At 38.4% G+C, this 121,896-nt stretch overlaps 2 protein-coding genes across 2 annotated transcripts in view; both read left to right on the forward strand.

Moving 5' to 3' along the window:
- Positions 1-5,541, forward strand: part of RPS16 (ribosomal protein S16) — a 6,173-nt gene extending 632 nt beyond the window's left edge. The window contains exons 1-6 of the mRNA XM_074574062.1: positions 1-2,122; positions 2,211-2,266; positions 3,006-3,107; positions 3,920-4,016; positions 5,168-5,215; positions 5,344-5,541. The exon at positions 1-2,122 is cut by the window's left edge and continues 632 nt beyond it. Of these exons, the coding sequence (XP_074430163.1) occupies positions 2,219-2,266; positions 3,006-3,107; positions 3,920-4,016; positions 5,168-5,215; positions 5,344-5,489 (441 nt within the window). The 5' untranslated portion in view covers positions 1-2,122; positions 2,211-2,218 and the 3' untranslated portion in view covers positions 5,490-5,541. The remainder of the gene's footprint in view (positions 2,123-2,210; positions 2,267-3,005; positions 3,108-3,919; positions 4,017-5,167; positions 5,216-5,343) is intronic.
- Positions 5,542-17,561: 12,020 nt separating this feature from the next.
- Positions 17,562-106,624, forward strand: OTOGL (otogelin like). The gene is made up of 57 exons (XM_074574078.1): positions 17,562-17,585; positions 17,726-17,824; positions 18,455-18,609; positions 21,826-21,947; positions 22,668-22,873; positions 25,667-25,797; positions 26,620-26,726; positions 29,591-29,697; positions 30,395-30,520; positions 31,263-31,371; positions 31,622-31,668; positions 32,850-32,995; positions 34,559-34,682; positions 36,358-36,535; positions 37,461-37,585; positions 39,388-39,597; positions 40,388-40,553; positions 41,670-41,744; positions 42,539-42,591; positions 43,279-43,441; positions 44,843-44,950; positions 46,206-46,344; positions 59,864-59,998; positions 60,139-60,159; positions 60,420-60,548; positions 62,259-62,378; positions 64,602-64,718; positions 67,573-67,729; positions 68,261-68,287; positions 72,187-72,354; positions 73,916-74,194; positions 74,797-74,914; positions 76,140-76,219; positions 77,148-77,169; positions 77,395-77,443; positions 80,580-80,594; positions 80,628-80,805; positions 81,678-81,820; positions 83,139-83,162; positions 83,292-83,384; positions 84,065-84,254; positions 86,511-86,725; positions 89,469-89,610; positions 89,952-90,137; positions 90,631-90,843; positions 91,757-91,861; positions 92,173-92,280; positions 92,623-92,724; positions 93,761-93,865; positions 93,954-93,994; positions 94,985-95,048; positions 96,026-96,204; positions 96,572-96,676; positions 97,480-97,599; positions 99,625-99,670; positions 103,747-103,826; positions 106,340-106,624. The coding sequence occupies exons 1-57, from the start codon at positions 17,573-17,575 to the stop codon at positions 106,538-106,540; spliced, it is 6,786 nt and encodes a 2,261-aa protein (XP_074430179.1). The 5' UTR covers positions 17,562-17,572; the 3' UTR covers positions 106,541-106,624.
- Positions 106,625-121,896: the final 15,272 nt, after the last annotated feature.

A 121,896-nucleotide genomic window follows, 5' to 3' on the forward strand; every position in this document is an offset into this window, starting at 1 on the left:
TTAAAGTGCCCTGAACACCCAACAAAACTCAGTGACTAATGGCTCACCTTTGGACTGATCACAAGCCTTAGCTGAACCTTTTTTGTCTAACTAACTTTTGTCTAACTAACTTAACTAACTAATACTTAATTAAGTATTATGTTTTCTCTTTTTCACCTAAATAACCGTTTTGTAATGTCTAATATTTCAGCTCCTGCAGATGGTTTCATTATGCACGATCTCTCTTATACAGAGACACCTATTTTCACCAAATATGTACAAGCTAAATTGGTTCTGAAATTTCCATTCTTCTGTAAAAGCTAACTGAAATTGGACAACAAGCAACCATTCGCACTCCCCCGATGATAGGGAAAGAGTGGATGATAGACATGTGTGACTGCATAAACACTGTTCCTTAGGAAACAGCCTTAAAAAAAAAAAATAATCACTTTTTGGGTCACATGTTAAAGCTTTGTACAATTGAGGGTTTGAGATGTGCTAAATCTTACACGCTCTGCACAGTACTATTCACTTGAATAGAACTAATCACTCAAATTGCATAAAGCTAAGTGCTTGTTTAAATCCTCACATGACTGATGACTAATGTTCAGTATTTAAAATCCTGTACAAAGACAAAGGAACTGATTGTTTCATTTGAGCAGTCAACTTCCTAATTAATCACAGCATTTTAAATCTCTATTGTTTAAAATATCTAAGAAGCATGACCTTGCTTCATCAATAGATTCTGCTTTTGTCCTTCTGGAAAATTTTGCATGTTAAATACCAAGCCTTAGAAGTAAAATATTTTCAGTCTGAAAGTGACTTAAATTCCGTGTTTTATGATAGATATCAAAGAAGGAAAACAGATATAAAAGCTCAAATTGATGGGCTCCGGGGATGCCCTGAATCTAAGGAGAACTCCTTGACTCGATCTTAAATCGTCAGCAACCATTATGTTTAAGTGGGTATAAAGAACTGCCTGATTATGCCTCAGTGTACAATGCTAGAATAGAACAGAAGGTTTAATGCTTCATCTTCTCCAGCAGTTTACCAAACTTTAAAACTAAAAAAGCTATGTAGTTTGTATTGCTGCATTTCAAGGAGGTCCAAAGAGCAACTGAAAGCCTTTCAGGGAAAGCCTCATTCTGTTCTCTTCACACCAGAAGCCCAGCCGGGTTCTCCTTGTCACTGGCATACCTAGGAGATGGTATGCTATGGTGTCAACACTAGATGTTTCATAAATAACTCAAGAAAAAGCCTCTTCGCAGGCTGTGCATCCTCTCTATCCCTCTCAAGAAGTCGTTCAAGCTGCTGTAATCCACGGCAGAGCTCGGGAAGCGAGTGACCTCCCCCCGCCCCATTCTAACCTCACCCGTTTGAGGCAGTGCTTCTCTCGGGGTGCTGCGCTGCGCCGGTCAGCTGGAGGCGGCGTGCCCGGCGCTCGGCCTCCTCCGGGCGGCGCCGAGGTCCCTCCCGGGGAGGGACGGCCGCCTTCTCCCCACGGGACGGCAGGAAGCCCCGCACTGGCAGATTCAAACGCAGCAGCGTTAAGGTGCCGTCTCAGTGGGGGACAACTCTTACCCGGCGCTTACCGGGACCCCATACCTTTAAATCAAAATGAGAAAGTGAGGCAATTCTGTATGCGACGAAACGCAACTTTAAAACAAAGAGAACAAAAAACACCACAGCAAAACCGAGGAGGGGGCGAGAAACGGGGTGACCCTACACCACTGTGCCGAGGCGGCCTTGCAGAAGGCCCTTGTCAATGGCGTTTAACCCTCCCCAGCGGCCATCAAGCCGCTCTGACGGACTGATTGGCCCAGGGGACCACGCCGCTCCACCGGCGAAGAGGACACACGCCGCTCCTCCGCCGCGCTTCGCCAGCGGCCGGGACCCGGGGCGCAGCGCGGAGCCCCCGGCCCGCAGGGGCTGAGGGACGACGGTTAATGGAAAGCCCGCGCGCAGCCGCTGCCCTGCCCGCTCCGCTCCGGGCTGCCGCAAAGCGCGGCCGGGGGCGGGAGAGAGAGCCGGGCGCTCTGTCGCACTGCCGGAAGACAGCGTCGCGCTTTGCGGCTCGGCTGCCCCTGAGAAGAGGCTGGGAAGCCCCATTCGGCCTTTTCCCGGTGCCGCCGCTGAAGGGAGGGTGAGTGTCTGGCGGTGCTCCGGCCTCCGCCGCCTTACCCGCGCCCACTCCCCCGGCAGCGCTAACGCCGCCTCCCTCTCTCTTGCAGGAGCAGCCATGCCGGCCAAGGGCCCCCTGCAGAGCGTCCAGGTCTTCGGGCGGAAGGTGAGGCCGGGGCGCCGTGGCCCGCCCTGTCTCCTCGTTGTCGGGCTGGGCCGCACACCGCGGCCTTACGAGCTCGGGTTGCCTCGGCCCCAGCTCTGGGGCAGCGGCGCCAGCTCCTCGCCAGGGCCGTGTGCGGGGCTGGTGCGCGGCAGAGCCAGCCGTGGGGAGGCCCGCTCGGCAGCCCACGTGTCCCGCTCCGTAGGTGCTGGGCCGCGCCTTGTGCCCGGCGCCGCGCGGGAGCAGGGGCAGGGGTTTGCTCTCACAAGGAGCGGGCCCAGGTTCTCTTGGGTCGGAGCTCTGCCCTCTCTCTCGGGAGTGGCTGCCGCTGTCGTCCCCACGCCACAGGGGCCTGGGTCATCGTTGCTGGTTTGCGACAGCCGCGTTATGAGGCGGCGGTGGGAAGATAACAGTTTGCACTGCTGAGATCCAGTGGCTCGAATAATTCTAGGTAACAGGCTATTGCGAGGAAATGAGCCACAGAAATACCGTGTTGCAGAATGGAGAGGATGTCTTTCCTTATTTGTAACTAAACGTTATAGCTATACAGCTTTTATAACTATAAATATAATTTTATTAAGACGGTAGCTTAATACCGATATCAGTGTAAGGAGTGGTACTGTTTAGTGTGCGGTGTTAATCTTGGTCATAAAACATAAACTTTTAGATTGTTAAATAGAAATTCACTTCCTACTGCTAGTGCAAAAATGAAACGCTGGACTAATACACATTTGGATTTTAGAAAACAGCAACTGCTGTTGCCCACTGCAAGAGAGGAAATGGCCTCATTAAAGTGAATGGAAGACCTCTGGAAATGATTGAGCCCAGAACTCTGCAGTATAAAGTAAGCATCCATCCATCCATCCATCCTTCCTCCTCCTTCTCCACCCTCTCCTGGCCCCCACCTTGGATTTTAACATACCTTTATATGCATAATTGCTTGGGAAGGGAGAAGAGTTTCTTGCCTTATTGACAGTACTAAATTTTTGGCTCTGTGTTACCTGATTACCTGAAATGTAGACTCGGTAACGAAAATTGAGAAAACTGTCTTTCTATGATTGCCTTGTTGGGAAGGGTGGGCTTTTTGCTTAACTGGATTAATGTATGTTAATGTAATTATGTGAAGTATTTTCAGCACTTCACATCATTTTTTTAAATTGAAATGGGTGACTGAAAACCCTCCTTTTTAAAAGATTGTTTAGGACTTAATAAAATTGCTGTTTGAATACTGCTGAGAGAATCTGAAACGGACTAGATAACTATACAGTGTAATCATTAGTGGAGAAACCCACCCGCAAATGACTTAAGATCATCAAGTTTAATAAACTTGCTTTATTTTTCTGCTGTAGTTATGGCATTCTTCTTAAACTGTTTCCTTGCTCTTAATTCCCCTATGCATATGCTTTGCTATTAAGATGTCTGAAACTTAAAAAAATATAAATAAATTCAAGACTTTAGTAAATTTATTTTATAACAGCTCTAGTAGATGTCAAGGAACTCTGCAAGAGGTGTACTTAATTTGGGTGTGTGCTTGTAAAATCAGTGCTCCATTTTTCAGAACGCTAAGTAACTTCACATTTGGTAAACCTACTACAAGCTCTAATCCTTGTTGTTTCTAATCACAAATTAATTTTCTTTCTGTGTTTTGTTTCCCAGCTGCTTGAACCTGTCCTCCTCCTGGGGAAGGAACGGTTTGCTGGTGTTGACATCAGAGTCCGTGTAAAGGGTGGTGGCCACGTAGCGCAGATCTACGGTATGATTTTTGGTGGGATGTCTGGTGTGGGCTAGAACCAGTCAAGCCACATATTTAAGAGACTTGAGTTTAGAATAGTAACTTGCACATCTTGATGTTCTGTTTCTTTTTCCACTGCACAAGCGTAGTTTTTCATAAAGGTTATATTTTATGTGCAAAGCTGTAATATCTAGAGTAAGTTGAATGAAGTAAATTGATTATAAAGTTTGAGGAGATGTGGGGAAACAATCTTTGAATCTTGCAGTGTGACAGGACAGTTCAGGTGCAGATGAGTACAAAGATTTTGGGAGAGAAAAAGGGGATTTATCATTAGAAATAATATCTTTAGTTGTAAACTTCATGTTGTTCAGAAGCATCTTTCAGCTGAGCTGCAAGGCTAGGCAGTTTTTTCCCTTGCAGAGATGATTGACAACATACTTGCATTAGCTGTTGATAGAGTTGCTCTTCACAAATCATAGATTTGTTCTACTATTTCGGTTTGGGTATGGGTTAGTGAAGTGGAGCTGAAGCTGCATAAAGAGCAGAGACGTGTTTCAATCTCCAAGTTGATTGCATTCGTTTTTCAGAAAATTCAGATTTTCACCCAAATCCTGATCCTGATGTTCTGACAGATGACAGCCCAACAAAATCTTTGGTTACTCCCATACTCTTGGTTTGAGTTCTGATCACTGTGTTACTATGCTACAGGCTTGTTTTATTGAGGTGTGCTAGAAGAACTGCTCATACCGTCCTGTTGTCCCTTTGCCTCCTTAGTCTTTGAACACACTGATCAGTTTTATCCTTGTTGAAAAATACATTTCAGAGAACTGCATTTCTAACGATTTTGCAAGTTGGCTGCTTGTAGATAGAAGATGAACCTACGTTAGTACTTGGGAGAGAAGGTGATCAAGACTGCCCTTGTACAATTGCCTGGCTAGCTGGCAGCTGTCAAATCAACAAATGAACTGTGGGTGGCCTCTTGGCACAGATTTCTTCAGATTTGCCAAAGTAAAGATCAGGTGGAATATGTGGGAGGGGAGGTTAAGGAGGGAAAGGACAATTCGGCAGAAAAGAAGACTGCAAGTTTCTCAGATAACTGGCACTTCTTGTTTAAGTTTTATATGCATTTGCAATCTTTACTGATCCATTATCTTTTTTTTTTTTTTTAACAGCTATCCGTCAAGCTATTTCCAAAGCATTGGTGGCTTACTATCAAAAATGTAAGTTGTTTTGATTGTTGTATTAGCCGTAAGTGGAAATGTATGCCTTCTGGTATTTGGGGCAAAAAATGTTGTTCGGTGTGAAACTTCTTAAACTGAATACTTTTTTTTTTTTTTTCAATAAACAGATGTTGATGAAGCTTCTAAGAAAGAGATCAAGGATATTCTAATCCAGTATGACAGGACTCTGCTGGTTGCAGATCCTCGCCGTTGTGAATCCAAGAAATTTGGAGGACCTGGTGCTCGTGCACGCTACCAGAAGTCTTACCGTTAAAATTGTTCTACGGTCATGTGACAGTCAATAAACACAAAGAAAATTTGATAAATTTCGTTTCTAAGTTGTGTTTTTCTGTGCGGGTAATTTTTTCAGTGTTCGTTAACTTAAGATTGATACACAAATTAATTGGTATGAAGGTAAAATCAGAGTGCTGTTGGCAGTCCTCTTTTATCCCTTCATAGTAAGTAAGCCTAGATAGATAGGGTCTTGGGAATGAAGAAGAGCTTTCTCCTGTTGAGGAATGTGTGGTTATCAGAACATAAAGAAGGCTTACATCCTGTTTTTTGTGGGTACATTCAACAGTGTGGCAGTTTATTAAAGCAGAGTTCAGTCTTCGGCTTTCTAGTAAATCTAAACAAATGTGGACCTTTTCCAGTACCTGGATGGCCACTCTTCATGGTGTTAATGAACCAACCTGAGCAACCCACATCCTTCCCACGTGAAAATGTCTCTCTCGGCCTGGTTACAGACTTAGTCCATAGTGCTTGGGAGCATGGATCTGACTCCTGGTTGGTAACTTCTATACTGTGTGTTACATCAGTTGCTTTAGTGTGCTGCCCTAGTGTAATGCAGCACTTGGCGCATCTTCTCACATACATACACTTCAGCGCTGGCAGTTTGTATCTTGCAAAGAACTTCTCTTTTCCTTGTATGTTCACCTGAAATACCACACTGAGAGCAGAGTTCCAAATGCTGCTATGGAATACTACATGGCAATGAGTATTGTCCCTCTGCATGAACGGCTTTTGTTTGTGTTTGCTTAGTGGCAAGGAATTTACCCCCTTGAGGCTAACTCCCTCAGCACAGTGCTGAAGTGGGTATTCAGCTGTTCTAACATTTGTATTTCAAGTTTACGTTGTCAAAACCAAAGTAGTTATGGGGGCATGGCAGTGAGGTTTACTGAAGTCTTGCCATACCAGATAATACAGAGGCAGGGTTTTCTGGATTATTAGTCTAAATGTAGGAAACTTTTTTTAAAAAAAAACAAACCCAAACGACCCCATATATTCTGTTTCAAAACCAGAATTTTGTAAATGTAGAACAAAGGATTTTGTGTTACAAATAAGATTAGGTTTAAATTCTTCGTCCTTCAACTGCATGTTTACAGAGTACAAGCACAGGAGGATGTAGGTCCGGAGGACAACATTAAATAGTATAATAAAAAAAACAAAACATAAAAAAATCCCTTTGGAAGCCAGATAGTTGCTTACATCATGAGCCAGGTGAGGCAATTGGAAGGCCTTAGGGAAGTAAGTGGGAAAAACCTGGAGTTGAAAATATGACAGTAATTTTAAAAGATCGAGCTGGGGTGTGTGTGTATCAAGCATGAAAAGAGATGTTGGAGAAGTTCCAGCTTCTTCTCCATTGAAACTGAAGATTTTGGTTGTGGAACAGATCTCCCAGGGACAAAGAAGAAGAGTAAAGCTCTGAGTAAGACACAGGACGTGCCAACAAAAGGCTGTTGGAAAGGCTAATTCTGTCCCTTGGAAGAGTTGCAAGTAATTGAGTGAGGTCTTGGATGTGAGCTGGCCCAATAGGCATGGGAACAGCACTGGACTGTAGTTTCCTGTGTTTGAAAACCAGTTTGCGGAGGAACTGGAATAAACTTTGGAGACAAAGCAACCAAGAGCCTGGCTTCTGCTGCATTGCTCTCTAAGCCTGGCATTTTTTTGTCTATCATGCACTTGTACGCTGCCACTGAAATCGTTATAGGAGCACCTCGATACTTGTTGGGCTTCCTGTTAATGTGGTATTTCTTCTCTCACTTGTTTGATGGTAGGTCATTTCAGTGAACTCGGTTAACACAAAGTTAAAGCAGCTTCCGTTGTGAGTTTGGGAATTGGAAACAATAGTACAATTTTGCCCGTTTGCTCTAGTTTAGGAAAAGAGGTGCTCGTAGCTTTTTATAAGTGTTAATATTTGTTGTGATGTCTTTTTGCTTTTTCTACAGAAAGGCATTTAAGGCATCTCTGCTGAAGTGTAGCTATTCAAGAGTTAAACGTGTAACTCAAACAAATTCCTTCTGAAAAGGAATTCTCCATCCATCTCCCATTTTAGCTGTCAGCGTCTACCACAAAATACTGCATTACATGACCTGAATAGAAGTAGAACGCTTGTTCAAACCCCTGACGCTCCCATTGAAGTGGAGGGGACTGTTGTATGTTCTATCGCCAATTTACATACCAGGATTTTTGGTCTTACACTAAGTGAACGAGATCTTCTATTCCAGACGCTTGCTGTCTCTTTGGCAAGATGCATGGTTTGCTTTTCTCATTCCCACCCTTTCTGCACCCTCAGATCTGACCCATTTCTTGTCCAGTGAGTTCCTCCAAGTTTCTACCTTTGTAGTAGCATTGCTCACAAATTATTCTAGCACTTGGGCTGCTGAAAACTGCGATGTTCTGCCTCCCAGCCTGGCTTTCTAAGGAAAAGATGCTATGCAGGGCTAACTTCAAATTTGATTACTTGAATTCCTATGAGTTTTGTGAAAATTGGCATCTTGGTAGATGTTAATTAGCTTCAGCTGGGGAAAAATAATCCTTTTAGTCGTTTGGCTCGTGTGGTGACTGAAAAGCAATGTCTCACTCATTGCTCAGGAAATGTGTACTGGCCTGCCAGTTGGCACAGGGGCACCCTGTGCTCTGGCTCCTCCAAACCTGATTCTTGCCGAGCTGTTAGAGCAGTGGGATGCGGGGAAGGAGAGAGGACACTGCAGTGTGAAAGTCAGGGAGGCAAGGGGAGATGCAATACCTGACACCAGTAACCTTAGGGGTGGATTTCACAGTTATGGGGAAACCCGATGTATCAGTTTTTCTGCCCGCAGAACAGCTTGTAACAATCGGGGATTTTTGTTTTGCTGTTCTTTTGTGGTAGGGCTGAAAATAAAACTTGCATTGCTACTAATATATCCAGAGATGCTATCTGCATGTCATTTCTTCAACCAAAAGGCATAATAAAAATGTTTTCTGAACTGAAGTCTGATGCTATAAAAATACCCCATTAATCCTGTAGAGTGATGTCATTCCCACAGATTTGCTTTCTAAATGAGAGATGTTCAAGGAATTGGGCTCGTGTCTGCCTGGGTGGCTGAAGATTTTTATTCTAAGTAGTTACGTACTGATCACCCACTAGAGGGCTTAACTTCATTGGGGAAGCGTAACTACTTTGAAATTTGAAGGTGTAAGGAGAAAACCTTTCCTTTCCTGATGTCCTGATTCTGCAGGGCTGGCAATCAAGCTCTTGTCATTGAGCCTCTGCTCTGGCCAGAGACATGCTTCCACAGAGAAATAGTAACAGACTGATCTTCAAGCCCCTAGCGAGTTCTTGAGCAGCTGGTTCTCCGAACAGAAGAAATGCCCCCAACCTCGTATCCCCCCGCTCTTTCGTTATTTTCACCCATGCTAATCCTCAGGAAGATCAGGTGCTCACATCAAAATGTGGCCTCACTTGAATTCTTCATTGAAAATACCAGTTCAGCGAAGGCTGGAGTGTGAGCGCTAAAAAGTACCGTGTTTTGTTAATGATGCCAGCGGATACAATTCCAAACCAGGGCAAGCTTGTACCCGTGGCACTGCAGGCGGTTATTTTCTCACCCATTGTTTGCAATCCTAATAAACTGTGTAACCCATATATAAAATTAAGTCCTCTCAAATGTTATGTTGGAAAAATTGGGGCAAATGAATTCTGACTGTAATATACAAATATGTTAACATTGAAATCTTTAAATTTTATTTTTAAAGAAAAATATGTAACTTAAAAATGTAACACTAGCATTTTTAAAGTGTGGACCAGTGGGTTCTGTATTGTGTTTGGTTTTTTTACAAGTGATTATTTTCTAATGCATTTTTTTCTGTCCACATTTTTTCACAACTCCCAATCTGTGAGTATTCTACTACTTGGGTAGATAATGTGTGTCGTTGCCTTGATATAATTTGATTCATTTTTTTTTTTATCTCTTTCTTAATATAGTACTCTGAGTTACAGTTCCAGTGTACTTGGCTGAATAATTCTTTTTCCTTATTAGCTAACATCCTTCATGTGCTTGGGACTGTGCTGTTTCCTACCCTGCCTTGAGGAGAGAGATCCAGACCTAATGAAACCTGTGATTCTAACTCTTACAAAGTCTCTTTGCATCTGATAAGGCTTGGCCTACTTTTTAAATATTGGAAGTTAAGCAACTGTGAAATACTAACATGCACCAAACAGTCCCTCAACCTTGCTATACAATAATTGTAAAAAAAACCCCAAACAAACAAGGCTATTTTTGATAGTTTCTGTTAAACCAAAAGAGTTCATTTATATTAATGGAAAGAATTATTTGTGAAGCTGCATATGAAGTGTGGTGTGAAATGTGGTCCTGAGGAAGGGAAGAATCCCAGATCAGATTTCTTATAAGACTTTGAAACAGTTTCTAAACCAGATTTAGGTTGAAAGTAAGATAACTCAGAGACTGGTAATGGAATTTGGAAGCTCTAACGCTTGGGTTCATCTCAGCTTGAGAGCAATCTGAGGCATTGTCCTCCAAGAGTAGACTTATGAGAGGGTGACACATTGATTAGTCTCTGCCACCTCCTACAAGATAGGTGCCTACATGATTGCTCACAGCCGGTGAGTATATGACTACATGAGTGTGTCAATTTGGATCAGGAACTCACTTCTTTTGCTTCTGCTTGCAATCTGGAGTGGTTTTGGACCACGTGGAGCAGATGAAACTAAGCTGGGAGATGCAGTCCAGCTGCAGACAAACAGCCAGCCCATGGGACCAGCCTAGAGCTAGTCAGAGGTAAAAACAAAACAAAAAAACCTCTTGAAATGCCAGTTTTGCGACTGTCAGCTTCTCGGATCCAACAATAATAAAAATAATTCTTAAGAAATACTCCAAACACAGCGTAGTGTTATAACATATATCAGTTTGCAGTAAGTATCCTTGGTCTGACCATGGTCCCAAACCTGCATGACTACTGTTGGCTGCTGCGGGGACACAGGGTTTTGTCTTTGTGATTGAAGAGGTTGTGTTTTCCTTTGCCTTCTCTTCTAGTCCAGTTGAGGAGTGGGAAAGAGAAAGGGCTAGAAGAAATGATGGGAGAACTTTTTACCTGAGAGAGGCCGTCAACTTCTACATTTTATTTCGGTCCAAACCCACCTTCTGCAGCGTGTTCAGAGGGCCCCACAAAGCACATCCAAGGAAGAGTGGAGGGTTAGGCCAAAGAGAGGCTTCGTAAAGTAAAATGAGCAATAGCAGTTTCAATTACTACTATGTGTCTCTTTAAAATCACACTTTTTAATCATTGTAGTGACATTAGGGTAAAGCAGATAAGATTTTTCTATTTAAAAATATGATCATTTTTAATTTTGGTGAAATTATATTTTTATATTTTAATGATAATTAGAAACAAACCCCATTGGCCCTGTTGACTTCTTTCTCCTTTTTGCTAATATGAAATTTTCATACCATGTTCTATTAAAAATGAAATATAATTATCCTCTGGGAAGCTTTCTTTTGTGATACAAGCAAACTATACACAAAAATGTATCTAAAATATTCTTAAAAATCCAGGTGTATTATCTAATGGAAGTTCAAGTCTCTCCTTTTGGAATGGATAAGGAACATTAATATGTTAATCTCTAAAACTGTCTGGTTGTAATTTATGCAGTAGTATCATTGCAGGGTCTTGCAAAAATATTTCACCATAATAAGCATCAAAGGGCAGCACTCAGCACAAGCCTCAAAGCACACAAAGGTGTGTGACAACTGAAGGAACTCTCAAACCATCATGACATGGCAACATTTCTATGTCATTGTCTGCTATGTTATAAAGGGCCGATTCAATTCAGCAGAGGAGTAATACTCGCAGGTCTAGTGAAAGTGTAACTAATACAGACTCTGCTGAGGAGTTACCATGCATTACTAATGAGAGACATGCAGCCAGAAAGTTGTATGCAACACTTGCAACGCTCCTGACACTGTATGTAGCTACCAAGCTTGATGTCTCCTTTTCTTTTCCTTTTTTGCATTGCATTATTTTAAATAATGCATCCAGTTTTCTAACTTTTAAAAGATTTTAACACACTGTAGAAATACATAGTTCTAAGATGCCATCATAACCAAAGACATTAATTTGGATAAATTTCCTATTACTAAGTTATACTGAAATGAACATTGTGGGAAAGCTCAGTTTAATGATACCGTGGAGTATATTCTTGCTTCATCCATTGCTGTCCTCTTTGCAAGGTAAGAAATTTATTTCATTTTTGTAGTAATAATAACTTCTAAAAAGATTTTTTCTAAATATTTTAATGTTACAGCTCCTTCGTTTTAGATCATTAAATGGCATTTTTTTAACCCCTGCTGGAATTCATAAATCAAAAAGCTTTTTTAACACAGGTTAAAAAACTATATATCATCATTCTGTCTCACAGGTGTAGAAACTAAAATATAGCTCTTATATACATTTTTTTAAAAATATACATTTTTATATCTGAATTTGTTACAAAACAATTATTTAGGAATGAAATTTAAGTTTCTTGGCTTTCTTACTATTATTGCCAGATGAGTAAGCATCTAATTGTTTTCAATGGGGTATGATTTTCTTTGAACAGACTGCACCTGCAGTTTGTTTAAGCATTTTTAGAATGCTAAGGTAATTAATAACTCTTCTGGTTATAGAAATGATCCTATTTCCTATGATGTGATGTAAATGGATCTTGTAGATAGTCTTCTTGCAGCAATTATAAGGATTTCTAAGGCAATATGAGAAAGAAGTTTTTGTTTGTTTGCTTGGATTTTTCTCTTTTGTTTTATTTTGTTTTGTTTTGTTTTTAAAGCAGACTCTAGAGCATTTTAAACAATTTACAAGTGAGTCTTATAAGGAACATTCAGAAAATGATTACAGGTAACCACCCTAGAAGTTTGATTCTGGAAACCTCTGCGCTACCTTTGTATTTTACCGGTTTTGTTCTGAGCCTCTGAAGAACTATGAACCCTTTGCTCTTTTTCATGGTAGCATGTACCAGAGCTGAGACCATGGAAACTTGCAGGCGTTGAGTACTTGAGAGAATCAATCTCTCAGGAAGGAAAGCATGTAGTGCTACATCCCTTGGAAACAGAAAAAGTTTGTGTAAAAATGCCCTGGAAAACTTAAGATCATTAAAGAACAAAACTCAATAGTGTTGTTTTAAACTTGACAAACTGCTGTTTGCCAAGTGCAGAGTGAGGCTGTAGAAAACACATTTAACTTGATGACTTTTTAATCTACAGGATCTGATTGCAAGCTTTCTCTTTTGAGAAGAACTTCAAGGTAAGATTTTATTCCTTATTTGTCAACTCCTACAAACAGAACAAGAATGAATAAGCGTGACGCAGTGCAAGTTAGAAAGTAAAATATAGCCTTGAATTCAACATGTACAATGTCATGTACGTGTACGTTGGATGTATAACACACTTTCAGAATGTTTACAACTGTTTTCAAAGAATTTACATAAAGGGCATGGGTCCTCTCTTTGAAAAATGGAGGTCCTTATGAAAAATGATACTTCTATGGTCTCAAGAAAGCTTAGCGGAATAATGGAATGAAACCAGCATGAGATCATGATTTCATGACTGGAAAAATACATTAAATGATTATCCTTCTGCAGTTTTAATTGCATGATAAAATCCTAGCTGCTATTTGAAGCGCAGGAAAGTAAGTGCTATACAGCCTTAAAATAAACATTTTCAATACAAGTTTTCATGTAGAAGCTGAAATCCAAACAAAACCCAAACTAGGGAATGTTCCTGATCCCATTGAATTAAATGGGAACTATGCCATCAATTTCAATGGAAGCATCCAGTTGGACATAGCTTTGGATGTCTAATGACCTCTAATACATCTAGCGAATGCACTTGCATGTCAAATGATATGCCATCTTGGACTGTTGATAAAACTAAGTATGTTTTATAGTTTGATGCCCTGGTTTCTAAACTTAATCACAAATTTAAGTCAGCTACAGCTGGAGAGCCATCTCTTGCTCTTAAAAGAGCCACCACAGTGTATCCGAATAACACTTGGGGGAACTTGCAGCCACTCACATGCAACGTCACATAAATATGAAGCTGCTTTATAATTTCGTATCCTGTCATGTGAGCCTATTTTGCCTATTTACGTCTCCCCCACAAGCTCCAGGTACCTCCCTGTCCAAGCAGAGATCGGAGTGCTGCCCAATTCTGTAAAATGAGACCACAAAAAGAAAAAAAAATCACCTTTTAAAATGTTACCCCAAGAAAGACCTCTTTGATAAAGTGATGGTAATCAGAGAGAAACACTTCTCTCCGGGGAGCTGCTTATTCAGGTTGCTCCAGAGACCTTTGATTATACAAGATCCTTTTTGTTTTCTTCCAGAAATGAGTTTAATGCGACTCGACAGAAAAGAGATCTCGTAACAGCCGAGGTAGGTAATACCTCCAAAAGCAGGCAGGAGGGGAAACCCTCCCCCCTTTTCTGCTCTGGGCCTTTGCTGTCCTTACAAAGGAGCCTTTGTGGGGAGGAGGGCCGTGGTAAGAGGAGGACAGTGAGGAGGAGCAGCCATTCCCTACCTGCTCGCCCCCCGCCTCATCCCGTGGCCCCATGCCTTCATTCACCCTCAGCAAAGCCCTGGTGGGTGACCCACCTTGAGGAGCCGACTGACGCACACCGCCTCCAAAGCTCCCTCCCACACGTGGTGCTGTGGTGGCCCTTGTTCCCACCACCCGGGCCTACCGCTGCCTTAACACAATGTTGCACTCAAATTTAATAGTAAACGAGGGAATCTTGTTCCCCTGCTGGTACACGCCTCAGGCTATGGAGCCCAAGGAAGGGTTATAACCCTGTTTGATGGGGGCAGGGGGGAAGTCCAAGGCGGCCCCTCCTCATGGCCTTGCGGGGAGCCTGCAGCCCAGATACGGATGATTTTCTCGAAGTCCCTTTGAGACCCACGTGTCTCCCAATGGAGTCGGAAGGTAGCTGGTGTGAAATGCTGTGCTCAGGCGAATGGAGCCTCTGAGGGAAGCAGGCCTGTGGGACGGATAGTGTCCCAGGAGGGCCTTCAACAGGAAAGTGCTGTTTCAGCAAGGGTGCTCTACCTCCCCGAAATAACACAAAGGCCAAAAGCTGCTTTTCTGAGGAGAACAGCTGAGAGTAACCGTCAGGGGAAATGGAAACAGGTCTTGTTGTACAGGAAGGGAAAAGATCTTCTCTGGCTAATGACGGGCCATGGAGACCAGGAATGATTTTGGTGCAGGGGCCTGCTAGGTGATGATTTGATGAAGTCCATTTTGGGTTGATTTTAGACAGATTGTGCTACTTGGATGCATCCCACAAAGTATTTCCAGTTGGAAATGGGAAGTTTTTATGTCACTGTATGCGGCATTAGTGAGAACCTAACCTGTTCCTTGAGATCCATTAGTTCAGACTCCAGACATGGATGATGACTGGTGGCAGGAGGGAAGAAAGACATTTGCTTACAAGGGAAGACTTAGACAATTTGTTTTTCTTAGTTGTACAGCTGAAGGCTGGTGTGTACGTCTGTGGGGAGCGTAGAAGGGTAACTGTTTTCTCATAGTATGTTAGGGAATAAACCACAGGGAAGAAGAGCTATTTAAGCAAAAGGGCCAAACTTTATAAACCAAAAGGATTTAAACTGGCCATGAAAAAGTGTAAGAGGGAAATATCTAACTACCCAGCACTTCACTCTGGTAAACTTTCCAATCAGACTAGTGGGGGCAAAAACCCCGGAGTGTTTTCAGCCTGGAATGGGATCAGTTCTTGGAAAGGACGATGAGACGTGACAAACTGCAGTAGCAGAGTGCTGGGTCAGATCCAGGCCTTCCTTATAGTCCGATGCTCCCCAGTTCCTTAACGAGACAGGAAGCAGATCAGGCATATCCGCCTCCTCTGTTGTTTGGGATGAATTGAAATGCAATTCTGAAGGATCTCAAGGAGGACATGAAATCCATCACAGCTGGACTGGCCACAATGGGATGATCAGGGTGCAGCACAGAACATGAGTTAGGGGAGAGGAGGAAATGGCAGGATATCCCATCTCTGAGCCCTCCAACTACTGGTATTTGACCAAAGTGAAAAGGGCAGGAGTGCTCTCTGTTCCCTCATTCTTCCTCCCAAATGTAAATGCAAACCTCCCCCTGTGGAGCCCCACTCGTTCATTGGCACTGTCAAAGCAGAGGACAGGAGGCTGGTGGTGATCTCATGGTGCAGCTATATCATTCCCTGTCCCTCTGAAATCTGTGCTTCTCCTTCCCATAGTGCTGGCTGCCATGGTCACAGCCTTCCCTGCTGTCCCAGGCTGCCGATCCCTCCTGCAGTGCCCGCGGCTGTGCCGTATGCTGGCCAAGCTGCAAGTCACTCTTCCGTATTAAAATAACCCTCAAAGTCCTAACCCAGCATTAGGCTGCAATGCGTCTGGCTTGTATCAGCTCATTTGTAAAGAACAAACACCCCAATTTTGCTTTTATGTTTCTCTGACAGATTCGATCTGCCTCTCCTCAGTCACACCTTCATGGGGCCTTGACGCGGAGTCCTCCAGGAGGTCAGTTCTGTGCTCCTCACCTGCAGGAAGAGACGTGCTCCTGAAAACACTGCCTTCCTACCAGCTCTCCTGTGTTACCGCGCATTGTGGAAGCCCTCCTCATTATGTCTCCTACAAAACTAATTTTCTCATTTTATCCATGTTAAATCATGGAAAATTCTTCTTAAAATTGAACTTTCAAAATAATGCCTTACAAACAAATATGAACAGCTAACTAAGCGAATCCTTTCATTTTTTTTTAATAAAGTTTAGTTCCATTGCAATTTTTTTTTTCTGCCACTTTTTCTGGCCTTGGCAGAGGATGTAAGTATATCTGAAAGGTGTGTAACTGGTTATAAGAAGGGACAGCAGTGCTCAGGCAATGAGTATGCAGCTGCTCCTGGAGGCTTTTAAGCATTGCACAAACAAACATGTTTGGCAGAAAGGTTCAGTGTAACTGAACTTTTGTATCCTTCTTGGAAAATACGTATGCCTGGGTAGGTACTTTCTGTTGTGTTTTTCCGTGTAAATGAATTATGTAATTTTACAGCTCACAATTCTAACAGCAACAAAGAAGTTTTCCACATTTGTGCTGTTCTATAAACCGTATTTTCTGCCTTATCAGTATTTTCAGAGTATATCTGCGTATATTTGGAAAGCAATTCTTAAATGGGAAAAATTCAAAACTAAGCATGAAAAGGAGTTTTCACACTGAAGGCTGATGTTCTGAATCATTGGTAACTTCTGTGTGTGCTTTACTGTAAAGGTCCCATTTTGTTCCCATTTAATGTCACTAGCAGCTTTACCATTGCTTCATTAGGAATGTAAGGCCCTGTTTATTTTATTTACTTCCTGTTTTTTGCAATGCCTTTTTAATCTCTGTCAGAAAGACTGTAAGTGTTTGTGTCTAGGGTAATCCTCCCCCAAGGAGGACAGCAACTATCTGCAAAACCTGATGAAATTTTGCTTTGGGACTACTTTTATTCTCCACTTTTGGGGAACTACGATTTAGACCCACCTCAGTGAATGGTTAGTACAAGACAGTGAGGTCTTAGCTTCCAAACAGACTATAAAACCCTTTAATGAAACTGCTTTTGGAAACAATTACTAATTATAACATAAACCAAACCATTTCCATGGAATCTTAAGTCTTTGACTCCAGTCACTTCTTAAGCAGAAATAACCTTTTAACTGACTTTTTTTTAGCACGGGGGGAAGGTTATTTATAATTGATTTTGACTCTGTAAATTATATATTCTGGACTATTCATAAGCTGAATGTACCCTTTGCTGCAATGCTTAAGAGGGAGGAGCTGAACATATGTATAAATTGTGCTGAATTCGGTCAATTAGAATAATCTGTATCCTGTGTATTTTGAGATCAGCAGAACTGGGATTTGGTTTCTTTACATGGGAACTTGACCTTTTGTTTGCTGGGAGGAGGTTGACCTTTTGCTCCTTTGTTAGTTTACAAGTCTCAAACCAAACGAGAGAACCTTGCTTCTCTTTTAACCAAGGAACACAAAGGATAAAATTAAGTAAATGTTAAAAACTGGTTGGTTGATTTTCTTAGCTAATATAGCTCCTCATAATTTAACAATAAACAGATTTGATGTAGATCTCTCAGGCTGTTTGCAAAATACTATATTTACTAAAAGTATCTACTTAATACTATCTACTAATGCTTGCTTACAGGTTCATGTCCTCAGGAGTGCCTTAACGGAGCAGCCTGCACAGAGGCAGGTGACTGTGACTGTCAGCTATTTCAGGCTCAAGGAAGCAGGTGCCAAATTGGTAAGTTCTGAGCCAAAAAAGTCAAGTTTCCTCTTCAAGCAAGATTTAAGGTGCACGCTTTTAAAACAATACTGCTAACGGTACATTTGTGATTCCTCTGTAGCAGGACTGTCATTCTAGTAGTAGCTAAGAGGATTAAAATGATATTTGTTATGGATATATAGAGAGTAACATCAGGAATGCCTAAATTTTAGCCTTGGGCTGCAATGATACATAGATACCTCAACGGCTAGTTCACTGTCTAGTACATCAGTAGCTACCCAGTTTTTTTATAGTTAGCTGAACATGAAAAAGTCACTGCATTTTTCTAATGAACAGTGACTTATTGCAAACAAAATTACCAACTATTTCAATGCACTGGTTTCCCTTGCCTGTACTTATAATTAAAATGTATCCATTGAAGCAAAGGAAAAATTTACAATGATCACACATGACTAGAACTGCAGCCTAAAGATTAAAAAAAGGTATTCAACTTTATTTAAAGTTGAAGAAAAGAGGTTATCTTTTGTCTTTGCTGTATATTTTCTTTATAAACTCTTATTTCCTTTCTGAGCTCTTACTTTTGTAGATGCCTGTGATGCCTGTCAATTTTTGATTACCGTGCTTGTAAACTCAGTGTGTTCTCTCCAGTACCTAACACTGGTAAGGACCGAGATGGGATTTGCAAATCATGGGGACAGTATAATTTTGAAACATTTGATGGCATTTACTACTACTTCCCGGGAAATTGCTCCTATATTTTTGCAAAAGACTGCAATACTCCAGAACCCCAGTATACTGTTTGGGTAAGTATGTGAGCATACGCTAGAAATAACACATTGAGTATTCCTGTATTACAGGACTTATTTTTCATCATAAGTAAAATAAGTAGAGAGACAATAAATGGATGAATCCATTGCATTGCTTACTTAAATATAAAACTATGCTGCTGGAAAATGTCTAAGCCTATGTGCAGTAACTCAAAACACCGATGAAATGATAATCAACAGAGTCAGCATATTAAAAATAGTATTTCTTACTCCCCCTATCCTAAAAAGGATCTCTGATCTCTCCTTTCTGGGAACAAAAGTGGATCTTAAGGCAGACCTTGGAAACTTCAATAAACTTTAGCTGTCAGACTGTAAAAAAACTCAGTTGCTGAGTAAAGTGCAAACAGCTATCACCTGCCTGATAGCGGGGCACCCCAGTGTATTGGGCCCCGATTCACAGCCATCGACATGCTACAAGGAGCTGCCTCTCTGGCCCACGGAAAACTCTGTCCTCTCTGGGAATTTGTGTTCTAATTTTGTATTACCTCTACGTCATGCAAAGAAGATTAACAGCTCAAACCCCTTCGTCTGGACCTATGTATGGAAGGCACTCTTTTTAGCAATTTCCTCAAATTGCTTAGTATCTATAGTTAATGACTTTGGGTCAGGGAGAGTTCAAACCTATACCCTCTATGAAGGAAGCTGCCTGATTTATCAGGCTGTTGGTTACTGTGGGGAGAGGATACAAGCTCAGTATGTTACTTTTTACACAACGGTTGGGATTTGGCACTGATTGAGCAAGGGAAAGGGGACAAAAGGGGTCCTAATTCTGAGCCATGGTGGTCACAGTGTTCGCAGGGACAAGGGCAGACCTAGATGCTGATTCCTGCTCCAGGGACTAGTTTTCATTCATAAACACATGATCTCCTCTCCTCCCAGATAATAGTGTCTAGTGAAGATAAATCTGCCATTAAAACTACCATTTCTATTCACTCGGGTTACAGACAGATGCTGTTACATCTGCCTTCCACGATTTCATTTTAATTCTTTGGATTCTGCATGCAGCTATGATCAGTTAGGAGTTTTCAGAAAATGCTGTAGAAAACCCCAAGATTATATTAAAATCTAGAATCGATATTTCAGTGGATCCCAATTGCTCTGGAAAGAGAGAAACAGCCAGTCAATTGCTGTAACAAATGTCATGTTTTGTTAAAAACTGAAAATGTTTACTCAGAAAAGTCTTAAGTAATGTTGAAGCACTGCAGTCACTACAGGCTGGGCAACAGAGAGCCAAGAACCTTGCCAAATCCTCACATTATGGTCCTTCTGGATTTAATAATCCACCTCTCTAGAGGAGATGAAAACACAAGAATTATTTTTATTTTCCTTGATTGTGTTTCTGTCTTGGGCCAGGTTTACACAGAAAACATTTGTCAATACTAGTAACATTTATGATGTATTTAATTATGATTTTCTTTATACAAGTAAAAACTCTAATACTTTTCCCGGTTTATTTAGCTCCAAGAAACAGTAACTGTTTTTTACTTCCAAGATTAAGTGTCAGCTTAGGAGGATTAATTTGAGTATGTGTTAGCACTGTATGTGTTTACCAACAGATCTTTTCAACAAAAATGATAGCTCTAGTTACTTTTACAGCCTCCATTACTATGTTGGCAAAACATTTCTCAATTACTAATCTATTTAGCTTCACAACACTGTCAAATGAACTGGTAATGCAACTCCCATCTTTCTCAGGGAATGGTGACGTACACAGTCATAGGAGTCATATTTGAGCTGTCTAAACTCTGCATACATTTTAATTTAGGTAATGATAGGTATCTAAGATTCACAACACATTCCCTTGTCTCCTCAGTGGTGTCTAAAATCAGCTCACATGCTTTTGAAGCACAGTAGTCTAGGGCATCCCATGGGTTTGGGTGGCTCAGCCTCACTGAGGTTAATGAAAGCTGTTCAAGTTTTGCTTAAGCTCTTGGAGCAGGTATGTGCTTAAAACTCTCTTAGACTCTGTGTGTGTAATTCAAAACTGGGTAGTAGTTAACTGGTTAGAGCATATGCACAGAAAGCTGGAGACATATATCCCTATCACCAGGCAGAGTAAATCTGAACGCACAGTTTTCATGTTCTGAGAGCATGCCCTGGCCAACAAATCTATGCAGTCTCCGGGGACAAGAACCTTCCTGCAGAAGTCATGCTCTACCATGCCAAAGGCTGGGAATGCAAATGAAGTCCAACTTTAAGGCTAGCCTCCTTTTTGCCAAACTGTAAAAAGGAGGAGTGGTGGTTTATCATGCCTGTTGCAAGGCCTCATTACACATTTTTTATGAGAGATCTACTTCACTACCATAAAACCATAGACATGCTGAGATCGGAGTTGCATGGCTTTCGTTTCTGAAAGCACGCATCCGAGATCTGTTTAACATCTCTCTCTAGTAGTGGGCAGTCATGGAAGTCACACACTGTCAATATCTGAGACACACAGTTTTGCAAATCTCTCTCTAGCTGACTGAAACTTGTATTTCCGTTGCTTTTTTTCAAACTAGGGAAGCTGATACGCGATTCAAACCAATATCCTGGCTCACTGTGCTATATATGTATAATGGGGAGAAGCAAACTTCGGAAAAGCCTGTCCTTCTCCATTAGCAGGGCTGGAAAGCCAGCACAAAATGGGTTTTAGCAGATGCATGTAAATTAGATGCCTGCAGTATTCTATGGGAACACTCCAAAATCTGAACAAATCCTGAGTGCTTCAGGAAGGCGTGTTGTAGCTCAGCTGGTGCCAGTCTTGGCTGGCATGGAGAATGCTGGTCGCTGGTATTACGCTGAGGTTTTGTATTGGTTTGTAGTCCCCTCTTGTAGATCAGAATTCTAGAAACAGAGCAATAGGGGTGTGTCCTCAGGGCCTGCGTTGGCAGTTATAAGCTAGCTCATTACAGTGTCTCTGAAATTCATCTACATAAAATACCTGAGTATTTCATCCAGTATTTAAACCACTGTCTTATGATGCTTTGTAATATTAAACAGTTGCTGTATTTCTCAGTAGTATTGGGTAGCATGAACTTCTAGTTTTGCATATCTTTGTGAATTTTTATATTCTAAGTATTTATTTGTAAAGCTCTTTCAGTGATTGGTGCATAGAAATATAAAATATCATATATGTGTTTATGAAAAATTGCATGACATTATTGAGAACAAACATGTATTCTTTTTGCATGTATATTTTTCCCCTCTAAGGTTCATAACAGTCCTCACTGTTACGGTTCGGTATATACTTGTCAGAGGTCCGTCAGCTTATTTTTTTCAAACCAAGAAGAAATAATTATTTCAGGACATGAAGTAAGAAAAGAAGGAATCAGGTAAGTGTTTTAATGGTGGGTTTTAACATTTTATCATGAAGTGTTCTTGCCATCCCCTTTGATGTAATGCTATAGCCATTACCATCTGAAACTGATAGCTATGGTGATAACTGTTCATCCCAACAAAAACAACTTTGGAGGATTTGATGGTTGGACTTGGTGGTCTGTACAAGGTCCCTCCCAACCTAGACAATTCCATGATTCTATGATTGGGATTAGATCCATGCTGCAATACTATTGTCCGGTGGTCTTTGGCCAAAGGAGGAAGATATACAGTATTTTGGTCAATAGTATTTTCTGTACTGTAAGTTCTTCCATTTGCAGACATCTAGTCCAGTGAGGACCCGTGCTCAGAAGGGATGCTGGTGGTCACAGTGTCACATAGCTCCCTGTGCAATGCAGCATGCTCATGAAGTCATGTATTCCTCAACATGCCTGTGCTGGACTTTGAAAATAATGAACATGCATTATTCTTTCAGGATTTCACTTGGTACAACTGATAGGGGTATACAGCAGAAAAGCATTCCTTTTTAACGGTTCATACAGAGAAGTAAACAGAAAAAAATACAGTAAAAACATAATGAAGAATTGAATGGAAGTGACTGTATGCACCTGGGAAAAAGGGCTTAGTGAGTTAGAAGGCGATGTTTTATGTGGTATTTTTCTAGCACTAACCTCATCTCATCTGAGATCTTTGAAGCACGCTGTTTATTTTTCCAGATTAATGTTGCCTCAGACAGTTGGAAATGCTTTCATTGAGAGACTAGCTGACTATATTCTGGTGAAGACTACCTTTGGTTTTTCTCTTGCTTGGGATGGAAACTCTGGTATTTATATTAAGCTGACAGAAAATCATAAGGGAAAACCTTGTGGCCTCTGTGGAAATTTTAATGGCAATAAATATGATGACCTGATACTGAAAAATAGTAAGTAAATAGCTTAGAAATATGCCCTTACTTTGTGTGAACAGCTTCTATGTTCATTTTAAAGATATTACAGTAAAAAGACAGAATCCTGTTTCAGTTATTTCATCAGAAAATAGAATATCTGCTCTACTCTTCCTCATCATTACAGATGCTAAGGGAAAAAGTCCCAGTTCAAAAAAGTATTTATATGTAATTTTAAGCCTTTTATTGCTCAGCAAAGCACTTGGGGTATGTTTATCTTAGCTGATGAAAGTGTCTTCAAATAATAAATAAATAAGCAAATGCTTATGGTTTTCTCTATGTTTAAGGATGGAGGGAGAAGGAAAGAAGAGCCAAAATATTAATATTTGGAAAAAGCACCATCTCGAGTTATTCATTTATATGACTATCATAAAAATGCTAGTTGAAATAAGTAAATTTCAAAGCTGTTGCCAGGGAATTCCTTCTATCTCTTTGTTGGTGTGGTATATTATGGGCCTCTGACTGCCTTGTAGAATGAGTTGCCCAATGCTGAGTCTGAGGCAGAGATTGCTTCCTAAACTGGTAGAATATTCTGTAGTCTATGTCAGGAATACTTTACAGGGACTTCTGTCCTACTTGCAACTAATGTGAAAAAAAAACAGACCCAAAACCAAACAAGCTTGAGAATATGAGGAATATTTTTCTCAGTCTCTGATAAAAACAAAGATAGGACTTTTACTGTTACCAGTAATTGCTGAGAGAATCTAGTCCCATGGCCCTGCATATTCTTAAGTCACAAAACTTATCTCACTTTAACTTTTTTCCCCTCCTCTGTTTTTCCCCATTTTTTATGGTTGATAGTGGAGATTTTGACTTTCTAAGTGAAGGAACACACGGTGTACCTATCTTCGTATAGTCTTAAAAAATCTGCCCAATATAAATTTCTCATGCTACTTCTGCCATGAAAGCAGTAAATTCCCCGTTTTGTTCATTAACTTCTGCACACCAGAGTATAGTATGTTTAATAACTAGTTAAAACTGGTGATCCGTAGTAATGGAGAAAAATGGAGTTTGGAGGAGATAATGAATTCACGTGATCTGTAAAAAATAGTAATTTCAGTATCTTTAAATGTATTATCTGTTATAAAAGACTTCCAGTTCCTAGCTTTCTTAATTTACAGAGCTAAGTTTCTCTATCACCATAATTTCTTCTAGCATTTTTATTTATCGGAAATTATAGTATTATTTTAGTGTACAATCAAGAGCACTATGAATCATTTTAACCTTGAACCAGTTGTTCATGGTGCCTTGACTCCATGCAAATACAAAGCATGAAGTTCTGATGCCTTCACAAGAACAGACTGCTAATTCAAATTACTTCTAAGCCACAACGTTTTTCCTAAGTGTTTCCAAACCTTACAAATCACCTGGGATGATGATATATCTCCCCCAGCTAAGCTACTTCCCCCAGTAGTGTAAGGGAAGCTCTTACATCTATCCTGAGTCTTTCAGTGTCTGAATGCTCTTTGTTTGCAATGCCCCAAGTAAATAAGCTGCTGAGAAGCACATAATACTCCATTTCAAAGCACAGTTTAAAAACAAACTCCTTTTCTGTTTCCTTATCTTCACCTTTAAGGGCATCTTTGTATTGCTTTAATATACAAGGCTGTATCTGTGTGTAGAACTGTTTCAAGGACAGTGATTTTATTTTTGAGGACTTAGAAAATTTTTCAAGCCATGTCAAAATGTAAAGAAAATATTTTTAATGTTTTCACAGAAGCAGAGTTATGCCAAAAGGTTTACCTTTAGATTAAACCCCAGCTTTTTATGTTTGGAAAGGGTTTTCCTCATAAAGAACTGTTCTGTCAGAGGTGGAGAAATGTTTTAACTCTCCCTGTCTCTTAAGTAAAATAGACTGGTGGTTAGGATCTTATCTTTGTTTATTTGTGGAGATCCAAGTACAAATATCTGATTAGTGTTCTTTGGGGTTTTCCACATTGCAGAGTGTCAAACTTTGTACATCTTGTGCTGGAAGAAGTTAGATTAAGCTTTGGATTTAGATTAAGTTTCACAGCTCTGTGAAAAAAACTGTAGCTGATTTCATTTCAATCCCCCACCTCCTAACCACGCACAGATATAGACAACCGCAGCATACATACCAATTACTGTAAGCTTCCTCAAGGTGGAGGCAATACACCCTTTTAAACATACTTAAGAACATAGAGAAAATGTAATATTTAGTTCTTACTGCAAAAATATGGATTTTTTTGGTCTGTTTCTTTACTGCCAACCTTCTTGTGTGTTCATGTATCTTCCTCAGCCTGTTGCCATGACTTCCAGTCATGCGTCTTGTTCATTAGTTCTCCCATGGTCCAGCTGTGAGGAGAACTGGGTATGTAGTGGTGTGTTTGTTGTAGGGCTTTCCTGCAGCAAGGGAAAAGGAGGGGAATAATAGTGCTGACTGAAACATGATGAAAGCCTTAAACTGTTTTAAAGAAATGTATTTTTTCTTAAGTATTCAATGCATTACCATCGTCCTTATTTGCATATTTGTTATAAAATTTTCAGTGATTGCACTTAAAAAAACCCCAACCAGCACCTTGTCATATATTTTTTTTTAATCTTTTCATTTAAATGTAGTATAAAATACTACCTGAAACTAAAAAAATCCCCACTACACCACCCATACTTTCTACACTACCCGTACTTTGAACATATCTGTAACTGAGGTAATGAACACGTTGAAAAACTACCTGAAATTTTCAAGCTGTTTTTGTGTTTATGTTGTTGATTTTTTTTTTCCCTGGATGCTCTTCCAATGTTTTTATGCAGTTGGTGAATATACAGAAGATATTGCTGAATTTGCAAATAGCTGGGCTGTGCAAACCTCAAATGACATAGATTGTGTACCTACTGCCTCAGATTTTTCCAGTCCTTGTTCAGCTAATGCAGAACTCACTGAGGTAAGCTAATCATGTTTCTCATATATATATATTTTCGTAATCTTCACTGCCTAGTAATGGTTCAAGAATCTAGCAATATACACCATGTTGAAAAAAGCTTTAGATGCATTGAGGCTTTGAGAAAGGGAAGATTCATATCAGGACTGTTGCTAGGGAACGTCTGAAGATCTTCAGATGTTTAGCTTAAAAGTACAAAGGTTCAGATAAGATGTGCCAAGTGGCACAGGTCTGCTGGCAGACTCTTCATTGCTGCATTAAACCTGGGTTCAGTTTCGTGTCCTGCCATCTTACACCTCATTATTTTGGAAATTGTGAAATACTGCAGAAGTTACATGCTCAGCTCCTGCATTGACACAAAATGATTTTTTTGTCATTTCACAGTCTTTCATCCCAGCTGGTTTAGGAGAAGCATGCGATCAAGGCAGCCTAGGCAGAGAGGACAAATTTTAGGAAGAATAATCATAGAATCATAGAACTGCTAGGGTTGGAAGGGACTTTAAAGATCACCTAGTTCCAACCCCCCTGCCATGGGCAGGGACATCTCCCACTAGATCAGGTTGCTCAGAGCCCCATCCAGCCTGGCCTTAAAAACTTCCAGGGATGGGGCTTCCACCACCTCTCTGGGCAACCTGTTCCAGTGTCTCACCACCCTCATGGTGAAGAAATAATAAAAGAGACATAATAATAAATTGAGACTGTGAGATTCTCAAATTTTGATGGGAATATAAGGGACTCTAGATTAGGGAAACAAAGCTAGAAAGAATTATGCTTGTTCAGAAAGTATTTGCTAACTGCCATTTATTGATTCTCCTTAACGCACAGGACATATTCTTCAAGTGCCAAATATTCCTACAGTTTCCTTTTCTCAGCTGTCATGAAAGCATAGATCCGTATTCTTATATTTCCAGCTGTATGAATGATCTTTGCAGGTAAGACTGGAGTTCTTGTGTATTTATTTTTGACACATGACATGAATGCTCCCTCTTTCATTTGAGACCAGAACTGTGCAGCATTGAGGGAAATTAGAAGGAAAAAAGTTCAAAGTGAAAGAGATGGGGATTCTCAGTGGGGCATATAGTGTGGAAACAAAGGGCACAGAACCAGCCTGTCAAGGGATATTTTGATTGCTAAAGGTTTACATGGATTCAACGAAATACTAGTCAAATACATGGAAGAGAAATCCATGGAGAGTCACTAACGGCATAAGAGGAGCTGCTAATCGCAAAACCCCTGAAACCTGTATCTGGAGGCCCTGAATCAGAAATACATGGAGATGATACCTGGGGGAAATATCAATGATAGTGGAGGAGCTGGACCATTTGTCTGACACAGTTGGACTGTTTTTAAGAGCAACCACTATGGTTCAAATTAGTAGAATTTTTCAAAATTATTTTATATATGTAAATTCAGAGTTGTCAAAAGAAATTCAACTCTCATTAGCTTTGGAGGGTATTACACCTCCTCAGCTTCTGGTATTACATGTAGCCTGGTATTTTTCCCTTAGCTGTCCAGATTCCTGTTTAGTTCTTGACAGTCATTCAAATTAGACTCTGGTGCTCCAAAGTTAATTGAATAAATGACTGAGCAGCGTACCACTTCCTTTTTAGTAGGTTTTAAATTAAGAAGTAATTGTCATAAATAGCAGGATTTTTGTCAGATACTATTATGGCCTTCTCGGAGTATCAATTTAATCAAAAACATACAGAAAGGATCACAAGACTGAAAGTATGAATCACTCAGTAGCATCCACTACAACTTGTTGGTTCATTTTTGATGAATTTTCAGTTTTCTGCTTTGCCATCAAGTCAAAATGGAAGAATTTGTGTTTGTAGGCAAATCTCCAAAGTGTGCTTCCTGAAGTTTGTTCTCTGTACATTGATTTTGTTCAGAGAAGAGAAGAGTTGCCTCTGCATGGTCACTTTGTAACTCAGGAATTTATTGTGACTTCTTCTTAGCAAAAGAAGAATAATGAAAAGCAAATTTTCAAATGTGATATTGAATCAGTGTCACGCTGTTAAGGTGGATTTGATTTTTGCCAATGTGCATCTGTGTTGATGAGAATTGTGTGAACGTTAAAAACCTTGAACGAAGTTTCTGTGTCTCAGAACCTCATTAATTTGGGCTTATTTTGTTTATAAAAGAGACCTCTCTTCTTGTGGCTTAGTGTCAGTTTATCAAGTTTCTTGTGGGGCCATTGTATATGCCAAGTATTCTTTCTATTAAGACCCATCTAATTGGATTAGATAAGGAGAGCTGGAGAGAGTCTGATCACTGTAACAAAGAGTATAATGGTGTTTGATTTGATAACAGATGTAGTGAAAGCAGAATACAAACACAATATAATATATTCTTAAGACCATTAATATTGGAAGCATGATCTTGTGTGCTGAAAGACAAGCTCAGCTGATCTGTCACAGTCATGCTTATAATAGAAATATTGTGTTATGACTAGTTCATTTTGGCATCAAGTCCATCACAGTGAGTGACGGGACTTGTTGGACATTCACAGTAACAAAAAGTTGGTGATATCTTGCCTTATGTGACTTACATCTGAATAAAATTTGAGCTTACCTAAACACCGATGAATGTCTCTTTACATGACCCTGGCAAAAACACACTGTACAGCTTCTTCTGCATTGACTAAGGCAGAGATAATGTCTTTGCCCAAGGTTGTGCTGTAAATCACTGAGCCTGTCTACAGTATTCAATAGTTAATGCTTCTGGCGCCAAGCACTTCAGCACAAGGTCAGGAGTCCACCAACAGGTTTCTTCTCACCTCAGTTCAAGGACTGACAGGGAATTGGAAACTTGAACTTGTTACTTGGTCCAAAATGTCTTTTATTAGTGTAGGTCAGAGTTTCCATGTCATGCAGGAGGGAGAGGGCCTCAGCTGTGGATCTTAAGACTGTTGAGTTGTCCATTGTCTCCAAGACAAGGACAACTTGTCTTGAAGACAATGTCATAAGCAACTTTTATCTTTTTTGTAATAAATTAGTGGTTTTGTTCCTTGTGGTAAAGGTAAAATGAAATAACTTTTTGTAATATCAAATGATAAACCACAACAGTATATTCACAGAATCACAGAATCACAGAATCACAGAATGGTTCGGGTTGGAAGGGACCTTAAAGATCATCTAGTTCCAACCCCCCTGCCATGGGCAGGGACACCTCCCACTAGACCAGGCTGCTCAAAGCCTCATCCAGCCTGGCCTTGAACGCTTCCAGGGATGGGGCATCCACAACTTCCCTGGGCAAACTGTTCCAGTGCCTCATCAACCTTACAGTAAAGAATTTCTTCCTGATATCCAATCTAAATCTACCCTCTTTCAGTTTGAAGCCATTACCCTGTGTCCTAACATTACATTTCCTGATAAAGAGTCCCTCCCCAACCTTCCTGTAGGCCCCCTTTAAGTATTTGAAGGCTGCTATAAGGTCTCCCCGGAGTCTTCTCTTCTCCAGGCTGAACAATCCCAACTCTCTCAGCCTGTCCTCATAGCATAGGTGCTCCAGCCCTTTGATCATCTTCATGGCCCTCTGCTGGACCCGTTCCAACAGGTCCATGTCCTTCTTGCGGTGAGGACTCCACAGCTGGATGCAGTACTCCAGGTGGGGTCTCACCAGAGCAGAGTGGGGATATTCGATATAGCTTGTTCCTTTTTATAGTATTTTCACTGTGTGCCGTTATGACTGAGTGGTGTCAGCTGTGTGTGAAGTATCCTGTGCAATATCTTATGGCAGAGATTTGTAGATGGGATTTGAGTTCCTTGATTAATCCCTTGTTTTATCATTTCAGAGTGGATGATGATGAGACATACTGCAGGGCGGTGACAGAGTATGCTAGAGCATGCTCTCACGCTGGGTCCCCGGTGCGGGACTGGAGGGATGACTTTCCTGCCTGTAGTAAGACTATTTAATAAAGCATACTATGTGACCTTCGAGATACCCCATGTATCCATTTCAAGTAATTCCATCTTGACAACATTTGTCACTATAGAACTCAAACCTGGTACTGAAGTAGATCAGCCAACTTCACTACTGCTGGCAAACAATGAAGTCAATGACTTGCTAGAGGAATATTTAAATTCCACTGTGATCTGATCTAGATCCACACAAAATCCATGTTTCCACAGATTGCTTGAAACATCATGTGTGCTGGTCATATTCTAGGACAAAGAACAAACATCTGTGGAGATTTGATGTTGCCCCTCTTCCCAGATGACCTTTCAGCCTCTACTGGCCCTATAACAGAATTAATACAGTTAATCCATCTCCTTCTAGTTATCACCATCACCCATCAATTTCAGTTCAGTCTCATGCACAAGATTTTGAACTGGCTGAGATATGAGCACATGTTCCCCTGTCACAGAAACTATAACTTCTTTTGGAGTGGTGATGTAAGAATTCGGCAAAGAAAGATTTAAATACTGGTGAGAGGTTCACCACAGTTATCAGTTAAAACCTCTCCAGCCAATCCATTGTACCTGATCTGAAAAATTACCTATGCCAGAAGAACTGCAGAACTCTTTATTTGAGAGGGGTTTCCCAGTATGGAAAGAGAAATTGCACTACTGTTCAATGTACCATGTATTTTTTCTAGCTGAGAAGTGTGAAGACAGCTTTGTACACCGTGACTGTATCAGTTGCTGTCCACCAACCTGCACATTTGAAAAAGATTGTCTTGGCAGCAACCTACACTGCTTAGATGGCTGTTACTGTCCAGACGGTAAATACTGTCAATTTAATGTTAAAAAGTATGTGTAAAGCTGATATCCAGCATCATAATAAAGTTGCCTAAATAGACTGTGCTTGAAGTTAAATCCAGAAAATATGAATATTGTAAATTCTGCTCCAGCTGTTGTTGTTTTCACTGTGATTTTTCCTTTTATTGTGCTCTAAATATTTCTCTAAAATACAAATGTGTCTCAGAATGAAATATTGCTTAAAATCTGGAGCCATCACTAATGCTTTCTACAATAAGATACTACATAGATTTAATTAACTTTATTTGAATTATTCCAAAATGTATTGAGATTTTGTTTAAACAGAATGTGTTTTCTTGTACAGAGCATAAGACAAACTTCCTGATGCCTGTAAAAGAAAACAAAATTCCTGAGACCTGTACACAATAAAAATTAGGGATTGGACTGTGAACAGTCCTGTTCTAAAAGGACTAAAGATTATGTGATCTCGGAATCTTTTCATTTTTGAGTCTGTACATTTTTACATGCTTAAGGCAGACATTTTTCATAAAGCCACTATTCAGAGTGGCAACTGCTGTGAGAGAGCTCCACTGTTCATCACTGAGCTCTCTGCACTCCCTGGGTGACTCTTTTTGCTGGTCCCCAGTTAAGACTGATGAGATCACCTTCTGGCAGATTTGAATGTTTGAGTCAGATGGGGGAAAAGCGGTGGTTGGAGTTCATTAACTTGTTTTTTATCTCATTTATTAACTTCCCTCCCAATAGGTCTCATTATGGAAAATGGAACTTGTATCTCTGTGTCAAATTGTCCTTGTATTTATCATGGAACTGCCTTCCCTGTAGGCTCAAAAATTGAACAAGAATGTAGCAACTGGTATGTGAAAGCTTCACATCTGTGTTTCCTCTCTGTGACTGCTGCCTGTAGTTAGTTTAACATCATAGTCACTCTTCCATTTTAAAGAATAGTTGATATCTGTGTTTTACAGTCTGGGCCTTGTGTATCACTAAAATATACAGGCTATTCTATGGAAAGCATGAATTCAAGACATTAATTAGCTCAAAGCTGCTCTTTTTGCTAAAGATCAGAACACTGAATTTCTGTGTTTTGTGATTTTTCTTTTTAGTATTTGTATTGGTGGCATTTGGAACTGCACTGATCATGATTGCCCAGGTATCTGTATTTCATTATTCTTTTCTCTCCTCAATGAACATAAGAGACAAACTTTTCATAAGACAACAGAACCAAATATGATCCAAGGGCTTGTGGCACTAATTTAAGAAGAAAGGTAAAGCAGATGGATGTTGAGAGTAGCAGTGGGCCATCTGGGGTGAAGCTGTTAACTGCCTGACCGTACTTACCCTTTCCCATTTGCTTCCCCAACTCAGTGTGGTACATCCACTTCTTGTTTTCTATCTCCTGTTTACTCTCTATGTTCTTTGAGGCAGGCGGCTTATTTCTACTGCCTGTGCAGTATCTGGGCCAGATATAAGGATCTCCTCAATTGCAACTGTAATACAAATAATAGGAAAAATATCATTCTGATGCTCAGTGTGCTGTATTTTCTCCCTTGTAACACCAGTTCACGTTTGGATAATGATCCTTATCTTTGAAGATTACATGTCTCTGTAATGAGTTAGAGGAACATGCAGTAATTGCTTAGTGAAACTCTCCTGACAGTTCTGTATCTTAGACAAGATTATACTATGAAACTTGTGAAAGAGAATTTTTTACAAATTTAGGAGCCACTTCTGAATGAGGTAGTAAACAAGGATTAAGAGTCACTAAGCAAGGCTTGACAGGGTGGACCTGTAGTGTAAAACAGTTGACACCGAGAACCACCCCACGTCTTGTGTGTGTTATGTGTGCATGTCAGGGATTAATTATGACTACTCTAGTCTGGTTCTAGGGAATAAATGCCTGCAGCCTCTTCATACCTGCAGTAAAAAGCAGTGCCATAGTACCTAGAAGGAAGGAGAAAGAAGCTTGTCCTCTTTCACACTCAGTCATGCCAAAAGATGATGAGGAAGAAGATTCTAGGAAGCTTCGGAGTTGTGATAAGAGAAAGCTCTTTTGTAGTTTAGAGAACTCATAACTCAAAGGCATTTCATCTTGTTAGAACCAAAAGATGCTGCACAGTGGTCTGTGCAACATGAGATGGCATCTGATGGAAATAGGCGAATATACCATGCTTTATTTCCAAATACCGTAATAGCTAGATAGATTAAAGTTAGCCTGGATTATGTGCTTAGAAATGGGGAGAAAGCTTCTTATTTACCTCTCTTCCATCATTTACAGAATAATGATACAGTCTTATGCAAGTGAACATTCTTGTTTATCCTTTTTCTCTCAAGCTGAGTGCTCCATCACAGGTAGCTCTCATTTCACGACATTTGATGGACGTCATTTTACTTTTCTTGGGATTTGCCAGTACATTTTGGTAAAAGGCATCGGAAAAAACAAATTCACAATCACTTTACAGAAAGCACCTTGTGGACAAGTAAGTCACATTTTTGTTGAACATTCACAACAAATATGTACATCCATTTTTCAGGCAATCTTGTATAGGTTCTATGGTAAACTACTGCGTTATGTTTAAGAGAAAAATACCATAAATTGAAAACATTTTACATGTTTTTTGTGCTGGTTGTATTGCTACATGTTGTATTGCCCTATGTAAAATGAATTGCATCTTTAGAGGGATAAAGTCTAAAGAGATATTAATTTATGCACATTGAACAAGTATGTTTGGTTATGGTACAAACAGGTGTCTTAGGCTTTAGAAAAGCACTTGCTGGAAGCACTGAACAGGTTTAATACACTGCTATTTAGGCAAGAGATTTTTTTTGTTAGCTTTAGATTTTTATTTGGTACGTTATTTCATTTGTTGGAGCAATGCCTTTTAGAAACTATTGAAGAGACTAGCCACCACACATATTTGTTTGAAAGTATTTTGGCAGGTATCCTACAACAGGCTTTACCAATAGAGCTGCTTATAAAAAGTACTTATCTACGAGAGTGGATTTAATGATGTTATTAGTCACCTAGGCTCTCAGGAGAAGTCTCCGAGACTGTGATTCACAGCCACCCATGTGCTGAGGGCTGGGATGCCTTAACTCATCAGCAGGGAGTGATGCACTGAAGCTGCCCTACTGTGGGACTGTCTCTTGTGTCACTTCAGATTATGAGGTGATGCCTCTGCTTTTTTGTAGGCACCGCCCTTCTCCTGCATAGGTGTTGAGATTCCTGATTGTGCGTTTCAGGTGGCTTCAAGCATGAAGTGATTGGTTAGGTAGCCACTGAGAGACAAGGATGCTACTGGAAATGACCCTTAGCACAACTCTAGGCACCTTGGAAAGTTCCTGGGTGAAATCATAGGGGCCCCAGGGAGCGTAAGATGCTCGGTTTAAGCTGGTTATGTGTCACCTTTTGTCTTGTATTTGGGTTCATAAATTCTGCCTGGATAGCACTTTAAAATGATGAGTGTGAGTTAGTTTGTAAAGCCATGTTTTGAATAGTCAGATATTCAGAAGTTATTTTAGTATAATTCTGGAGAAATTGTATCCTTTTGTCTGCAGTCAGAGTTCAAGACTAGGTGTCAAGGTGGAAGAGAAGCATCTTCATGTGTACAATAGTTTCTTTCTCTTTCTCACTGCGTTTGGGCTCTGATTGCACCAGCTTGATAAAGACTGTGTCAGACTCTGTCCCAAACACTGGTTAACCCGGCAATGAGGAGTACCCAGGGCGGCCATGCAAGTATGGCCTTTTGAACCCAGTATCAGTACCTGGGGACCTCTTCCCACTTACTACTATACTGTCATAATAACTAAAATGCATTCTCCTTGCTTTTATATTCATATACAATGTTTTATTATATTCTACATACAATTTTGGGTGCTCTGTTTAATGCTTTGAGTGATAGTTTACAACTGATTTACCTGATGACAGTTCTGGTATTTCCTTTCTATACAACTGCCTTCTCTCCCCGTTTGTTTGTTTTTGCTTTCCATGGTAATATTAATGTCTTTACCTATTTCTGATGGTGAAACTTCTTTCTGCTTAGAACTTTGACCACGCCTGCATTGAGTCTATAACTCTAGTTCTTGAAGATGATGTGAGCAAACAAGTAACTCTCACAAGATATGGTAAAGTCCAAACCGGCCCTAACCAAGTTTTTAACCTTAATGGTAAGAAGTGCATGGACTACAAGTTTACTAGGGTTCAAATTCTTTCTTGTGTATGCTCCAAAGCTTTTTAATAATATGTATCTATGGAAAAGGAATTTTTTCACACATACGTTATGAAAGTACAATAACTTACTTCTTACAACCTTAGCAATGATTCTAGAAATATACTTTTTCAGCCTGTGAAATAGAGTCCTTCATTACGCCCTTATTTCTTTGTATTTATTATCTCGCAGAGTACCTAGAAATTCCACTCGTTTTGTTTGTCTTCAGACATAGGTAAGAGAAAGAGGGAGATGAAGAGAGGATGGAAATCATCTTGATGCTGACATTAAGGTCTAGCTTGATTAAACGTTTTTGAAATAAATGGCATGGAATAGAAACCCTGTGCTCTACAGGATCTACGTTGATTTCAGCGCTGACTTACATTGTGATTTCAGGCAGATTACTTCACCTTTTTGGAAAGGATAGTAAGATAAATCAACCTTAAAAGCATGTTATAAAATAAAGCACTGTAGGTGGAAATGATACTGCTAAATTTTGTGTCTAACAGTGTTCAGTAGTAAATTCTTACTGGATTTTTAGTCTCTTTCAGTAAGACCAAAGTGGTTGTTCCCCTTTTCTTTCCCAGTCTCTGGCAAAACAGAGTTTAGGGAGTTCTGTGCTGGTGGTTGCAGCTATGCCTTTTCTTCATTGAATTTGTCCAGTCATTGTTCTGCTTTGGTCATTTGTAGCTTCCTATGGCAATGAGTTTCATAGCTCAGTTATACTTTCAGTTATGTTTAAAGTTCTGCTTCGTAATTTCATTGATAATTTCATTTGATGTATTTTAAATGAGTCCCTATTCACTTTCTTGTCTCCTTTCATATTCTGCAACAAATATAATCTATGTCAAATATTTCGATGTCACATTCTTGATAACTGGATGTTATCTATTAAGTCTTATCAGCTAAGAACACCTTTAAGCTCACATAAGTATTTTATCAGCCTCCTCTCAGTTTATGGAGCTGAGTGTATGTGTTTGCATGTGTAGAGGCTGCTTGTGAAGGTAGATATGCTTTAAGCCTGCAGCTGCAAGTAGCCCAACAATGTGTAGCAAATGAATGCTGTGACTGTGAAATTTCCATTTCCTCGCATAATGGATTTGCTGGGAAGGAAAGCTGGGAATTTGATAGGGCTTTAGTTCACATACAATCTAAGGAAAGAACTATACTGATGTCATATCAATAGTAATAAAAGGGAACCTTCAATCTGAAGATTGCAATACATTTTACAGGCATCTGTTAATTAATCTTATAACATCCCTGGGGGCTAAGAAACAAGTGGTTTCTTGTCTTGTCTTCTCATTGCCAGAGGCATGCCGTTGCATTGCTTTCTTCTAAAAATAATAGAAATGTGAGAGGGGTTTCTGGGTAACTCACAGGTACAGAAAGGTGAGAGATTTTTTACTGTTGACAGTAGTTGCAATTCCTGATTTGTGTTGCTAATGAAAAAGATATGTAGTCTCGTAAGTTCGGATGGAGAATGGGTGAGGTTATTTGGCTGCAGGTGAGGTTGTGCATAGTTTCTCATTTTATTTCTGAGTTTTCAAAATCTATTTTGTTTAAGGCGTAAACCAATACAACCTGGAAGTCGTATTTCAGTGACTTTGTTTTTCTTTTTCTTTTGCTATGTGCAGGGGCTATTGAAATTCAGAATATATCTTCTTTGTTTGTTCAACTGAAAACTAATTTTGGTTTGAAGATATTGTTTGCTAAAGATGGAGAGAGAATCTATGTTCAAGTTGATGTTGGCTGGAAGAGAAGAACATTGGGACTATGTGGAACATACAATGGGAATTTAAGAGATGATTTTCTGTAAGTCGTATATTGTACATTTAGATCATGTTTAACAAGTGAAAAGTTTTGTTGAATGTAATAATCTGATTATTTCATTTCATTAATGTGCTCATACTTTACTAAACTAATCAATACAAAATCTCTTAATGAAAATGTTAGTTACTTCTAAAAATATGAAACTCATAAATATAGCTAGGTGATTGTAAGATGTTTAGCTAAATCATTCTAGAAAACTACCATACTATTTATAGAAGTTATTGGTTGATGATATTGCTTGAATGCACTTTTTTCATCCCTGCTGCTCTCTTACCATCAGAGCAAATACACAAGCACTGACAAGAGTAGACGATAATACTAGTAGCATCTTCACCTGAGTAACAATTACTACTGCTTGATTTTTTTTCCATACCACATTTTAATGGAAAAAAAAATTAATACTGAACCACAGGAATAGTTTAATTAGAAGAGCACACTTTCCTTATCCTTTGACTTCATTTCCTCCAAGCTATAATATTGCAAAACTTTTCTAGCAATAATAAATGCTTTTGAAATTCTTGGTGAAAAACAGTATCAAAATGCAAACAGCCCCCCTCTAGAAAACTGAAATTAGATAACAGGCCAAATTTTTGACATTTCACTGTATGTATGTACTTGAAAAAAGGCCAGATTCTGCTGTCATTAATGCCTCCTCCAACTGATTTCAGAGTACTTGAATTAAGCAGAAAAGAGGACAGACTTTGAATGTAAGAATATTTTTGCATGAGTAAAATGTTGAGGAAAAAGCTTCACATGCCCTCTCTTCTTTCATACATCACAGATAGAAATTCTTTTGACATGTTGAATGTTCAATGTGACTAGGCATCTAAGCCGTTTTGATGTACTTGCGTCTTCACCCATGTAGTCCATATGGTCAGCAGGATGCCTGCAGTATTAATCTTTTCAGTTCTCCAGCAGGAATGATAGAAGGGACCCCACAACTTCATGCCAATGCATGGAAGGTTTCCTCAGCTTGTTCTGTGCCTATCAATATTCCTGTGGTTGATCCCTGCAACGTTAATCAGCAAAATGGTACGTTTTCACATAGGAGTCTGGAATTAGCTGTATTACTATGGGATGTTTTTGTTTTCTCTGTGAATGAGTTGCACAGTTACTTCCTATTCATTAATGGATATGTACATGTATTTTAACTTCAGATTTAGATGCACACTCTTTCCTTTTTCTTCTTTGGCAAAGACCATTCTTTCCATGCAGTTAGCACGTAACATGAAATAAGTCCTTCATAAATACAAGCTAGTTGATCGTTAATGCTGGGTGTACTGGCTATGAGTTCTAAATTCTGCTGTATAATAAATATGAAAGTCCTAGGCTACACCATCTGTAGTCCTGTAAATTGTTCCAGTTAAGAGGAATGATGTGGTGCATGTTTGTAGCTCAACAAAGAAAGTACAGGAGACAGTGTGTTGCTAAGACAGTGTTCAGATCAAAAGTCCTGTCTCTGGCTTCTCTCTGTCTCAGCTGCATAAAAAAGTTTCCTTATACTCCATCTATGCTCTCTGACACAAAATGATACAAACAATTAGATACTGGGATTTGTTCAAATTCCTGAGTAAAGATTTAGTTTTGGCTGGTTGGTGTGCGTATGTTTTGCACTGAACTTTCACTGTCTCCTCCTTTCCATTTTGCTGTTCTTTTCAATTAATGAAGACAATGAGCAGACAGTACTTGCCAATTCTGACAGAATTTAGTCTACTGTTTTTAACATTTCAGACATAGGGCCTGACTAGGGATGTGCAATTTGGCCATATTTAGAGTCTGTGGGAAAGCCTAAAATAACCATAAACCTTTAAGAATCTGGGGCATTCCAAGACTTTTTATGCCTTCAGGATTGGCTGTCTTCTAAAGCAGTACATCTCAGCCAAGTTAGCTCTCTCCAAGATACTTCATGCCTCACCTTCAGTTCTGTGCTTCCTCAGTAAAGGTGGAGTTTGACATAAATGTAAGCTGCTTAGAGCAGGACGGTGGACTAGATGACCTTCTGAGGTCCCTTCCAGCCTGAATTTTCCTGTGATCCTGTGATCATCACTGGAAAAAGCAGTCCCTGAGTAAGTGGTTCTGCCCCAAGCTACCACGGGTACTGAGCCAGCACAAGCATTTTTCCAGGCCTGTGATGATCTTAATCTGATGAAACTGAAAAAGAAATGACTGTTTGTTTGTTTATTTATTTTGTCAGGTTACTTTTCAACCAACTCAAGTTCAGTCCTTGAATCTAATTTACTGAGAGACTCCATAAAGTCTTGTTTTGGTGTGCGTATGTGGGAATGAACAGGGAGGATGAAGGGTAGGGACACTCTTTTAGCAGCAAAATTGGCTTAAATATGATTCACACTATGGTTTTCCTGAGATATTCCACCACTTGTGGTGGTAGTATGCTTCAGTGGTAGGAGGGGGGTCTGTTGGCACTAGAAAGTACATGGCCAGCCTGGGACTTGCATGCCCCTGAGCTCCAGTTTGCTATGCTTCCTGAGTTCACAAGCCAGGAGGTATATGGCCATTGCTGATTTCAAAGCTAAATGAAACATCAAGTAGGAAAAAACATATTCCAAGCTTTGGAGGACTCTTCTAACTAGCTCTTTTGAAATATGTTATTTTGCCATTTAAGTTTTCCACGCTACTAGAGGAAGTCATAACTGTTTTTACATAGTTATTTTTATATAAAGTGGAGTTTATTGTTGAGGGAGTTGCTTTGCAGAAAGGCATTGTATACAAGTTTTTGTTGTACAACTGGCTAAGTTTGGTTTCAATACTCTGCGCTATCTGTTTGGCTGTTGTATTAAAATGGATCTGGCTAAAACAATGTCACCTTCTCTTAGCTGGGTATGCATCTCACTGTGATATCATCCATCAAGAAGTTTTTGCTCCCTGCCATGCCCACATCAGCCCAGGATTATACTACCAGCTATGCCGCTTTGACGCGTGCAAATGCGGAAGCAGTTGTTTGTGTAATGCTCTGGCGCACTATGCTTATGTCTGTGGCAAGCATGGGGTCTTCATTGACTTCAGATCTCATATTTCTTACTGTGGTGAGTAATGTTTGCAGAATAGAATATATTTTAGAAATGCATAAAATTCTACAAGTATCATTTGCTCCACAAAATACAGGTATTGACCTTTTTTGCTGTAAACTAGAATTGTGCCGTGAGCTAATGACATACTCAGGGGAGAACGCTGATAGTCTTTATGTCAGACATCTGAGTCGAGGAACATGAGCTGCCTCACAGGGGGTGCCTGTCCCTTTCTGTTGGCTACACAGAGAATTTAAATTTCTGACTTTGAGCTCCTAAGTCATATGGAGGCCCCTATCAGGCTAAAGTAGTCACAGAGGGGCAGAAGGAAGGGCTGTTCCCTAAGGGAAGGCAACCTGGGGTGGCAGGGGCTCCCTGGGACAGGCAGGGTAGGGCAGGGCAGGGAGTGATTTGCCAAGTAGGATATACCAATGATTTAAACCAAGGCATTTATAAACCATAGAGTAATGCCTCAACTTTAACTGGACCATTCATCCTTTCTTGGAAGCCTGAATTACTAGATAGACACCCCCACACACTTCACCCCCACAGCATATACCTACTGCTTACAAAATAGACAATTCCAGCCAAGGAATTTTCCAACATAATTCCACATAAATCTAAACATTTCTAATTTAAGAAATTGGTAAACCAGCATATTTTTCTTATGCATTTTAAGTCAGACTAGTGCAGCAAGAGACCATTTTGCTTTGCTGTTTTGCACTCCCATGATATACTGCTTTGTTTTCTACTTTTCACATTTTAAGAGTATGTTGTTCTCCCTTCTCTCTCCCTCTCTCTCCTCCAGCTGTGATGTGTCACAGTGGTATGGTTTATCATCAGTGCTCTTCTTTTTGTAAACACTCCTGTGCTTCACTTTCTGTGGCAAATATCTGTGGTGATGACTGTGCAGAAGGATGTAATTGTCCTGATGGGAAATATTTTGAAGAGTCGGTCAGCTCTTGTGTATCAATGTAAGTCATAAGGAAATAGAATATATGCATAGGCATATTTTCCTCTTTCCAGCAAGATTTAAAGTAGGGGTTTTTTGCTGTTTTCCTCAAGATGTCGACTGCCTAAACAGGATAGCAAGCAATATGTGAAGATTTCTCATTCTTTTGTACTAATAAATAGTGGGGCCTCATCTGCTACTGTGCGTACAGCCATCTACTGCACTTCAGAGAAGATATGTCACACTGCTTTAGAGAGAGGGGTTATGAAACTTTTGAATTAATGGGAAAGCATTTTCACATGAAAACCTTGGTTTTAACACTTAAGAAAAAATGAGAAGGAATGCACATACTAGCAATCCATGACATCACGGATAGTATGGCGAGACCAGCTAGGAGTATCTTTTTTCTGTCTCACAATGCAAAATCCTTCAGTTAAGTGGAGGGAAATGGTCAATGAAAGGAAATGTTTTTTGTATATTGTGTACAGCTTACCACCATGGGGAGTTACTGAGTTCAGGTACTGAATTAAAACCTGGAATGAGTGTTTTTATAAACGTCAAGATTATACAGAGTTATTGCTGTTCATTGCGACATATATTTTTGAAAGATGAGTAAAGTCCATACTGTGGGAATAAAGGCTGTTTCAAACTATTGAAGAGTGTGAGGTAACTTGGTATTCCCATATTTTTGCATGGTTTCTATGGAATTCTGTTGCTACTTCTGTCCCATCTGGCTTTTATCACAGACGGAGTTAATAGATTTTGCTATGATAATTCCTCTGTCCCATGATTTTGACAGTACTTTTAATGGGAGCTACATATTGCCATAATCTTCCCATAACTGGGAAGAAAATTTCCTTTCTATAAGACTAATGCAGAGAAACAGCAAATAAATAATATGGAGACTGAGGAAAATTCTGGCTTTGTTGAAGACAGTGGGAGTTTTGCCATTGACTTCAATACAACCAGGGTGTTATCCTTTAATTTTTGCCTTTAGAAGTATATTGTAAATATAAATAAAAAGATTGATTTGATTAATTATAAGGCCTGCTTATCCTAATAGCTTGATAAATGGATTGCCCTTAAATCCCATTTCATTTTGTTTTTGTATCTACATGCATAAATATTCTTTTAACAGATCTGCCTGTTGTTGTCATTACAAGGGCAAAACCCTCCAGCCTGGAGAAATCCTTCCTACGCCAACAGGCTCCTGGTAGGTTTGAACGCCAAGAGTTTTATCTTTGATATATCACAGTTTGGATGCTACTCAAGAGCCCTAAGAATTTTTTCACATAGAATGAAGGTCTACTGTGTCAAAACTAATATAAATTGGATTAGTACCTGCTTATTTTAACAACAGGATACCTGGAAAATTCGGTAGGCCAGGGACTAAAGAGTATCTCAAAACACAGGCATGGAGGTTGCAGTTCTGTTCTTAGACCTGAGGGCATTATGATAGCAATGTGATTCTGGTTTCCGAAAAATAAACAATGGGATTCTATTTTGGAAAGTCAGTCAAACAAAGGCTTGCAGGGAGCTACATTTGTGTAATTTTGTATTATTAATTCATGATGGAATCCTGACCTCTCCGAAACAAATGGGGAAACCTCCCAGGTTTCCTGGTCAAACTTGTTCATTTTAGAGGAAATGTTTTCAACCTGCTGATTTAAAATCATGTCTGCAACTTGAGCGTCAAGTTTGGCTCTTGCTGAGGTCGTATGTATTATAGTTGTTATAACTGAAGCTTGTAGTTGAAGACGTGCGTATTATAGTTGTTATAACTGAAGCTTGTAGTTGAAGACGTGCGAGTAGGGGCTTAATTTTTCTGCCATTGCTACGCCACTCCAATGCTCTTTTTTTTTTTCCCCACAATTATTTCTTTAAGGAAGGGGTTAAGTTTTCAAGGAAGAGGTTAAGAGATTGGGTTAAGTTGTATTATCTTTTTTAACATGGTGGCTACAAAACGTTTGACCCTTGAATAAAGATGGGTTTGCTTTTCTCTTCCAGTCAATGTTTGAATGGAACAGTGAAATGTATTGAAGACACTACAGAAAATACAGGTAATTTATGGTCTTGTCTCATATTATAGCTGTACAGAGAAAGTTTTTGACGTTGAATAGTCATTTGGTTTTCTCCTTATATGTATTTTCATTATGAGATACTTAATATCATGACATATTTAAAATAGGAGGTTAGGAGCACAAGTTCTTTTCTTTTTCCTTTTTCTGTAGCACAAATTGTACTAAGTCACTTGGGAAATTAAAAAACCCTAACTACATGTGAGGTATAGGTCAATATGTTTTCATGTGAATACCTAAAATTAGGCTCACTATCCATGTTTAGGAAGCCTTAGGAAGCCTTGATTTCTAGAAGGTAAATTTTTAATGAGTTTCTAATAGATTTAGAAGGGATCTCGGTACACTGAAAATTATGCCACTTTTAAAGATTCTGTCTACTAAGGCATAATGCATTGTGTATCAGATCGAGAGTACATAGATCCAGGTGCTTAATATTAAGCTGATTTTTTTTTAAACATTAAAACATATATTAATTTTATATCTGCGATACAAATGAAGCTATAGACTTTTATTCAGATTATATTCTTATGTGTACTACAACGTATGCTAAAATTAATTTATTTTTTAATGCTGTGCATGAAAATAAATAGTTTGTGAATGAAAACAAATAGAAAAGCTTCAACGTAAAAGAGCAGTTGGTCTCATTTAATCTGCATTTTGCATTTGAAGTTCACATATGCCCTGAAGGAAAAATCTACTATGACTGCAGATCTCCTGTGCCTGGATTACCCGCATCGGGTGTGAATTGCGGGATCTCCTGTGCAAACCTTGCCATGAATTTCTCCTGTGTCCCCTCACCACCCTGCGCAAGTGGCTGCATTTGCCCCCCTGGGTAAGCTTTGGTAGAAAAACCTTGAGCACAAGCCATATACATGTTTTTCACAGTTTAAATCTCCTTTTTTTTTTTTTCCTTTTTAAATTCCAGTGGTATCACACCTCTAATTTTTAAACTATTGTTCTATAAATTTTTGCAGATATACAGACACAGTTAAAATGCCAACTCTTTCTTTTGTCTCTGAGAGTCCTGTTCTCCCTCCCGCTGGTGTAAGGGTCCATGTTTTAATGCTTCCTCAGTTGGAGTACCCCGGTTTCTCCACCCTGAGACCGTGATTCCAGAATCCCATAAGATGTCGAACTTGCTACCAGTCTGATTGACTGGTATTTGGGACTCTCTGGACAGGAGATGACTCCCATCACTTCCACAGTATAGTTTATTTGAGTGAAAACGTGAAAAAAAATCATCTGTGTTCCTGCTTACTGCCCAAGTAATTGTCTCACCTAGACTTCTACTCAGACTTACAGTATTGATGCCCAACCTGGGGCAGGGAGGTGGGAGGTGCAGGTGGGATCCTGCCCTCTTCCCCTTCATTCTCTCTGCCTGTCTGAACTCAGCGAAAGTTTTCGTTCTCTCAGCTCATGAATTTGGATTTGGTGCCCAGAAACTGTCTGTAGAGCTCTGCAGGGATCAAATCAAAGTACAAAAGCTAAAAGCATTTGTTGTGAAGTATCTATCAGGATCAGACAGTGCTCCCTCCATCTGCTTCCATTCCCTCCTCTGATACCTGCTGTATGCACTTTCAGATTTGTCAAATATGCTATGCAAATGGCTGCAATTTGACCTCAGGTGGGGTGCTCCTTGTTTTTTTCTCAACATTTGATTTTATTTCACTGTATGTGTAGCCAGCAGTCCCCCTGACAATATACAGGTTGTGCACAGACCAGAGTGTAACGAGACTGCCAGAATTCCCCTTCCAGCAACTTGTGCCATAGCCCAGCTCACTATCCTGTGCTCAGAACAGTTTGGTTGCTGCTCTGTGCAGAGGAGCAGGCACATCAGTCCAGCTGCTTCCCTGAGACATGAGGATGTGGGAGCAGCAGGGAGGGAGGGGCAGGCCCCACCAGTCCCCACCAGTGTGCACGACACACAGATGCTCTACAGCTTGCAGGGAGGAGTACCTACACTACCTGTGCTCTGGCATAGGAGCTCCTGCCCCACGCCAACATACCCTTTTCGAGATAGAAGGAGAGCCACAGCTGTGAGCTTTGTGAGGTCTCCAGATGTGCACAGTGGAGATCATTTGTTTTGGGCAGCTTTTGCTGCTGAGACGGTTGTCCTTGGCTGGCTGGCTGACTGGTTGTCCTTGGTGGGGTTTAAACAATACACTACACATTCTGTTTTGTTGATCTGTTTGTGAATTTACGCTTTCATCTTAATAATTCTTTTATTTTGAAGGATGGCTGAGCATAGAGGGAAATGTTATATTCCTGACAGTTGTCCATGCACCTGGAAAGACAGGGAATTTCTGTCAGGAGAAATGATAGCTACACCATGTTACACCTGGTGAGTGACATGCATTTTGCATATTTCTAAGTCACCTGTGTCTAGCCACAAAGTGAAACTGATACAAAGAATGTGTTGAGTACATGGAAAATCAAAAATATATATGTTTGTTTACAGACAGTTACAGGATATATCTTTTATTAAGCTCACTAATAGACTTGGAAGAACAGGCAGACTTTTGGGTGAGTGCTTCTTCGGGTCTGAAAGGAAGCAGAAGATATCCGAGTTAAAAAGTAGTCAAGAACAAGTGCTTGATTCCATACATATCAGTTAATCTCTGAAATAAAAGACATTTGACATTTTGGAGAAGAGAATATCATGAAAGACAACCAAGGAGAAAAAAAGAGAAGTTAAATGTGTGACAATGGTAAATAGTCTGCTCCTTTGGGAACCGGACTGTTTGCAGTGTGAGTTACCAGTCAGCCTGAGTGACTGTATAGGAAGAAGATGGACAATCAAAAAAGAAAAAGGAAATAAAAAAGCATTAGAATTGGAAAATGAGCATCTTTTTAAAGGAGCCTTAACTGACTTATATTGATGCAGAACAGTTTTTCATCCATTATAATTTGCTAGCCAAAATATCTATCTTCAGTTAAGTATATATATAATAATTAAAAAAAAAGTTTGGCATAGTAGCTTTTAATCAGTTAAAAACTTCATTGGCAAATCAGCTGAGTTTATACACTTACACAAGCAAAAGTAGAGGCTGTCAGTACTACCTTCATACAAATTAGTGTAAGTCACTGAATGTAGCTGACAGGAAAAGTAATCCCAGCAAAATATGAGCATTTATTTCCTAAACTCATTCCATATTTGTCTGATACCCTGAAGTCTTACAGGTAGCAACTGGAGGTCTTCTGCATCAAATATGTGCAGATTTTAATCAAAATTTCTTGAGAAAAAATATAATATTGATGTTTTATTAATAAGCGTGTTGTGGCATGGTGTCTTATCTATACTGGAGGCAGTGAGGAAATATTTGCATGAGCCATAAAAATTTTAAGATTTTTGCATTCATTTTTTATGCATTTTTATTGTACATAAGTGCTGACAGCAAAATGCTCAACACTTTTCTGCCATGGCATCACCAATAACTTCAGAAGCAATCTATAGAATAGCTCTGTGGTTCAAGGTCTGAGAATTTTCTTCCTTTCATGAGTTTCTGAATGACTTGAAATAAAGAACACAAGAAAGCTTTTTCTTGAAAATAAAGACCCTGCTATGAGAAGATACTGATTGTTAATTTTCCTTACAGTGTTTGTCGGAGAGGGATATTCAATTGCACTAGTTACCCCTGTCCTGCTGTATGCACTATTTATGGAGATCGACATTATTACACCTTTGATGGATTGGAGTATGATTATGTCAGTGACTGCCAAGCTTACCTGCTAAAGGTAGGAGGATTAGTCATACATTTTCATGTATCAAAGCGAAAGTTTCCATGACAGGGCAAGTATTTTGAACATCAGGAGATGATCTGTAGAAACAAACATTGAGAAAACAGGTGCAGAACAAACGTGTCAGGAAGGAAGAATCTGTGAATGACATTTTGTGCTCAGCCATGTGAAAATGGTATACGGGTGTGTCCTTACATATCTGTGTGGTCTAGACAAAAATAGAAAACAGTGTTTTCTGTGCTACCTTAACCATGTTTTCATCACAATGAGCAAAGAATAACACCATAGAAACTGTTCTAGAACTAGGTATAATCTACAGATCTATTTAGTAATTATCAGTAAACTCTGCTTGGCAGATGGTTAATGACATCCTGTGAGGCTGCTTGGAATCCCTCTTGAATGTGATCTGCATCAGATCTGGAGTGTATGTGTATAATAATATCAAACACAATGATTTCATAATTCAACAATGAAATCCTTCATTGAGATTGTCTGGCAGCTACATGTTAATGTTCCTCATAGCACACATTTACAGTACATTGCTAGCCTTTTTTGTTTAAAAATACCATTACTGACATTTAGAAATATATTCTATTACTAACAACGCCATTGTTTATTATCATTGTTGCTATTATTAAGGCTAAGAGTCTGTCTTCTGAGTTACAGTAATATATCTAGAAGGATATTAATTTTCTGTCAACCCTGACTGTCTAACCTTAAGAAAAAGCATGGTTTCTCAACAAGGACTACTGCAAATACTTCATTTCATGGACACTTGAGTAGAGTATTCACAGCTATGAAATAAAATAAAATAGATTGGTTCCAGATTTTTTTCTTTGTTAAAAAAAATAAAAATTAAAAAGAGAGAGGTTTGCTAAAGATAATAAGGATACCTCATAGCAAACTCCTGGCATGCATCACATTGTCTCATAAAAGAGCTCTTACTCTTAGAGATATATGAACCTTTGTACAAACCTTCCTCCTATAAGATGCAAAAATAGGGGTTAGTTTACCTGTAAAATCATCTTGCCTGTATGATGATGTGGAAAGGTACGTTATGATTTCTTAATTCTTATGCCATCCAGACAGAGAGGTGTGTAAGACTAATCTATGCTGCTTTTTCAAGCTTTAGTATGATACTGGAACATTTTGCTTTTACAATCAAATGTCAACTGCCACTCTTCTGCATAACAAAGTACCTATCTGGAAACAAACCATGAGGAGAATTTGGAGTCCAAGAATAAAGCCGGCAGCCACATAATTAAGGCATGTGTCACACTGCCAATAGGCCTTTCTTCAGGTGAATATGATGACACTGCCTACATAGATCTGCTTTTCAGACTTTTTTCAGCTTTTCAAGCTGTTTTGTTCCCCAAAGTTAGCTAATATGAGAAAATACGGCCTAATTTGTTGATTGTTTTTCTTCGCTCTTTAGTATATGGAAAACTTTCATGATCTATATAGAATGACTGTTTATTACAAATTAGGCACTGCATAATTATGTCTGGAACAGATGATGTATCTATGGGCTCATTTTTGACTGTGAAATGTTTGGAGAAGTTTTAGGGGAAAAAATAAAAGAAACAAAGGATGGGATCATAAGGCAAATGCCCAAGAGCTTTGAGGGAACTGAAACACAGGACTGAAGAACTATGTGGTGTGCAATCCTGGAATCAGAGGAATGGAAGATGGCAGTTTAACCAAATAATTTGAAAGAACTCTGTGGCTGAATTTGGCAGGAACAGAGCAGTATGTCTGATTTACATAAGAAGGAAATTAATAGAAATTGTAATAAAGAGAAATGATAATTGGGGAAGAGTTCAACTCCTTTTTTTTGTAAAAGAAATTCATGCACGATGAATCTTCTGAGTTATTCCGTGAAGACAATAAACATATGGATGAGGATGATCAAGTCAATATGTGCGTATTTTAGTTTAAAGACTTTATAGAGACAAATTTCAACAAATATTTTTTAGAGACTAGTCTCTCACAGGATGGGAGTGAGGATTCTTTGGGACATGAATTAAAAGTTAGAAGTTAAAAGATAGGAATAAATGGCCTTTTTTTTGAATGGAGAAATCCTGGTGGCATCCTATAGGGATCCTTGCTGAGACCTGTGTTCAGCATCTTCAGAAATGATTTTGAAAAGGCGGTGTGAGGATTGAGGTGGAGTATGCTGATGGTAAAGAATCAGTTTGAACAGCTGAAACAAAGACAGACCACCAGAAGGTTCATAAGAACTTATGTCAGAAAACACTGCATGATAAAATGGAGGATGAAATTCAACAATGAAATATGCAAATCAGGGAACAGAAAAAATAACTGTAACTATGCTACCATGAAGATAGGCACTAAATTAGCTACTACTATGCAGGAATGGAATTTTATGTGAGAAAAATATATGAAGCAGATTTAATTGGCATCTTCCTAGTGGCAGCCTGAGTGATAATCCAAAGTGTCATCTGTTCTCCAGTTTCACATATGCTTTTATTTGCATGTACACACACCACAGTTGTACCACGTACATGGACACAGTTGTAACACATAATGATGTGGTTAAACTACGTTATATGTGCAGACATGATAGCATGATGAGGCTGTTCTTTTTTGAAATATGCTTTGTTGTTCCTAACGCAGAGGTTTCCACGGCTGTCTCTTCATAATCATCCTCCCCTACATTATGGCCATGTGCAGTGACGTTTTTTAATAGTAGTGTCAGAGTAATATAACAAGTCTCCCTTGAGCTACTCTTTGTTCAGAAGGTATGTGAGAGAGCCCTGCCTCTTATAGCCTGTTATCCAAATAAACAAGACAGATGAAATGTGGGAAAGTATATGTAGTTGCAAAAGTTTAAATGTCTTGCCTCACACATTGGCAGGCACAGCTGTCCAGGGCAGTCTTGCCACCTAAACCATGCTACCTCTTCTACAAACAAACATATATATATATGTTTTTTTTAATTAAATCATAGAATGGTTTGGGTTGGAGGGACCTTTAAAGATCATCTAGTCCAACTGCCCTGCCATGGGGGGTATGTGCTGTGTGCTTCATGTTCCCCACCTGTAAGGTATTACAGAACATTTTAGATTTGATAGTTGCTAGTACGCTATCCATTGACTTAATAGTAGTTCGCAGTGCTGATTTTTAGTTTTGAGGTTGATTTTTATAGGTAACATGTAAAAGCCTCACCAAACACTTGAAATCAAAACAGCTGAAGTGGTCGTAATATTGTATATACAACACTGTAATAACTTTGTCCTTTCCCTTTTACTAATCTTTTTTCCTGTGAGAAGTGGGCAGCTTTGCCTCTGCTTTTATACTCTAAACAAAGGTGTTGTAGCAGTGCAATAAGGGAAATAACAACTACAATAAATTTATTGGCATACTAGTTCTTCCCAGACATAGAAATGAGTCCAAGAATTATAATCTGAATCCCATCTCCCCAGTGGCATGATAATGTACTGTTCTCATCCACATCACCAGCCCTCACTGTTTGATTTGGCTGTTAGCCTCCCTAAATGCGATCTGTTTGAATAGATCTTTAATTTGTCAGTGTATTGCACTGAACCAAACAAAGAAGTCATCCTTACCTTTCGCTATGTTTTTAATAAGGAGCTTTTGTGCTTTTACGGGAGAAAAATCAAGTATCAACTTTCAGCCAATTATGAAACTTCAAACTTTGCTTTCAACAGCAGTATCGTCTGTCAGGCCTTTTTGTTTAAGGTGACAGTAGGTGTATGAGAAAGCCCTTTACAACTAGTTCAACAGATATATCCATTGGTTAGAAAATGATCAATCAGATTTAATGCAGCAATTAAGACAATTAGGGCAGTAATGTCTTATGAAACGATAACTTCCTTTTTTTCAAGGAATTAGGAGTTACATTACACACCGAGAAGTAAAGTCCCTGTATGGGTAAATGATATTCACAGAGAAGGCATCAGTATTTGCTTCTAACATTTTAAAGCCTCTGTAATTTTAAAGGAAAAAAAAGAAAAATCTTGGCAGACCAACTCATTTAACTTTCATCAGTATAGATCATGTGAACACTTCATTTTAGCTAATCTGAATATTGCTGAATTTAAGCTGACCTATTTGATTAAAAAGATTTAAATAGCTTGCTTTCTTGCATTTTCTTGCTTATCTTCTGTCATTGATGATGCTACATTCTTTCCCTAACAAAACGGTGTTATTTTTCTAGCAAACTTTTACTGCATGTTATTTGTACTTGTGGTCTATTTCTTCCACTTGCCTGTTTCATTGACTTCTGCTTTTTATAGTAAAACTGCTGTTTTTCTATCAAGCCTGTCAGCTTTTTTCTAGCTTTATGGTAGTTTCAGTACTGCAGTTCAGTGCATTCTTTATTAAGGCTTGGAGGGTCAGTGTCCTTGGGGCCCCTCAAACCTGTTCTCTTCTAAGAATTATGTTTTCTCTGATTTGGGGGAGTCTCCAACCAAGAGTTTAGAGGGACAGTCTACCCATCAGAATATCCTCTAATGAGAGGGAGCTCTGTTGTAATGCTTATCTGCCTTTCAAAAAAACCCACCAAAACAACCCACTGAAGTCTTTCCATTAATTTTAGTCAGTTGTCAATAAGGTCCTAAAGCCAAGAAGGGGAAGGACTATTCTATTCCTGTGTCCTGAAAGACGGAGGTCAGCAGAATTAACCCCTCATCCTCAAGTATTCACATTTTTATGGATTAGTCCTAACTTTATGCGATAAAAATATTTGCACTTCTTTTAATTTGACATTGGGGGTTTGGCCATTTTAAAGTCACCTTTTAAATCTTTTTGATGCAACCATGAAGGCTCCTTTAAAGCCAATGTTATCACCAGATTTAGTGTGTTGGAAGATTATGAAAGCAGATATTTGATCAAATAATTGAACTGTTATGCCAATTAGAAATGCAGATGTAACACTTTTGGGATGGGAGACACCACAGGAGAGCCCATTTGTTAAGGCAGAAGTTCATTTAACAAATCATGCACATCTAGTGAACCAGTACTACAGTTTCCCAAACGATTATCCTATTGATGAGCAGTCCCCAGTGTTAGATGCCTGGTCTGCCCTGTGGAATATAGCAAGGGAGCTCTTTTCTTGCATACCTCTTCTTCTGAAACTTGAGGCAAGTTCAAAGCTCTTCGTTTATGATGCTTTTATTACAGTGCTTAATACAGAAGTTGGTTGATGCACTGATAACCTTTTACTTGTTGCTTGCTGATATATGTATCTTGATTGGTAAATTTGTTAAATGATGACTGGGCATAAGCCGGAGCAATCACACACAAAGCAACAATTCTTCAATTACTCATTTGTCGCATCTGAGGAAGCAGAAGTAGCCTTTATTCCGTTCCCCTTATTGAGTGTCTGTAATTTTTTTGTGCAGCTTTTTTCAACATCATTTGTGCCAGGTAGCCACTCTGTAGATCCATGAAGCTGGCAAACCTATAGAATGAAACAGTATTTTGTGTGGTCTCTCTCATACCCTGTTCGTAAAATTAATACATTCTGCTTGCTGTTAGTCACCCTACGGAGGACTAAAACTGCAGGTTCATGGTTGACCAACATTGTCAGGCTGACTAGTCATAGTTAAGACAAGTATTTTCTTTTAATGGACTCTGAAGATTTTAATGGGAAGGTAAATAATGTTGAATTTGAAATTACAATTGTTTTACATTGGAGACCTGACACTAAAAGTAATTTTCATCTCTTTAGGGAACAAAACTGTAACATTGGGTCCCAATCAGAATGCCTTTAATTTTTTAATTAGGATATCTAATCCTCAAAGCCATATTCCAGCAAATAGTTCCATGAGTAAGTGATGTGCCAAAATATGTCCACCTAAACCACTTGTCAAATAATTTATAGCAATGGTAACTGTGTGAAAATAATGATGTGTTTCTTGACAATTTGTGGCAAATTTGTGTCCAAAAAGGCAGAGACTACATTTCAATGAAAATATTATTTACTGTGAATAGGTTTCCCTGCTCTAGTTGCAAAGAACACCAACAGTTTTCTTTTCATCAGTCCCATGATTTCAGAGGAAACCTTTCTGGATGCCCTCTTTTTCTAGGTCTCTGGAAGTCCTGTAAGGGTCAGTAGTGAGCTCCCTGTGGGAGACGTCCCTTTCCATTCTTGTCTTCAGCTGGGAAGCACGGTGCTGAGATAACATTGGCTTGTACCTGGTTTTCTGTTTGTTCTACCCCTTCTGTGAGCAAAAGATTTGATTACAGTTGGCAATGGATTTATGCTCTTGTTCCATTTTCTCCGGATCAATGATTTCAGACTCAATTACCTCTACATGCCTTTCCGTCTCCACCACCTGATTCTCCAGACCATTAAATTATGCAGTGAATGAATCACTTTTATTCTCCAACAAAGGAAAGATTTCTTTCAATTTGTGCAGATTAGCATGGAGGGCTTCCAGAAAAGGCTTGGGGAAAAGTTTCTTGCCATGAGAATGGCAATTTGGAGGCTGTGTGTGCATGGTGTGACTCAGAAGTTGGATCCTCTTTCTGAGGACCTTGCCATTTAGCGACCACACAGCTTGAAGAAAGTGACCTTTTCACCTTGGATTTCTGCTTTTGGGTTAACGTTCGGCATCCAACAGCCCTTTGGCTATACTGACTCTAAAATGTTATAATCTGATGGCTGCCTGAAAAGGCAGTCACTGTAACAATGACTGCCTGAGTTGGTTTACCTCCGGTGGGTACAGCTTTGTGGACTGTTGATGCCAATCTTCTACTGATACAGCAGGAAAAGATGAGGAAAACCCAGCATCATGTGTTGCTGTTTCAGGAAGCTGTACTGTATGTTGGCAGCAGTAAAATGAAAGCCTTTTGTTGTGTTTGAAGTGGGAGGATGCTCAGGCTAGTCACCTGTAAATGCTGCTTAGCAGTTTATGACCTCTGACTTGTCAGTGAGCTATGAGAACTGTGAATTAAATTTACTCTGGTTTAGGTCAGGATATGAGTATTTTTGTTTCTGAATGCCTAGAAACTAAGCCTCAGCAGTGTAAAGGAACACATTTAACATTCATTATATTTATAAAGAAAAGCTTTGTGCAAGTTCCAGCTTTCTAGCTCCTGACATCATTTGCTGCAGCTCAGAAAAGGCAAATTTATCACCATGATTTCTTGTCCTTTTTTTCTGTGTTATGTTGTGCGTTATCATTACAACCAACAATGATGAAATATTGTCACTTATCATGCACTTATTAATAAAATAATACTAATAGGTCTCATATAAATACCTTTAGATATTTTAAAATAACACCACCAACTGTGCTGCTGATTTGTAATTCAGAATAGCTCATGTTGCAGAATGTGTCACTTGGAAACAAATGTTTGAATGTTCCCAAATCCTTAATCTTCAGTATATCTCATTTTTAATTAGAAGGGGATTGCAGTAATGTGACCTGTGCAAAAGCCAAATCAGATACATAAGCAGGCAAAGCTAAGTAAATGAAACAAAAGGAAATCTGCTTTAAATGATCATTTCTCAAACCTTTTAATATAGTTCTCTTAAAATATAAAAAAGAAAAACAAAACCTTCCCAGTGATCTCTATCTGATTAATCAACTTTTTCAAAATTAAGAAACGTTGACTCAGAACAAGGTTTTGAAGTATATCGTGTAAAATATTCCCTGTCATGTACTTTTCATTGTTAGCAGTAGGTTTTAAAAAATGACTTGGATTTAAAAAATATTGTTGACAAAACCTCAGAACACCCAACAACTCATTATTGCCATAAGATCTACTACAAAACCCCTATGTATAATAAAGGATATGTGATATAATGATTTGTTTTTCCTATTGCTTGTATACATACACACAAATAGTTTTAATGAATCTTTCTCAAGAGTTGTTGAGAGTTTATTCTGCCTGAGGTGTATCCTTTTGCGAAGTCACTTTTAAAGAAATAGGAAAGAATTGTAGTGGATGCATTAGCAGACATCTGGAAGTTGTTTGAGGGTGAGTCAGTAGCTGGAATAATCTCACTCCCTTTGAATTTGCATCAGTGAATCTACTCAATCATGTTACTCTCCTTCATTTCTACTCAACTGTGCTACGATGCTAGAAATGTGTCATTCCTTACACGCATATTGCAAGTTTCTTTGGCATATTTTAAGTAAAAATAATCAAATAATCTGCATCTCTGTGGAATATGCTGAGAAAAAGAGAATTTATGTGCCTGTGTGTGTGCATGAGTAATTTAGGTCTTAGGTTCTCAGTTCCTAAATGTGTTTGGTTTTGTTTTGGGGTTTTTTTGTTGTTTTTTTTTTATTTTTAAATACTTGTATAGAAATGCATAACATCAGTGGAAAAATAAGACTATTACTATTCATTTTCTCTCTCCTGTAAGAGGATCACCTACTATCTTTCCTATCATGTTCAGTTCTCAAACTGACACAGTGTGCATCAGTGCCATCTGCTGACTCCAAGCAATATTGCTCCAATTGAATAGCTATGGGGAAAGGCATTTGACAATAATAATTTGCACAGGATGCAAATGCAGGGATTAAATAAAGTTACACACAATGCATACATATAATTTTGAAATGGTACAGAAATTATCACACCAACAAAATGAAAGAAGCCTTCCAATACGACATGTTTCTTGGTGTAAATTGTGAACGAGTTTTGCATGATTAATGTGTTTTCACTGGTTATCTGGAGATCACCCCCCACACCCCCGTAAAATGTCTCAAGAAACTAACAAGGCAAGATCATGTCAGGTGCCAAGGCATTCGTCTGATCTCCAAACCCACTTAAATATTTATACCTAAATGCCACTAAATCTGGGCTAAGATGCTTTACTTATCCTAGGATCAAGCTCACTAGAAGTAATAGTTTCAAATGTTAAGTTCCTTCAGAAGAAACTCAGAGCCCAATAAACAATGACAAAACTAATTCTGAGTTTCCACAAAATTTCCTGAAAGGTTAACTCTGAACAGAACTAATGGTATCTCTCGGAAAATATGTAGGAAGGAGAAAGCAAATTCTACTTTTTGAACTACTGTATATTTTTTTCAGCATTTTTAGACCTTTTTGCATTTGCTTGTGCATGTGGCTATATATGAAAACTTTTAAAGAGTCATTAAACCAAAAGGAAAATAGGATTAATCTATCTCTATACAGTTCCCAGTATGTCCCCAGATCTTTTATAGCCACCCTAGTTTGCAAGTCAGTGTATTGTAGGGAACAAAACCAAAAATATGGGGAAATCAGGGTAGTAAGAGTCGAAAAGGATGAGTCTGAACACTGAACAGTTAAAGAGATTTTAATGAAACTTTCAAAGATAGATACAGCCACTTTTAAATTGTCTTCTCCTAGGCTGCATTTTGACTATGTAAGCACACTGCACACTGTTGTTATTGGTTGATAGCGATAGAAAATTTCTAACGGGATATTGAAATAGAAAGTTTCTAACAAAAATAAACCCTAGCATTCTCAAGCACTACTGGAAAAAAAAAAAAGGAAAGCACGGCTTTGCTTTTTCGGCTAGGAAGAAATATGGAAAAAAAATGCAGTGAAGTCTAGAAAAAGAATGTCCTGAGAAGCAGGACTGACAATGAGCTTTTGACTGACTGCCCGGAGCTGTGACTCTGTCTTCCCTGTTGCCTGGCAACTCCATGTTATCACAAAGAAACTGATATTAAGTTGGAACAGGCTGGATATGGTAATTTACGTGGGAAGATACTCTTGCAGTGGGAAAACCATTTTATTTCTAGTTTCTGTCAGCGTAAGTAGGTTTCACATGATGAACTGTAGTACATCCCCTGTTGGCTGCATTTTACCTAAAAAGGTAAAGAGCGACTCTGCCTTGGAAAGAGACTGTGCAGAAAAAAAAAAGAAAACCAACAAAAAACCCCACCTTGTTATTCATTGCATCTGCTCCTAGTGTCTACTCAGACATTTCTTTCAGCGGTAGTGACAAAAGGTTGTTTTCATACCTGTGTGGATCCAGTGCAGATTAGAGAGATGGAACTCGATCATTATCATTTGTACTATCACAGTCCCTAAAAGCTGTCAAGATATGCCCAAGACCTCACTGTCTTATACAAACATTAAAAGATGATCCTTACTTAATCTGAATAGTCCCTGTTCTTTCTTTTTCATTGCTAAGTTTAAGTGCCAAGTTTCAATTGCACTTTATTTCTTCCCTGCTAGAAGAAGAGGCTGCACATGTAGCAATTACAGAACAATTTGAAGACTATGATAGAAACTGTCATTCAACTTTGAATTGGGCTGGTAGTGTATGGCTGGGAAAGGCTCAATTTTTATTGAGATGTATGAAGAGAATGGAAAGGGTATGTATGTACAGCAAATCTTGTCATGAAAGCTTTGAGCCGCAAGAGATACATAATCCATAATGGTGGTTTTACATTTGGGTTTAGGTCTAAGATTTAATTAGAAAGAGAGAAAGCACAGAAGACTCAGGATTTAATGCAAAGCCCTTTTTCTTAAATGTCTGGTTTACTCATAGCTCCACCGAACCACCAGTACCATCTCTCTGCATTTCCATCCTGCATCATTTCTAGTAATTTAACACCAACATGCAGTCCTACAAGTAAGGAAGTACTTCACAGGTCTTCAGAACTCCCTGTTCTGGCTTTGGTCAGCAAAACACTCCCTGTCTCCAGGCTTCTCTCTACTGCAGAGTTAACTTGAAATATAACTCAACTTTTGCCCTTGGCTCAAATCCCAACCATACACAAAACTTCTGACTTGATTATGTTGATGCTGTTCCACTGAAGGGATTGGCCTGGACTGTCAGAAGGCACAAGCAGCAGCTTCAATTAACATAGCTAATACAGCTACCCACTGCTGCTCCAAGAACTTGTCTTCATTGCCAAAAAAGGTGTATTTTTACTGTGGGATAATTAGCCTGAATTAACTATCCTTATTTAAAATAAAGCCCTCCATCTCTTTTCTTACAGTGAAGACATTGCTTCCCTGTTAACTCAGAGCGTCCCCTTTTGCTGAGGCTAAGCTAACTGAAGAGGAATGAACTCTGCAGTGAAAACAGCCCACAATGTTCTAAGCATCAAATAGACCCTTAGACTGCAAGAAAAGTCCTTTTCTGAACTGACTTATGGTGGGGAGGTAGATTCTTTTCTCACTTTTCCTTTGGCCAGCACAGAATGTATCAGCTTGCATCCTATCTACCAAACTAATGCGTTTGTCTCCTTTTGAATTTACCACATCACCTCCAATAAATCCAAAAATGCTCTGGGCTGTTATCTGACTTTGAGGGAAATAATTACTGGACTGACTCCAGCAGCAAGCCTGGCTTAATTAAAACACAGTGTATTTCCCAAAAAGGTAGTGACCAATTTTATTCCTAGTGCAACCTAAAACAACTTTACAACAGAATGGAACAGATGAACTTCGCTTTACCCTGAAGCTTTCAGTACTTTTAAACTGCGTTTCCCTGCTAAATCATAAAGAGCTGATCTCCTACACCCCCTTATCACCAGCAGCAGCAGCTAGTAGCTGACTTTACCCATCTTAACTGTTGTCTTCTAAGCTAATTGCTAACACATACCACCTGTTTCTTAAGCCCTGGCATTAGGGTAACATAAAGCTTGCAGGCGGTCTCCCATGCCTTATGTTCATTGCATTTGCTCACACTTGCTGTAGAGTGCTTTTTTTTATGCCAACTAGCAGCATCCTCTGGCTTATGGACCATGCTAGACTAAGGGCAGCAAAGCTGTAGCACCTCCTCTGTGCGGCAACAAAAATACCTCTACGCTTCCCATCATCTAGGGTTGAATGCCGTGGTTTTTTGTTTTTGTTTGGTTTTTTTTTTTAAGACTGAAAATGTTGTTTAAGCAGTTTCGTCACTATGACTTTTACTAAGGAAAAAAAAAAAGTTCCTTCCCATATTTTCTGTATGCAGTATTTCTCACTGGTGAGGAAAAACTGCTGATATGTTTTTTAAATCTTGAATTCTGATGAACACAGAACAAATAAGGGTACAAATGTGAGACAGGCAAGGAGTAGTTAGGAGTATGTACCCAACACCTTTCAGGGGTATGCTGACTAAGGGAGAGGTACCTCAACCAAGGGAGGGAGCAAAGCTCTGGGGAGCGATGCTGTGGGCACAAACCAAGGCAAGGGTTCCTTCCCGTTGTGGCCAAGTGGAGCTCTCCAAGAGCATTGCTGGGAAGCAAAGAGGAGTTCCTGGGACTGGGGAACTGCTGAAGCCACCATTTCCTGTCTTGCCCACCGTGCCTATTAGCACCCGCAATTAGTTTCAGCTAGTTATATTCTCAGAGAGTGTTCAAAGGAGGGTGGGAGTAAGAAGAGAAGTTTAAACATCTTTTTGTTTCCAGCTCTAGGCAAGTGTCTCATATAAGACTGGATGACTCAGCAGGTGAGATATATAGCTTGCCACCTCCAAGATTTTTATTACTTATTTCTCTCAGGTTTGTAATGACTGTAGGACTGAATTTGATCAAAAATTAAACTGAATTCAGAAGCACTTGGCTTATATTAATGTTACGAAGTTAACTCTCTCAAGTCGTTTCTATAGTTATGGCTTCCTGTTGACTTGCAAGGATTGGTACAGACATGAATTGAAATGGAAATTAAAATAAGAAATAATAGGAGTAACTCAGATTTATTTTTGTTTGTGGTAGTGTTATCAATTATGAAAATACAGCTGATTTCCTTTGTTCTAGTACCAATCCTAGCATCGGGTGCACGTGTGTTTCCCTCAGGGTACAGAAGAACCACACAAGCTGCAGAAGAATAAATTAACATGTTGAGCCAAGGTGCAAAAGTGATTTTATGTGCTGAGAATGCAAAATTAATTTACAGGCTGGAAAGCAAACAGATATGGGATTGGGAAATAAGTAAATTTGAATTTTGGGTACTAAAACACCAGCAAATCAAAAGACAACAGAGTAGACAAATCTTCCAAATATTAAAGAAAAAAGCACAAATGAAAATATCGGCAGAAACCTATGCCCCCTCCAAAAACATTGAGTGTGACTCATAGTTTTGTGAATTTTGATGGGTGGTGGTACAAAAATTGTTCTATCTACTACCGACGGAGGGCAGGTTTCTTGGTTTTAAAAATACGAAAACAGCTTGATCTCAAGTACCTTGGTTTAAAAATAAAGTTCTTTTTATAGTGTGTCTCAATTTTGACAACCATACTGTGCAGTAAATACTGGATTCCACATATGAGCACATTTTAAAAGCCTAAGCTAGATTCTTATTTTAGGGGTAGGCTGATCCTCTGAGTTTGTGTAGTCCTCAGAAAGAGGGTTCATGGCTGAACGTAATGGTTCTTTGTGTTCAACTCCAAAGTTTGAGTTGTTTGTGGGTTCAGCTTTGAATTTAAAAATGCATTTCCTTGTTTGGTAGCTTTTCTTAAATTTAATTTCAAAGATGTGTAAGTACTAAGTTATCCATCTTTCTGTGATGGTAAGCTTGGAATAAATCTGCAGGAGTGAACGGCGATTGAATCTATAAGTAAAATGATTTCTTCTTTATATTGCAGAGCACAGATAACTCAAATATATCTATAATTGCTCAGAACAAAAAGTGCTTTGACAATGATATTGTTTGCTCGAAGAATGTTTTCATCACTGTTGGAGACACTGAGATTTATTTCAGTGAATCTTCTGAGAAGCAGGTTAGTTATTTTCTTTCCTTTTTGGGTTGCCCTTTAAGATAAACATTGTAAAGTTACAGTTGTAAAGGAGCATGTTTTTGGAAAACGTCTCTCAGTCTGAGTTAACATAGTACAAGTACCTAGGCCTGGATAAAGAGCAGGAAAAATCTTATTTTTTCATTGTTTTTTTTCAAGTTCTATTCTACAAAAAAGACTGTTCAAAAGCCTCAAGCAGTCGAAGCATGCTGGCATTTATTTGTTTCTTTCCACTTGGTTTTGAAAGAGAAATCAAAACACAAAATCAAAGCAAACTGGAATTATTGAAAAGACAAAATATCAAAGTACTAAACAACTCTTCTAGTAATATTAACGATTCAGCTATATGTGAAAGATAAAGATCCTAATAAATCTTCATTTCTGTCAGAAGACCTTAAGGGGACAGGAAAACAAATCTAACTATCAGCTTTGGAAGGCTGGATATTATACTGTGATACACTTTCCAGAACAAGACATTACAGTTCTGTGGGATAAGAAGACAATGATGCATGTTAAAGTTGGACCTCGATGGAAGGTGAGCCAAAATAAAAACCTGAGACTTCGCGTAGTTCTCAGTGTTACTAATGTGATTTCGTATTGGAAGACTGTGATTGTCTTTTCTTCGTGCCTAACTTTCCCGCCGATATAGCTGTTTGTCATGATGTTCAGCTGGTAGCATTTCCCAGGTGAGAAGAGATGGAGCATGTGATTTAATGGCTGGTCTCCTGAAGATAAGGGGTGGTTCCTACATGCACATTTACTCTGTTGCTACACAAATTGCGGCCTTGCAGATACATAGTGATTCAGCTCTGACTCAAAGTTACTTTGGGGGTGGGAAGAGAGGGTAAATTTTGAATTGCCCAGTTCACTGCATGTTTCCATAGTTGCTGAAGCCAATGGAAAAGAAGCTTCCATATCTAGCAACATGGAAGATGGCAGGTTTGTAGCACAGATTGGATTAGGCTGAAGATGGAACTACGCCCTGAGATGTAGTAGTGGCTGCAGAGATGAACAGATGGAATCACATCCTGGGTTTAAATTAAGAAAACAAGATACAGGAAAGGATCTAGGCAAAACCTGACATTTAAACCTAGTAGGTGTGCTGTGACAGGGTTCAGCCATGATGTGGGGAAGAATATGAGGCTCCTTGTCTTGCCAGTTGCTGCTCTTTGTTCCATTCCTATACCATCATCCGCCCTGGTGTCTCTGTAACTCAGTCTTTGGGTCCTGGCAGAGTAAATTTATCTGTACATTCAATACTTACATTCCTGCTTTGTCTCAACCATGAACACACATATTGAGAGGGGGCTCTTTCCAGCAAAAGAAAAGAAGGCACTCTATGGTAGAATACAAGATCAATTTTTTTTAAGTGTAAGTCAAAGTTACAATAACCATCTAATCTGGTTTTAAAGCAACATTATTATAGGCTTTTGTCCCAACAGCCACAAAATGCTCACTTCACATACAAGCTGATTTATCAGCCATCAATACACATAGTGTAAAAAAAATTTCTTCTGTTTTTGAATAAGCTAGCAAGGAACTGAGTTCTACAGGTTGCATGCAGGGACACGAATCCTTCAAGCTTTTTCTGTTTCCAATGACTGTTTCTTCCAGAGGTTCCAGCTCAGTAAGATAATGTCTGCAGCAGACTTTAAGGAAAAAGAATTTATTAAAGTGAGCCCCAGCACCCTAGAAATCCAACTCTACAATTTACTGTTGTGCAGAAATATCTTTTTCTCTAAGTAGGTCTATGTCTATGCATGTATATATACTTTTTCCATCAGTAGCTTGTACCCCAACACAAGACAGTTGCAGCTGTCTCTTTTGTAACTGCTATTACAAATATTCTTGCTATTATGAGATAAAATCAGAGGTAGCAAATTTTAATGACAACAACTAGCCAGGCTTCACAATCATGAGGTAATTCACCTGAACTTTTGGCTTTTGGACTGGATGCACTACTAAGCTTTCAGAAAAAAAATACAACTAGATTCCAGTCCCTTTTCATGGGCAGACAGTAAGAACGGGTTCTGGAAAATAGGAAGAAAAAAGGAAAAATATAAACTTCTATTAAAAGTTATTTGCAATATGGAACTGTAAGCATAGTGAACTGTCAGATGTTTTCAAAGTATAAATCAGAGTTGCATTCACCTTTTCCAGTTCAAGAATGTTTTATTCCACATATGTCATTTGTACTGATTATGGACTATCAGTATACGTAAAAAAATTAATCCTTCTCTTTTAGGGTAAACTTGCAGGTTTGTGTGGAAATTTTGACAAATATACTTCAAATGATCTTACTACATCAAACAACATGGAGGTGAGAAATGCACAAGTGTTTGGAGACAGCTGGGTATTAGGACAGGTAAGTCCCACGTCCAGTAAAAATTTAGAAGAAAAAGGATGATAATTTTAATTTATAAATGAACATGTTATGAGCACATGATGTACAGAGATTTTTCTAAACTCACCGTCAGTGTATAAGAGGACATTTTAACTCTTAGGTCTGTAGATGTCAAATGTGCTAATAAAGTCTTATATCATAACAAACATATACTGCATTTAAATGAAACCAAATAATCTCTTTAGGGAAGAATACATTTTTCCCTATATGAGATAATTATCATAGCTGTCTGTATTTCAATTTTCTAAAAATTTATTTCCATTGCTTCTGATATTTTGGATTCTGCCCAATTTTAAAAACAACCACTTCTTTGGTGTTGGAAGAGCCATCGGGATCTTGAAAGCAAATAGAATCTGAATGCTGGAAAAAATGGTCTGGAAAAAGGTTTCTTTCTGAACACTGAGAAAAAAATGCGTGATTTTTGTTTTTTTTAGTTGCAGTTTGTAAACAGAGAACAAACTGACAAAGCAGTGGTGGTGAAGGGATGAGACAGAAAAGGCTCAGAACAGCAACAGGCACAACCCAGTATGGAAACTTGGTTTCTGAGGAGAAGGGAAGAGGGTGTAGAGAGTGGATGACCACAATTCTCCTGTTTTATAACACAGGAGAATAGGTATTTTATTAATTTGTGTTGAGAAGATGAAATGTTTTAAAGCCTTGTGAACTTCCTGAAAAATCAGTTATTTGTAAAGCACTCCCTTAGGATGTCTGTGAGAACCAGTTTTTAATCTATTCTCTCCTTGACCCACAGCAGGAAATTGAACCAAAAACTCTCACCTCATGAAAGAATATTATACTTATTCCACTCTAGAGTAAAGATTTTGAAGCTTCTCTCCCTCAATATCTCCCTTTGGTTCTATTTTACTCTATTTTATTTTATTGCAAGCCAGGCAAGCGTATAGTGTTGGTGATTATATTGCTCATCTAGAAGGTGGTACATAAAGAAATGTGTAAAGACTTTGTATGAAGTGTATGAATTTTTCTTTTCCAATTTATCAGTTCAGTGTCAGCTTTAAAAAAAGTGTGTAGTGTTTGCACAGCACATTAACTTCTAGGATGTTATGACCTTTGTTTATGCAGCCCAAACCTGCACTTGCCTTTTTGTGGCCCTATATATATATATTTTTTTTTTTGTAAAATCTCACATAATCTTCTGATTTCTGTGGCTGCCAGAGCACACAGGATCTGAGTTCAATATTGGCCTCTCAGGCAGCCTGTGCTCAGCCAGACTTGACACTTCATCTGCCTCTGCAGTAGGTGTTACGGATTTTTGTCAGAAAGGACCTTTGGCCTTCATAGAGATGTCCCCAGGTAATCTTTTTTTTGCAAAATCTAAATGCTGTAAAGGAGTATTTGATAGCTGGAGGCCTAGAACCCAACTCTGCTACTGGCAAACGTGCTTGCATTGGCACCATGAAGCGTGAGATGCTTCCAGGGTTTCTCCCTCCTGGGAGCGGTAGCATGTCCCCCCATGTCGGCATCTGAGCATCTGCACAGGAGAGCAGCGTGGGTGGGCAACTGCACTGCAGCTTAGGCTGCATTGGGACACCCCAGTGCTGCCTATGGATCTATCATTACCCCCTCCTGGGCTTCCCTGCTTCCCTGCAAGAGTATGGTTTTAGATGAACTTGTGTTTTCTGAGCAGAGTGTCCTTATATCTTTCTGTTCATTTGTTTTTCTTCTTGAAGAGAGACTTTAAGAGAGGGAGTTATATCTCAGCCTTTTTTGAGTTATCACGATGATCTTTGACTCTAATTTTTTTTTTATGGGTTGCTCTCTTCCTACTGCTGCTTCTTTATTTGAACTTACAGGGCTAAAGCCATCTGTAGTGTGACTCCATTTAAAGTCAGTGCAAAACCACCAGGGATGGCTTTGGACCATGTATTTGTTTGTGATGTTACAGTTGGTTGCTCTGGTAATGATTATAATGTGTCACAAAGAAAACATTTTGTCTTTATGCGCTGAGCAGACAGCAGGAACACTTCAGTACTTCAGAACAAAACACAAAGATTGTTTTTTGTGCAAATGTTTTCAATTATAACAAGAAGTCAGGGAAAGGGGAAGATGAAGAAAATAGCATTTAAACATTCTTTTGTTTTCTGAGTATGCAGGTACAGTGTACCTGAGTCCATGGTAAACACACCTCCGTATAAAATGGTTGTGGTATTTTTGCTTGTTTTTAAGTGCAAGAGCCCAAATGAAACACTGAGACCATGTGAGGTACACCAGAGCAAGTTCCCTTATGCCAAAAAGGAATGCTCAATTTTATACAGTGACGTTTTTGCACCTTGTCGCAACGTGGTAAGTTTATTATAAATATCCAAGATGTGCTCTCATGTAGAAAAATATTAAAATTCCAGTAATTAATTTCTTCTTTCCATTCCCCTCAGTCTGAATGCCGTGCAGGCTACGGAGTAGAGCCCTGCAAGTATTTCTATGTGGGTGGGCTACGTTTGTGCAGAGCTGCTTGCTCCTTTCAAGGCTGGAGCCTAAACATAATAGTGATAACTGGGAGCCATGAGTTAGTAGACTGGATAATCAAGGTTTTGTTCCCTTTAGGTTTTATTTATATCTTTTAGTTATATATTTTATTTATATAGGTAACTTAATTTTTAAGGCTTTTGTATATATTGCAGGATTCTAAAATAAGCATTTGTGTAATGTGCCTACGGCTCATCTCCAATGGTTTTATTTTGTTAACTGTCCTGCTCAATATAGACAGAAATATGAGAGTGAGATTTCGGCTTCAGATCTACCAGTATTTTTAATTGGCTGACAGCTTACCTGCTTTTTATCAAAACTCTGAGCTGTGGTGTCCTCATTGTCCCAATACCTGGCTGAGCCTGGGACTCGAGTTACACGAAAGTCCTTAAGTTCAGTCTAGGCAAGATGGGGAACAACAATAGCTTGTGTGGGATCTTTCATTCCATTTTAGTGCACTCTTTATCACCACAAGACGTTCTCTATACATTTTTTCCAATTTCTGATTTTAGCCTCCCACAGGTATTTAGTTATTGAAAGTGCTTCTTTACACCCGTGTAAGCAAGAACCACTATGATGTTTTGTCTCAGTCTCTTATTTTCTGTATGACTATTAATACTAAATGAGATCATTAGATGTCCCAGCTGAGCCTCCTGACTTTCAAGACTGAAGTTTGATATCAACATGGTTAGGAATTTGCCTGAGGAGGAGGTTGCAGTATCTTAACCCAAGAGATTTACTAATGTTGACTTTAGTTACTATGTAAAGAATTTTTTGAGCACGTGCCTGAGCACATAGTGATGAGTGTATTTTCAAAGTGGAAAGTAATAAATAAAAATGGAACTTTTGGAAGTTTTTAAGGAGCTGTATTATAATAACTCATAAAAAAAGATGTTTTCTCTTTCACGTTCATTTTCTATATCTTATCCATGTTGTGATTAACATTTGCAAACATTATGCCAAAAATTTAGCATAATTATATTAAAAAATGCATGTCAGGTACAAAGCATGACACTTAATTAGTTGTCAAGTATTTTCATATGCACACATCCATCCTGTATGGGACAGCCTGTAAAGAAAACACCTCTCAGGTGTTTTTACAATCTCTCATCAGTGTGAGAGAATATGGCTCTTACAAATGTAACGTAAAGTGACCTCCTACAAGGACATCTGCAGCTGGCTGCACGGGTGGGGAACTGGCTACCAAGGAGAAAAGCCCAAGCAGAGACTGACACTGGGGGCATGGCAGGAACAGAAAGTGTAGATGTGGGTTTGAGGACATTCTTGGAGCAGCGCTCTTCCAGTCGTTCCTGCTGTGCAGGTGGTGGAGGGTCCTGCTGTGCATGGAGGCAAGCTCCTGCCCATGGGGCAGGCAGCCTCAGAGTTCAGCTGAGGCTGGAAAACCCCATTTTCAGGGAGACAAAATCTTGCATCTGTGGTTGGCAGTGACTGATGGATTGCAGTTGCCTGGCTGAGTGCTGAACTCAGCAGGAGCTGAGAAGCCTTGACACTCACAGGAAAAAAAGGTCTTCCTCGTCATTCTTGAACTCAGCAGTAGCTTTCACCTGAGGCTCACGGTTTGTCACAACTGCGGGATGTTGCTGACCCATGGAGAGATGCTGTCCTGCAGACATGAGAGACAGGTTCTGCTTTTTGGAGCTGGTCTGCTGTTTGGTGGTTCCTGTGAAGTTATTACAGACATTTTCAACAGAGCTAATACTCGTGCCTCCCCCTCCAGTGCTATCCCTGTTTTCAAAATAAGAAAAAGAATGAAAGCAAAATGGCATCTCTCTCCACTGAAGACAGAAAGTCTTCATATCCCTGCCAGCTTCTAGCAAGTGCCAGCTGAAAAGCCGTCTCCATGCTAGATAAGTGCTGCTTTGTTACTGTGATGGTATTTCTGTAAACTGACGCGTGCCATTTGAGTGCTTTACAACTGAGCTAGGCCAGAGTCTAAAAACGAGTCTAAACCGAAGAAAAGCATTGCTTTAAACATTCCATGTGTTGAGTAAGAACACTGTTTTAGAAACATCGCTTAACATTACAAAGAAGATGACTACAACCTAAAAAATATTGTATCGTGTAAAGCCATGAAATAATGTGATAGGATTTTAGAGTGGGAAAGTGGATTTCTGATCTAATGAAGGTTTGCAGGCAAAGTATATTAAAATTTTGGTAAGTGCAGAAATATTTTTCTGCCAAATGTCACCAGCGTGCTCAAGCTTTCTTTCCCTGGCCAAAAACCCCTCTGCAAATTATTATTTTAATTACTTGATAATCAGAGCTGCAGCTCTCTGTTGTTGTTCATGCAGAACTGACAGGATGACTATAGATGGCAGCATTTGCTTTATAAAAACACAGAACTGCCAACTGCCACATACTCTCCAAAATCGATGAACAGCAAGTGTGTGGACAGACACACTTGTTAATAGTCACTGAATGAAAATTTTGTCTTGGCCTGTAACGTAGGTACAAGCTGATCATTCGAAGTATACTTTTTGTGTAGGAATGTAGCCAAACTTAAAAAAAGCCTTATTTTTGTGTTAAATTAGTTCAGACAATCCAGAGGTAGCACTCCTGCTGAAAATGGAGCAATAGGAATTTGTACGATCTTGCAATTGGGTCACCATCCCTCTTTTTTTTTTTTCTTTTTTTTTTCTTTTTCCTTTTCCAGATTGATGTGACTTCTTTTGTCAAAAATTGTCACACAGATACATGTAATTGCAATCTTGGCGGAGACTGTGAGTGCTTGTGTACCAGTATTGCTGCTTATGCCCACAAATGCTGCCAGCAAGGAGCAGCGATTCACTGGCGATCTCCTTCCCTCTGTGGTACGTACCTGTGCCGGCCTCACACCGGAGCTCATCTGGGGCATCTTTGGCCTTTCGCTGCCCAATAAAATATGACGGAAGCAGGTGGATTATAAATGTGCTTCTTCACGTTTTTCAAATTGTCTTTATATTAGCTGTTAGTCTTATACACCGAGATTTGCTGTCTTACTCAAGAGGATTGGCCGTGCTCAGGATATGCCAGCGTGGTGGCTGTTGTAAAGGCACTGGTATACCAGATCTGGGGTACATCCAGCATTGGGCAGGGGGCTGCAAAGAGATTCAGTCCATTCTACTTTTGACTGGCAGTGAGAACAGTTCTCTGCTTCAGATCTGTTGTCCTTGTGCATCTATTTAAATACAGCTGTATGTTACTGAATAAAAGCCAAAGGAAATAAAGTCACTAATTGAAATATATTACAGAAAATTAAACTTGCTCTGATGGAAATTAATTTTACATTTTTACGATGCAGATATGCAGTGACTCTACTGCTACTTTCTAATAATAATGTGCTTGTTTTCTTTTTCTTTTAGCTTATGACTGTGAATATTACAATCAAGGTATGTAGTATTTGATATTCCTGTCTTCTATTCATCCTCCTATTTATATACCTTGCTGAATACTCTTATTCTTCATGTTTTCTAGCATACCAGCTAGCTATGTGCTAGCTGTACATACATTTGTACTAGCATTTGTACAAACAAATCTGTATTCCCTGGTTCCAATATAGAATCTATTTTTATAACGCATTTAGTCACAAATAAGCCATTGACTTAAAGAAAAAAAATCCTACTTTGACCACTCTAGAATATGGAAGACATCTTTGACATACTATTCTACTATCTTTCTTTCTGTATGGCACTATTTTGAGATATTTATGTCTCTCTCCTATACTTATTTTGTTTCTCTTAAAAACAAAAACCAGCAAGAGATGCTGTTTTTATGTTCTTATAGCAGTTCACTCAAACTAGCCCTGGGAGAAAATACAGTTTGGTAACTTCTTTCATGGGTTAGAATGAAATTTTTTGTTTGGTTGGTTGGATTTTTGGGGTTTTTTTAACTCCTGATTTGGCTATGTGAGTTTAGTGAGCTCAGGAAGTTAGCAAAGCAAGTCCCCATGAGTCTTTCTGCTCTATGTCCAGGGATAGTTGTGGCATGGAAACAAACACCATAGTTGCAAGCAAAATGACACATCTGGCATCTCAGATGAAACATGATGCAGCGCACGCTGCAAATAAAACCCTTTGCTGAGGAGAATCTCTGTCAGCTGCAGCAATGTTGGAGGTTATCTTCTTTTCCATTCTCCCCATTCCCTAGGGTAGGATTGCATAGTCACAATCCCTCAAGCTCACTGGACCTTCAAATCCATTAGAAAGGAGAAGTGATTTTTATGAACCTGGAGTATTGTATGTCATTTCGCCATATATCCCTTGCCTATTTAATATCATTATGTCATTACACTGACTTTATCTTCCCTCCTGTTCTGCTACAGATATCTAAATATACTGTTTTTCCGTGCAATATCTCATGTATTACTTGAGATTTGTCCTGTATAAACACAGAAAATCCTACATTAGTATCGGATTCAAATACCAACGCATTAGTGTTCATCTTGGAAGGTTATACATGGTTATTAACACTTAAATTTTCACCTCACTGAACTAACTGCCTTTGGCACAGGGAAACTCAAGTCCTTTCCTCCAAAAACGAATGATGTGGATATAATGCGTCTCTGATGTTACTGGGTTAAGATTAATCAGAATAATAATTAATTTGGTATGATTTTTGGAAAAAAAATTAAAAAGCTGTATAAATTTTATGAAGATTTTTCACATTATGCAATTATCTTCTAGGTTTTCATTCTGAAGTGTCTTGCTTTGTTTTATTTTTCCTTCTTACATTGACACATAAAAGAGATTCCTTTGGTTCAATTAAAAACTCAATTGAATTAATTGATGGGCTTTTTCTTTGACTTGATGTATGTAGTTTTAACTTTGCTTCTATTTTTAATGGGTGAAGGTCAGTAGCCCAGCTGTGTTGAATGATCTTAAGTATTCCCTAATGTCTCAATTAATAACATCCTCATATTCAATGTGGGGGTGGATTAATGCACTGCGCAGCATATCTTGGCAGTCACAAAGAAGCTCTAGAAAGATGTTAGCTTGTGTTTGTACTGTAAATTTCAGAACTGGGACCTATTATATTTTGAAATTGATAGGTTACGGGATTTTATGCACAAGTCTCACAAATACTGTACTGTAAAGAACAGTTCATTAGAATGAGAGTGGTATTCGTTTAATAAACTAAATTCCTGTAGCATCCCTTCTTAGATTTGGATGCTGTGCATGTATTTTGTGGGGAACAGGTTATTAAAAAGGAAGGGAAACTTGACTAAATGCAATGATATGAATGCGACTTTTGATACATCTTTTTAGTGACTTGCATTCTATAATGAGCATCATACAGTATATGATATTTTTTTTTTCTGCCCCCAGAAGTCTGGCCTAGCACAGTAGCAGTTTGTAGATCCTGCTAGGTATAGCTGACTTTCCATAATTTCCTTGCAATAGGGAATTTTGTCTTCATTAAAAAGTAGTAATGTGTACTGGTTTTGGCTGGAATAGTGTTAATTTTCTTCACAGTAACTTGTACGGGACTATGTTTTGTATTTGTGATGAAACCAGCGTTGATAACAAACCCAGGTTAGCTACCACTTACACAGCATCAAGGCCTTTTCAGTTTCTCACGCTGCCCCGCCAGCGAGTAGGCTGGGGGTGGGAGGGGATGCAGGCGGGACAGCTGACCCCAACTGACCAAAGGGTCATTGCAGAATATCTGATGTTGTGCTCAGCAATACAAACTGGAGGGGAAGTTTGCTGGGGCTGGCATTGCCTGGGGTCAGCCGATGGTGAGCAATTGAGGGTTTTTGCATCACTTTTCTTGGTTTTGTTTTCCTTTGATTGTTTTTTTCTTCTTCTTCTCCTTATTAAACTAAAAATCAATTATCTCAACCCACGAGTATTAATGAGCGAGTGGCTTTTTGGTGCTTCGCTACCTACTGGGTTGAAGTCAAGAATGGTGTTATTTCCACCACCAAATGCCAGCAAAACATCTTTTGGGACTAGGATGGCTCCTCCTCTCATTCTTTTTTGCTCTGCATGATATCAAACTGCTGAATCTTTATGGAAACTTTATCAATTACAGCTCGGTCCTGCTTTTGCTCAAGTCATAGGCAAAATATCTGTTAATATGTAGGGATAAACATCCAATAATTTAGAATGTGTCTTTTTAAGATAAATTGCCTCATCACTGCTTTAAATGTGGCCATTTTGTTGCAAGCTTGTGGGCTTCACGTGCCTATGAGCTCCAGTATAGTTTCCATATAAAAATGGTAGTTATTTTCATGCAGTTTTCTCCAGAAATTGGTGTTTAACTTCTAGCTGAGACAAATCTCATCATTATGAAAATTCCTTCCCTCTTGGAAGAGTTGTATTTGAAAGGAGTTGCCTTAGTCTGGGAAAGGGTTTCAGTTAGGACTGAAAGCTTTCACAAAACTTACACATTCTGTTTATTACTCACAAGGTAAGGTTTTAGAAGTATGCTGCTCTTGGTTCTTTCAGTGAGATACAGTGACAAAGAGGGATGCTGTTTTATCTGGGTGTATCCCTGTGAGCTTTTCCAGCCCAGCAGTAACCAACTGCTCCAGGGGTCTGCTGCTGGGCATGGTTAGGCCAGCTCCGTTTTGGCAGGGGTACCAGTTGAAGCTGTTGTCACCGTTATATTGCCATGAGCTTTTGAATGACGATGTGGTGAACCAGACTGGAAAAATTTGCTGGTTATTTTTCAGCTGGATCACTTCACTGCTGAAGCACTTAGGATGGCATAATAAATGGGGCAGTAGTGGGGAAGAAGGAAGTGGCTTGTGGGAGAGGATGAACTAGGCAACTGCTTAAGCAATATTGCTCCCAAAAGTTGAATTACAACTTTATCATTTGAAATCTGTTATTTCGGGGGGGGGGGGAATTGCCTTCTAGATCTAAGAGTGGCTTCAGTGTCTATTTGGGGAATAATACTAAAGTTGGTCTGTTGGTCTTTCGAAGTATAGAAATAAGGACATGTAAACGACTAAACACCACAAAAAAGCAGCCCAGGTTGCGTGCTTGTACAGGTCATTTTGTGAGGATAGCCAGACACTTGTGAGTACAGCCAAAGTAAGCCACTTTTTTGTGATCACTTTGTATCCATTGTATTCTGGACAGCAAGCAAAGAACAAGGAAGTACATTAAACAGATAGGTACAGACCCACGCCAGCATAATACCTTGAGGTATTGAGCTGTAGTTCCAAATTTATTTGATTCCAGGTATGGTGAAATATCTAAGGCAATAAGAAATAAGACTTACATTTTATATGTTGGGCAAGGAGAATTTGTTTTTTTCTATTTGATTTTTTTTCCCGTAGGTCTTGGTGAAGGACCCTATGTTTTGTCCAGTTATGGAGAGAATGACACAGTTATAGGAGCTAATGTATCCAGTAGAAGGATATTTCCCCTGCCTAGAACTGGAGCATATGGAAATGTAATTTTCAGTTTCATGATAACTCCAGGCCTTTTCAAAGATAAAGATTTATGTAAGTGTTCTCAACAATTTTGCTAATGGCAATACATATATTTCAAACTATATGAATGATTTTTGCTGCATCTTCTAAATCTCCTAAAATAGTCTAGATATTTTTAATTATTGGAATAAGGGAGGATGAAGCAGCCAATTTCAAAACTGAGGAAGAATGCTGATTTTTTAATTTTTTTTTTTTTAATATTGGAAAACCTCACTGCCAGATTTAAAGATGACTTTTCAAAGATTATTTTAGAAATATTGCAAAATACAAGTGAACTGAATTCCTTTGGTAAATAAAGAATTACTTTGTATAACTAGGAACTGGGAAATTTTGCACGTGTATCTGGCAAATCTCAACACTGATGGTGAATGCAGGATATTTTTGTCTCCAGTAAAATCACTTCTACTTTATTTTTTCTTCTTTTTTGTGATTTTTCAGTGTACTATAAAATGTGCAACCAATCTGTCTCCTGCATTGTTAGTACGCAGCATCTCCATACAATGTAAAAGGAAGTTTCTTAGGTGAATACCTATTCCTAAGCTTTATTTTTCACTTATCAGAGACTGATCCAAACTATAGAACTACAAATAAATATGTTTAAATACTTTTCCTTCTGTATATATTTTCCTTTCTTTACATCTATTGGGTTTGTGCCAATTAAGTCTACGCAGATTTTGTCATTGCTTTCTCATAGAATTTAATTTGTTGAAAAAATCCCTCAAAAATCAACAAAGGGCTGTCTCCACAGTAAAATTTGAAACTATATTCACAAACAATTGACAATTTTGCAGTGAAGAAATTAGGTTTTTAGATATGATTTTGAAATGAGAAAGTACAGAAAAATTAATTCAGACTTGTCAATTCTCCAATTGATATAAAGTGGAAGTAAAACACCCATTATATCTGTGCAATACACAGGTAGTTTTCATATCTGTGAGGAATGAGATCGTCTTCATCTAAATTAAAGGCACTTTAAGATTTTATTCAAGTTGAAAATCAAATCTGAAGTCTTCTTTTAAGTTCTTAGATTTTCAAAGAATTTTCTTCACTTCTGATTTTTGGCATAGGTAGAGCAAACAGAGGGTCAAATCTTTGATTTGGCTGCAGTTTTTCTTACTGTATTGCTGGATATGACTGTATGTAAAAAAAGACTGATCTCAAGGTGAATTCAAGCATGTTCTTACAATATTTGTGTGATGTTATTTATGCATGAAATTTTGGTACAGCTGAACTGTCAGGCATTTGTCTGAATTTGAGAAAAAACTCCCAGTTTGAGCAAGTCCCAATTTGAGACTGCTTATGAATTATTTTGAAGGTTGGTAGCAGTAGGCTGAATCTAGTTTTGATCTAACTGATCAGCTCTCTGATGGCTCCGGATTATATGATTATTTGACATCTCCTTTAGACCCTGCATTTCTAACATATTTTGAGTAACATAAAACTGAAATATTTTTCTGTGAAAAGTAGTTGTTTAAAAGGAATCACTTAACAGCCAATAAAGCGATTTTAATCTCACCTTTAAGTTGTTCTCAGTGAAAAATCTTACTATTTTTTTCTTCTTCTTCTGTGGAAGCGCTCTCTCTTGTTTCCCTTGAATCTGCTGAAAGACCAAACTACTTTCTGTACGTACACGACAATGAAACCGTCGGGTTGGAACAGTGGCAGGCAAGTGCCTCCTTTTGGAGACGAGCCACCTTCTTCCACCACCATGGCCTCTGGAGTCCAGGGCTCAGCGCCTTTGAACTGCACAGTAAAAAAGGCTTTTTCATCATTCTCACCTCATCTGGTGTTAAAGTGGCAAAGTACGATGATTCAGAACAATTCAAACGTTTGAGTAGCTTTAGTATTGAAGGTAAATTTTGCATAATCCCCAGGGATAAGTATGGTTTCTTCTGCTTGCCTGTAGAGCACTTTCATCAGCAATAGTAACAAATATTTTTTTATCCTATTTTTAATTACTATTCTTTGTCTTCCACCCCACCTCCAAATGTTACTATTTTCTAATTTTTGCAGATATGATGATTACTTTACCTTTGGACTACATTTTTGTTGTTTTAGTCTTTCAAAATGAATGTGGCATGTCAAAAAATGATTTGTGTTAATGTCTTGTTAGTGACCTACAGATACCTATTCTTTTAAATGAACGGGTTAACTGTATTGCTTCTGCAACCGACAGTATTTTCACAGTGGTTAATTGTTTTTTAAGGTTTTTAAATAGTATAGATTGTACAAGTAAGTAGCTGTATCTTTGAAGCTTCAGTCTTTTAGCTTGATTGAATTTAAAATACTTGAAATTGAAAATGAACAAAATCTCACCTATTTGAAAGTTCTCAAGGATTTCTCTACTTGGTTTTCATTTTTCTGAAAAATGCCAATGTATATGATAGAAAAGATATAAATTTATAGTTTATTGATGACACAATCAATAAATAATACCTTTTCCTTCTTTCTCAGAACTTGATGCATCTGTGCCTTATAGAAGGATGTGTGAATGGCGATACGAATCTTGTGCTAATCCTTGTGTTAAAACATGTAGTGATCCTGAAGGAATAGCATGTAAATTCCTTCCTCCGTAAGTCAAATTAAGCTCAGTATTGCTACTGTATTGGGGTTTTTTATTCTGTGTACCATATGCTTTCTGAAAATTACTGCAGCTGCAATATCCATTCATTTTTACTTATCCAGATTTCAGTGTCATTCTTGTGAGCAGCTCTCATAAATCATGTGAAAACATTTGTGACAGCCTCTCGTTTCCCACAGTATATATTCCTGTTTACGTGCAATCTTTCAACACAAGAATAAGAGAGTTTGTATTTAACCCAGGGGTTTAGCTTCCGCTAGTGGTTAGGCAGAAACCTATTAAATTAAATGAAGGTTGTTCCTGTCTATGGATTTATATTCACATCCTAAACCAGCATCCCATGACGCTGTAAATGACTACATCTTTCTGGTGTTTGTACAACTGAGATCGAAAACTGGAGGAATAGTAAGGGTGGACTACGCCCTCTCCTGTAAGAGGAAGGAACTTTTACACTAAGTGATGCTCATTGGCATGACTTGAGAGATTTCACACTGCTGATGTTATATTGTTAGTACCAAGATTTCCTGTCTCCATGGATCTCCCCTGGCACCTGTGGAACCACAATTTTTAAAATAAAACTAAAAGGAAAAATGCCTAAAAAGTCAAGGCACAAAATCTAGTGGAAAAGAAATGGTATTTTGAATTTCAGGCTATCTCCCTCGGCATGTGCAGTTTATGATTAGGAAAATTACTAATATTACTAATTTTCTCTGTTGCTACTCTTAGCTTTTTTCATATAGGCACACTGGTTGTTAATTTAATAATCAAAATTAAAAGGTAAGAGACTTGTCTGTACTTTTCTACTCTGAAAGTGAATCAAGAATGAGACTTTCTATAGAGTCCATTTAAATATTGTAAAGTCTCAAATGAACATATCTGGGTAAAACAGTGGTCTTGTAGTGAAGTTCTTTGCCCTCTGGGAGAAGTTTCTGCTTAGGGATCTGAACCTACACCTGGTTGTTGAAGCAAAATTGTCCAAAGCTATTATGTTCATCAGCCTATGCAAAGAATTGATGATTAACAATTTAGAATTGTGCTGTTCAATGTCTTATTGACCTTAAAATGCCTCAAAATGCTGTGTTCACCATTACACCAGAAAGTTCTCAGAACTCTGATGGGGAAGACCTTAAATTTTTTAATTTGCCAAAGTGAAATAATTTAAAATTAATTTATATTACTACTGTGGCTTTAAAATTAACTATATAATATTTTAAAGGGTTGAAGGATGCCTGCCATACTGTCCCAAAAACATGATCCTTGATGAGGTCACACTTAAATGTGTTTATCCAGAAGACTGTAAGTATATTTTACTATGTTGGTCTAATCTCATAAATCACTCTAGAGATCCCAGGAAATGTTTTAATCAAATGTGCGTTGATGTTTTTTATTAAATGCTTTACCAGAAGAAGAATGTCTCTCTGGGACATACACTGCATTCCCAGTCATCCAAAATACGTCTTACATCTAAACAAGCCATATCTAAAGTTGAATTCTTTCTTTTCTCTAATACTGTGTTAAATTTAACCTTTTGTGGTGGTGTTATATCCATCACAATTATATTTGATCATATACTGCTAATATATCATATGTATATAATGGAAAGATCCCAAATGGAAGAAATATTGCTCTAGCGGAAAGTTCAGACTTTTCAGTTGACGAGCCAACACTAACACTGCATCATTTCATAACTTATGGTGTGTGAAGTTACCACATTATTTGCTTATTTTGGGGATACAGTAGTCTTTTAACATTAAAATTACATTTTAATACTGTCTCTCATTCTATTTTACAAGTTTTGAATTAAATACATTATGTTTGATATTTGCTAGTACAAAGTTATCTCATACAGTATACTACCTTCCAAAGATACAAAAGAAGATAACATATTCTATAATGTATTTATTCCAAATATTTTACTATTTTGGATTTACTGAATTTCCCATGGAATTCCCTTGTTGCTTCAAAACTGTTCTGCACAAACAAGGTTTTCACTACTAATAAATAATTAGCTACTCCATTTGCAAAGAAAATTGGAACACTTCTTGAGTCAGCTGAGTTCCTCGAAGTCATCAGGCAACCTGGAACCATTGGCAAGTTATCTTCTCAGCAAAATGATGCTCTGATTTTCTAATATTTAAATGGGACTTGAGTAGAAATAGATGTTGCTATTTTTGCTTTACCAGTAATCCATAAAAGACAGTGAAATATGCATTTTTCCTTTTAGGCATACCTGTGACTCCTACAGAATCAGCAACTGGAACAAAACCTTCACTGTTAATCCCTCACACGGGTGCTACCACAGAGAGAATTCCTCGTACACCTCCTTTTTTTGTTACTTCAGGGACTGAGTCAATACATGCCGGTGTGACAGCCAAAATAACCATGAAGGAAAACACAACTTTAAGGGGAATGAATATGTCAGCACAGTCTATTACGGACTTTTACTCATTGGAAGCAGCCACCTATTCAACATTCTCATTACCAAGTACAGTGAAGCCTTCTGATGTACTTCACAGCACAGCCAGCCCTACTGTCCTTTCCAAACTCATCTCTTCAACAGATTTTCCAACTGTTCTTCAAGCCTCAGCAGTCACATCACATACTGTCAGTTCTACTGCATCTATTTCTTTACCTGTTACAATAGCGACTCCAACAACCCTGCTCAGTGCAAGTCCTATTCCAACACGTTCTGTGTTATTAACACCCACTTCCCTAATGGTAGTTCCATTTCCACTTGAAACATCAATCACTCAGCTAGGAACTGTTCCCCCTACCTCAGCATTAACAACTTTAACGTCTAAGCCGTCTTTTGCCACTTCTGAGCTGCCTGCAGGGATGGGGAAGAGTAGGAGTCCTTCAGTAAGTCATTCTAAGGGAGCAGCAGTATCGTCTGAAGCGTCTTTGTCTGCTTTGCTAGCTGGCAGAGCAACTTCCACAAGACCTGTATTTCTTCTAGGTTCATGGTTGTCACTAAACACATCTGCTTCTCCTGTACCTACTTTGTCTGTTAGAACTAGGCCTGGCATTGGTCAAATTGCAGTTTACCCGACAGCCATTTCTGCACTGACCTCATCTGCTCCTCAAATTCCCATGACTACTAGATTTGCTAGCTTTGAGACAAGTTTTCGTCAATTAAACACAGCTTCATATTTTGCAACAGCAAAACCCTTGTCTAAAACTTCTCTGATATTTTTAAATGCAAATTCTTTAGCTAGTTTTTCTCCAAAGATATTTTTATCTTCAATGGAAATTTCAGTGACTGTTCCCAAGCAGACATCTCCATTAATAAAACGCAGTATTTCTGCTGTTTTGCCCATAATGACTGCATCTTCACCTCAAGTTGTTTCTCACATCCCTATAAACACTTCTTCAAGTCCTCCTGTAACACGCACACTACCAGTGCATTCTCTGATTACCTCCTTGAAGCCCAAAGTTATGGCGGATGTCACTTTTGCCTCCAAAAGTCTTTATAAAATACCTTCCACTGCTTCCACTCTTCTAGTCAATCCAGCGATCTCTGATATTCTTATGGCAAATAAAGCCTCAACAGAAAATAAATACATAATGCACACTGATTCCTCTCCAGTGTCATCCATTTCTAAAAAGCCAAAGGAATCCATTAGATCTACAGTCTTCCCCCTTAGGACATCAGTATTACCTTTAAATGCTACATTAATAACCACTTCAGAAATTACAGAGTACCCAAGCAGTTCACATACAGAATTGAAAACTGACCCTGTGGCATGAAGTTCAGGCACTTTCATTCCTAAAGATCTTTCTCTTACAAAGTCATCATCTTTATTTACAATCTTGTTATCAACATCGGTACCATCTTATGTGACATCTGATACTACAAGTTCTTCATTGAGTCCCATAGTCAGTACGACATCATCATTAACACAAAATATAACTGCTACCCAATCACCAATTTCATCTCTAGATACACAAGGAACCTCAAAAAGTCCAGTCATAGACTTTGCAGCTTCTTTGGTAAATTTTTCTACATTCACTTTAAACATAAGCCCTTCTACCAGCCTTTCAACAGCACTAAAAACATCCATTATAATGCCCTCTTCACTAACACCTACAACTCCCAAAACCACTTTAGAAAACCAGTCCAGTAAGGTCTCTGTGTCTTCACCTCCTCCTAAGACCACTCGTATCTCTACTGTTTCTCTAGGAAGTTCTTCAGTAAGTTCTTCAGAAGAAGATGGAACAATATCAGCCATATCAGCTGGAATCATCACTCGATCCACTACACCAATGGTCATGAAAACAACAATGAAAGCTACATCTTTAAAAGCACCTTATATTTTTGCAAAAATACCAGCTAGCTCTTCAGCCAGTTTATTAGTTGCTTCTGGCACTACTGTAGCCTCTGGGATTACTACAAAAACCACTGATTCTTTTGTTGCTGATTTGGAATTTTACAGGACTTCAGCTTCAACTCCTACCACCATAGAAACACCCATGCATGTGTCACACAAGTCTTTATTTACATCTGCAGTGACTCAAGCTTCACAGATCACTAAAGAAACTCCAAAAATTATGATCATTAAAACAACTGGTGCTACAAGTCCGTTATCACAGATGAAGAGCACCTCATTTACAGCTTCAGAAGCAACCTCATTTGAAAGAACTGCAGATATTTTAGAAAGTGGTCAGACTTCAGATGAGCAAAGAAATGTTACCAAGACAAAGTCAACCACAACTGAGAAATCTTCCCTGCCTTATTTGACAGTATCAGCAGTTCAGATGTCGCCTTTTTCAAGAAATACAACCTCAGCAAAAAACCTCTCTTTTTCTGGAGTCCTGGGTGTAATAATGTCTGATTGGTCCAAAATCCCAACGCAGAAAACCATTAAACCTTATTTTGGTTTAACAAAGCCCACAGAGCTGCAGACCAGTGGTGGAATGGCTCTGCCTTCCTCTTCAGAGCCTGTGGAAACACAAACTTCTCTGGCAAGCACAGAAACAATGACAGCTACAGCTGACAAGGCTTCCTTTGGTACAATGATGCATACGCTGATGTCTACATCTTCCCAATGTGTGGTATGATCAGTTTTACTTGCCCCTATGTGTTAAAATATATATTGCTTTTCAGCCCATTCTGTTTCACTATGTATGTAATACCGGTGATTTTAAATATCTCCCATTTTTGTTTTTATTTGTATATTTTAAAATACTCAATTATTATTAGAGGATTGTTGTATTTCTGCTCTTATTGCTCTGGAATAAAATGGCTTTTGAAGCTATGTGCTGATTCTAGACAGTGAAATCTATTTCTGAGATGCAGAAAAAGCCACAATCCATGGAATTTTGGGGTTTCTGCATAATCTTACCCTGTCTTTCTTTTTCGCATTTGTTTCTTTGTCATAGGGTTTAAAATGATGGGAATGCACGATTCTGTACTTCTTAAAATGCTTCAGATTATTACTGAATACAATATGTAGCCTGAATGTATAAAGCTTTACACAGAGTATTCCACCAAAGCCAGGTGGAACAGGAAGGATGTGGGTGAATGGATGTGCATCATTGTCAACTGTTACAACCACCCAAAAGCAATTAATTCCAAAATAACTGATGAGGGGTCACATATATATGCTGATTCTCTCAGAGCAGAGTGATGAACAAATGATTGCTTGGACTTCATAAGGGCAATGAATGTAAAGTTGATTCTGGTTGTTTTTTCCTTATATGATAGCCAAGATACCTTGAACCTGTCGACAAATGTAGCCAGTATGTATGTGTTAATACGGGTTGGATGTTATACAACCTTTCAAGGAACTGCCCTAAGGATGTGCAGAAGCCAGACTGTGGTTTTCGAGGAATGCCAGTTCAAGTTAACACTGATAGTTGTTGCCCAGAATGGGAATGTCCCTGTAAGTCACTGTTTTATTTTTAAATACAACATAGATCTGTAAATTTCAAGTAATAAATTAAGGGTTTATTATAGTGGGAATATGAGGTTGAATACTGGAATGAATTTAAAAGAGCTGTTCATCAGCAAAGCAGAATGAAATATAGTAAATGTCTTTGAATTAACATTCATGAGAGTAAAAGTACTTTGTTTTGAATGAAAATGGTGAAATGAAATCTGCAACATGAATATCAATATTTTTGAGCTGAGACTTTTCAGATTTTATATCAGTAGAAATGTTGAGATTTCAACATTTTGTGAAGAAAACAAATTAAATACTGGCATATTCTGAAAGGCAGAACCCCCAAATTTCAGTTAACTCTAACTGCAGTTTTTAGTTATATTTAGAAACTTCAGAAACTGGCAGATCACTGTCTGCCAATGGAACAAAAAGGCCAAAGAAAAGTCATATTTAAAACCCTGCAGCATTACTGAAACAAATATCGCACTTTTAAGTATTTGTCTCAAGACAGGAGAGATCAGTCTCTTGTTATCAGTATCTCAAAAGTATGTATATTTTAATGCATATATTTTATCTGACAATGTACAGATTCATTGACGTTGCCCATAAAAAGTTCATTTAAGTAAAAATTTTCAACAATTTACAATTTCTCCCCTACCCTGGATGCGTAGCAGTAGGTCAAGGTATTTCCACTGAGTAACATAAAATACTTGTTTCTGCTTACGGCTCGGTATGCTGTCTGCAGAACAAGGTCATCAATATACATATGAGCATATGTCATATGAAAGCAAATATTGCTAAAACTGAAAGTTTTTAGAAATGCCTTGTAGTTGATTTTGTGGTAACCTCATTAAATGACAGTTATTTTTTAGGTCAATGTTCTGTACTGTCTGAACTGAGTGTGATTACATTTGATGGAAACAACATAGCCCTCTGTAATATGGCTTCCTACATTTTAGTCAAGTTACCAGGGGAAATTATTGTTGCTCATATTGAAAAATGTCCTGCTAATCAGGTAAGATACTTGCATTTCCACAATAATTGTAATTGTTTCTTGAATTTTTGTGTCATAGGTATGAAATTCTGCAAAAAATTATCACTTAAAACTTTCAGATAAAAGCCGTATCCATTGAAAAATGGCAAGTTATTGAATTTTCAAGATGCATGCTTTATCATGCTGTCTAGATAACCAAATTTTATCTCAGGTTAAATAGTAATTGTTGTATTATGTTATAAGAAAATTCAAATATAGGTTCCTTTTAAACTATCAGGGGTGACATAACTTCAGGCTCTCCACCCACAAATCTTCTCGAGGCCCTGAATTTATACTTTACAATGTGGTAAAAATATTAAATATTTTGAATAGTCACAAAAATCTTCTGTGGTTATTTTAGGAAGGTTTTAATGATTTGGGGGTTAGTGTGATGGTTGTTCTTTGTAGTTGTCTAATTGTCTGCATTGCCTACGGAGGGGATCCAGCCACTTTGTTTTTAGACTGCCATTTTAGGTCAGGTCAGCCTCATCCTTAGAGTCTGTACATACATTTCCTTTGCATTGTCCATAGTCCTAATTTATGCAACCCTTGAATGACTGGCTTGTATTTTGTGGATAAACAAGTTCCTGAGGAGGAACTTCATCAAGCTTCTTTCCTTCCCATCTCTATTTGGTCTGTTATCTAACCTCACTGGGGCAACTGTACATTTGATTTTTAAGTCCCAAGTCTTACACTGTTTTAGAGGTTTTCTTTTAAATTGCTCTCTTCACTGTTCTTGGTTGCAGTCTAAAGGTATGAAGGCAGCTTGCATAGGCAGATGAGCTTTAGAAGTCTGTAGCTGTACTTCCTTAAGAAATACTTTTTGAAAGGGCTTTGCAGCATATGTTGATTCTCGTGAAGCTAGTAGTGAATTGCTCTCAATGTTAAAGCTGTTTAGTTAAAAGCCAGCTGAAGTATGATATATAGAACTGCAACATTGTGCAGAAAGATACCTTGGTAAAATAGGAGTTTTATCCAAGTTAAGGCAGGGGATTTTATTGGCTTGACCATTGTATTTCTATGTATTTTTAATTCAACTTTTTCAGGTCACAGTGCTATCTTTTCTGTATTATTTTCCACATAAACCCCTTTGATTTAAATCTTTAACAAGTAAATCAAGTTTCTAAAAATAGTTCATAGAAAGGTACATTACGTTGGCTGGGAAATGTGTATGTTTCATTATTTATAAGGGATATATTAAATTAGTTTAATTATGAAGCTGGTTGTAGAAGAACTTTGATATTTTTGCCAAATACGAATGCTACTGATTATCGTTCTAATCTATTTTAATGTTTTCCAGAGTGCAAATTCAATAAGAAAACTAGTGAGTACTTTTTTCATTTACTAATTATAAAACATATTAATATCGCACATATTGAAAAATTCCCTATAGCATTGGTACAGAATTAGAAAAACAGTAGTAACTAAACTTGTTTGTCACTTTTCTTTCAAGGTTCCCCCTGCAAGCACTTCAGGGCTCTGTTTTAAGAAATTAAATGTAACAACACGCACATATAAATTACTTATCAATCGTTTAGCAAGAAAAGTAAGTATACATCACCAGTATATAGCATGTGTACACTTAAAAGATATCTGGAGAGCTATTCTGTTGTAGAATGCAATAGATCAGATTTATAATGAATGTACTGCAGGATTAGGATTACTTTTGCGGTTCAGGTGCCCAGTAATTCATGGTATGCTGGAAGCAAAAAAGATAGATTTCTGATGCCGTGCTTCATTTATATGTCATTTATCCAAAATTAACTTGAAAGTTCTTTTGAGACTTTAAAGAAGCTGCAAAAGGCATTTATGCTTGAGACTGTATTTCCAGAAAACCTTGAACTGGACAGAAATGTTCCAAGAAATGATAAATACTTAATCTCCCTTTCCTGCTAGTCAATAACCGGTCAGAACAGATAACTTTGAATAATTGGGATGAGGATTGGTTTTTTTGTTTTGTTTTGTTTTATCATATGATATGTAAAAAATAAGCTTTATAGCTTCCTTAATTAGAAAATATTTTCATATAATTATTTTTTCTCCTATCTACTTTGTTTGCAGTTATAGGAAATGGCACTGATGGGAAGTTTTGTGATTTAAGCACTGTGACTGTTACTATATGTGGCAGAGGCTGTAAAAAATATGTTTTGCTATAAAATACAAAGACATATAAAACACATCTTCACAATCTGGTTTTATCCCTAAAATCTATTTGGTTTATTTTAGGTAGTAGTGGATTCTGTAATTCAATCATTACCATTTTCAAAAGAAGGACTGAGTATTCAGGATACTGGTGCAATGTATGTCGTTAATACCCCAGCTGGTATTAGCATCAAGTGGGCTCATGTTACAGGCATAATAGATATACAGTATGGATTACACTCTAACACATCCATGAAGACAGAAGGACTTTGTGGTAAGGCAATGTTTTTCTTATATAATAATTTCCCATTCAAAATTTACACCTCCCTTTTGTGTCTGTGACCTGCTGTCCCTATAGCTCTCCTTGTGACTCCCATTAACTACACTGACAAGCCCATTTGAGGTGGGCTTGTGAAATTATATTAATTCATAATAATAAATCAATAATGTTGTTTCAAAGAACTGCTTGCTAATAAAGTAGTTCTCAGAGCAAGTAAGGATCAGTACCTTGTATCTAATTAACTGTAAAAAATTTACTCTATCAGCCTGTGTTTAAAAATATTGTTGAAGTCAAGTAAAGAAAAGGGTGAAATTTTCAATGGAGAAGTGGCTGCTGAAGAATTTCATGTAGTGACAGTATATTTCAGTGATTATGGGAGCAAAGAATAACTGTGAGATGTTAGCAGTGGCAGCTTATCACTATGCAAATACCGACAAAAGGTGTATCTTGGGAAGGGTCCAAGTCCCCTGAGAATCCAAATTCAGACCTCTTTAAGGTTGTATCCAAGGTTCAAAACTGTGCTGAGGCGTCTCAGACAATGACAGTAAATTTGGCATGTTTCAGGCTTCCTTGGTAGCCTTTTTATAACTCTGCCAGTATGAATTATACGGAAAAGTGTAAGAAGGTATTCTAGAGTCATAAATGTTAATTTTCTTGTGCATTGTAATTTTACATAATCTACCCCATATTGAACAGGAAAATTAACTTTTCATAGTCTTTTAAACTGCTTTTAGTTTTAAAAGCAAACAAAACAATTCCGATATGGTTTAAATACACATATAATCAAATTAAGTTTTTAAAATCAATTGCTATATTCTGCTTGAACAAAAGGAAAGTTCTCCTAGATCTAGTGATAGAAGGTGAATGCTGGCCCTGGCACATACTGCAACTTTTTCCCAGTATGATGCCATCTTGTCCGTGCATGCTGAAAAAGGTGGGGATGAGATGAGGTCAAATATAGGAAGGATTATAGAATAGTTACTCTTTGTGCCAGGAAAAGACAGAAAGAGGAAGACTATGAAGACAAATCCAACCTCTGCTCTGAAGTGTTGTTCTACCTGATACTTTGCAGTAAAGTCTGAAGCCTCCTTTATTGCTTCTTTCCTGTTTCTGCTGTTTGTTCCTGTCTGGGATTCTCCTGTCCTCTCTGTCTCATACTGAAAAAATTGTGGGACTATGCGGTAAACTGGCTTTATTTTTAAAGCTGTATTGATTCTGCAATTCTGTAGTACGGCCTTACAAATTCTAATGCCAGCACAGTTTGTGGGATGGCATTAGGACAGCAGCAAGGAGCAGAAGTGTTAAGAATACTGGAAAGCCATGCTACTGCCAAATGCTTCTTATCATGCAAATACCATCTTCTGTGTTCCTCCGTCCTGTTGGAGAGAATAAGAGCCTGTCACGCCAGGCTAGCCCGGTTCTACCAAGGGACCCGGGAGAGCATCAGGATGCAGGGCTGGAAGCACGAAGGCAAGGACTTAGGTTGTGGTAAGCAATGCAGAAGGAAAGAGGAAAAAAGGATATAGGAACTTTGGCTCATCAGTCCATGAGCTGTAAAAAGCTATTATGAAGATTAAACTTTTGGCATTAATGACTTGTTATGTGCTATAGGAAGTATATGTTTTCATTGATGAATTAACTGAATACACACAATAATGAACTCAGGTAGCCAACGGATGTCAGGGGTTTGAGTGGGGTGGGTTTTTTGGTGGTTTTGTATTAATAAATTGAGTGAGAAAAATATTTTCCCTGGAGAAAGCAATTTGTTCATCAAAAGATTCCTTTCATAATTTCTTGCATTTAGAATGTTCAATTAAGTTTCAATACAGTGTCAAAACATCAACGACATGCAGTTAATTTGAAAGCCATCTACATTTACTCCCATGGAGCTGATTGCTATTCAGGAAAATGAGATCAGAATCTGATGACATGTCAGTGAATTTGCTGCACTCAACGGCACATTTTGGTAGCAGTTTTTCTCAAAAGTTAATTAATTTTTGTGAAAAGTATCATTACTCGTATTGCATGGTCTGCTTGTTTTGCTAAGCCATTGAGCTGACAACTAAAGTAACAAGTAGAAAGTTGGAACGACAGTGGACATACAGCTGCTTTCATTTATAAATTCAGATGACTAAGTCTCATAGGTGACTGATGCAAGGTTAATCTTACCTTATTGAGTGCATTTTCCTTTCCCAAAGGAAGTAATATGGCATGTTTTTTCATGCTTTAAACATGATTTTCTGTCTCCAGGGGTGTGTAATGGAGATCCTACTGATGACCTGAAAATGCAAAACAGGACCATAATTACAAATATGGAGGAAATTGAAGTGTTCATTAAGAGCTGGGAAATTGGGAAATCGCTTGATGTGACAACCAGGAGGCCAGTAAGAAACTGTACTGAAGACAACTGCACATACTGTATGGAACTGTTAAACAGAAGTGTTTTCATCCCTTGTCACAAGAAAGTGAGTATGAAGATCAGAGAAATTCCAGGTGCAAATTAAATAAAAGATGTATAGTTAAGAAAAGAGTGAGAGAGATATGCACATTTTTAATGTTTTAGTTATTTTCATGAGTTGACAACTAGATGGGTGGCTTTAATACCCCTGTCATGTTGACTTTAATACTTTCGTCATACTGTCCATTGTAAACACACATCGATATGGTTCCCTATGCTATTATGTTGTTTCTCAAATTATTGAGCAGGCAAAGCTCAAAGGAGAGACATCAAATCATCATCTCAACACAGAAGCATTCCAACAGAGTTATTTTTTAATAAATGCTTTACATGGGTCACTAGAACATAAAGTCTCATGCTTCTGCTGCATACAACAGCAGCTCACGCAAGCTGAGACTGATTGGACTAAATAAATTTCCAGTTAAACAAACGTTGATATAGTTACTATTGCACTGACAATTTGGTAGCATTTATTACAGAAATCATAATGTGTTTCTGGACACTGTACCTTCCCATGGGAACATAGCTGTAGCACGCAGACTACCGCTAGAGGTAGGTAGTGCAGCACAGCTGCTTCTCAGAAGGGGAAATGAGGAAGCCCCAAGTTTCTGAGGTCTGACTTACGTTGCCCACTTAATTAGAAATAAAAAGGATTAATTACTCGAGTGGCCCTTTCTTTCTCAGAGATAGATGTGTCCAGATTCCTGATCCACTTCTTGCTGTTCTGCCTTTCCACCCTTGGTTTACACTGTGTTACTCTGATTTTCATCACAGACAAATGCTGTTAAACATATTGCAGACAGCTGAGCCCCTCCCTTCAAACTCCCAAGACCTCTCCTCACTTTCCTCAGGTAGAAAAAAATGCAAGTTCTGAAAGGAGGGGGTTAAAGAGATTTTTTATTTTTTAAAAAAAGATTAATAGATATTTGCCATAGAAACTTAATGGGAGGGAGCAGTGGTAAGCAGTCCGGAATCAAGAAGGGAGAGTAGCACCAGTGGGTAGCAGGATGCTTTTCATAATTGTTTTAACATATATAATTTAAAAATAATTAAAGGGAAATGCAGCACAAAGGAATTCCAGCCACTCCAGCGAGTAAGTCAACTTCATCGGGGGCCCAACTTAAATGCCTCTATGAAAACGCAGGTTGCATGTGGAATAAACAAGAAGAATTAGAGACATGTGCATGCCTGCAGGGCTATGCCGCTCGGGGAGAGGTGGTTGCATGGCTCCTATGACTGGACTGTTGGAATGGAAGGATACAGGCTCTTTAGGAAGGGCAGTCAGGGGAGACTAGGAGGGGGTGTCGCCCTCCACATCAATGAGCATCTGGAGTGCATGGAGCTCTGCCTGGGGATGGATGAGGAGCTGACTGAGAGCTTATGGGTCAGGCTTAAAGGGAAGGCAGGGACATTACAGTGTGGATCTGCTACAGGCCACTCAACCAGAAGACCTAGCAAATGAGCCCCTCTATAGACATATAGGAGCAGCCTCACGTTCACAAGCTCTGGTCCTCATGGAGAACTTAAACCACGCCAGTATCTTCTGGAGGGACAACACAGCAGGACATAAGCAATCCAGGAGGTTCTTCTATGACAGGGTTACAGTGCTGGTGGATAAGGGAAGAGCAACTGATATCATCTACCTGGACTCGCACAAAGTATTTGATACTGTCCCACATGACATCCTTGTCTCTAAATTGGAGAAACATAGATTTGGCAGGTGGACCACTCACTGGATAAGGAATTGGCTGGATGGTTGCACTCAAAGAATTGTGGTCAATGGCTTGATGTCCAAGTGGAGACCAGTGACGAGTGGCATTCCTCAGGGGTCAGTATGGGGACCAGTGCTGTTCAACATCTTTGTCAGCAACATGGACAGTGGGATTGAGTGCACCCTCAGTGAGTTTGGCGATGACACCAAGCTGTGTGGTGTCGTTGACATGCTGGAGAGAAGGGATGCCATCCAGAGGGACCTGGACAGGCTTGAGAGGTGGGCCTGTGCAAACCTCATGAAGTTCAACAAGGCCAAATGGAAGGTTGTGCGCCTGTGTCAGGGCAATCGCAAACACAAACACAAGCTGAACATATACCTGATGGTGGCAGAGCCAGAGCAGATGGAGTGTACTGTGTGCTCCACAGGCATGAAGCAGTGGACAAGGATATGTAACAGACTCATCTGTGTAATGAAATTTATGGCAGAAGTGATCAAATACTTGAAGATTTGCTGTGGCCACAGGGAGAGCTGGGCTGCAACACAGTAGTGAACAGACAGAATGAAACAAAATCTGACTTCTTCTGCCTTCTTATAAGCAAATAAACCCAACAGAAATAAGACAGGTTGGACTACCTGCATTTAGACCCAGTAACATAGGCTATTGGGTCCTATAGACACAGAAACAGAGCACTCAGTAATCATTTGTTCACATCAGGACTTTATGGAAGGTACAGCAGCAATTTTTAGCTTTGATTGAGATTGTTGACTTTCAGCTGACAGGGCTATACTGCAAAAGCTCTTGTAAGTAGTGTGGCAATCTCATTAGAACTGTGTTCTGTGCCTACTAATGAGCATAAAAAATTCTGGCATTTTAAGTTTTGCAGAATGAGTGTTCTGAAAAAAATGGTATTTTTTACTTCAGACACTGCTTGTGATTTTTTTTCCCTTGCTCATGTATTATTTCTGTAATTAATGATTTTTTTTAATTACAGAAAGCTCTTTTACATGTTAATTCTCAATTACAATATGTTCCTAGGTGTCACCACAGGAGTTTTGTGAGAAGATGTGGATCAACAGTACTTATTTTTGGAATTATGAGTGTGACGCACTTTCTGCCTATGTGGCTTTATGCAACAAGCACAACATCTGCATTAAATGGAGGACACCCGATTACTGCTGTAAGCAGATAGCCATTTTCTATACCCCAATGTGGCTTTACACTGCTGCAGTGTTTAGTGATGAGTTAAAAATATATTTCTTTCTGTTGTTATTGGAAGCACTATCTCATTCTATCACAGCATTAGTAAATCAGGGTACAAGTTCTTAAGATGTGTTGTTTTAGTCAAAGTGTCACGAATCAGCTTTAATCTTGATTGAATGAGTTTCTTACCTAAAGTACTGTTAAAAACATAAATGCATACTTTCTGTGATACACTCACTTGTTCTTACTACCTGTTTATGCAATGAAATGCTGGAAGAATAACAGCAGCACTCAATGTCCTATTTTTATGACTTGCAGCATTGAGTTGTCCTGAGGGCAAGGAATACCAGCCTTGTGTGCAACCCTGTGAAGCCAAGACATGCTTGAATAAATGGTTCTATGAAGATTCTCCCTGTTCCTATTTGAGGGAAGACTGCGTGTGTAAAAATGGCACTATTCTGCACAGAACAGACTCTGACCTCTGTATACCAGAAGAAAAATGCAGTAAGTGCAGCAGGACAGAGTGCTTTTGCTGATATGCTAATATTAACCTCAACTCAGTGGACGTGATGTTTAAGTTCTGTGTCAGTCCTCAGTAAGTGTGAATCTGGTACAGGTCCCTTCAACAAAGCCTAGCTTTAGCTCAAGCTGCAGCAGTTTGTGCTTTCAGTTCACTTGGATTCAAGACCCAGTGCTGCTGTACTTCTGTTGGGGAAAAATGATGGTCATTCTTCCATAGCTCCCAGGCTGTCTTTCCTTGACTACTCTGGAAGGAATAGCACGGGCAGGTTCTTTCCCTTGCATTCAGTATTTATTTTCACCTATAGCGAAGCATTTGTTCATTTGGGGTTTGTAAGGTCATGATTTTTTCTTGGATTCCTTGATCATAATGCTCCACAGTGCTCTATTTTTTGCAATAATTTTATGCAATTCATAGTTGCTTGTAGGAAATCTGCACTCTCTGCTTGTTGAAGGGATATAATGTTCTTTCTCTCAGCATGTACAGATAACAATGGACAACCCCGGTCTTCTGGTGAGATCTGGAATGGGTCCATGAGAGGCTGTTGCATGTATAACTGTTTAGCAAATGGAAGTGTTGTTGCTGTAGAACCTGAATGCATTGAGGATCCACCACCAGTCTGTGAAAAAGAAGGGGAAGTTATTGTCCACGTCATCGAAGAACGAGCTTGCTGTCCGAAGAAAGTCTGTGGTATGTATCACATCTTTTTCAGTAACAGAAGTATCAGGAAAGTGCTTGACATTCACTGGTAGATGACCATCATTAGACAGGGTTCCAGGTAACATTTTTCAGAAGTAATTTTTAGGTACTTGTGGCTGGTTGGGCCAGCAAAGCAGGCTTCTTTTCTTTGTAAGAACTGACTCATTGAAATATTTTTTTTTTCTTAGAAGGCCACTAGTGAAGCAAAACTTCTGTTAAAGATGAATTTTTAAAGTCTTAGGTGGAATTTAAAAAGAAATTCATAAATACTTGATGATAGAAGTACCTTGGTAATTGGGACGTTCATCAGAGCCTGTCTGGTTTTCTTATTTCTGTTTGCTTTGGTGTCATGAGCAGTATCCTCTGACCTACTGCTGTTTCCCAGAAGCAGTATTCTGTGAGCTGATCACTGAATACTAATATTCTGTCTAGCCATGGTTGTTAGAAAAAGGAATAAGCTTATTGCTCCTAAAATATTAAGCAAAAAATACTTGTTACTTCATAACATCTTCAAGGAAAACAAGAACAAATGGTCCAGCTGATATGGCACTTTTGCTCATTAGTTACGTACCTGTAACCGACACTGTATTGTCCATTTGTTTAGGGAATATTTTCACTGGGACATTTTAGCTGACTTCATGTGTAGGAAGCAGAGCAAATAAACACCTGCTTTAAGAGGGATCTAACTGCGCTTGCACAATGCCACATGAACAGAGCTCTACCAGCCCTGGGTTGAGCTCGGAGGTCTACATGATGGTATGGAGTGCACTTTAAAATGACTTGGGCTGCTCTTGGTTTGCGGATCTCTATACTAGATGGTATAAATATCTTGAGGTATAGCACTTGCACTTGTATCTGTTGAAATATGTCAAAAAACTATATAATTTTTTTTTCTATTCCACAGAATGTAACATGTCATTGTGTGACACCATTATTCCAACATGCAAACCCAATGAAAAATTAGTGGTAGGCTACCACCCCCTGTCCTGCTGTCCACAGTACCGATGTGGTAAGGAAAACACAAAAAAAATAGTTGCTGGGACATTTTCCACACTTGTAATATGTGCTGTAAGAAAATTTTCCTTACAAGTTATTTTGATTGTTATTAGAATGGGAAATTGTAAATAGCACCAGGCAACAATGTATTTTTTTCACACTCTCCAGTATTTTTTTGTGTTTACGTTTTGTGTGTCTTTTGATTTACAGTCAATTTGGGGTGTTTTTTTTTCTTACTAAGGAGATGAAGAATACCTTTTCTTTATCTTTTTAGTATTGTTTCTGTGGCTGTTTTTAAAGTACTGTTTCTTTCATATCCTACAGAATGTGATCCTTCAGTTTGTTTCAATGCTTCCCAGCTGGACTGCAGAGAAGACCAATTTATTGTTGAAGCAAAACAGGAAGATCCCTGTTGTTTCTCTTACCTCTGTGGTAAGAAGCCACTAATATTTTTATGGAAAACTAAGAAATAGTTCAGCATTTACAAAAATAGTCTATAGTTCTAAACCTAGTAACTTAAGCCAGGAATTCTTGGCGAGGTCAGTGGGACTTCACACAGGTCAGGCTGACTGGAGTATGACTTATTCTTGGGTTTTTCAGACATTTAACTTTGTTACATTTTTATATTTGAATGTCAATCCATAAAAGCTCTGTTATCCAGGTAACGAACATAATATGACCTGCTATATAGTCTGTTAAATAGAATTCATATGTGCTAACTTTTTAGTATTTAAAATGTTGTAAATATCTGATTTTTATTTTTTTTAAATTTAGTTTGTGAATCCTGTATTGAGCCTGTTCCCTTGTGTAATGAAGGGGAAATTCTCACTGTAGACCTTAATACCATACATTACTGTTGTCCTCATTACTACTGCGGTGAGTGTAACTGTTGTCAGTTCCTTATGTTACCAAATTTAGTAAAAATTATATCCTTGGGGTAGAAATATACAATTGTTAATTGTATACAATACAATATTAAAACACTTGTAATAAACAGCTTACATGTTGCTGGTTTTCCCCTGTTGTACCATTCATTAATGTTTAGGCAGTTTCTTTGTACTTTTAGCTTTTGGAGGAAGGCGTAGGACAAGGGTTTTGAATAGTGCTGGGCTGACTGCTGTTCAAACAATGAGCAGCCAGAAGAAACATATTTGCAGTGTAAGGTAGTCACTTTGCTAGCCTGAAGTTGTGCTGTGTGTTCTTAACTAATGTCTATAAGCGTAACTGCTTAATTTAGATCAATGGAGTATTCCTGCAGTAACGCTCGTCCTATTACAGTCTTTGTGTAATTTCATTTAATTAAAATGTCTTCCAGTAAGTTTAGAGCGTTGTGATTTTTGCTTCAGGTTCCACATTTTGGTTTTTTCCTTTTCCTAGTACTTGCACCCAGCTGAAAGTTTCTGCAAAGCCTTTTGTCACTGTTTTTGCCAACTTCTAGCAGCTAGAAAGTTAGTATGTGGCCTTTTTTCAGAGTCCCAGTAAGCCTCCTCTGGTAAGACAGGCAAATATTCTCTTAGAGTCATCCCAGAAGGGCAGCTGCTCCTTGTTATCTTACAGAAATGTGCTTTACAACAAAGCTGAGGTGAAAAACAAAATGTGTTTTTCCGAAAGCTGTGATTTTAGTTGTCTTTGGTACTGGTTATCAGCCTGAATCACTCTGAAGTAGGAAGAATATTAAATAATTGCTGTGTGGTGTTTTCTGAAAATTTAAACTTGTTCTAAGGCAACTAAAAGCACTTTTGAAAATCTTGGTTTATTTTTCAGTTCCAAATCTAATGGAGATGTTAAGGAACAGAACAAAAATTTATTAAAAATTTCATTATTTTTAGAATAGTTTATCAAGAGAAACATAAACTGGAAAATTCAAAGGAAATTTGAGTAAATTTTCATACCTGTCTTTTCTCCCATTTAGTTTGCGATGAAAATCTTTGTTCTGAGCCCCATATGAATTGCACAGATGACATGACACTTGTGAAGGAAAAAATACCTGGGCAGTGTTGTCCGGCATGGCACTGTGGTAATTCTTGCTTTATTTCCTAGTCACTGCTGTAAACAAAAGCTAACAATTAGCTAACTGACTAATGTCTTTCTTGTTCTCTTCTCAGAATGTAGCTGTGAAAACACTACTATGCTGACCTGTAAATTGGTAAGCACTGTCCTTCATTTATTTTTATTAATAGTGTTCAGCCCTCTTACTCCTCCCTTTCCATGTGTTTCAATTAGTTGTAAAAGGTGATGAGGCTGAACAGGGACAGGCTGGGACTCTGCCTCCCAGGCCCCAGCTCAAGCATGTAATTCCATCAAGTGTCCGCACACTGCTATCAACTATTCCCTGGGGAAATTTCACTTCGTAGGTCTTAAGATAGCAAAAGAAGTAAAGCAACTGTACTATTATTCTGTTCAATGTTGACTCGAAATAACATGCTGGGAAGTTTTTCCACGTAAATCATTCCTATTTTTTTTAATAATTAATAAGGGATGAACATTGTGATCATATGTATCATCTTGGGAAATGTGTTATTTTGTTAATCATTTATGCTTTTAATGAAAATGATTTAACGTTCTTGAATTCAGCTGATATGGGAAGTCAGAAATATTTTGCTCCTCACATACTTTCTCGTAATAGGGATTGTGATCTCGAAAATAATTATGAATGAATGTTCAAACTCCCATTATTAGCACTGTGACGGGGACACTTTCCCTATCAAACGCCTGTAGCTTGTCCTTCCCTTCCCCTTATGTGAAGACTGCGTAATGTGAAGTCTAAACAGGAGCTGCAAATTTGAATAGTTTTCACCTATCTTTTCGAAGAAAATTCATAGAAGGCAGGCTTTTGCTAATATATTTATTATTGAAATAACTTTGTATCTCAGGAAAAAATGCTGTTTAGCCACTCTGGTGTTCATATGCATTCCTAGAGAAAATGAAGTGCTTTCCTCCTGTTTAAAGAGATAAATACATTTACTAACTCTGAATGTGCTACTGTTTCTTGTGTACATTGCAATTTTTCTCATTTATGAAAACAGGGATGGAAGTGATGAAAGTGATATTTTACATTTTTAGAGAAAAACTATCTGTTTAGCACTACATATAATTGCACATGACTTTGAAAACTCTTTTCTCTTTTTCTACTAAGGGAGAAGTTAAAAAAATAGATAGTAGCATTTCCAGCGCTTGTGGATGCACTCACTACATTTGTGGTAACTTTCTCATATTCCTATCTGTTTTTTTTTTAAAGTTTATATTAAAAAGGGCATGCAAAGAAAGCAGAAATAGGCCTATAATAACCTTCTCAAATGTAAACACTCTTTTATCTTGATTTTATGGGTGTCTACCTAGTGATGCAATTATGGTCTCTTACTTGAATATAATGCTTTCTCTACTAACCCATTCATTTTGTGGCTGTTCCAGCGGGGGCTGTAGGAGTGTTGTAGAACTGCCCGTGCTTTCAGAGTCAGGTATGGTCTCTCTGGTGAGAGGCAGATAGGAAGCAGGTTGAGAACCTTTGCTGAGTGTGAGCAGGGCGACTGCTCCTACTTCACTGTCAAGCACAAACGAGCTGACATCTCACACCAGAGCAACAGACCTGTCCAGCCAGCATGAGGGCAGGTGCCCAGCCTTAAGATCAGACCCTGCTCCCTTCCCTCACTCAGTCACCCCACGTAGACCGAATTTCAGCTGTACTGTGCATGGAGGTGCTTGAGGTATGCTGCAATCCTGATTGCAGCCTGCAGCCCAGGCTAAACTGCCCCCGGGAGCAAAGTACACACTTACAGCGCGGCTTGAGCATATTACTGTCCCACAGGTCATTGTAAACATACTGGTTTAGTTGACAGAAAGGCTACACGTTGTGATGTGCAGAGTAATTCAGATAGTGTACTTAGAACAATGTTGAATATTAGAACTCTTTAAAAAAATAAGAACAACAGTTTTTTGGGTTTTTTTTGCTTCCATAGTAGGAACACTGTCATGTTTAGGTAGTTTAGAATTTTGTAGCTGAATTATACCTTACCCCCTCCTTGTCTGGCAATTAAACCCACAGACCAATCAGGTCTGAAAGTTAGAAAACTTTTGCAGAGCACAGGACTTTGCCCTATTTTTGTCTTCAGTGATTCTGTTAATATGCTTGATGATTTTCTTTTTCCCCTCTGGTAACATCTATTTCTTTTGGTGTTAGAGAAGGATGATGTGTGTATCTTCCAAGAGGTGACAGTACTGAATCCTGGGCAGTCAGTGATTCAGTACTTGGATGGAGACCTTTGTTACACTGTACAGTGTTTACAAGAAAAAGATCAGAACACGGGATACAATGCCATGAATTTTACAATGGTGAACTGTTCCCAGCAATGTGAAGCTGTGAGTATTTTTAAAATACAGGAATGATGCAATTCATGAGCGCAACTACACAATTAGGATAGAAGTCAAAGAGAAGACTTTTGCTAGTCCTGTTTGCTCAGCAAGAACTCGAGGACTTAACAGTGATGAACTTAACAGTTATCTTGTGTATCTTGTGTCTCCAGGATTATTTTGAGAGGCAATTTCTAGTAGCATACATAAACATATCCATCCATCCATCCATCCATCCATCCATCCACCCACCCATATATTGTTTCTCTTGGTATTTTTACTTTCAGAAATCAATGAATTTTCATATACTGTATGTTTACAAGAAACTTGTGTTTTTTTCTTTTCTTTTTTTTTTTTTGCTTTCCTTTCTTTCCAGCATCAAATATATATGCCTTCCTCTAGTCACCATACTTGTTGTGGTACCTGTCAAAACATGTCCTGCTCTTTTCATACCGAGAATGGAACACTACTTGTGTATGAGGTAAGTTTCTCTGGACAGCAATAGAAAATAACTCTAATGATGGGATAAGCAGGTGTCTGACAGTCACTTCTTAGTTAACTCATGCTGTGAGTCTTGCTTCACACCTCCTTACTGTACTTAGGGACTATTTATGGTATATGATAGGAAAAAAGCGTGTTTATTTGAAGACCTGCCATTTCACACAAAGTGAATACCTTATTTCATTTTATTGGTTGTAATATTTTCTACATAGATATGCGAATGTCATCATTTACATCTAACTGCAGGGTAGGGATCAAATTGTAACTCTAAGTCATACACTGTGATTTAGATGAGTTGGGCTCTTCTGAGTCCACATCAGGACTCCTATGTGCCCCTCTTCCCAGGGCCACTCTTCTCCCCAGCCTGGCTTCTACAGAAGGCAAGCATGCAAACTGAAGCACTGGGGTTCAGGATCCTGATGGTGCTTTCTAGCATCCACATACAAGGAAAATTAGATGTGGCCATGACTTAGTTCATGCTTCCCATCATTCTGGAGCAAAAGAAACTATTGGACTTTTTTCCTGGTGCAGAGCCCTTTCATTCTGCTCTAGGCCACCACGCTGAGCCCCATGCTGGAGAGCAGAGCCATGGCTGCAGGGAGGAGTAACCACTTGTAGTTACAGGATGATCTTTCCCTTTGCTGCCTATGGGTGGTTTGCCACAAACTTGCAATTCCAGTAGGTACTACAGCATGAGGGCACCACTTTTACAGGCATTTGGCATTGGAGATAAAGCTGAAATGTTTTGTCTTTCCCGACAATGATTTTGTTTTATATATTCAGGAAGGAAGCACCTGGAGCTCCAACTGCACCAACTACAAATGTGCAAAGACTGCTGCGGGGGCCATCATACTGGGATCAAGTGTTGTCTGCCCCCCTTTTAATGACACTGAATGTACAAAGGTTTGTACTTTGGGTGAGGTAAGTGACAATAATTGATCTGGAGTTTGGCTTATACTTGACAACGCGTGCATACCTCATGCACTTCCTTTAAACTCAAAAGTGGTAAGTAAAAACATGTAAGTAAGTGAGCAACTTACAGTCTTGCTTCCTATGTTCCTGTTTGCTTTTTGACTGACTAAATATTTGTGAGGAGTATGAAAGTTTGTTTTGTTTTGGGTCTTAATGATGACTGCGCTTAAATTATTGTGGAATTGGAGACCCACTTGACATACCACTGTACAAAGTGCTAGTCACTAGGTCTTACTTTAGTTTGGAATAACACTTTGACAAGTTTGTAGTACACATACACTAAATAAATTGGATCAAGCAATTCAGAAATGCCGCATATAAAAGTGGGCTATATTAAAAATTCCTTAAGCTGTGCAAAGATGAGAAAGATGACAGAGTATATATATACTTTATTATATCTTAAATTAAACTTTGTATAACATAACAAAAATTACCTGTTATACATGAAAAGATATCTATCTACATCATATCAAAACTGTAAATTTGGCATATCCATATAAAGTGTTTTGAAGTATGTGAATGCTTCAAGTACATTACATATTTGTTTACAATTTTAACTTCTAATTTAATACTTCTCTAGCTTTATAATACTTCTTATAATTCTAGTTCTTGCATTTGCAGTACACCATATATTTAATATAAGATACAAATAATAATAAAATAAATATACATGTAGATAGGGTAAGTACCATTGCTGCCTTGACTACAATTTATATGCTATAAATTCAGTACAAGTCCTACTTATCTGTTGCATTTGTTAAGAAAGTCCTTATTTCTTCCAACCCTGAAGAAGGCACTCTATCTAAAATTAATGCCTGTTCTACTTTGACTTTATGCTTGAGTTTCTTCCTTGGAACCCCTTTGTCACCATCTATTAGGATCCTTCCTTAGTAATAACGGTTAAGATTTTAAAGAACAGAGCCCTAACATTAACTTCCTGACTCAGTCTGACCTGTTTTTCAGAGATGCTGAGCATAGACTTGAGCCAGTAGCCAAGGAGAAAGCTCTTCTGACAGGCAGCTCAGGATAATTTAGGAATATGGATTTAAGAGGCTGAGTTTAAGTGCTCATTTAAGAAGATCTTGAACAACTTATTCAGTAATTTTTTTCTGTAATGAGATAAAAAAAATGCATGCTAGCATGAAAAGATAGAAGTTTAAAATTACTTTTGTCAGTTGTTATCATAAGAGTGCTTTTTACGTTCAGTTGTCTGCTTGATAGGCAGTTCTGGGCTAAGCACTAAAATTGTGGGCATTTGTTTCTAGCTTGCACCCATTCTGACAGATTCTGACAACCTCTTTGCCTCTCTCTTCCTTTCATGCTCTCTTCTGATTTCAAAAGGGTATTTTCTTCACTTTGATATATTTTTACTTTCTAGCTAACAAGAAACTTTATAAGAAAACAATAACAGACTATAATTGTTTTAGAAAAAGAACTGAGCACAAAAATGGTTCTGAAATTAATGTTCTGCAGTTCTGCAGTTCTGCAGTTAATGTTCTCCTTCAAAAGTGTGTGTGTATATATATATATACACACACATATATATTTTAATCTTGTAAAGAACTACTTATTAGGTATTAATTTTCTCCTTGGCATATGATCAGTATAAATCCTTTTACATCAGCAGCAAAGCTGCATACCTGAATTTTTTAAACTATCCTAATAAATCTCAGTGGTGGGGAAATAGATGGTAGCGGATGCTCATAGAAACTAAGTGGCTTATTCAAAGGAGACCAGCTCAGACGAGATAAGCAGTGACGAGTTCATTTTCAATGTTAAAGTCTGTAAAGCATTTGTGAACCAAACTTTCAGCTGACGCATATCTATATTCTCTTGATTTCAGTAATACTATCTTTTATTAGTTGAGCATCTTTAAAACATGTAATGTCTTGAGATAGAGTTGACCTTTGCATGGGGCACAGTCTTTTTTGATATATTTTCCTTTTATTTTCCTAGAATGGAGGAATTGTGCAGATGTATAATGATGGCTGCTGCAAGACCTGTAAGTGATAAAGGCTGCAATATGTGCTAGTTTGGCTTTGGTTTTGCAGGGCTGTGTTTTTTAACCTCAGTTGCTGGGACATAAAGAAGGAAAAAGCATGCAATCCCCCCACAAATCACATGAAATCGTTGTAGTTACCTAACTACTCCTATTAAAAGGTCTTGCTTCATTTGGCTGCTGACTTGGTGGTTTTTAACATTGTTGTTCTGGAGTATAACCAAATCTCTCCAAATATAACCTGTGGAAGATGAAAAGTTCTCTCAATTAAAATAACGGAAACATTCTCTTTATTGCTAAGCTGACTCTAAAATATCACCTACATAATTTTCACCATAAAAGATAACCATTTCCCCCCCTAAAATGATTCCTAATTCGATGATGTTTTGAAATACGTCTCCAAACCTATTAATTTGTTCTGTATCAGTAGTATTTATTTTCCAGGGCCAAAATACTAGAACAATATATTTTTAAAATCCCAAATGAGGAGAAGTTATTGTAATACTGATGTTGCAACCCTTAGATAAAATTGACATGTTAATATCTGTGAATACTTTCACATTTTCTGAGTGTGTAACTTTAAAATATGATGAATTGTGATGCAAGCTTATATAAAGGTTTCATAAGTTACGTGATTTTAAAAGTGGATTGAGAACAAACTGATTCTTCTCTGTAGTTTTGACTAGGAAAGATTTTAGTATCAAGGTATATAATTATGTATACATAAAAATAAAACACTCTTGTGTAAATCTAATTGCGTAGAGCAAGAACATGTTGAATGCCACAGAAAATCCTCCCCCCTCTTTTTTGACCTTTTTTGTGTTCAACATTAGCATTAAAATACTGAAGTAAATTAGTCTTTGGAACTTTTTTAGACAAACCATTACTTAATAATATTGAATAGGAAGTCACAGATTTATAACCATATATTGCACAGTTTATTAAATAAAATTCAGAAGTGCAATGTATTGTAAATAATTTGGCAATATAAGGGAAAATATTAATATTTATCAAATACAGAAAAATACTCGGGTTTCTAAGTTATGCAAAGCTTTGAAAGTGAACTTCAAGTATTGTTCTATCATATCCAAAACACAGAAAAAAAAAGCTATTTTAATGCAACAGAGTACTTTTTAAAAAAATTAGAATCAGCTGAGAACCGGCAAAGTAACACACCAGAATTGTGCTAAAATCTCATTAATAATATTCTTTCTCTAATGAGATAAGCTATCTTGACAAATATTTAACTAAATCCCCCCAGATCAGGTTGGCTTTATTTAGAAAATTAGTCTAAAGAATGAATGGCTACTGGTTTTCTGTTGACCAAGTTATATAATTTTGGCCATATTCCGTGGCCTCAGGAAAGGCATTGTTATACTTCAGAAATACTTGCTGAGGTGGCTGCTAAAAAACCAGATATAATTAATACAATTATATGCTATTTTATGTTTATTTTGTTTTATTTTTAACTCAAAGCATGTGCCCTGTGGTGACGCAGTTAAAAACAGTACTTATACATAGAGCTTGCAACACCTTGGGGTTTTAATGGGAACAAATAATCCTTCTGGAAGAGCTTGATTCAATGCATGCAAAGTAAGCGCATATATTTAATTCTTACCTTGCCATAGAGACTCTCATTGCAAAAGTTTGGTTTACAAGGAAGCATCGTTCCAGTTTTGTGATAACCGGGAGAGTAATAAAGTTTAGGCCATCTTTAGTGAGACCTGAAGCAGCTGCAGAGTTTCTAAATTTGGAAGACTAACAGGAAAGCTCATCATCTTTTGTTAAAAAAAAAAAAATAATTGCAGTTGGCAGTGTAAGAATTAATGAAATGTCATTTATATAAAAATGTTTTTATTTCATGAGAAACTTACATTCCCAATGATTCTGCCAGGTTCTGGATTGGGTCTATTACCCTTTGCCATTAGTCCAGTAGTGCCTACTGGTACTATTAATTGTGAACCAGGTATTATTTTTAATAATGTATTTTCTTTTTTTAATAATAGTGTAAGCACTGCTTGATATATGCATTTAGCTATCATCACCGTTAAATGTTACCATGCAGTTAACGGTACTGGGCCTGATACTGAGAGATGCTGATCCCCTGTTGGCCTCCCAGAGAGTGGTTTTCTAAAGCCTGGTTAGGTTCACTGCTCAGCACCTGTCAGAATTAGGTTCATCCATTTATGGTAGATACTGCTGATGGTTCTTCCTCCTCTTCAATTTTGAAATCGGTTTTAATACATGAATTTAATGTTACTTTATGAAGTGCCATCATCCTGAATACTGTTACCAAGAGATTCTAAATCTGATCGCAGGTCTCTGAATTTAATGATTGAACTGTTTGTGCCTTAAAATAGAGCAAGAGTGTGCATTACTGCCTGGTCTCACCTTTGCAGTTATGGATTTATGCTGTATTTCTTCTTTGTCACAAATAACATGTTTTACAAAGTTATGAAAATGTTGGGGAACATACAATTACTATCCTGCATTAATAAATGCTCTTTACACCAGAAACTACAGAATGTTACAGAACTGTTGCATGATCATAATTCTTTGCTTTTAGGGATAGGTAAGTCTCTGAAACTCCTTACTCAAATAAGGAGTGAATAAAAAAAGCATACCTGATACTGATTACAGATCTTCTTCACAGTTGAAGGTGGGAGAGAGAAAAGTATAGCAGCAGAGTTTCCATTAGTCATCAGCACCTTATACTCTGAAATGTCATGTATTGCTCTATATGACTTGTAGAAGTACGAAGATTGCATTGTCTACACACTGGCAAGAGCTTTCTGATGGAAATATCACAGGGCTTCTTTTTCTTAAGTGTTGCTGAGGGAGGAAAACCAGGATGCTGTAGACTATCAACTTTGATTGTACAGTGATCTGCTGGTTCAATAAGAGAATCTCGTTTGATCCTTCCAAGCGCAGATTAAAATTTAGCTGTACTGTGAAGCCAGCCTAATTTTTAGATACCCACTGGAGCTATGACTACAGAATATCTTGATTACTCAGGTAGAGCTCATTAATCTTATAAAATTGCTCACAAGCTTCTGGGGGACAGAAAATTTGTTCTTTTTGTGTACACCCAACCATGATGGCATGTGCTGAAGAGGGAGAAACTCTGCTGAATAGTGCTTATCGTTTTATATGCTGGATGTCCAGAATGGTTGCGTAGCAAAACTAATGTGATTTTGATGGGTGGTGAAATAGAAGATCTAAATAACTGTTGTTACACAGATAGTAATAACAAACAGTCTGATATGGACTGCTGCATGAAAGATTGTACGTTTAATTGTTTCAGTATTATATATGATTTTTATTATTTTAAAAATGGCTTTACACTGTAGACCTTTGTTTGTAAAATAAAAGAAAAAAACTATCAATATCTCCCAAAATGTACTTAAAAATGTAGTATTTCCATAATCCTAGATCCATACGCTGAGTGCTACCTGCTTCGGTTCTGGTGGTAAAAATTGCAACATATTTAGCAAATACATGAATCCCTCTCTTTCAAAGCTTCATTGAGGGATGTCTTTCTCAAAAATATATTGAAACTACATAGTTCTGTTTAAATTTTAAACATTCAAAATAACATCAATGTTATTATCACATTCACAGTTTTACCTTCTCAAATGTTAAGTCCTGAAAATTTTCTAAAATGCAGAATCAAAATCTTATTTACACTCAATATTCCTATTAAAACAGAATTAATTCTAATACTATTCAAATCCACTTGAGACATCTTTTTTCTAATTGCTTATATTTGTCTTGCCATATCTGTAATTAAAAATTATATTAATATTTTAATATTTATGAAATATATATAGCTTAATAGGACACTTAATGCCTCATATGTGCCAGCTATAAAATCAATAATACTGTACAGGAAGTATTTATTAATATATGAGGTATTTTTTTCTAAAAAATTATTTAATTATGGAAGTAATAGTTTCAGTGTGTACATTAATGAAGCTAAAGTATAATTATTAAAATTATTTTAATAGTTTCACTTTTTTCATAGCAAATAAAGTACAAAAAATGGATTGATTCAGTATGCATTTTCTGTATTTTATCAGGCAAAAAGGAAGAAAGGATTTGCCAGAAAATGACAATCAGGACAACCATAAGAAAAAATGACTGTATAAGTCAAAGTCCGGTAAGCATAAAAGACATGTGTTTCCTGCTAGGCCTACGGCATACCATATCAAGTATTAAGAAGTGGCTTATAGCTATCACCAAGCAACAAAAAAATGCTGCTATCTTCTCCAAAGCAGGCCTTTGACCCTAGGAATGTTATCCTACTCATAAATGGAGTAAAATTAGCTGTTCCGAATGGCTGGAAGACTGAGCCCTCCTACCTGGAAAAACATCTGGCTTCAGATGAAAAGTACACAGCATAATTGCGTGTAACTAACAAAGGCACTGAACTCTTCACCATGAAATAACATCCCACTCTAAAAGAGGAGTAGAAATGCTTCCACTTAGGATGTGATGGAAACACTGCTACATTCCTCTTTGAAGACCTTTACTCTCTGGGTGTCTTCTCCTCCACATAGCATGTGTCTCCATATCATAAATTCATGATCCCATTTATTTATGGGTCTGCTTAAGACATCTTATTTCTCAGCTTTGGTGTAGCCCCATCTATAAAATGCAAGACATATGTGAGCAGCAAATGTGCTTCTCCCGTTGCACTTAAAGGAGAAGCAATCGATGCGATATCTCGAGACTTCCAAAAGGCCTCTGGTAAGATTCTGTTGAAGAACTTAACAATCATAAAGAAAGAGGCAGAATATCATCACAGACTGAAAGCTGAGCAGGTTAAATTCCATCCTATTTATTTAGTTTTAGAAGAAGGGTTGGTAATGAGGGAGTATAAATATGTAGATGAAATTACAGTTATTTGTAATAGTTAAGAGGAGAGAAGACTGTGGAGAGCCTCACAGATACTTCAACAACCTATGGTAAGGGACAGCAATATAAGAAAATAGACATGGTATTGACTAAAGCAAAGAATATTAAAAATAAAGATTTACTCAAGCTTCATAGGTTTTCAAGCTAGCTGAAAAGGACCTTGCCCTTGCATCCAGTTCTGTGAAAACCTCTGATAAATATTCTGCTGCAGACGGAAAGGATAACTAAGAATTATGACATTTAGGGAATAGGATAGGGAGTGGAAACAAACTCGTTCTAGTGCCTCTTACGAGCCAATGGTGCAGTACTATTGAGGTGCTCTGTGCAGTTATGGTCCCTCTACATTGCTGCAGAACTGGAGAGGGTTCAGAGACGAGCAATGAGAATGTTGGCCAGGTCAGTCTATGAATGGCACAACAAATGATGCCTTCATTTTATGACTTGCTATTGTAGATTCTTTATCTTTCCTTCCCCCTCTACCCACCTTCCAAGAAGACCTACCCCTATCCCATCTCCAGCTGTATTACAACTCCCTTTCCCCAAGTATTTTGCTGTTCCCCATTTCCCTGATGGCTGCCCACCCTTCCCACTGTCCAGATTCCCTTACGCTTCACCCACCAGCACCTCCAGATTTTCATGTCCTCAAGATCTCTCTTCATATCCTTAGCTCCACTTCCTTTGCCCTCCAGCTCCCCTGTTGCAAAACCCGTGGCACTCTGTTTCAATCACGTGATTTTGGCCCATCAAATAGCGTCATCTCCTATGGCCGGTTTGGAACTACAAAAGCGTTCTTTGGCCAGATTAATGCTGTCAAACTTTGGATAGGGCTGAGTATGATTACATTTAATTAGTTAATAACTGAGAGTATTAGTGCTTAGGATCAGGTCTTTTTTTTTCCTCTGTCAAATTTCAGGAAAGCTGTAAGAGTAACCTTTTGGTCTAATTTGTTTGGATATGGCCCGTTTGTTCACAAGTCGTTTGGAAGGGATCAAAGCCTCTTTCATACGCCTCACTTGCATAAGAAACAGATTTAAAACTATCAGAAAAAGACCTAGATCTAGCATGGCCGTTCTCGATTTCACAGCATATCGACTCTGCTTAAAAAGTATCAGTTTCTTTTCTGTCAGAGTATCAGGTAACAAGACTCTTCACGTAATGTATTAGTGAAAGCTCAGTTCTGCTGAGTCTAGAGCACAAATAATCTTATGGCCAGTCTCTGCCCTTGCTGGTTTGTTTCTGCATCTAATTTTTGGATATACTTGTTACGGTGATAACCCAGCTAATATTGGTGTGCCCTTAGTCACAAGCAGTATGAATAAAAACGGGCAAAGCTTTTGCACGGGTATGCTTTTCCTCTTGAACCTTCAAGGAAGAGGATAGATTTTCCTTTGTTTTGCTTAGAAGAATTTACCTTTTCAGCAATGAACATGAAAAGAACATGAATTTATCTGTGCTGTTTTGAAGTTAGTAATTTGTAAACTAGGCGTTCAATTCTGGTATCCGCAGCACAACATTTTGCTCAGGGTTAAGGCAGAACACATGATTAAACAACAAAATAAAAGTTTAATTAAAAAAAATTATTAAAAATGTGTTTACACTTAGAATGAATGAAATTTACAAGATAAAACAATTTTTAAGGCAGGGGTCCTTCCTTTTCAAATGCGAAAATGGGTTTTACTCACAACGAGGTTTGAAATTTAGTATGTTCATAACATAATCTGACATCTCTAACTTCAGTTATTCTTTTACTCATAGATAAATGTGGCTTCTTGTGATGGAAAATGCCCGTCTGCAACAATTTTCAATGTCAATATTGATAGCCATTTAAGATTCTGTAAATGTTGTCGAGAAAATGGAACGCGTAACCTGACTGTGCCGCTACACTGCTCAGGAAATGGCACTGAAATTATGTACGTCATTCAAGAGCCTATAGACTGCTCATGCCAATGGAACTGAACATGACTGTGGACGCGATTTAATGTGAAGAATTAAAATGAGTTTCCTTTTACCAGACTCCCTTTTTTGACCTTGGATGGCTATAGTACTCTGCAGGGAAAAAAATTAAAAATTAAAATGTCCTCAATTATGCTTTATAATGTAAATTTTCACAAATTTAGTAAAGATTATGTTGTTTGTTGTTCTTCCAAGTTTTTTTTAAATATTGGCATGTATTGAAAGAAAAATACAAATCCTTTTGAACAAGGTATAATTTAGCCATCATTTATTTCTACTCATTGGCTTTCTGGTTAACGTCTGTGTTTCCAGTGTTTTAAAATTTTGCATTGTGGCTTCCGATCAAAGTTCAACATTTCTCAGTTGTTCTTTTCCTTTTACGTGGAAACTTCCAGTTAAGAACCATCACCGGTCTCATGTTTAAATGGGAAAGAAGCATATTAGGGTTTTGAGAATGAATGAATTAATTTATTAAACAAAGAGTGGGTTCAACTGAAACATTTTTTATCTTTAGTCCTTTAAGCTGTTGTCAATGAAGAGACTCTGAATACACTGCAAGTCACAGAAATACCACAACTGTGGTCTGTATCTCCAGACCATATAGTAGAATCATAATAATGTCTTTAAACCTTTGACGTTTATTTAATTTTGATATATATTATAAATATGAAGCATGACTAGGCAAAGGTTGAAGAGTTCAAGCTTTTGTGCCTTTATTAAACATACCTAAAAGCTGTTTCTGATATGAAGGACTCTATTTTATATCCATTTTTCAGTTTTCACAAATAAGAAATTGGCTGTCTGTTAGCTGTAGAATAAGATTCTATGTGTGTATATATATATATTTATTAAAAAAACAGGATACTGCACATTTTAACTATTCATAATAGGTTTCTTCTTTTGTTTCCAGTTTGAAGATTTGCGGTCAGTATATTTTTATAAAACACATAAAAACTGGTTTTTTTCTTTTTTAAATATTGAGATTTGGACTATTGGCTGAATTTAGGATGCATAATTTTTGAGTCCACGAAAAAAATCCAGGTAAGATATATGTTTCGAAGAGCTTAGGTGAGCTATTCATGTCCAATCAGGCTGTGAATGCCCATGATTCAGCACCTTAAGCTGAATATACTCTCCCTTTTATTAAACATACTATATAATCTTTTCTTAAAAACTAAGGGTACAATTTATGTTTATTTTTTAGAAGATTACGTTGCTTTATAAACTCACTGAATGAAACTTATTTAAATGATGACAGTGGGAGTTTTGCCATTGACCTCAGCGTGGCCAGTATTTTCCTTATAGAAATGGTTTCAGAATTAAAATTATTGCCTAAAAGTCTGAAAACTTTTTGACAAACAGTTTTTATTTCAAGCTGTCATCATTTGATTACAAAAAGGCTGCATTATTACATTGGTTTATACAATGAAAAATAAGTCAAAACCACTTAAAATCCAAGGCTATTTTGCTACTTCGTGTGACAAATCTCTAAACTTTTGCTGTATTCAGTTTGACAGCTTATAAAGAAAAATAGCATATGCAGTGAAATCTGTCTCTACTAACAAGACTGTCATCTACTCATCCATCTCCTTAAAAATAGTGACTTGGTTTAAAAATTAAAGAAAAATCCATTGTCTTATCAGTAAAATATTTAACCATTATAAAAAATAGTGATCACCTAGCAATCAAAATAAAGTGCCATTTTGAGAAAGTATATGTTTCTTTTGCATGTTTTTATGATTTATATGGCAGATATTTCAAGTTTTTATATACTAAGGCCTAGAACCGAAATACTCTCTGATATCGCTGTTGGAATTTGTGTACAGAAACTTTTAATGCAGGCCAGAAATGGAAATTAAATCATAGTGGTAGCCATAATGTTGGTGTACTCATACAGCAAATTAAAAGGACAACTTTTAAAAGAAAAATACATCTGTAAGGCCTTTTGATTTATTAACATAGAGATAGGAATCCTTTATTTGCATCAAGCGAGTTTGGCGAAAAACTTCTTAATGAACTTAGCATTCGATAAATTACTTCAGGAAGCTCCTACAAGATAGCATTTTCCCACATAATGACCGAACACTTGATGTGTTTCAGTTGAACAGCTGTGCTTTTTGTAAGCGATATGCTTTTGTAAGATTTAGAACTGTATTTGTAATTAAAGAGAAATTAATAAATATTATTTTGCAGAATGCTAATAAATCATTGTTGATGCTCTTAATTTATCTGTGCCACTATGGATGAACGATACTGCAGAATCTCAGGTAAACCTGGAAATTAAAAGCAGTTATGCTTAAAATTAAGTGCATGATAACCTGCAATAGGAAAATGGTGTTAAAAGATCTTTTTCCCACTTACCCAATTTGTTTTTTTAAGTGCAACAATCAACAGGAACTGTGTCGGGATCCTCCCCGAAGCCTACAACAAATTCTTACATCTTCAGCACAGCTGGGTATGGTCTAAGATTGCCTTCATTTTACAACTAAACTTGAAATTCAGACTGCTTTGGCCTGGACAGAAAGTGAACATCTATTAAAACCTGTGAACCATTTTCTGGACAGCCATCCACCCCCGTTACCTCCATGAAGGTGACAATGGCACCATGCGGTATGTTTTATATAAGGTGAACCAGCCCCCACAGGCCTTGCAATGGAGAGAAGGTTTGAATGAGCCTGCAGTGTGACAGGACTGTTCTGATCCAAATGTTTCCTCAGTCTGTAACTTAAACGGAAATGGAGATGGAGTCTGTGGTTGTGTCTTGGTTTCCTCATCTCTCTTCATCTCTGCATTCCTGCCCCAACGCCCAGCCTCAAATTCTGCGTAGCCCTGTTTGCGCAGGCGTCTTGTGAGCTGGTTTGGAAAGCTCATCCAACTCAAACCTAATCTAGTTAAATACCAAAATTAATTAGTTTGTTTTTTATTGACTAAAAGAGCTTTAACACCCACAGAGTGCCCTCCTTCCTACCCCCTCTCCTACTAAGACTCGAATAATTTCTACTCCCCTAAAGGAAAGGCTGGGAATGCCTGCCTCTCTCAAACTCCCACGCTGGCACTGGAAAATGTGAGGAACTGGGAGGAAGCTCTGTGCGTGACCAAAGGCCCTGTCATTTACCCCAGTCGCAGCTGGTTGCGCTTGTCCTTCACTCCTGCATTTCCGCTGCTCTGTTCTCCCACTTGTCCTTGCACAAGGAATTCCACAATATAAAGGCTTACCCATAAAACTACGGAGATTTTTTTTTTAGGGATTAATGTAAATCTCTCTATATACTTAGACTGTGATTGAACATGCCTGTATAAAATAGTAAGGCTTTGACCATGTTATTTATAATATTTGACTTTTATAATTCCATTGCCTTATTACCAGGTCATTTGTTATCATCAATTCTTGCCCCAGTATGCAATGAGAATTTGAAGCACAGCTTTTAAGATTGGGTTTAAGCCACTTACTGTGTGTTTTCATTAATACAATCCGAGACATAGAGCATAGGTATACAAACAGCTAATATTCTCATTTTTAGCTAGCCAAATCTGTATATTAAAAACTGACAGTAAAAATACATTTGCATGATTTATTGCTTTTCCGCATTGCAGGCAGACACCTTCCCAAATACATGCACCTGTTTACTGGTGAAACAGCTATTCGTACTGAGGTCTTCATTACTAGTTTCTTTTGAGAGTAAGATCAGGCCTGAAGTATGTTGTTTGAAAATACTTACCAGCCACATAATATACTGAAAGGTGGAGGTGTTCACAAGAACACACTCCAGGGTGACAAATGGTCACTGTGCTGTTCACAGCGCTTAAACAGTCATAAAATGTGGCTTCAGAAGTGGCTCCTTTCCCCTTTCATGCTCTGATCTAGCTGACAGAAATTCAATTATTTTCTCTTGACCCCTGATAAGGGGGGTAAGCTGATAAACTCCGCTTACAGAGCATGGATTTTTATAAATTGTTTTTATTATGCATTAGTTCCATGTATCTCTCCCCATCTCTTTTTCTTCCATCGCTCCTTTTATAAGACTTTAAAGGACAAACTCAACTTCCAAATGTAGAGGTTCACCTTTGTGTAACAACTTACTGCCAAATAAATGTGGAGGTATTAGTCAGGAATACTGTGGCAGTAGGAAACATTGATTTGAACTAATTTTTTCAAGTTCTGTCCCATCGGATCCTTTTCCAGAGGCTACCTTGAGGTTATGCTGCTGGCATAACCATGTACAGGTATATCTCCTATGGAAAAATCCCACAGATATGTGTTCTAGTACAGAAGACAAAACATAAATGAGTTGTCACACATAACTGTAGCAATATAGTGATCGTGGAGGGGCAAAATGAAGGCAAGAACATCAGCAGAAAATTTTTATAGTTACAGTGGGATATCAGTACTATACTTCCTAGATTAGGTAGGATTTCACACTCCCAACCACTCTGGGGAATGTATTTTAAAAAAACATTCAAGATGTGAATGTAAAAGATCTTTCGAGGGACAGACTTCAGCACTTAACGCAAAAGAAAAAAGCCTTTAATTGAGGAAACGTTATGGCCAAGAGGGTCTGTACATAACATTGTGTACTAAATTTTCTCTAACTTTTCTTTAAACCCCAAGTGGAATGTTCAAGCTGACTAGAGAACAAGGAAACTTGAAAAGTTATCTATCCATTATCACTAACAAGTCACCACAGCTCAGGGTGGAAGGGCATATTCGGAGCTGAAGAACAATGAACTCCAGAAACTGCAAATGCCATTCATTGACTAGTTCTTGGCAGCCACATACTGACCATTTTATAACTGCCTTTTTTGCCTATTTTGAAAAATGTCTACATATAGACCAATCAAAATCAGTGGTAAAAGATTCCCTGAGATCAGAGATTTGAGAATGTCACTCAAAGGAGATAGTCTGAAAAAAATGTCTTGTACATGTAGTTTCTACTTTTACAACTAGTTTGTGTAGGAAGAATGGGGGAACATGAAGAGGTGCCTCCGTACTGATGTTGCATTCTGGAGAAAACAAGGAGTTAATGATGTTAAAACTTAATCACTGGAAATGCTGAATAAAAGGAAAGTGGTTATATTTTGGGGAGTGTTCATTTGATTAAGGTGGAATGTGCCTCACACACTTAATTTAATGAGGTTAAAAAGAGCAGGCTCCTGCTGTTGTCTTGAAAATCACCCCATTAATAAAGTCTCCCTTTGTGCTCGGTGATTACAAAATGCTCTGGAAAAAAAGGAGTACGTTTGCTTTGTAAAACAGCTGAACATGCAGCAGCTAACTTGTGGCACTTACAGCTAAAATAGTGTTCAGGTAATATACCCATGTGTGTTTCCCAGAGACACTGACTCAGTGTTCTGAGATCAGGGGTTTCATTGCAGCAGCTTTTGATTTACTACGTCTCTCTTTGAGCCTGGGTAACACAGAAGCTTCAAAATGTTATTTTTTTTCTGGTGAGCTTAAGCCTGCCTTATTTACTAGAAGTTCTAAGTAAAGCTCTAATTAAAAATTGTATTCCTTATTTCGTGATTCAATGTTCAGTTGGATACAGCTTTTAGGAAAAATAAGGAACGATCCCTCAAAGAACAAGATACTATCTCAAGACAGAAATAATATATTATGTGATGATAGCACCTAAAAAAATACACAATAAATATTATCAGCGTCGGTCACTTTTTATGGTACATATATACAGCGGCACTAATTTTTTTTTTAACTACTTGGTCTGGAAATAATTTGTTAACAATTTTTATCAGCTTATTAAACTGATTTAATTTCCAAGAGCACAGTGGAAAACTAATTTTCTATTCAAAAGGTTAAGTTGGGGAAGGTTAGGTCACTGGGAATTACACTGAGGTGAATTTACCTCTGAATTCACTGCTTCAAATCTGGCCAAAGGTGGATGTCAGCCAAAGTTTTTGTCAGAGACAAGTTCTTGTTCATTAGCCTTTGGGAAATAAATCAGTGGTCCCACTGTTACATATTCTTCACTGTTTGTTTACAGACGCTTGCACCGGTAACTTTGTGTGGAACTGGGGTACAGTTACCAGCAGCCTGGTACGGAGAATCAGAAATTCTGCCCCAAGGAGAAATTCTGCCTCAGGGAGGTAAACGATGATCTTTACAGTGACTCCAGCAGCGAGATGATGTCAGTGTCTATTCCTCCTCCGTGGCTGATCTCCGCGTTTTACAGTAGAGATACTCACTGGTGAGGAAACTGGTGTCACACCGGGGAGCGACTGTATGGGTTCTGACACCAGCTTTATTTCTACGCGGTCTGATTTAACCCTTTTCATGTAAAATCTTGAATGCAAAAATGTCTGCTAAGAGTCTAGCTATTTAAAAGGATATAATACAGTACTTCATTCAAGTTGCTCTGATTTTATTTGTTACTAACGCTTCCCGCAGGTGTACTCTGCAACGCTGTAATGCCTAACTGGAAAGCACCTTCTCAACGCAAATTACAGGCAGTACTCCTGGGAGTAACCTCCCTATTTTGCGCCCATTTATTTATAAAGCCCCAAAGACATCGCTACTACACGTGAAAAGAGCTGAGGAAGATCTGCGGGCGGTGAATTGAAGACGGCTGCACGCTCCCACACAGCGGGGGAAGGTAACGGGCCGCTCAGACCGGCACGGCCGCCCCTCAGGCCGACGCTCGGCCCTCAGCGCCCCGCTTCCTTCTCCACAGAAATAGTTCGACTGTCATTTCCTACAGACATATGCATCTACTTTACCATTCCAGACAATTTTTTAATTTTGACGAAGCCTCTGTGGTGCTGGGCTCCCGGTGGCCCGGCCTCACCGCCGGCGGCGGGATGGCGCCAGGGCCGCCGCCGCTTCCCCTCATGCCGGCACGTCCCACAGCCGGCGGAGACATCTGCCTCGAAGAGCGGAGCTGCTCTTCCTCAGGGAGCGGGAAACAAGCGGAAAGCCTCGCGTTTGAACCCCCGCGGCGGCTCCGCTGGGCGTGAGGGGACCCGAGGGCCAGCAGCCGCGGCCCCGCAGCCCGAATCCGCCGCTCCTCCTTCCCCCCCGCCTCAACCCTCCCCCTGGCGCCCGGCAGCCAAGGAAAGGGCAGGAAAGGCCAGAACGAATGGGGGGAGCGGGCTGGGGACAGAGAAAGCGAGGAGCGGGAGAGGAAAGCGGCCGGAGGAGAGGGCTTGCCCGGCCGCCGTGCCCCCCTCTCCCCTAGAGGAGGGAGGAGCCCTCTCCCCTGACGGGGAGGGCCCGCGGGGCGGCAGCAACCGATGGCGAGTGCTGCCTGCTCGGCTCTTGGCTCCAGCGCTTCCCCAAGGCCGCCCGGGTGGGAGACCATCCATCGTCGGGGGGAAGGGGAGGCTATAAGATGGCTGGGGCGGCCGTCGGGGTGCGGGGAATGTCCGGCGCCAGCAGCGGCGGCGGTGGTCCTTCAGTCCTCCCTTCGTGCCCAGGCCTTCCAGGTGCTGGAAAGCTTTCCCCCGGGGAATTGCATGCTGTAGTTACTAACTATAAATTCAGGGAGTCTTCTAGTAAATGGCTTGTGTAGGAAATTTGTAGGCTCTGCTTTTATACTGAGAAGTAGGATTTTGTATTTTTGTAAGCAGTTTTAGACGTGCCCACGCAGTCCTTGGTGCTGTCCTGGCTTGCACCTGCCTTGTGATGAGCAAATTTAACAGAAATTAATCATCATCTTACACCATTTATATTTATTCCTCATGGACACCACGGCGGCAAGACATACCAATTGGTTCTGCAGGTGCGTTTAGTACTTCCATGGAAAAAAGTGTTTTAAGGCTTATTTTGAACACTGACAAAGGGGCAACTTGCTAGAAGTATGTACTGAGGAAAACGACCGGAGTCTCCTAGGGAAAGTGCAAGGGGTTGCACTGATTTCAATGAATTTCGATGCAATCACTAGTAAAGCTTACAAAGCCCTGACAGTTTTTACACTGAAGGGGTTTTTAAATGACTAATGAGTAACAGGCACATCCACAGTTCAGCGAAGTTAAAGGACGGCCTTCTGCTGATCTCGGGAAACTTTATTTGAGGCCTGGGAAGAGGCAGGGCCAGGGTAAAGACACAAATCTGAGGTGCACGATTGGCTGCTGCTCTATCTATATGAGGTATAAATACGAGCATTAGTTTTTCTCTTCTTATGCCTCAGACCTTTTTAACACAATTTTATTTTGACGCTGTGGTGATTGAAACACATAAGAGACACTGGGACTATAACGTTTCTTTTCCCATGGATCAAGCAATTCTTCTCCTGATTTTATTAAAATATTTATTTAAGGTAAGAAAAATATTCCCTTTTTGAAGGTGGATAGATACGCTAATTGAATGCTAAAAATTGATGGTTTGTGATTTGAACTGCTTTTCTGTCATTGTAGCAGTCACAGGGAGCTCTCATTTATTGCTACTGAGCATTCTCAGTCTTCCTTCTGTTCAAATTGTTGGAAGCTCTCTTGAGATCCGTAATCTGCTTTATTACCTGCTGCTTCTGGTTTAATGCCGTTCCCCAGAAGAAGAGATCCCAGTGTCTTTAAGTCCTAAACTAGCTCATATTGCTGTGTAAATTGTCATCTTTTGGACACTGCAGGGACGTGCACTGTGATGCTGGAAATTCAAGATTATTTTGGTACCCAATGGTATACTCTGGCTGTGCCTTTAGGAAGTGTGCTTCTGCAAGAAGTATTTCGCTTTCTGATCCAAAACTGCCATTTGTGCCTTAGCCCCTTGTGTTTAATTTGAGTGTTATTAAAAGAACCACACACATAAGAACCATGTGTATCTTTGTGCTTAATTTTCTAGTACGCTTTGCAATAGTCTTGTCCATATTTCTCTGTATTTAGTTTTTGTATGTGTAGTCTTTATTTTACATGTAGCTTAACATACTTTGCAGCAAAGGTGATTTAAAAGCTCTGTCAATTATTTGTACAAATACCACTCCATTCCTTCAGAGAAGAGAGCCATGTATTTAGGGTGGTGAAATGCTGCTGTGGTACCCAGCCTCCCAGTATATTCCTCAAGGGTGTCGAGATAGCGTCTGGTTGTGCTGGCCAGCGTTGAGCTTGAGAACGAGTGATTTTTATTGAAGCCATCGTGCAACAGTCTGTGATCCACCTTAGTGAGGGAAGTTTCCTGACAGTTTCAGAGTAGTTGAGAGTGCCTGGCTCTTAAGGATTGTGGTAGGGGGTGAAATAAAGACTTTAGCAAGTTCAGTGTCATGCCTCCAGCGGTGGAGAAAAGCAGATCCTTGGGGAGGACTGTAAGAACAGTATCATATGAGAATTACCTATACTGGGTTGGTTTCCCACCATTTGCAGCTTAAGGGCTACTTGAGACGGATGTAGTTGCAGTGCATTTTGTGAGCTTCAGTGTAGTTCTCTTCTATGAACTAGTCCAGCCTCCCTCGAAGCCCATCAGAACTTTTAGTACTTGTTTTAAGCTTTGTCAGATAAATGATTTATTTTGTGAAGAACTGCCTCTTTTTGTTTGCTTTGAATCTGGAGCATACCAGCTATGTTTCATCCTTCACAGTCTTGTACTTGAAGAGAAAATGAAAAATCAATCTCTGCTGACTTCTGGCTACTTAAGATTTTATTGACCTATGTTGTATTTCCCCTCAAGTGCCTCTTTTTCACACTGAGAAGACTACTTGAGTCATACGTTGAGAAGCAGTCGATAGCAGAAGTCAATAAGTGTTTGTTGTCTAGGTCTCCTAGCTGGTGTGTAACTAGCCTGAAAATAGATTTGAACCTTAGCTCTTTGTGGTCAATTTAATTTTTTTTTATTGCCGCAGTCTTTGGGTAAGAGCCTAAAAAGTACCGACAAAGTGCTGGCAACAAAAAGGGACATTCTAAGTCTCTCTCATCAGATATAAGTATGGTTCTGTGTACACTTAATTCTTGGGTTTAGGTCTAGGAATATGTATCTATGTACAGTAAAATAGCAGACAATATTGCTGATGGTGGAAAATTATTAAAAATGGTTAATTCAATTATTGGCAAATAAAAATTTTTTCATTATCTTTAAAAGCATATTTTGCTGCCCTTTGGGTTGTCTGGACTAGATTGCTTTCAAGGAACACAAGCCAGCTATACATCCATCAAATAAAAGCCTGCTACTTTTCCTGGAGAAGTGTTCCTTAAACACTTTTGTGTATGCCATCAATACTAGTCTAGTTATGTTAGTTAGTCCTTAGTTAAAGGAAGTTACCTTAAACGAGACTGAGTTCCAAAGTATGTTGTGTTAAAAAATAGAAAAGAACAGAGTGCTTTTGCTTTTTACGTTTTGTGTGTGTGGTAGGTTGCTTTACAGGACAGCACAAAGTAATATAATAATAAAAATCCTAATCTTGATTTTAGTGTACTAGGGCTCCTATTTGATTTTTGTTTTGTTTTTTTGAACTGTGTTTTGCGTTCATTGCTAAGTGATGGCATTTGTTTGTCATCCCAATCCATATAGAAAATAAAAATGCAACTTAAAAGACAGAACTGCAATCTTTTAGTAAATGTTATGTGATAGGAATAGGCATCACATGCCCCAGTTTGTCTGAATTTTAGAGATGTGATTCAGGTCTATATTCTGTTAGATAGAAGCAACCCATAAGTTTCTGGTTCCAAATGAAATTCAAACACAGAAGGAACCTGCTTCTCTAAAGAGCTAAGCCAAAGCCCTTCAAAGGCAGGTACAGTTATAAATAAGGTAGTGTCAAAAATACAGAAGACTTGTGTCTAGAATGAGTTGACCTCTGTAAGAAGGTGGAATGCTGAACGAATTTTGTACTGCCATGTCTAAATAGGATTGGTAGGGAGGCATTTAATGAATTATTTACTTCTTGAGGGTTGCTGTTTCTTATTCTGAGATATTCAGAAGCTGTGAAAGTGGTGCCATGTGAGAACAGGACTGAGATCTCCAGCTCCTGACTGACTGATAACTGTGATTGCAATATGTACATTGCAAGTGAAATCCCTGATCTCATTTCTAAAATGATGACAGATTTCTCTTTTCCTAGAAAGGCATATTTGGGTCAACTGATGTGGTTTGGCCACCTCTGGAGAGAGAAAGAGAAATAGAACCTGAACCTGCAGAACTTGTGAAAAATTATGAAGCCCCTGTGTTTCATACTAGTAAGGCTAGTGATACTGGTCCGTATAAAAACTGCTGCTAGCTGAGAAGTTCTAGGCAAAAGTAGTTAAAACTGACAGAATTTATTTAGTTAGAGGTACGTTTTCTGCATTTTCTACTAAGTTGGATTCATGTATGTTTCTGTTACAGGGTTCAGAGAGTCTAGACTGTGACCAAGTGAAAAAGCCTGCTAGAGCAGTTTTGATGGAGTGGACTGAATTGCGCAAAGGAGAGGATCCAGACTATTATACTGTAACACACCAGTGCACAGATGCTCTCAGTCAAAAAGTAAATTTCGTCAATCTACCTAAGCCATAAGTAGTTCCAAATGCATTTAAGCTGTAGATACCAGTAGTTAATAGTGTTGTGTGTTTGTTTAAAAAAAAATAATGTAAAATAGCAAATAAAGAGAACGTTCAGAAAAATTCTACTGAATTCTGTTATTCATGTCATTTATGTGCACTCTGTAATAGTCCTGTTGAAGCCGGTGGGACTTAATTAAGGCCCCTTGAGTATCCTGATTGAATAAGGATAGATAGGCATATGTTCAAAGTTAAGAATATGCAAGTTCTTCAAGGTACTGTGGTTAGAAGGAGTCGTCTAACTTCTGCAGGAGAGGCACAGACACTACCCTGAGATCTCTGCGTTGTTCTTATTTTGAGCACAGGTTGTTCTCGTATTTAAAGAAAATATGGGGATTTTAGTATGAAAATGTTCGTTAATAGTTTGATTTCTAAAAGGTTTTGTTTTAAATGCATTGGTTATTTTGCAGTTTATCTGCAGCCTTAATTTTGATGTGCTGCAATATAAACTACCCTTTAAAAAACTTCATAAGATCATTTATTAATTGTATTTTTATTACTGTCACTATATCCAGAAATTCTTTTAACTTGCAGAATGTAAGAAACGTTTCTAAAGTTGAACAGAAACCTGTCAGTACTACAATTCTGCTTGAGGAAAATAAGAAGTATGATATTACAATAGAATCCCTAAAAAATGGCCGAATCTTAAGTGTAAAATCATTTAAGACACGTAAGTAGAGTAGCACAAAAATATTTCGGTATCATTATAGTTAGTCTAATACTGAAGATTAAAGAAGTAGGTGTTGAAATCCTGAGCTTAGTCAGGTATTTGTATGTTTTCAGTCATGAAGAGCAGAAGTTTTATATAACTTGTTTTGTTAGTGTAACAGTTCTGCAGTATGGGACTGATGTAAAAGTTTGGGAGATTTTTAAATGTTACAGGCTTTGCTCTACTATAGCAGTTCTAGGAGAAGAGATTTACAAAAGAGGACCATTGAGAAAGTTACTTAAAGCCTGTCAATGTCATACAATGTAGGGTTGTTATTGTTTATCTTACGTAAATTAAATATATTGGTTAACTATTAAACATTGTTGACTCCGCTTTATGACAGTCCCTCTTTAAAAATTGTTAATGACTTGCTTGAAGATCTTACTGTTGTGGCTAAATGGGGCAGACTTTTAGTAAAAGAATTTGTGAGTCTAGCGACTGAATTTATGAAAACATAATTTATAGCTGTAAATCTGTGCAGGATCACAAGTCCCACCAGTTACTAGAATGAAAGAGGTTTCTAATCTTAATTTTGTTAGTTGCTTTAAAATAGTTTATAGCATTACCTTTGTACACGTTACAAGCTCATACTAGCTTTGGAATAGTCTGGGATCTGAACACAAACAACTGGGAAAAACACATAGTAAGTTGAAAACAGTGCAGCAGCCATTGACTCCGCTGAAAGTATGTTCAGCAAACTACAGAAAATAATTCATGGTTATGCTACTAAGGTGCTACCGCACTGGACACCTTTTACTTAACTGATATTCTAGCAAAGTACATACTTCTACAGTTAAACACTCCTTAAACTGTGCACTTTTATTTCTGGTTGCTTCACAGACATAAGTTTACATACCATGACAATAAAAAACAGCATGAAGTTCTTAATTTCTCAGTAAGACATTTTCTGTTTTGACACTACTTTTCTTACCCTACTGTGTGTATCCCTCATCACCTCTTAAAAGAAAAAAAAATATTGATGCAATAAAACTTTGCCCTAATTATTCCCTTTTGGTAAAGACAGTATTTATTTTTTCTTGGTCTACCAGGTGGAATTTCAGAAAATGACATCAAAACATTTGTGACAGCTACTACAGTTTCTTTTAATTGGAGTACAATGACCAAAGAATTTTCAGTTTCAGTTTCACTGAATGATACTTCTCAGATTATAAAAAACCCCAGTGGATTCTTTGTATGGAATAATTTGACACCTGCCACTTTATATACATTTACATTTATATTTGAACAATTACATCTGGAATTTATGAATGTGTCCCAGTCCGTGGATGTTCAAGCTGAAACAGGTATATATTAGAGTTTGTTGTAGTCACAGTGAATGCAAGGAAGCACTGTGTATTTTCTAGAAGAGTTAAGAGTAAATTGTAGAAAGCCTGTATTCCATTTTACCATTTTTAATAGATGTGGATTATTTCTTTTCTAGAAAGCTGAAATAAATTGGATGTTAATGACATAGAAAGGTTATTTATAATTAATACTTCTGCATAGTTTTAGGAGCAGGAATTCAAATTTGTATGTGCAAGTATTTTAAGCTAACTACATTTTTTGCAGTCTAAAATAGAGTCAAGTGAATCTTGAGGTTTAGCACTGTATTTTCTTGAGTATAGAGATAAAATTTGCTATATGATTTCAATGAAAAGGCAGGGAAAATCATGAATTTGACAGGGATTTGGAACACTTCTTGTCAGTGTTCAAAGTGATAGTTTTGCACTGCTGAGTGGCTAACTTAACTGCACTGTTTTGTTAGAAGTGCTTTGATGGAGGCCAGATTCTGAGAATGTTATGTCTTCTTGTGTAGCTTCATTTCTTTAAATGTGCTACTCTGCTAATGCAACTTACAATCTTTAAAATTAGGAACATAAAAGAAAAGATATAGGTTCAAACGCAATGGAATAATTATTTTCCTAAACTTGAAACTATTAAAAAGGAACAATTTGTTAACTTCAAATTTAAAATTTAAAAAGTGAACCATCAGAAACTAAGCTTAAAGAACAATTTTTTTCCTAAAGTAGGATAAAAATTAATGGATCTCTTTTTTTTTTTCCTTCAGTGGGTTGTAGTTGATACACTTCTAATTCAGTCAATCAGATTTTTCAAGACCCTCAGGATTTTGAAGGAGAGTTGATTCATAATTATTGAATTTTTGGGTGTTTGCTATTGTGAATTAATTTAATGCTATCTTTATCAAAATGTCTGTGTAATTATAAAAAACCTTGAGCTGTACCACTGCCGTGAATGATCGAGAACATCTTTAAAATCCTGTCCTTGTTCACCTCTAGGCACCTGTTCCCAAGGGTGGGTGGCATTCCAAAGCAGCTGCTATCAAATGGGTAAGGAGAGCAGGCCATGGAAGGTGGCACAACAAATCTGTGAAACATCTTCACCAGGGGCGCATCTTCTTGACATAGAGAGTGAAGAAGAACATAGTTTTATTTCGTCTTATCTCCAGACAATTAGTCAACTAATCATGTTATGGACGGGTCTTAATGACCTAAAGGTCAGTTTGTTTTATCTTCTGTGCTATTACATATATAGAAGCAGGAGAATTTTGAAATATAGAGGCCAATTCTTTGGAATCAAAAACACTGCGCAGTAAATTGGTTGTTTTTATGTTTTTAGCAGTTATAAGAGGAATCATTATTTCTTCCTACTTAGAAATACTGAAAATATTTAGCAGTCTGTAGTTGGGAAAAAAAAGACATAGTTTATATATAACCTGCTTAATTTTTCTTTTTTTTTTTTTTTTTTTTTGTGAGTACTTCACAGGGATATTGTTTTGCCTGTAGGTGGTGCTGCATTACCAGATTTTGAACCTCAGTCTCTACGTGTGTTACTATGGATAGCAAAGTCTGGGGTTGGCTTTCTCAGTTTTGTTTCTGAAATGTTGAGTGTTGAGCTTAGCAAGGTCTGTCCAGTATGGATGGATGCTGGATAGCCAGTGGAAGAAGGGAGTGGACCGAGATATTTCTTCTTAAAAGTTTCCTGTTACTCATATTTGGGATATGAATGTTCTTAACGCCAACTCTTTTTATGAAATGACTCACTGCGGTGTGGTGCATGATTTGGGAACAGCTACAGAGATACATAAAAGTACTGGGAAAGCTCTCAGAAAGATGGAGGCACTCTGCCAGGAATGTGGGGGGATCCAGTCTTCCTGTGATTAGGC

Source organism: Larus michahellis, chromosome 1, assembly GCF_964199755.1.
Source record: "Larus michahellis chromosome 1, bLarMic1.1, whole genome shotgun sequence".
Lineage (NCBI taxonomy): Eukaryota > Metazoa > Chordata > Aves > Charadriiformes > Laridae > Larus > Larus michahellis.

What these genes read in the sequence shown, in the direction of transcription:
- OTOGL (XM_074574078.1), top strand. An exon ending in ATCTCATATTTCTTACTGTG is followed by an intron (nt 39,598 to 40,387) that starts GTGAGTAATGTT and finishes TCTCTCCTCCAG; the next exon opens with CTGTGATGTGTCACAGTGGT. An exon ending in GAACACTACTTGTGTATGAG is followed by an intron (nt 96,677 to 97,479) that starts GTAAGTTTCTCT and finishes TTATATATTCAG; the next exon opens with GAAGGAAGCACCTGGAGCTC.